This window comes from Oncorhynchus tshawytscha, linkage group LG08 (genome assembly GCF_018296145.1).
Source record: "Oncorhynchus tshawytscha isolate Ot180627B linkage group LG08, Otsh_v2.0, whole genome shotgun sequence".
In the NCBI taxonomy this organism is placed as follows: Eukaryota; Metazoa; Chordata; class Actinopteri; order Salmoniformes; family Salmonidae; genus Oncorhynchus; species Oncorhynchus tshawytscha.
This window is the reverse complement of record NC_056436.1, coordinates 8,910,917-9,055,095: the sequence shown is the minus strand read 5'-3', so window position 1 is coordinate 9,055,095 and position 144,179 is coordinate 8,910,917. Positions and strand designations below refer to the sequence as shown.

The following is a 144,179-nucleotide window of genomic DNA, read 5'->3' as shown; positions in this document are numbered from 1 at the left end:
GTTAATCTAACTGCATTGTCTGATTTACAATAGGCTTTACAGTGAAAGCATACCATGCCATTGTTTGAGGACGGCGCCCCACATCAACATATTTTTCAACCCGCACAGGCTTCATAAAATCACAAATAGCGATTAAATAAATCACTTTGAAAATCTTTCCCTGTTTGCAAACCCATGGGTCCCAGCTACAACATGAATGATCGTTTTGATAGATAAAATTCTTCTTTATATCCCAAAAAGTCCATTTAGTGGGCGCTATCGGTTTCAGTAATCCACGCTTTCAACATGCAGACAAAGGAATCCAAAGAATACCACTAAACTTGGTTCATTAGTTAAATTAGTAGGCGCACGTCCGCCTTGTCACTCGCGAACAAACTGATTTTCCACTGTGACTCTGAACCAAAACTCAAATTTTTTCCTTGTTTTGGAAGAAACGAGGCTGAAACCTTGATCAAAGACTGTTGACATCTAGTGGAAGCCATAGTAATTGCAATCTGGGAACTAGAATTGCGTAGGACTGGATAGCAATCCATTATAAGAACCTGGGACCTCAAAAAATAAACATTTCCGGTGGTTTTTCTTTGGATTTTCGCCTACCATACCAATTGTGTCATAGTCTCTTACATTATTTGAAGATTTCTACAAAATTCTAAATGTTTTCTATCCAATGCTACCAATTATATGCATATCCTGGCTTCTGGGCCTGAGTAACAGGCAGTTTGCTTTGTGCCTGAGCTACAGGCAGTTTACTTTGGGCCTGAGCTACAGGCAGTTTACTTTGGGCATGTCAGTCAGGCGGATAAGAAGTTTTAAGAGGATTAATAAAAATAACTTTATTTGCCCAATAGTTATCGGCACAATCTTTACTTCATTCTAATGGACAAACCCCCCCCATCCTTGTCCACTGCATATAGAACCCCCTTCCTTGTCCACTATATATAGAAAACCCTTTTCTGGTCCACTATATATAGAACCCCCATTCCTTGTCCACTGTATATAGAACCCCCTTCCTAATCCACTGTATATATAACCCCTTCCTTGGCCACTGTATATAGAACCCCCTTCCTTGACCACTGTAAATAGAACCCCCTTCCTAGTACACTGTATATATAACCCCCTTCCTAGTCCACTGTATATAGAACCCCTTCCTAGTCCACTGTATATAGAACCCCCTTCCTTGACCACTGTATATAGAACCCCCTTCCTAGTCCACTGTATATAGAACCCCCTTCCTTGACCACTGTATATAGAACCCCCTTCCTTGTCCACTATATATAGAAAACCCTTTCTGGTCCACTATATATAGAACCCCCATTCCTTGTCCACTGTATATAGAACCCCTTCCTTGACCACTGTATATAGAACTCCCCTTCCTTGTCCACTGTATATAGAACCCCCTTCCTAATCCACTGTATATATAACCCCCTTCCTTGGCCACTGTATATAGAACCCCTTCCTTGACCACTGTAAATAGAACCCCCTTCCTAATCCACTGTATATATAACCCCTTCCTTGGCCACTGTATACAGAACCCCTTCCTTGACCACTGTAAATAGAACCCCTTCCTTGACCACTGTAAATAGAACCCCTTCCTTGACCACTGTAAATAGAACCCACCTTCCTTGACCACTGTAAATAGAACTCCCTTCCTTGGCCACTGTATATAGAACCCCCATCCTTGTCCACTGCATATAGAACCCCCTTCCTTGTCCACTATATATAGAAAACCCTTTTCTGGTGTACTATATATAGAACCCCCATTCCTTGTCCACTGTATATAGAACCCCCTTCCTAATCCACTGTATATATAAGTCCACTGTATATAGAACCCCCTTCCTTGACCACTGTATATAGAACCCCCTTCCTAGTCCACTGTATATAGAACCCCTTCCTTGACCACTGTATATAGAACCCCCTTCCTTGTCCACTATATATAGAAAACCCTTTTCTGGTCCACTATATATAGAACCCCCTTCCTAATCCACTGTATATATAACCCCTTCCTTGGCCACTGTATACAGAACCCCTTCCTTGACCACTGTAAATATAACCCCTTCCTTGACCACTGTAAATAGAACCCCTTCCTTGACCACTGTAAATAGAACCCATCTTCCTTGACCACTGTAAATAGAACTCCCTTCCTTGGCCACTGTATATAGAACCCCTTCCTTGGCCACTGTATATAGAACCCCCTTCCTTGGCCACTGTATATATAACCCCTTCCTTGGCCACTGTATATAGAACCCCTTCCTTGACCACTGTAAATAGAACCCCTTCCTTGACCACTGTAAATAGAACCCCCTTCCTAGTCCACTGTATATAGAACTCCCCTTCCTAGTCCACTGTATATAGAACCCCTTCCTTGACCACTGTAAATAGAACCCCCTTCCTTGACCACTGTATATAGAACTCCCTTCCTTGACCACTGTATATATAAACCCCTTCCTTGGCCACTGTATATATAACTCCCTTCCTTGACCACTGTATATAGAACCCCCTTCCTTGACCACTGTATATAGAACTCCCCTTCCTAGTACACTGTATACATTTCTTTTTTCTTTTCCCCCCGTTTTTCCCCAACTTCATGGTATCCAATTGTTTTAGTAGCTACTATCTTCTCTCATCGCTACAGGAGAGACGAAGGTTGAAAGTCATGCGTCCTCCAATACACAACCCAACCAAGCCGCACTGCTTCTTAACACAGCGTGCATCCAACACGGAAGCCAGCCGCACCAATGTTTCGGAGGAAACACCGTGCACCTGGCAACCTTGGTTAGCGCGCACTGCGCCCGGCCCGCCACAGGAGTCGCTAGTGCGCGATGGGACAAGGATATACATACCGACCAACCCCTCCCTAACCCGGACAACGCTAGGCCAATTGTGCGTCGCCCCAAGGACCTCCCGGTCACGGCCGGTTACGACAGAGCCTGGGTGCGAACCCAGAGTCTCTGGTGGCACAGCTGGCGCTGCAGTACAGCGCCCTTAACCACTGTGCCACCCGGGAGGCCCGAACTCCCCTTTCTTGTCCACTGTATTTAGAGCCCCCCTTTCTTGTCCACTGTATATAGAACCCCCCATCCACTGTATTTAGAACCCCCCTTCCATGGCCACTGTATATAGAACCCCCCTTCCATGTCCACTGTATGTCCACTGTACATAGACCCCCCTTCAATGTCTACCATATGTCCACTGTACATAGAAACTCCCTTCCTTGTCCACTGTATATAGAACCCCATTCCCTGTCCACTCTATATAGAACCCACGTTCCTTGTCCACTGTATAAAGAACTTCCATTTCTTGTCAACTGTATTTAGAACCCCCTTCCTTGTCCACCGTATGTCCACTGAATATAGAACCCCCATCCATGTCCACTGTATACAGAAACTCCCATCATTGTCCACTGTATATAGAACCCCCCTTCCTTTGCCACTGTATATAGCACCCCCCATTCCTGTCCACTGTATGTCCACAGTATATAGAACCCCCTTCCTTGTCCACTGCATATAGAACCTCCCATCCTTGTCCACTGTATATAGAACCCCCTTCCTTTGCCACTGTATATAGCACCCCCATTCTTGTCCACTGTATGTCCACAGTATATAGAACCCCCTTCCTTGTCCACTGCATATAGAACCTCCCCTCCTTGTCCACTGTATATAGAACCCCCTTCCTTGTCCACAGCATACAGAACACCCTTTCCTTATCTACTGTATATAGAACCCCTCCTTCCTTGTTCACAGTATATAGAACCCCCGTCCTTGTCCACTGCATGTCCACTGTATATAGAACCCCCTGTCTTGTTAACTGTATGTAGAACCCCTCTTCCTTGTCCACTAAATATATAACCCACCTTGCATATCCACTTTATATAGAACACCCTTCCTTGTCCACTGTATGTAGAACCCCTCTTCCTTGTCCCCTAAATATATAACCCACCTTCCATATCCACTTTATATAGAACACCCTTCCTTGTCCACTGTATGTAGAACCCCTCTTCCTTGTCCACTAAATATATAACCCACCTTCCGTATCCACTTTATATAGAACACCCTTCCTTGTCCACTGTATGTAGAACCCCTCTTCCTTGTCCACTAAATATATAACCCACCTTCCGTATCCACTTTATGTAGAACACCCTTCCTTGTCCACTGTATGTAGAACCCCCTTCCTTGTCCGCTGTATGTTTAATGTATATATAACCCCCTTCCATGTCCACTGTATGTAGAACCCCCCTTCCTTGTCCACTGTAAGTCCACAGTATATAGAACCCCCATTCTTGTCCACTGTGTATATAACCCCCCTTTCTTGTCCACTGTATATAGAACCGCCTTCAATGTCCACTGTATATAGAATCCCATTCTTTGTCCACTGTATATAGAACCACTTTCCTTGTCCACTGCATGTTCATTGCTTATAGAACCCCCTTACATGCCCACTGTATATAGAATCCCCCTTCCTTGTCTACTGTATGTTACTGTATATAGAACCTCCTCCAATGTCCACTGTATATAGAACCCCATTCTTTGTTCACTGTATATAGAACACCCCTTCATTGTCCACTGTATTTAGAACCCCCCTTCCATGGCCACTGTATATAGAACCCCCTTCCATGTCCACTGTATGTGCACTGTACATAGACCCCCTTCAATGTCTACTGTATGTCCGCTGTATATATAACCCCCTTCCTGTTCCACTCTATATAGAACCCCTTCCTTGTCCACTGATTGTCCACTACATATAGAACCCCTTCCTTGACCACTGTATATAGAACCCCCTTTCCTTACTTGTCCACTGTATGTCCACTGTATATAGAACGCCCCTATCTTGTCCACTGTATAAATAACCCCCTTTCCTTGTCCACGATCTATAGAACACCTTTCCTTGTCCACTGATTGTCCACTATATATAGAACCCCCTTCCTTGACCACTGTATATAGAACTCCCCTTCCTTGTCCACTGTATGTCCACTGTAAATAGATGCCCCTTCCTTGTAAACTGTATACAGAACTTACATTTCTTTTTTTTTTTACAATTTTCCCCCCGTTTTCTCCCCAAATTCTCATCAACAAAGAAAGACAGAGAAACAGAGACAAAGAAAACTGGGCTTGGGCGTTTGCTGCTATAGCAGTCTGAGAAAAGATTTTGGAAAAGAATGGAGAATGGAGAGAGAGAGAGAGAGAGAGAGAGAGAGAGAGAGAGAGAGAGAGAGAGAGAGAGAGAGAGAGAGAGAGAGAGAGAGAGAGAAAATAAAAAGAGAGAGAGAGGGAGAGGGAGAAAGAGAGTTGTGATGGTCACACACACAAAGAACGCCTTTATTTATATATATTTTGTATATAGAACCCCCCCTTCCTTGTCCACTGTATATAGAACCTCCCTTCCTTTTCCACTGCATATAGAACCCCCCTTCCTTTCCTATTGTATTTCCACTGTATATAGAATCCCCTTCCTTATCCGCTGTATCTAGAACCCCCCATCCTTGTCCACTGTATATAGAACCACCCATCCTTGTCAACTTTATATTGATCCCCCTTCCTTATCCACTGTATATAGAACCCCCTCCCTTGACCACTCTATATAGAACCCCCTTCCTTGTCGACTGTATATAAAAAACCCATTCCTTGTCCACTGTATTCATAACCCCCTTCCTTGTCTACTGTATGTCCACTGTATATAAAACCCCCATTCCTTGTCAACTGTATAGAGAACCCCCCTTTCTTGTCCACTGAACATGGGACTCCCTTCCTTGCCCAATGTATATGGAATCCCCCATCCTTGTCCACTGTATGTCCACTGTATATAGAACCCCCTTCCTTATCCATTGTATATAGAACCTCTCTTCCTTGTCCACTGTATATGGACCCCCCTTCCATGTCCACTGCATATAGAACCCCCCTGCCTTATCCACTGTATATAGAACCCCCTTTTCTTGTATACTGTATATAGAACTCCCCATCCTTATCCAATGTTTGTCCACTGTATATAGGAACCCCTTACTTGTCCACTGTATATAGAATCCCCCTTCCCTGTCTGCTGTATTTCCACCGCATATAGAACCCCGTTCCGTGTCCACTGTAAAATCATCCCCCTTCCTTATCCACTGTAAATAAAACTCCCCTTCCTTGTCCACTATATATAGAACCCCCTTCCATGCCCACTGTATATAGAACCCCCCTTCCTTGTCCACTCTACATAGAACCTCCTTCCATGTCCACTGCATATAGAACCCTCTTTCCTTATCCATTGTATATAGAACCCCCTTCCGTGTCCACTGTATATAGAACCCCCATCCTTGTGCACTGTATGCCCACTGTATATAGAACCCCCTGCCTTGTCCACTGTATATGGAACCCCCTTTCTTGTCCACTTTATATAGAACCCCTTCCTTATCTACTGTATGTCCACTGTATATAGAACCCCCTTATTTTTTCACTCTATATAGAACCCCCTTCCATGTCCACTGTATATAGAACCCCTTCATTGTTCACTGTATATAGAATCCCCCTTCCTTCTCCACTATCCACTGTATATAGAACCTCCCTTCCTTGCTCACTGTATATAGAACCCCCCTTCCTTTTGTCCACTGTATACGGATCCCCCCTTCCTTGTCCACTGTACATAGAACCCCCTTCTTGGTCAAATCAAATCAAATGTATTTATATAGCCCTTCTTACATCAGCTGATATCTCAAAGTGCTGTACAGAAACCCAGCCTAAAACCCGAAACAGCAAGCAATGCAGGTGTAGAAGCACTTTGGCTAGGAAAAACTCCCTAGAAAGTCCAAAACCTAGGAAGAAACCTAGAGAGGAACCAGGCTATGAGGGGTGGCCAATCCTCTTCTGGCTGTGTCGGGTGGAGATTATAACAGAACATGGCCAAGATGTTCAAATGTTCATAAATGACCAGCATGGTCAAATAATAATAATCACAGTGGTTGTCGAGGGTGCAACAGGTCAGCACCTCAGGAGTAAATGTCAGTTGGCTTTTCATAGCCGATCATTGAGAGTATCTCTACCGCCCCTGCTGTCTCTATAGAGTTGAAGACAGCAGGTCTGGGACAGGTAGCACGTCCAGTGAACAGGTCAGGGTTCCAAAGCCACAGGCAGAACAGTTTAAACTGGAGCAGCAGCACGGCCAGGTGGACTGGGGACAGCAATGAGTCATCATGCCAGGTCGTCCTGAGGCATGGTCCTAGGGCTCAGGTCCCCCGAGAGAGAGAAAGAAAGAAATATTGAAAGAAAGAAAGAGAAAGAGAGAATTAGAGAGACCATACTTAAATTCACACTTGACACTGGAGAAATACTTCAGATATAACAGACTGACCCTAGCCCCCCGACACATAACCTACTGCAGCATAAATACTGGAGGCTGAGACATGGGGGTCAGGAGACACTGTGGCCCCATCCGATAATACCCCCGGACAGGGCCAAACAGGCAGGATATAACCCCACCCAATTTGCCAAAGCACAGCTCCCACACCACTAGAGGGATATCTTCAAACAGCAACTTACCATCCTGAGACAAGGCCGAGTATAGCCCACAAAGATCTCTGCAATGGCACAACCCTATTTCCACTGTATATAGGACCCTCCTTCCATGTCGACTGTATACAGAACCTCACTGAGGCCCCACACTCAGCAGGTATGCTTCATTGTCAGCTGATGCTTCACTGCCGTCTTCACCGACCCCAATAAATAATTCTCAGCAACAAAGAAAGAGAGAGAAATAGAGAGACAAAGAAAACTGGGCTTGGGAGTTTGCTGAGAAAAGATTTTGGAGCATAGAGAGAGCGAGAGAGCGAGAGAAAGAGCGAGAGAGAGAGAGAGAGAGAGAGAGAGAGAGAAAATCCAGATCTCAGGGAATTAGACCAAAGTGCTCAATTGGTACAAATTATATAGAGCACTGCACACACTACAATTACTTAGGTTTAAAAATAAGCTCAACTGGACACCTTAATGAGGCAGTGAAGGAACTGAGAGAGAAAGCACGCAGCGCATTCTACGCCATTAAAAAACAAATTCAAATTGAAATACCTATTAAAATTTGTCTAAAACTAATTGAATGTGTCATTGAACCAATTGCACTTTATGGCAGTGAGGTGTGGGGTCCACTTGCAAAACAAGATTTCATCAAATGGGACAAACACCCCATTGAAACCCTGCATGCAGAGTTCTGTAAGATTCTCCTACATGTCCAGAGGAAAACTACAAACAATGCATGCAGGGCAGAATTAGGCCAATATCCACAAATAATAAAAACTCAAAAAAGAGCAATTCAGTTTTGGAAACATCTAAAATACAGTGACCTCCTCTCATATCATTACTAAGCCCTGCAATGCCAAGAGCTGAGCAAAGAAAAGAGTCCCCTCATCCAGCTGGTCCTGGGGCTGAGTTCACAAACCTGTTGTACTAACACACTGAAGCCTCAGGACCAGAACATCCAATCAATCAGGATAATCCAAATTATAAAACAAAACTATATTGCTTATTGAGAAACACAAGCACAAACACAAAGCAAAATGCAGTGCTATCTGGCCCTAAATCGACAGTACACTGTGGCTACATATTTGACCATGTGTAACAGTATAACTTTAGACCGTCCCCTCGCCCATACCCGGGCGCGAACCAGGGACCCTCTGCACACATCAACAACAGTCACCCACGAAGCATCGTTACCCATCGCTCCACAAAAGCCATAGCCCTTGCAGAGCAAGGGGAACTACTACTTCAAGGTCTCAGAGCAAGTGACCACCGATTGAAACACTATTTAGCGCGCACCACCGCTAACTAGCTAGCCGTTTCACATCCGTTACATAAACACAGGGCCATGCTAGGTCTCTAAACACAGGGGCAGGCCAGGTCTCTAAACACAGGGCCATGCTAGGTCTCTAAACACAGGGGCAGGCCAGGTCTCTAAACACAGGGCCATGCTAGGTCTCTAAACACAGGGCCATGCCAGGTCTCTAAACACAGGGCCATGCTAGGTCTCTAAACACAGGGCCATGCTAGGTCTCTAAACACAGGGCCATGCTAGGTCTCTAAACACAGGGGCAGGCCAGGTCTCTAAACACAGGGCCATGCTAGGTCTCTAAACACAGGGGCAGGCCAGGTCTCTAAACACAGGGCCATGCTAGGTCTCTAAACACAGGGCCATGCTAGGTCTCTAAACACAGGGCCATGCTAGGTCTCTAAACACAGGGGCAGGCCAGGTCTCTAAACACAGGGCTATGCTAGGTCTCTAAACACAGGGCCATGCCAGGTCTCTAAACACAGGGCCATGCTAGGTCTCTAAACACAGGGCCATGCTAGGTCTCTAAACACAGGGGCAGGCCAGGTCTCTAAACACAGGGCCATGCTAGGTCTCTAAACACAGGGCCATGCTAGGTCTCTAAACACAGGGCCAGACCAGGCCTCTAAACACAGGGCCAGAACAGGTCTCTAAACACAGGGCCATGCTAGGTCTACATTAATAGAGGGATAAACGACTGAAGGAGTGTGTGTCGCTGGCCGCATCTCTCTGAAGTCCTATTCAAGGCAGAAATTCTGAGGAAAGAGCCTGACAGATTGGTTGGGTGGTGGACTGTGTGTGTGCCTGTCAGGATAACCTGACTAAGAAGGACTGACTTTATATATTTGTGTTTGTGTGTGTGTGCCTGTGTGTGCCTGTGTTTGTGTGTGCGCGTGCGTGTGCGAGTGTGAGTGTGCTTGTGTGTGTGGGTGCATGCGTGCGCGTGTGTGTGCTTGTGTGTGTGTGTGCTTGCTTGCCTGTGTGTGTGTGCGTGTGCGAGTGTGACTGTGCTTGTGTGAGTGTGCTTGTGTATGTGTGTGTGTGTGTGTGTGTGTGTGTGTGTGTGTGTGTGTGTGTGTGTGTGTGTATGTGTGTGTGTGTGTGTGTGCTTGCTTGAGTGTGTGTGCGAGTGTGCTTGTGCGAGGGTGTGTGTGTGTGTGTGTGCGCGTGTGCTTGTGTGTGTGCGTGTGCGTGTGTGTGTGTGTGCGAGTGTGCTTATGCGAGTGTGTGTGTGCTTGTGTGTGCTTGTGTGTGTGTGCGAGTGTGAGTGTGCTTGTGTGTGTGTGTGCGTGTGTGTGTGTGTGTGTGTGTGTGTGTGTGCGAGTGTGAGTGTGCTTGTGTATGATGTGTATATGTGTGTGTGTGTGTGTGTGTGTGAGAGAGCATGCAAGCTACATACTTGGGGCTATGTAGCAGTCAGGGACATTTGTGACCTTCTCTGGTGATGAAAGTGACCTGTCTCCTATGAGAAGGTTAGCCAGCGGCCAGGCAGACACGGTCAAGGGTGTGTTACTGGACATTTATATTCAGTGTGTCAGTATTATCAGAGTTATATGGAGTCTGTGGTCTGTTTCCATTAGACGTCAAGGGTCAAGGGTCAAGGGTTTGTTACTGGACATTTATATTCCGTGTGTGAGTATTATCAGAGTTATATGGAGTCTGTGGTCTGTTTCCATTAGACGGACTTATTCGGGAAGATACAGAAACATTTCCAAATAAACTAGACAAGAACTTACTGAACTCTGAAACGCCTGACGTTGAACTCCATGGTGAACAAGTTGGCCAGGCTCCCAGATTATTGTGACCTTTTAGGAACTGAGTCACCACAGACTCTAGAGGATGATGAAGACATCTGACTAGCGGAGGCCGGTGGTCCCTTTAAATCAGAGGCCGGGCTCATTGCGATGGCTGGAGTGGCCCCATCCGGGGGTGTCCTCGGATGGGGCCACAGTGTCTCCTCACCCCTCCTGTCTCAGCCTCCAGTATTTATGCTGCAGTAGTTTATGTGTCGGGGGGCTAGGGTCAGTTTGTTATATCTGGAGTACTTCTCCTGTCCTCTTCGGTGTCCTGTGTGAATTGAAGTGTGCTCTCTCTAATTCTCTCTTTCTCTCTCTCTCGGAGACCTGAGCCCTAGGACCATGCCTCAGGAATACCTGACATGATGACTCCTTGCTGTCCCAGTCCACCTGGCCGTGCTGCTGCTCCAGTTTCAACTGTTCTGCCTTATTATTATTGGACCATGCTGGTCATTTATGAACATTTGAACATCTTGGCCATGTTCTGTTATAATCTCCACCCGGCACAGCCAGAAGAGGACTGGCCACCCCACATAGCCTGGTTCCTCTCTAGGTTTCTTCCTAGGTTCTGGCCTTTCTAGGGAGTTTTTCCTAGCCACCGTGCTTCTACACCTGCATTGCTTGCTGTTTGGGGTTTTAGGCTGGGTTTCTGTACAGCACTTTGAGATATCAGCTGATGTAAGAAGGGCTATATAAGTAAATTTGATTTGATTTGATTTGAATGAATGGAACCTTTGGACGGTGTCATAATGAAGAGGTCATCAACCACGTTTGTTACCAGTTTGAGACCTTCCTCTTCTATTCATTCCATTTGCGCCATCCTTCCTCCACTGACATTTACTGCAACTGACGGGGGTGCTTTTGACATATGACAATTGTAAACCTTTAACCATTCAAATAAAAATATCCACCCGAAGCCATGTCTGCTCCACCTGATTGCCCTGTAGCCAGGTGAGGCTCTAGCCCTTTTAAGTGACACCTGACTGGCCCCTGTTAAACAACCAATGTCAGCCGTTAGCTCCATGGAATTCGCCTCTCAGGAATTCCTTAACCCTTTGAATGTAAATTTTTTTCTGAATTGAGGATTATTATTATTATTTTTTTAGACAGTTGTATTCTCAGACAGTGTTTTGTTGAAGAATTCCGTGGGACAAAAGGAATTAGAAGTCCTAATATTGATGTCATCAATCTGATTGTTCAGCAACTGGAGGACATATGGCAACTGAAATACCAGCCTGAAAAAGTTACACATAGCCCTGTGTGGAATGTGTTGAGTGAGGGGCATTGTGGTTAGTAGTGGTGCATAGTGTGGTTCCCCCAGGGCAGGTGCTGAGGACAGGTGAGGGGGGGTCTATACAGGACTATAAATAGCTCAATCACAACATGCCAAGAAACTCGGTCATAGAGATATTTCAGTTTCCAGTCATTCTTAAATGGCTTTTAAAGAGTTATGAAACTTGAGGGCAAAGATAACACACTACATATTTTCAATCTGGACTAAATAATCCCTGCATACTCCATAATGATCCTAGTGAGAATGAAACATGAGGTTAACGGGTTGTACTATAATAACACCAGACTCTGTACAACGTTGTTCCCATAAAGGGTGTTCCATAATAGTGCCCGGTTGTGCTTCGTTCGTGTGTGTACTTTTCAGGTTAGTCATTCTACTTTGATTAGGTGTATTTATTACAACTTGTCTGAATGTAAATAGTTACCTCATTACTCTTCCATTTTTATCAAGAAAGTATTTTAAAAAAAGAAGAAAACCGTTTTGTTTATAAACCGTTCGGGTTCGGTTTCCTAGACGCAGATTAAACCAAATCCTGGACAATAAACAAGCTCAATGGGAAAAATCTACATTGCAATTATTTTCCCAGCTGTGTTCTATTTATGTTATATCTACCATGGTAACTGCTGCTCACTACCATGGTAACTGCTGCTCACTACCATGGTCACTGCTGCTCACTACCATGGTCACTGCTGCTCACTACTATGGTAACTGCTGCTCACTACCATGGTCACTGCTGCTCACTACCATGGTAACTGCTGCTCACTACCATGGTAACTGCTGCTCACTACCATGGTAACTGCTGCTCACTACCATGGTCACTGCTGCTCACTACCATGGTAACTGCTGCTCACTACCATGGTAACTGCTGCTCACTACCATGGCCACTGCTGCTCACTACCATGGTAACTGCTGCTCACTACTATGGTAACTGCTGCTCACTACCATGGTCACTGCTGCTCACTACCATGGTAACTGCTGCTCACTACCATGGTAACTGCTGCTCACTACCATGGTAACTACTGCTCACTACCATGGTAACTGCTGCTCACTACCATGGTAACTACTGCTCACTACCATGGTCACTGCTGCTCACTACCATGGTAACTGCTGCTCACTACCATGGTAACTGCTGCTCACTACCATGGCCACTGCTGCTCACTACCATGGCAACTGCTGCTCACTACCATGGTCACTGCTGCTCACTACCATGGTAACTGCTGCTCACTACCATGGTAACTGCTGCTCACTACCATGGTAACTACTGCTCACTACCATGGTAACTGCTGCTCACTACCATGGTAACTGCTGCTCACTACCATGGACACTGCTGCTCACTACCATGGACACTGCTGCTCACTACCATAGTCACTGCTGCTCAATACCATGGTAACTGCTGCTCACTACTATGGTAACTGCTGCTCACTACTATGGTAACTGCTGCTCACTACTATGGTCACTGCTGCTCACTACTATGGTAACTGCTGCTCAATACTATGGTAACTGCTGCTCACTACTATGGTAACTGCTGCTCACTACCATGGTAACTACTGCTCACTACCATGGTAGATGCTGCTCACTACCATGGTAACTACTGCTCACTACCATGGTAACTGCTGCTCACTACCATGGTAACTACTGCTCACTACCATGGTAACTGCTGCTCACTACCATGGTAACTGCTACTCACTTATCCTTCTTCTTTCATCTGCTAGAGGGGAGCCTTGTAATGTGTTATAAATCATCCCTGGAGGGGAGCCTTGTAATATGTTATAAATCATCCCTGGAGGGGAGCCTTGTAATGTGTTATAAATCATCCCTGGAGGGGAGCCTTGTATAATGTGTTATAAATCATCCCTGGAGGGGAGCCTTGTAATGTGTTATAAATCATCCCTGGAGGGGAGCCGGAGGATAACAACAGAACACACCTACACAAACATGGAGAAGAGACCCAACCTATGTCCTAATGCCTACACCCCTTACCCCTTGGCTCTGACACCAACCCACCGAAACAAAGAGAGAGAGCGAGAGAGAGAGAGAGAGAGAGAGAGAGAGTGAGAGAAATAGAGAGTGAGAGTGAGAGAACGAGAGAGAGAGAGAGAGATTAGAGAGAAAGAGAGAGAAGTGATCCACCTTGTGATTTTTCCACCCTGTGGTTTCACAGATTCTTTCCTTCGCTGCTCACATCTGCAGGTTATCAGCAGGATGCACTCATTCCTTCTCTCTTTCTCTCCTTCCCCTCCCCCTTCACGCTCTCTTTCTCTCCTTCCCCCCCTTCACCCTCTCTTTCTCTCCTTCCCCTCCCCTTCACCCTCTTTCTCTCCTTCCCCTCCCCCTTCACCCTCTCTTTCTCTCCTTCCCCGCCCCTCCACCTTCACCCTCTCTCTCCATACCCTCCCTCCTTCACCCTCTCTTTCTCTCCTTCCCCTCCCCCTTCACCCTCTCTTTCTCTCCTTCTCCTCCCCCTTCACCCTCTCTTTCTCTCCTTCTCCTCCCTCCTTCACCCTCTCTTTCCCTCCTTCCCCTCCCCCTTCACCCTCTCTTTCTCTCCTTCTCCTCCCCCTTCACCCTCTCTTTCTCTCCTTCACCCTCTCTTCCTCTTCTTCCCCTCCCCTTCACCCTCTCTTTCTCTCCTTCCCCTCCCCCTTCACCCTCTCTTTCTATCCTTCTCCTCCTCCTTCACCCTCTCTTTCTCTCCTTCCCCTCCCCCTTCACCCTCTCTTTCTCCTCCCTAGTTCAATATCTCTCATTATTTTTACTGTGATACTTACACCTCAATGAATGTTAGAGGTGTAGTCATAACATGGGGTTGGGTGGCGGGTGGAGGTGTTTTGGTGGTCACAGGGCCTGGTGCTCTACGGCTACAGTCGAAAACCCCTTCCCATAATCTTGCTTTTCTCCATGTTTCTCTCCCTCTGTCGAAGAGAGAGGTGCATTTCTCCAAAAGCTCTGCTTCACTCAGAGGGATATGCAATTTGTAAAATATTAGTGAACAGAAAAGGGCTACAATGACTGAGGGAAAAAGGTTCACTCTGAGCATCACCTGAGAAGGACAAAATAGATTAATTCAGATCTAGGGTAATGGGATGTCTCTCTGGCTGGGAATCGAACAGACCGGGATTCAAACAAAGGCCATTTGTCTGACGTTGGTGCAGGTCACACTCACAATAAATGCTGCAGCTGTCGAACATCAAACATGAATTACCTTTAAAAGTCAAGTGCAGTACAATGTCTGTTGGTGCATTGTGGTTTGCTTGAAGCCTGGCCTCTATCTTTTATTTACAGAAATTATTATTACATAATAATTATTACATAATAATAATCCTAATAATAATAAACTATGAGAATAACTGAACACAACACTGATCTACTGTTAACTTGTAGCCTGTGACCTCTCTTTCTCTCTCTCTCTCTCTCTTTCTCTCTCAGGTAAGGATCTCTGACCCCTGACCCCTGACTAGGTGGTGTCAGGGCAGATTTCCTCCTCTTCGTCTGAAGAGGAGTAAGGATCGGACCAAGATGCGGCATGGTAAGTGTTCGTCATTTTAATGCAAAAACTGAACACTACAAAACAACAAAGTGACAACCGTGACGCTAATCAAAACACTGTGCTAACAAGCAACTTAACATAGACAATCACCCACAAACCACAATGACAAAACAGGCTACCTAAATATGGTTCCCAATCAGAGACAACGACTAACACCTGCCTCTGATTGAGAACCATATCAGGCCCAAACACAGAAACAGACAAACTAGACATACAACAAAGAATGTCCACTCAGATCACACCCTGACCAAACAAAACAGAAACATACAAAGCAAAGTATGGTCAGGGCGTGATAAGTGGGGTCATGAGGTCAGGTGAGGGCCTCTATGGGGCGTTAGGGTCCTTGACCCCCCTTTTAAACATTCCACAAGGTAAAGGACAGTAAAAGAAAACACTTCCTAGAAATGTTTCATTTGAAATGGTTTGGCATTTGATTAGTGAAAGAGAACAATACGTTCCTCTCTATGTTCTGTACTCTAAGTCTTTATCTTTAGTTCTCATCAAATCAGTTACCATCAAATCAGTTACCATCAGATCAGTTATCATCAGATCAGTTACCATCAAATCAGTTACTGTCAGATCAGTTACCGTCAGATCAGTTACCGTCAGATCAGTTACCGTCAAATCAGTTACCATCAAATCAGTTACCATCAAATCAGTTACTGTCAAATCAGTTACCATCATCAGATCAGTTACCATCAAATCAGTTACCATCAAATCAGTTACCGTCAAATCAGTTACCATCATCAGATCAGTTACCATCAAATCAGTTACCATCAAATCAATTACCGTCAAATCAGTTACCATCAGATCAGTTATCATCAGATCAGTTACCGTCAAATCAGTTACCATCATCAGATCAGTTACCATCAAATCAGTTACCATCAAATCAGTTACCATCAAATCAGTTACCATCAGATCAGTTCAAATAAAATAAAATACATTTTATTGGTTGTGTACACAGATTTGCAGAAACTATTGGGGCGGCAGGGTAGCCTGGTGGTTAGAGCGTTGGACTGGTAATCGAAAGGTTGCAAGTTCGAATCCCCGAGCTGACAAGGTACAAATCTGTCATTCTGCCCCTGAACAGGCAGTTAACCCACAAAATTAAGGCCGTCATTGAAAATAAGAATTTGTTCTTAACTGACTTGCCTAGTAAAATAAAGGTAAAATTAAAAAACTATCACAGGCTCAGTGAAATGCTTGCGTTTCTAGCACCAACAGTACAGTAATCCCCAAGCTATCTCCAACAGTAATACCAAGTTACATGCTTGTGTTTCTAGCTCCAACAGTTATACCTAGCTAAATACTTGTGTTTCTCGCTCCAACAGTAATACCTAGCTAAATACTTGTGTTTCTTGCTCCAACGGGAATACCTAGCTAAATGCTTGTGTTTCTAGCTCCAACAGTGCAGTAATACCTAGCTAAATGCTTGTGTTTCTAGCTCCAACGGTAATACCTAGCTAAATAGTTGTGTTTCTAGCTCCAACAGTGCATTAATACCTATAGTGAGGGAAAAAAGGTATTTGATCCCCTGCTGATTTTGTACGTTTGCCCACTGACAAAGAAATGATCAGTCTATAATTTTAATGGTTTATTTGACCAGTGAGAGAGACAGAATAACAACAACAAAATCCTGAAAAATGCATGTCAAAAATGTTAGAAATTGATTGCCATTTTAATGAGGGAAATAAGTATTTGACCCCCTCTCAATCAGAAAGATTTCTGGCTCCCAGGTGTCTTTTATACAGGTAACGAGCTGAGATTAGGAGCACACTCTTAAAGGGAGTGCTCCTAATCTCAGTTTGTTACCTGTATAAAGGACACCTGTCCACAGAAGCAATCAATCAGTCAGATTCCAAACTCTCCACCATGGCCAAGACCAAAGAGCTCTCCAAGGATGTCAGGGACAAGATTGTAGACCTACACAAGGCTGGAATGGGCTACAAGACCATCGCCAAGCAGCTTGGTGAGAAGGTGACAACAGTTGGTGCGATTATTCGCAAATGGAAGGAACACAAAATAACTGTTAATCTCCCTCGGCCTGGGGCTCCATGCAAGATCTCACCTCGTGGAGTTGCAATGATCATGAGAACGGTGAGGAATCAGTCCAGAACTACACGGGAGGATCTTGTCAATGATCTCAAGGCAGCTGGGACCATAGTCAACAAGAAAACAATTGGTAACACACTATGCTGTGAAGGACTGAAATCCTGCAGCGCCTGCAAGGTCCCCCTGCTCAAGAAAGCACATGTACATGCCCGTCTGAAGTTTGCCAATGAACATCTGAATGATTCAGAAGACAACTGGGTGAAAGTGTTGTGGTCAGATGAGACCAAAATGGAGCTCTTTGGCATCAACTTAACTCGCCGTGTTTGGAGGAGGAGGAATGCTGCCTATGACCCCATGAACACAACCCCCACCGTCAAACATGGAGGTGGAAACATTATGCTTTGGGGTGTTTTTCTGCTAAGGGGACAGGACAACTTCACCACATCAAAGGGACGATGGACGGGGCAATGTACCGTCAAATCTTGGGTATGAACCTCCTCCCCTCAGCCAGGGCATTGAAAATGGGTCGTGGATGGGTATTTCAGCCTGACAATGACCTAAAACACACGGCCAAGGCAACAAAGGAGTGGCTCAAGAAGAAGCACATTAAGGTCCTGGAGTGGCCTAGCCAGTATCCAGATCTTAATCCCATAGAAAATCTGTGGAGGGAGCTGAAGGTTCGAATTGCCAAACGTCAGCCTCGAAACCTTAATGTCTTGGAGAAGATCTGCAAAGAGGAGTGGGACAAAATCCCTCCTGAGATGTGTGGGTTTTGGGTTTTGCCGCCAAGTACATAGTCCTGTTTTGCAGAGGGGTTAAATACTTATTTCCCTCATTAAAATCAAATCAATGTATAACATTTTGACATGCTTTTTTCAGGACTTCTTTGTTGTTATTCTGTCTCTCACTGTACAAATAAAATTATAGACTGATCATTTCTTTGTCAGTTGGCAAACGTACAAAATCAGCAGGGGATCAAATACTTTTTTCCCACACTATAGCTAAATGCTTGTGTTTCTAGCTCCAACAGTAATACCTAGGTAAATTCTTGTGTTTCTAGCTCCAACAGTAATACCTATCTAAATGCTTGTGTCTCTAGCTCCAACAGTAATACCTAGCTCAATGCTTGTGTCTCTAGCTCCAACAGTAATACCTAGCTAAATGCTTGTGTCTCTAGCTCCAACAGTAATACCTAGCTAAATGCTTGTGTTTCTAGCTCCAACAGTAATACCTAGCTAAATGCTTGAGTCTCTAGCTCCAACAGTAATACCTAGCTAAATGCTTGTGTTTCTAGCTCCAACAGTAATACCTAGCTAAATGCTTGTGTTTCTAGCTCCAACAGTAATACCTAGCTAAATGCTTGTGTTTCTAGCTCCAACAGTAATACCTAGCTAAATGCTTGTGTCTCTAGCTCCAACAGTAATACCTAGCTAAATGCTTGTGTTTCTAGCTCCAACAGTAATACCTAGCTAAATGCTTGTGTCTCTAGCTCCAACAGTAATACCTAGCTAAATGGTTGTGTTTCTAGCTCCAACAGTAATACCTAGCTAAATGCTTGTGTTTCTAGCTCCAACAGTAATACCTAGCTAAATGCTTGTGTTTCTAGCTCCAACAGTAATACCTAGCTAAATGCTTGTGTTTCTAGCTCCAACAGTAATACCTAGCTAAATGCTTGTGTCTCTAGCTCCAACAGTAATACCTAGCTAAATGCTTGTGTTTCTAGCTCCAACAGTAATACCTAGCTAAATGCTTGTGTCTCTAGCTCCAACAGTAATACCTAGCTAAATGCTTGTGTTTCTAGCTCCAACAGTAATACCTAGCTAAATGCTTGTGTTTCTAGCTCCAACAGTAATACCTAGCTAAATGCTTGTGTCTCTAGCTCCAACAGTAATACCTAGCTAAATGCTTGTGTTTCTAGCTCCAACAGTAATACCTAGCTAAATGCTTGTGTTTCTAGCTCCAACAGTAATACCTAGCTAAATGCGTGTGTCTCTAGCTCCAACAGTAATACCTAGCTAAATGCTTGTGTAAGCGTACATCTTCTTTTAATGGAAGAACGAACACTGAACAAATCTAATACAAAACAACAAAACGTGAAGCTATGTGACTAATGCAAACAGGCAACTAAACATAGACTAACAACCCACAAAATACCCAAGGAATATGGCTGCCTAAATATGGTCCCCAATCAGAGACAACGATAAACAGCTGCCTCTGATTGAGAACCAATCTAGGCAACCATAAGCATATAAACCCCTAGACATACAAAAAAACCTAGACAATAGCAAAACTAAACAAACCACCTCGTCACACCCTGACCTAACCAAAATAATAAAGAAAACAAATATAACTAAGGCCGTGACAAAATGCTTGTGTTTCTGCCTCCAACATCAATACCTAGCTAAATGCTTGTGTTTCTGCCTCCAACATCAATACCTAGCTAAATGCTGGTGTTTCTAGCTCCAACAGTGCAGTAATACCAAGCTAAATGCTTGTGTTTCCAGCTCCCCGGAGGATATGCAGTGTTCCCCTGATGATACTTTGGGCTGACCGCACCACCCTCTGGAAAGCCCTGTGGTTGAGGATGGTGCAATTGCCATACCCGGCGGTGATATAGCCCAACAGGATGCTCTCAATGGTGCATCTGTAGAAGTTGGTTAGGGTCTTAAGTTGGGCCAAGTCAAGTTTCTTCAGCCTCCTGAGGTTACAGAGGTATTGTTGCGCATTCTTCACCATGGTGTCCGAGTGAAGGAACCATTTCAGGTTGTCAACGATGTGCACGCCGAGGAACTTGAAGCTTTTGACCCCCTCCATTGCTGTCTCTTGCAGTCCATGATCAGCTCCTTCGTTTTGTTGATGTTGAGGGAGAGGTTATTTACCTTGCACCACTCCGCCAGGGCTCTCACCTCCTCCCTGTAGGCTTCCTAATCGTTGTTGGTATTTCTGCCTACCGCTGCCATGTTGTCAGCAAACTTGATGATTGAATTGGAGATGTGCGTGGCCATGTAATCATGGGTGAAGGGGGCTGAGCACTTACCCCTGTGAGGGCCCCGTGTTGAGGATCAGCGTTGCCTAACCTCACCACTTCATCAGACCATTGATTAGTGAAAGGGGCGGCAGGTTAGCCTAGTGGTTAGAGCGTTGGACTAGTAACCGGAAGGTTGCAAGTTCAAACCCCTGAGCTGACAAGGTACAAATCTGTTGTTCTGCCCCTGAACAGGCAGTTAACCCACTGTTCCTAGGCCGTCATTGAAAATAAGCATTTGTTTTTAACTGACTTGCCTAGTTAAATAAAGGTTAAATAAAAAGAGAACAATACAAGTCTTTATCTTTAGTTACCATCAAATCAGTTATCATCAGTTACCATCAGATCATTTACCATCAAATCAGTTCTCATCAGATCAGTTATCATCAAATCTGTTATTATCAAATCTGTTACCATCAGATCATTGCGTTTATGTTTTGCTGACTGTAATATGACTAGCATTGTGTATCCCACTCTGTATATGACCAAGGGCCCAACCCAGTGTATATGACCAAGGGCCCAACCCAGTGTATATGACCAAGGGCCTGACCCAGTGTATATGACCAAGGGCCCGACCCAGTGTATATGACCAAGGGCCCGACCCAGTGTATATGACCAAGGGCCCGACCCAGTGTATATGACCAAGGGCCCGACCCAGTGTATATGACCAAGGGCCCAACCCAGTGTATATGACCAAGGGCCCGACCCAGTGTATATGACCAAGGGCCCGACCCAGTGTATATGACCAAGGGCCCAACCCAGTGTATATGACCAAGGGCCCAACCCAGTATATATGACCAAGGGCCCAACCCAGTATATATGACCTAGGGCCCAACCCAGTGGAATGTGAGATGGAGAGAAATGGCACACTTTTAACTGTGTAGCCAGTGTTTAATGGCCAGATTATAAAACAACGGTTATTCTTCATTACGACTTGTGGGTGGTCTCAGCTCACGTTTCCGTTCATAACAACTCAACAACAACTAAAACAGAGGGAGGGGGAAATTATGCTGCACAGGAGAAGCCTCATGTGTACTAAAATTACCACAGCCCCTTGGCTTTCCCTTTACACACAACCACACACACGCACACACACACACACACACACACACACACACACACACACACACACACACACACACACACACACACACACACACACACAATGTCCAGCTGATTGCTATTGTCAGCTCTGAAGGAAGAGGCCAGGGACAGTGTTCCAGGGAGGGACAGTGTTCCAGGGAGGGACAGTGTTCCAGGGAGGGACAGTGTTCCAGGTCCAGTCAGGATTCCGGGGAATGTTTGGCTGCAGCTGCCGGGCGAAGGTCAACGGAGGTCAACTGAGGTCAACGGAGATCAACTGAGGTCAACGTCATCCCTGGACGTCTGTGTGTGTCCCTGTCCCATCTCTGTAATGGACAACTTGACATATTTGTTTTGGGAATCAGTCATTTGGCACTTCCTTCACTCTTAGCTTTTGATTGAAATCATGTGGGATCATTCCATGAGCATCTTCCTGTTGTTTCCATAGAAATCCATCTTTAGTGTCACTGCGTGTTGTGTGAGTTAGGTTAGGCTAGATTAGGATAGATTAGATTAGGTTAGGTTAGTTTAGGTTAGGCTACATTAGGTTAGATTAGGTTAGATTAGGCTAGGTTAGTTTAGTTTAGGATAGATTAGATTAGGTTCAAATAGGTTAGGTTAGGCTAGTATGCTAGATTAGGTTAGGTTAGGCTAGATTATGTTAGGTTAGATTAGGTTAGATTAGGCTAGGTTAGTTTAGTTTAGGCTAGATTAGGTCCGAATAGGTTAGGTTAGGCTAGTATGCTAGATTAGGTTAGGCTAGATTATGTTAGGTTAGATTAGGTAAATTTAGGTTAGTCAGGCTTCTTGAACAGCTGCTGAGTCCATAGTGGTACAATATACTGTGAACATGTTTGGTAAGGTTCTAGTGTTCTATTCAGTCACAGGGAGGTTCTAGTGTTCTATTCAGTCACAGGGAGGTTTTAGTGTTCTATTCAGTCACAGGGAGGTTTTAGTGTTCTATTCAGTCACAGGGAGGTTCTAGTGTTCTAGTCAGTCACAGGGAGGTTGTAGTGTTCTATTCAGTCACAGGGAGGTTCTAGTGTTCTAGTCAGTCACAGGGAGGTTGTAGTGTTCTAGTCAGTCACAGGGAGGTTGTAGTGTTCTAGTCAGTCACAGGGAGGTTAATGTGTTCTAGTCAGTCACAGGGAGGTTGTAGTGTTCTAGTCAGTCACGGGGAGGTTGATGTGTTCTAGTCAGTCACAGGGAGGTTAATGTGTTCTAGTCAGTCACAGGGAGGTTCTATTGTTCTAGTCAGTCACAGGGAGGTTCTAGTGTTCTAGTCAGTCACAGGGAGGTTCTAGTCAGTCACAGGGATGTTTTTGTGTTCTAGTCAGTCACAGGGAGGTTGTAGTGTTCTAGTCAGTCACAGGGAGGTTGTAGTGTTCCAGTCAGTCACAGGGAGGTTGTAGTGTTCCAGTCAGTCACAGGGAGGTTGTAGTGTTGTAGTCAGTCACAGGGAGGTTGTAGTGTTGTAGTCAGTCACAGGGAGGTTGTAGTGTTGTAGTCAGTCACAGGGAGGTTCTAGTGTTCTAGTCAGTCACAGGGAGGTTGTAGTGTTCCAGTCAGTCACAGGGAGGTTGTAGTGTTGTAGTCAGTCACAGGGAGGTTGTAGTGTTCCAGTCAGTCACAGGGAGGTTCTAGTGTTGTAGTCAGTCACAGGGAGGTTGTAGTGTTGTAGTCAGTCACAGGGAGGTTGTAGTGTTGTAGTCAGTCACAGGGAGGTTGTAGTGTTGTAGTCAGTCACAGGGAGGTTGTAGTGTTGTAGTCAGTCACAGGGAGGTTGTAGTGTTGTAGTCAGTCACAGGGAGGTTGTAGTGTTGTAGTCAGTCACAGGGAGGTTGTAGTGTTGTAGTCAGTCACAGGGAGGTTGTAGTGTTGTAGTCAGTCACAGGGAGGTTGTAGTGTTGTAGTCAGTCACAGGGAGGTTGTAGTGTTGTAGTCAGTCACAGGGAGGTTGTAGTGTTGTAGTCAGTCACAGGGAGGTTCTAGTGTTCTAGTCAGTCACAGGGAGGTTGTAGTGTTCCAGTCAGTCACAGGGAGGTTGTAGTGTTGTAGTCAGTCACAGGGAGGTTGTAGTGTTCCAGTCAGTCACAGGGAGGTTGTAGTGTTGTAGTCAGTCACAGGGAGGTTGTAGTGTTGTAGTCAGTCACAGGGAGGTTGTAGTGTTGTAGTCAGTCACAGGGAGGTTGTAGTGTTGTAGTCAGTCACAGGGAGGTTAATGTGTTCTAGTCAGTCACAGGGAGGTTGTAGTGTTCTAGTCAGTCACAGGGAGGTTAATGTGTTCTAGTCAGTCACAGGGAGGTTAATGTGTTCTAGTCAGTCACAGGGAGGTTAATGTGTTCTAGTCAGTCATGGATGACAACAAAGAACAGGTGCTTCATTATAAGATTACTGGTTTTGGTTCTGCTGGTATGTAGCTTGTTTTTGGTTGCACATTCAGGAATTGCTGAAGACTTGTAACATTTACCTTGATGCTAACTCTGCAAATAGCACTGATTTGAAAAGTCATAGTCAAATCGACCAATAATTGAATAATACTGTTAGCAAACAAAAATCATCATTAATTTCCCATCTGTAGAAACTACGAGAATGAAACGGTTCAGAACGTTGGTGAAACATCAGGCGAGGGTTGAAAAAAACATTTGGCAATTAGAAATAAAAAAAACTGGATGGTTTTCAGAGATAGATATTAAGGGTTGAGGGGAGCTGAAGGATGGGACCAACAAAAAAAACAAAAAACAAAAAAAAAGATATCTAATGTCAAATATACTGTGTCCGTAAAGAAATATATAGTATGTATAAGCAGGAAGTAGAAGTGTTGTTGTCCATTAGTTTAGTCCAATTAGGAGAGGGGTGGGAGGGTTAAAGGAAGATTATAAAGCAGGAAGTAGAAGTGTTGTTGTCCATTGGTTTAGTCCAATTAGGGGAGGGGTGGGAGGGTTAAAGGAAGATTATAAAGCAGGAAGTAGAAGTGTTGTTGTCCATTGGTTTAGTCCAATTAGGGGAGGGGTGGGAGGGTTAAAGGAAGATTATAAAGCAGGAAGTAGAAGTGTTGTTGTCCATTGGTTTAGTCCAATTAGGGGAGGGGTGGGAGGGTTAAAGGAAGATTATAAAGCAGGAAGTAGAAGTGTTGTTGTCCATTGGTTTAGTCCAATTAGGGGAGGGGTGGGAGGGTTAAAGGAAGATTATAAAGCAGGAAGTAGAAGTGTTGTTGTCCTTTGGTTTAGTCCAATTAGGGGAGGGGTGGGAGGGTTAAAGGATGATTATAAAACAGGAAGTAGAAGTGTTGTTGTCCATTGGTTTAGTCCAATTAGGGGAGGGGTGGGAGGGTTAAAGGAAGATTATAAAGCAGGAAGTAGAAGTGTTGTTGTCCATTAGTTTAGTCCAATTAGGGGAGGGGTGGGAGGGTTAAAGGAATCAAATCAAATCAAATCAAATTTTATTTGTCACATACACATGGTTAGCAGATGTTAATGCGAGTGTAGCGAAATGCTTGTGCTTCTAGTTCCGACAATGCAGTAATAACGAGCAAGTAATCTAACTAACAATTCCAAAAAAAAAAACTACTGTCTTATACACAGTGTAAGGGGATAAAGAATATGTACATAAGGATATATGAATGAGTGATGGTACAGAGCAGCATAGGCAAGATACAGTAGATGATATCGAGTACAGTATATACATATGAGATAAGTATGTAATCCAAGTGGCATAGTTAAAGTGGCTAGTGATACATGTATTACATAAGGATGCAGTCGATGATATAGAGTACAGTATCAACGTATGCATATGAGATGAACAATGTAGGGTAAGTAACATTATATAAGGTAGCATTGTTTAAAGTGGCTAGTGATATATTTACATAATTTCCCATCAATTCCCATGATTAAAGTGGCTGGAGTAGAGTCAGTGTCATTGACAGTGTGTTGGCAGTAGCCACTCAATGTTAGTGGTGGCTGTTTAACAGTCTGATGGCCTTGAGATAGAAGCTGTTTTTCAGTCTCTCGGTCCCAGCTTTGATGCACCTGTACTGACCTCGCCTTCTGGATGACAGCGGGGTGAACAGGCAGTGGCTCGGGTGGTTGATGTCCTTGATGATCTTTATGGCCTTCCTGTAGCATCGGGTGGTGTAGGTGTCCTGGAGGGCAGGTAGTTTGCCCCGGTGATGCGTTGTGCAGACCTCACTACCCTCTGGAGAGCCTTACGGTTGAGGGCGGTGCAGTTGCCATACCAGGCGGTGATACAGCCCGCCAGGATGCTCTCGATTGTGCATCTGTAGAAGTTTGTGAGTGCTTTTGGTGACAAGCCGAATTTCTTCAGCCTCCTGAGGTTGAAGAGGCGCTGCTGCGCCTTCCTCACGATGCTGTCTGTGTGAGTGGACCAATTCAGTTTGTCTGTGATGTGTATGCCGAGGAACTTAAAACTTGCTACCCTCTCCACTACTGTTCCATCGATGTGGATGGGGGTGTTCCCTCTGCTGTTTCCTGAAGTCCACAATCATCTCCTTAGTTTTGTTGACGTTGAGTGTGAGGTTATTTTCCTGACACCACACTCCGAGGGCCCTCACCTCCTCCCTGTAGGCCGTCTCGTCGTTGTTGGTAATCAAGCCTACCACTGTTGTGTCGTCCGCAAACTTGATGATTGAGTTGGAGGCGTGCATGGCCACGCAGTCGTGGGTGAACAGGGAGTACAGGAGGGGGCTCAGAACGCACCCTTGTGGGGCCCCAGTGTTGAGGATCAGCGGGGAGGAGATGTTGTTGCCTACCCTCACCACCTGGGGGCGGCCCGTCAGGAAGTCCAGTACCCAGTTGCACAGGGCGGGGTCGAGACCCAGGGTCTCGAGCTTGATGACGAGCTTGGAGGGTACTATGGTGTTGAATGCCGAGCTGTAGTCGATGAACAGCATTCTCACATAGGTATTCCTCTTGTCCAGATGGGTTAGGGCAGTGTGCAGTGTGGTTGAGATTGCATCGTCTGTGGACCTATTTGGGCGGTAAGCAAATTGGAGTGGGTCAAGGGTGTCAGGTAGGGTGGAGGTGATATGGTCCTTGACTAGTCTCTCAAAGCACTTCATGATGACGGATGTGAGTGCTACGGGGCGGTAGTCGTTTAGCTCAGTTACCTTAGCTTTCTTGGGAACAGGAACAATGGTGGCCCTCTTGAAGCATGTGGGAACAGCAGACGATTATAAAGCAGGAAGTAGAAGTGTTGTTGTCCATTGGTTTAGTCCAATTAGGGGAGGGGTGGGAGGGTTAAAGGAAGATTATAAAGCAGGAAGTAGAGGTGTTGTTGTCCATTGGTTTAGTCCAATTAAGGGAGGGGTGGGAGGGTTAAAGGAAGATTATAAAGCAGGAAGTAGAAGTGTTGTTGTCCTTTGGTTTAGTCCAATTAGGGGAGGGGTGGGAGGGTTAAAGGAAGATTATAAAGCAGGAAGTAGAAGTGTTGTTGTCCATTGGTTTAGTCCAATTAGGGGAGGGGTGGGAGGGTTAAAGGAAGATTATAAAGCAGAAAGAAATATATTTAAAAAAAATACATGATGCAGACAATTACATTGATAGAACCCACAAACTATCTGCAAATATTAAAGCTGGTGGTGGTCATGACGATGGCTTCAGTGATGACGATGATGACTTTTAGAAAATTTATAAAATGAGGAAAATGAAAGTGCTCTGATGACCTGCATTGAAAACCAGCCAGGAATACTGTGATACTGCACAATGAACTACAGAAATGTATGCTGTGTGTAATGTACTGCTCTAATATAGTTTTGACCTTCTAGACATGTAGGTCACTGCAATCAAAGTTTTTGCTTGATGTAACCTATGACCTTCCCTGAACGCGAAAAAGAACACTATTAGTCCTGTCAACCTAAGATGAGTCATTTGGTGTCTGAGGAGGTCATGGCTGAGGAAAGGGGATTTCTGCTGCCTGACCACTTCTCCTAAAGTGGAGGAAGTAGATTTGATAGACTTGAGAATGGTGAGCTTGTTAAAGCGCTGACATGTTGTTGAAATCTATTATTTACAAATATCCTTGGTGATTGTTCCCATGGTACCAAATCAAACAAACACCCTTAACTAGAACCCTGAGACATGCATTGGATTCATGCCGAAACAGAGCTCCCATACGAACCAGTTTAGATGGGGAGCATAGTACCTTAGTAAAGCTAGCTGTCACAGGCCATGGCCACTCCCATGGTCCCCTGTATAAAACTGTTCAGATGACTTTCACTTGTATCTGTTCCCATGGTAACGATTTGAGTTGGGGTCATGGTGTCCAACTGTGTGGGGAACCACAGGAATACGGTCTAACCGTAAACAACGAATACAAACTCACACGGCCAAGGGAAGGCCTTGGTTATGTAGTATAGAGTACTTAGTAGTAATCTGGTGACCCAACGATCTGGTTATGTTTCCCTGCTCAATAATCAAACTGGGGGTCTCCACAAACTTGGCATCCCATCGCACCTTCGTAGAAATAGTTTGAGAATATGTTTTTCCCAAAACTATTAATTTCAGTGTTGGAGAGTACACACACACACACACACACACACACACACACACACACACACACACACACACACACACACACACACACACACACACACACACACACACACACACACACACACACACACTGGTTGTGGTCGGGTGTGAACTGTGTTTCTGGTGTGAGGCCTGGTTCCAAAATGATGATGTAGTGGATGTATAAAAGAAGGATTGTTCAGATGTGGGCACACCCCTCTGTCTCTCTCTCTCTCTCTCTGCCGGCCTCCCTCTTTTCCTTCTCCCTGTCTCTCTCGCCATCTCTCTCTCTCTACATCTCTCTCTCTGCCTGCCTCCCTCTTTTCCTTCTCCCTGTCTCTCTCGCCATCTCTCTCTCTCTACATCTCTCTCTCTGCCTGCCTCCCTCTTTTCCTTCTCCGTCTCTCTCGCCATCTGTCTCTCTCTACATCTCTCTCTCTCTACATCTCTCTCTCTCTACATCTCTCTCTCTGCCTGCCTCCCTCTTTTCCTTCTCCCTGTCTCTCTTGCCATCTCTCTCTCTCTACATCTCTCTCTCTCTACATCTCTCTCTCTGCCTGCCTCCCTCTTTTCCTTCTCCCTGTCTCTCTCGCCATCTCTCTCTCTCTGCCTGCCTCCCTCTTTTCCTTCTCCCTGTCTCTCTCGCCATCTCTCTCTCTCTGCCTGCCTCCCTCCCTCTTTTCCTTCTCTCTCTGTCTCTCTCACCATCTCTCTCTGCCTGCCTCCCTCTTTTCCTTCTCCCTGTCTCTCTCGCCATCTCTCTCTGCCTGCGTCCCTCTTTTCCTTCTCCCTGTCTCTCTCGCCATCTCTCTCTCTACATCTCTCTCTCTCTGCCAGCCTCCCTCTTTTCCTTCTCCCTGTCTCTCTCGCCATCTCTCTCTCTCTGCCTGCCTCCCTCTTTTCCTTCTCTCTCTGTCTCTCTCTCTCTCTCTCTGCCAGCCTCCCTCTTTTCCTTCTCCCTGTCTCTCATCTCTCTCTCTGCCGGCCTCCCTCTTTTCCTTCTCCCTGTCTCTCTCGCCATCTCTCTCTCTCTGCCTGCCTCCCTCTTTTCCTTCTCTCTCTGTCTCTCTCACCATCTCTCTCTGCCTGCCTCCCTCTTTTCCTTCTCTCTCTGTCTCTGTTTCTCTACATCGCTCTCTCCTTCTGTCTCTCTCGGTCTACATCGCTCTCTCTCTCTCTCTCTCCATTTCTCTCTGCCCGCCTCCCTCTTTTCCTTTTCTCTCCATTTCTCTCTGCCTCACTCTCTCACTCTCTGTCTCTCTCCATCTCTCTACCTCTCTCTCGCTCTCTCTCTCTCTCCCTACATTTCTCTAAATACATCTCTCTGCCTCTCTCTCTCTCTGCCTCTCTCTCACCATCTCTCTGAATACACCTCGCTCTGCCTCTCTCTTCCTCTTACTGAATACAACTCTCTCTGCCTCTCTCTCATCTCTCTCTCTCTCTCCCTCTCTCTCTCTCTTCCCCCTCCCACTCCTGGCTCTCTGGTGCATATCTTCAGGGAGTAGGGAAACCCAGATGTCAGCAGCCCATGAAAGGGTCTCCTCTCTGGGCAGAGAGAGAGAGGAATCAGGGGGTGGGTGGTTGGTGCCTGGTGTTCGTTGGCGGTAGTGGGGATCTGAGGGGGTCACCCTAATTGTATCGTAAGCACAGCTATTGTGTTGAGACTTACAAAGTGGGGCAGTGATCGTGCTCCACGTGTGTCTTGTCCCCCCTCGCAGCTGGTGCACGTAAGGATTGAGGAGAGTGGGTGGGGTGTGGCGGGGCGGGGGTATTTCCAAAATGGCCTTGGTGAGATTACTAAGGCAACAAACAGCTGAGTGACTGGCAGAAGCCACGTAGGGCTGGTCTCTCACCTTTGATTCTTCATACACAAGACTCAGTGTGTGGTGTGTTTTAGCATTTGTAACAATGCTATCAATGTTACAACTTCCTTGTAAATGTATCTCTATATCAATAAGGATAACGTTATCAATAATAATTATATCGTTATCAATAAGGATAACGCTACATGTGGGTAGCTGTACATGAATTTAAAGTTTAACACGTTACAGAACAGAATAAAAATAAAGATGGAAACTAGTTAACCATTTAAAGTGCTACCAAATGTTATGTTAATAATAACATCAATCTATAAAATACAATAGAGATGTTTCAAATGTATTGCCCTGTCCAGTGTGTTCTGGTAATTTGACATGTTCAGTCATTTAGAAGACTCTCTTATTCAGAGAGATTTACAGTTAAGTACATTCCTCTTAAGATTGCTAGGTGGGATAACCACATATCACAGTCATAGTAAATACCCCTTTCCTCCATAAAGCAGCTATCAACAGTCAGAGCTAGTAAGGTGGGAAACAAAGCCAAGTGTGACGGTTAGTTCACAAAAACACTTTTGTTTTAAATGGGGTGGTGGGGGCTGTGGGATTATTTAAGAGGGTTTCAGATGTTTCGGGAAGATGGGCAGGGACTCTGCTGTTCTAGCTTGAGGGAGAAGCTGGTTCTACCTTTGTGATGCCAGGACAGAGAAGCCCTTTGACTGGGCTGAGCGGGAGCTGCCCTTGCGTAGGGGTGGGAGGGCCAAGAGACCAGAGGTGGCAGAAAGCAGTGCTCGGGTTGGGGTGTAGGTTTTGAACATAGCCTTAAGGTAGGGAGGGGCAGTTCCTCTTGCTGATCCGTAAGGTAAGCACCATGGTCTTGTAGTGGATGTAAGCTTCGACTGGAAGCCAGTGGAGCTACGGAGCAGGGTGACATGGGAGAACTTGGGAAGGTTGAACACCAGGTGGGCTGCAGGGATAAGTTGCAGGGGTTTGATGGCTCAAAGTGGGCTAGCCCAGCCAACAGTGAGTTGCAGTAGTCCAGATGGGAGATGACAATGTATGTAGTCTGTAGTCCTGTCGTTGAGCTGTTCTTGTTTGTTAATGTTCTGTATTAGGTCATGTTTTATGTTCTGTGTGAACCCCAGGAACAGTAGCTACTGCTTTCTCAACAGCAAATGGGGATCCTAATAAATGACCAAAATGTCAAGTGCCTGGATTAGGACAGGTACCACTTCCTGTGTGAGGTAGAGTCGTTCTCTACGGATGTTGTAGAGCATGAACCTGCAGGAGCGAGGCACTGCTTTGATGTTTGAAGAGCACGACAGAGTGTTGTGCAGGGTCATTGCATTCCGTGAGGGTGACACAGTGGAGTTGTCAACTATGATGGAGAGGTCTTTGAGTGGGTAAGCCTTCCCCGGGAGGAAGAGCAGCTCCGTTTTGACGAGGTTGAGCTTGAGGTGGTGGGCCGACCTCCAAGCTCAGATATCTGCCAGGCAAGCAAAGATGCGTGTCGCCACCTGTGTGTCAGAAGGGGGTAAGAAGCGAAGTAGTTGCATGTAATTCGCACAACAATGATAGGAGAGACCATGTGAGGACATGACAAACCTTAGTGACTTGGTGTATAGAGAGAAGAGGAGAGAGCCTAAAACCGAGCCCTGAGGGACACCAGTAGTGAGAGTACGTGATGCAGACACAGATCCTCTCCACGTCACCTGGTAGGAGCGTCCTGCCAGGTAGGATGCAATCCAGGAGATCCAGAGACAACGATAGACAGCTGCCTCTGATTGGGAACCACATCCTGGGAGTTAGTTAGGGAGCTCTGAATGGAGAGGAGATTAGTGAAGAGGAAGACATCCTGGGAGTTAGTTAGGGTAATCTTAATGGAGAGGAGAGGAGTGAAGAGGAGGACATTCTGGGAGTTAGTTAGGGTAATCTTAATGGAGAGGAGAGGAGTGAAGAGGAGGACATCCATCTACCACCCCACTACCACTATCAGATTAGAGCCGTAAGGAAGACTAGACATCTACCACTAACAGATTAGACCCGTAAGGGAGACTAGACATCTACCACTAACAGATTAGAGCCGTAAGGGAGACTAGACATCTACCACTAACAGATTAGAGCCGTAAGGGAGACTAGACATCTACCACTAACAGATTAGAGCCGTAAGGGAGACTAGACATCTACCACTAACAGATTAGAGCCGTAAGGGAGACTAGACATCTACCACTAACAGATTAGAGCCGTAAGGAAGACTAGACATCTACCACTAACAGATTAGAGCCGTAAGGGAGACTAGACATCTACCACTAACAGATTAGAGCCGTGAGGAAGACTAGACATCTACCACTAACAGATTAGAGCCGTAAGGGAGACTAGACATCTACCACTAACAGATTAGAGCCGTGAGGAAGACTAGACATCTACCACTAACAGATTATTTGTCAGCCCAAAGGTTCTAACCAGACTTGTGAAGGTCTCCATATTTTTCCCCTGAGGTCTTGGCTGATTTCTTCTGATTTTCCCATGACGTCAAGCAAAGAGGCACTGAGTTTGAAGGTAGGCCTTCAAATACATCCACAGGTACACCTCCAATTGACTCAAATGATGTCAATCAGTCTATCAGAAGCTTCCAAAGCCATTACATACTTTTCTAGAATTTTCCAAGCTGTTTAAAGGCACAGTCAATTTAGTGTATGTTAACTTCTGACCCACTGGAATTGTCATATAGGGAATTTTATATGTGAAATAATCTGTCTGTAAACAATTGTTGGAAAATGACATGTCATACATAAAGTAGATGTCCTAACCGACTTGCCAAAAACTATAGTTAGTGAACAAGAAATGTGTGGAGTGGTTGAAAAACAAGTTTTAATGACTCCATCCTAAGTGTATGTAAACCCCAGACTTCAACTGTACATTATGTCCAGAAAGTAGGATTGCAACTTGAAAGTAAGTGTATCTAATCAACTTCCCAGTCTCTTATCCACAGAGACGTTTTTAAAGACATCCCTAGTTAAACACACCTAACTCCTTAGTTATTTTTCAAGAACACTCATCCGTTTGTCCAAGAGCAGATACTTGTATACCGGTGCTGCGGTCAGATAAGTGACAGTAAATATAGACGATGTTCTCATTCGGGAGTTGAATTAGCCCAAGTTGTTCCCAGGCACTGATCTAATGTCAATGTAGAGTTTCCGCTGACCTGAATTTGGGGAGTTTAAGCTGGTCCTAGATCTGTGCAAAATGTGCGTAAGTGCTGGATATGTAGCCTAGGGAGGGGTCGGGCAACGCAGTAAAGGAGGGAGGGAAGAAGGAGAGAGAAGGGGAACTTGGGCAGGGGGCGCATAGTCATTCCAATTCTGCTGCGCTTGAAACTCCAGCTACCTTCTTTGCTTCGCAATAACTTTACTAAATTACTAAAAGCGTAAACCTTTTCTCGGAAACTGTAGCTTATTTGAACGTCGGGGAAAAACAACAGCAGGCTCACAGATCCTCCTCGGAGTGTCTTGGCACAATTATAAGAATTATAAAGTGAATAGCAGCTGCTTTTGGACATCGTTGAAATCAATATCAGTGCTATCAATCAGAGGACTATAGTATCGATGTTGAGGTGAAGACGGGTTGGAGATACTGTCTCACATCCCGCTATAGCCTAACTATGGGTCGATAGTATGGACTTACCCGACTCTGGAGAGGGACAGTGCATCACGGCTGATCGGAATTTACTTCTCCGCTATTCGTGTGGAATAAAAGTTAATTAACAAACGGGAGGATTATTTACGAGTTTTCACTTAAAAGTTAGTATTTGTTGTTTCGTGTGGAGGGATGGCGGGACCAGTTATGTTTCTTTTCCTGTGGGTGTTGACTTGGTTCGGGGAAATTCGGGGTGCTTCGTACCCGCAGCGGTATAATCTCTACTCCGGACAGACCCAGGCGCTGCCACAGAACGGCGTCCGGGCGGCAAGCAGACACAGGTATTAAACAAACACACAACGCACTCACTCTGATGTCAAACGGTATACCAAACAGCTGGGAGAAGCTGATGCATTGAATATGTCAAAGCTGATTACTCAGCGAAGGATCCCAACTTGGTGAAAGGAGCAGGCGTGGGTCTCATTTGGAGTGCAGGTGTAACACGATAAAGGAAATCGGTGTTAAAAAACAAACAATAGTTATTTCTCTAATAAACTGGGCTATTATATGTTTTACTGCTATGGCGCTCCTTTCTTTTCTCTCACATGTTGTCTAAACTATAAACCCCAAAGAGAGTCCGCTGGAGTAGTCTCTGCCCCTCTGTCTTTCTCTCTCAATTCATGTTGTCTACACTATAAACCCCAAAGAGAGTCCGCTGGAGTAGTCTCTGCCCCTCTGTCTTTCTCTCTCAATTCATGTTGTCTAAACTATAAACCCCAAAGAGAGTCCGCTGGAGTAGTTTCTGTCCCTCTGTCTTTCTCTCTCAATTCATGTTGTCTACACTATAAACCCCAAAGAGAGTCCGCTGGAGTAGTTTCTGTCCCTCTGTCTTTCTCTCTCAATTCATGTTGTCTACACTATAAACCCCAAAGAGAGTCCGCTGGAGTAGTCTCTGCCCCTCTGTCTTTCTCTCTCAATTCATGTTGTCTAAACTATAAACCCCAAAGAGAGTCCGCTGGAGTAGTTTCTGTCCCTCTGTCTTTCTCTCTCAATTCATGTTGTCTAAACTATAAACCCCAAAGAGAGTCCGCTGGAGTAGTCTCTGCCCCTCTGTCTTTCTCTCTCAATTCATGTTGTCTAAACTATAAACCCCAAAGAGAGTCCGCTGGAGTAGTTTCTGTCCCTCTGTCTTTCTCTCTCAATTCATGTTGTCTACACTATAAACCCCAAAGAGAGTCCGCTGGAGTAGTTTCTGTCCCTCTGTCTTTCTCTCTCAATTCATGTTGTCTACACTATAAACCCCAAAGAGAGTCCGCTGGAGTAGTTTCTGTCCCTCTGTCTTTCTCTCTCAATTCATGTTGTCTACACTATAAACCCCAAAGAGAGTCCGCTGGAGTAGTTTCTGTCCCTCTGTCTTTCTCTCTCAATTCAAGGGGCTTTATTGTCATGGGAAACATGTTTACATTGCCATAGCAAGTTACATTTATATTAAAACAAAAGTTAAAGACACAATGAAAAATTAACAGTGAACATTACACTCTCAAAAGTTCCAAAAGACTAAAGACATTTCAAATGTCATATTTATGTCTATATACATTGTTGTAATGATGTGCAAATAGTTAAAGTACAAAAGGGAAATTAAATGAATGTAAAAATAGGTTTTTATTTACAATGGTGTTTGTTCTTCACTGGTTGCCCTTTTCTTGTGGCAACAGGTCACTCATCTTGCTACTGTGATGTCACACTGTGGTATTTAACACACATATATATATATATATATATCACATTTGGATTTGTTTTCGAATTCTTTGTGGGTCTGTGGAATCTAATGGAAATATGTGTCTCTATGGCCATACATTTGGCAGGAAGTTAGGACATGCAGCTTACTTTCCACCTCATTTTGTGGGCATTGTGCACATTGCCTGTCTTCTCTTGAGAGACAGATCTTTCTCAATAGCAAGGCTTTGCTCACTGAGTCAGTACATAGTCAAAGTTTCCTTAATTTTGTGTCAGTCTCAGCTTGGCAACTGTGTTATTACCTACCCTTACCACCAGGGGATGGCCTGTCAGGAAGTCCAGGATCCAGTTGCAGAGGGAGGTGTTTAGTCCCAAGGTCCTTAGCTTAGTGATGATCTTTGAAGGGACTATGGTGTTGAGCTGTAGTCACTGAATAGCATTCTCACTTAGGTGTTTCTTTTGTCCAGGTGGGAAAGGGCAGTGTGGATTTCATTAGAGATTGCATGATCTGTTGGGACGGTATGCAAATTGAGTGGGTCTAGGGTTTCTGGGATAATGGTGTTGATGTGAGCCATGACCAGCCTTTCAAAGCACTTCATGACTACAGACGTGAGTGCTACGGGTCAGTAGTCTTTTAGGAAGCTTACCTTGGTGTTCTTGGGTACATGGACTATAGTGGTCTGCTTGAAAGTTGTTGGTATTACAGACTCGGTCAGGGACAGGTTAAAAATGTCAGTGAAGACACTTGCCAGTTGGTCTGCACATGTTTGGAGCACACGTCCTGGTAATCCATCTGGCCCTGCGGCCTTGTGAATGTTGACCTGCTTAAAGGTCTTACTCACATCGGCTACGGAGAGCTTGCATGCTTCAGTGTTTGCCTCAAAGTGCGCATAGAAGTTAATTAGCTCGTCTGGTAGGCTCGTGTCACTGGGCAGCTCACGGCTGTTCTTCCCTTTGCAGTCCGTAATAGTTTGCAAGCCCTGTGTTGTAGCATTCAATCTTAGTCTCATATTGGGGCAGCAGGGTAGCCTAGTGGTTAGAGCGTTGGACTAGTAACCAGAAGTAGGTACAAATCTGTCATTCTGCCCCTGAACAGGCAGTTAACCCACTGTTCCTAGGCTCTCATTGAAAATAAGAATTTGTTCTTAACTGACTTGCCTGGTTAAATAAAGGTAAAATAAAATAAAAAAATTGACACTTTGCCTGTTTGATGGTTCGTCGAAGGGCATGACGTCATCGATGCACTTATTGATGAAGCCATTGACTGATGTGGTGTACTCCTCAATGCCATCGGAAGACTCCCGGGAACATATTCCAGTCTGTGCTGCAAAACAGTCCTGTAGCTTAGCCTCTGCGTCATCTGACCACTTCCGTATTGAGCGAGTCGCTGGTACTACCTGCTTTAGTTTTTGCTTGTAAGCAGGAATCAGTCGGATAGGGTTATGCTCAGATTTAAAATCCCCGGCCACTAGGAGCGCCGCCTCTGGATGAGCATTTTCTTGTTTGCTAATGGCCCTATACAGCTCGTTGAAGGCTATTCTCACTGAGTCTGTACATACTCAAAGTTTTCCTTAAGTTTGGGTCAGTCAGAGTGGTCAGGTATTCTGGCACGGTGTACTCTCTGTTTAGGGCCAAATAGCATTCTAGTTTAACCTGTTGCGACGAGCAATCCCGTATCCGGGAGCATAATTATAGCCTCAAGCTCATTACCATAACGCAACGTTAACTATTCATGAAAATCGCAAATGAAATGAAATAAATATATTGGCTCACAAGCTTAGCCTTTTGTTAACAACACTGTCATCTCAGATTTTCAAAAAATGCTTTTCAACCATAGCTACACAAGCATTTGTGTAAGAGTATTGATAGCTAGCATAGCATTAAGCCTAGCATTCAGCAGGCAACATTTTCACAAAAACAAGAAAAGCATTCAAATAAAATCATTTACCTTTGAAGAACTTCAGATGTTTTCAATGAGGAGACTCAGTTAGATAGCAAATGTTCAGTTTTTCCAAAAAGATTATTTGTGTAGGAGAAATCGCTCTGTTTTGTTCATCACGTTGGCTAAGAAAAAAAAACGAAAATTCAGTCATTACAACGGCGAACTTTTTTCCAAATTAACTCCATAATATCGACAGAAACATGGCAAACGTCGTTTAGAATCAATCCTCAAGGTGTTTTTCACATATCTATTCGATGATAAATCACTCGTGGCAGTTTGGTTTCTCCTCTGAACAAAATGGAAAAATGCACGCACCTGGAGATTACGCAATAGTTTCGACGGAGGAATGCTACAGGCATTCAAAATCTGGCTCACTTCCTGTATGAAATTTCATCTTGGTTTCGCCTGTAGCATCAGTTCTGTGGTACTCACAGACAATATCTTTGCAGTTTTGGAAACGTCAGAGTGTTTTCTTTCCAAAGCTGTCGAGCATGCATAGTCGAGCATCTTTTCGTGACAAAATATGTTGTTTAAAACGGGAACGTTTTTCATCCAAAAATGAAATACTGCCCCCAGAGGTTCAAGAGGTTAAGCTGTTTTTTGTGTGTTTTTTCCCCAATGTGTCTAGTAATTTTCTTTCTGTTCTCATGATTCATCTCAATCTCTTCACTCAAAGACTCAATCATGGACACTCTTACTGACAGTTGTGGCTGCTTTGCGTGATGTGTTTTCTCTACCTTCTTGCCCTTTGTGCTGTTGTCTGTTCCCAATAATGTTTGTACCATGTTGTGTTGCTACCATGCTGTGTTGCTGCCTTGCTATGTTGTTGTCTTAGGTCTCTCTTTATGTAGTGGTGTGTTGTATCTCTTGTCGTGATGTGTTTTGTCCTATGTTTACATTTTGTTTTTGTATTGAATTTAATAAAAATAAATACCTTGCTTAGGGGACTCTTCTCCAGGTTCATCTCTCTGTAGGTGATGGCTCTGTAGGGTGTGTTTGTGAACAGAGCCACAGGACCAGCTTGCTTAGGGGACTCTTCTCCAGGTTCATCTCTCTGTAGGTGATGGCTCTGTAGGGTGTGTTTGTGAACAGAGCCCCAGGACCAGCTTGCTTAGGGGACTCTTCTCCAGGTTCATCTCTCTGTAGGTGATGGCTCTGTAGGGTGTGTTTGTGAACAGAGCCACAGGACCAGCTTGCTTAGGGGACTCTTCTCCAGGTTCATCTCTCTGTAGGTGATGGCTCTGTAGGGTGTGTTTGTGAACAGAGCCCCAGGACCAGCTTGCTTAGGGGACTCTTCTCCAGGTTCATCTCTCTGTAGGTGATGGCTCTGTAGGGTGTGTTTGTGAACAGAGCCACAGGACCAGCTTGCTTAGGGACTCTTCTCCAGGTTCATCTCTCTGTAGGTGATGGCTCTGTAGGGTGTGTTTGTGAACAGAGCCACAGGACCAGCTTGCTTAGGGGACTCTTCTCCAGGTTCCTCTCTCTGTAGGTGATGGCTCTGTAGGGTGTGTTTGTGAACAGAGCCCCAGGTTGCTTAGGGGACTCTTCTCCAGGTTCCTCTCCCTGTAGGTGATGGCTCTGTAGGGTGTGTTTGTGAACAGAGCCACAGGACCAGGTTGCTTAGGGGACTCTTCTCCAGGTTCCTCTCCCTGTAGGTGATGGCTCTGTAGGGTGTGTTTGTGAACAGAGCCACAGGACCAGGTTGCTTAGGGGACTCTTCTCCAGGTTCCTCTCTCTGTAGGTGATGGCTCTGTAGGGTGTGTTTGTGAACAGAGCCACAGGACCAGGTTGCTTAGGGGACTCTTCTCCAGGTTCCTCTCTCTGTAGGTGATGGCTCTGTAGGGTGTGTTTGTGAACAGAGCCACAGGACCAGCTTGCTTAGGCGACTCTTCTCCAGGTTCATCTCTCTGTAGGTGATGGCTCTGTAGGGTGTGTTTGTGAACAGAGCCACAGGACCAGCTTGCTTAGGGGACTCTTCTCCAGGTTCATCTCTCTGTAGGTGATGGCTCTGTAGGGTGTGTTTGTGAACAGAGCCACAGGACCAGCTTGCTTAGGGGACACTTCTCCAGGTTCATCTCTCTGTAGGTGATGGCGTTGTTATGGAATGTCTGTGTGTCTGTCTGTCTAACTTGCTGAGAGTGAAACTAAATGTAACACAGATGAGCAGTCCTTCCCTCATCCAAATTTTCCATGAAAACAGCATCTCCCCTCCCACTCACTGAGGGGGCTTACAGGAGCTCTAGGGAGGAATCATAGTGTCTAGTAACCAGTGAATCACACGTGCACACACTCACGCACACAAAGACACGCTCACACACACACACACATACGTCCTCTCTTGCTGTCCCCACTCCCGCTCTCTTTATCCCTTTCTCTCTCCCTCTCCATCCCTTTCAATTCAATTCAAGGGCTTTATTGGCATGGGAAACATATGTTAACATTGCCAAAGCAAGTAAACTATATAATTTACGAAAGGGATGGAGAGGGAGAGCGAAAGGGGTCTCACTAGCATGCACACACACCCACGTACGCATCCACGCACGCACACACACATGCACACACACACCCACACACGTACGCACCCACACACACACACCCCCACGTACGCATCCACGCACACACACATCCACGCATGCACACACACACACACACACACACACACACACACACACAGATATGTCTAGGTTATTGCCAGTTGGGTGTGGTGAAGCGTAAGGAAGAGAAGGGAGTTCCTCCCAGCCATGACGTACTGTAGGAGTTCCTCCCAGCCATGACGTACTGTAGGAGTTCCTCCCAGCCATGACGTACTGTAGGAGTTCCTCCCAGCCATGACGTACTGTAGGAGTTCCTCCCAGCCATGACGTACTGTAGGAGTTCCTCCCAGCCATGACGTACTGTAGGAGTTCCTCCCAGCCATGACGTACTGTAGGAGTTCCTCCCAGCCATGACGTACTGTAGGAGTTCCTCCCAGCCATGACGTACTGTAGGAGTTCCTCCCAGCCATGACGTACTGTAGGAGTTCCTCCCAGCCATGACGTACTGTAGGGCTTCCTCCCAGCCATGACTTACTGGAGGAGTTCCTCCGTCATCTGTAGGGGTTCCTCCGTCATCTGTAGGAGTTCCTCCCAGCCATGACGTACTGTAGGAGTTCCTCCCAGCCATGACGTACTGTAGGAGTTCCTCCCAGCCATGACGTACTGTAGGGCTTCCTCCCAGCCATGACGTACTGTAGGGCTTCCTCCCAGCCATGACGTACTGTAGGAGTTCCTCCCAGCCATGACGTACTGTAGGAGTTCCTCCCAGCCATGACGTACTGTAGGAGTTCCTCCCAGCCATGACGTACTGTAGGAGTTCCTCCCAGCCATGACGGTAGGAGTTCCTCCCAGCCATGACGTACTGTAGGGCTTCCTCCCAGCCATGACTTACTGGAGGAGTTCCTCCGTCATCTGTAGGGGTTCCTCCGTCATCTGTAGGAGTTCCTCCCAGCCATGACGTACTGTAGGAGTTCCTCCCAGCCATGACGTACTGTAGGAGTTCCTCCCAGCCATGACGTACTGTAGGGCTTCCTCCCAGCCATGACGTACTGTAGGGCTTCCTCCCAGCCATGACGTACTGTAGGAGTTCCTCCCAGCCATGACGTACTGTAGGAGTTCCTCCCAGCCATGACGTACTGTAGGAGTTCCTCCCAGCCATGACGTACTGTAGGAGTTCCTCCCAGCCATGACGTACTGTAGGAGTTCCTCCCAGCCATGACGTACTGTAGGAGTTCCTCCCAGCCATGACGTACTGTAGGAGTTCCTCCCAGCCATGACGTACTGTAGGGCTTCCTCCCAGCCATGACTTACTGGAGGAGTTCCTCCGTCATCTGTAGGGGTTCCCCCGTCATCTGTAGGGGTTCCCCCGTCATCAGTAGGAGTTCCCCCGTCATCAGTAGGAGTTCCCCCGTCATCAGTAGGAGTTCCCCCGTCATCAGTAGGAGTTCCCCCGTCATCAGTAGGAGTTCCCCCGTCATCAGTAGGAGTTCCCCCGTCATCAGTAGGAGTTCCCCCGTCATCAGTAGGAGTTGACATTCTGTTATAACAAAGAGTTCAAACAGGCTAGAAAGGCCTTGCTCCCAGACTCGGCTTACTGCACCCCAAACAGGCTAGAAAGGCCTTGCTCCCAGACTCGGCTTACTGCACCCCAAACAGGATAAAAAGCCCTAGTGACCAGACTCCGCTTACTGCACCCCAAACAGGCTAGAAAGGCCTTGCTCCCAGACTCGGCTTACTGCACCCCAAACAGGATAAAAGCCCTAGTGACCAGACTCTGCTTACTGCACCCCAAACAGGCTAGAAAGGCCTTGCTCCCAGACTCGGCTTACTGCACCCCAAACAGGCTAGAAAGGCCTTGCTCCCAGACTCGGCTTACTGCACCCCAAACAGGCTAGAAAGGCCTTGCTCCCAGACTCGGCTTACTGCACCCCAAACAGGATAAAAAGCCCTAGTGACCAGACTCCGCTTACTGCACCCCAAACCGTCTAGAAAGTCCTGGCTCCCAGACTCAGTGTTTCTCAACTCCAGCCCCGGACAAAGCACAACTGATTCAACATATCAATTAATCATCCAGTCCTCAATGACCTGAATCAGGTCATTTTGTCCGGATCTACAACAAAACAATGTGTGCTGTTGGCGTACTGGAGGACTGCAGCTGGGAAACACTGCCCTATCACTACAATAACACACAAGCCCATACTAAATGTGTATTAACTATATGGTACATAGCTCACTTTGATTTGCTTGGGAATTGAATGTAGGGTCGTTCCACCGATTCGGTGCCTCTTGAGAAGTGTAACTCATTTTAACATTCGGTCATAAAGAGCACATGTTCAGCTTCATTAAAAAAAAAACATTTTACCATCTCAAGAGGTTAAAGAAAAACCTATTACGTGCCAAATAAAGTAACAGAGTTGACTGTAACAGGGTTTAAATCAGCCATAAATCCGCTTGTGAAAGGAGGAATGGAAGCTTGGTATTCAACACCATAGTCCCCTCCAAGCTCATCACCTACCTATGGACCCTGGGACTGAATCTCTCACTCTGCAACTGGATCCTGGACTTCCTGACGGATCGGCCTAAGGTGGTGAGGGTAGGCAACAACGCCACACTGACCCTCAACATCCTGTGCTCCCTGTTAACCCACGATGCGCATGGCTGCGCACAACTCCAACACCATCATCGATGGTGGACTTAGCAGTGTGGTGCCAGGACAACAACCTCTCCCTCAACGTCACAAAGACCAAGGAGCTGATCGTAGACTATAGGAGAAAGAGAGGAGAGCACACCCCCATCCACATCAACAGGGCTGTTGTGGAGCGGGCCGAGAGCTTCAAGCTCCTTGGCATCCACATCACTAAGGACTTAACATGGTCCACACACTATACACCAGCACAGTCATGAAGAGGGCACGGCAGTGCCTCTTTCCCCCCCAAAAAGGCTGAAAATAATTAGCATGGGTCCCCAGATCCTCATTAAGTTCCACAACCTGCACCATCGAGAGCATCTTGACTGGCTGCATCACCGCTTGGTATGGCAATTGCACCGCCCTTGAATGCAAAGCGCTATAAAGGGTGATGCAGACAGCCCAGTACATCACTGGGACTAAGCTCCCTGCCATCCAGGATCTCTATGTCAGGGAAGAGCCTGGAAAAATGTCAGACTCCAGCCACACAAGCCATATACCGGTCACTCTGCTACTGTCCGGCAAAAGGTACCGAAGTATTGGCTCTTGGATCAACAGGCACCGAGACACTTCTACCCCCGAGCCAGACTTCTATATAGTCAATTAAATCCTCTTAAGGATCGGCCCTTTAAAAACAAAATTACCTAAAATTACATACCCAAATCTAACTGCCTGTAGCTCAGGCCCTGAAGCCTGTATTTTCTTGATCCCGTTTGAAAGGAAACACTTTGAAGTTTGTGGAAATGTGAAAGGAATGTAGGAGAATATAACACATTAGATCTGGTAATAGATAAAACAAAGAAAAAACTACTTTTTTCAATTGTTTTTGTACCATCTTTGAAATGCAAGAGAGAGGTCGTAATGTATTATACGGGGCGGCAGTGGTTAGAGCATTGGACTAGTAATCGAAAGGTTGCAAGTCCTACTTCCGGCGCCGACAGAGATGGCCGCCTCGCTTCGTGTTCCTAGGAAACTATGCAGTTTTTTGTTTTTTTACGTGTTATTTCTTACACTAGTACCCCAGGTCATCTTAGGTTTCATTACATACAGCCGAGAAGAACTACTGAATATAAGATCAGCGTCAACTCACCATCAGTACGACCAAGAATATGTTTTTCGCGATGCGGATCCTGTGTTCTGCCTTACAACCAGTGCCACGGAATGGTTCCCATGCAGCGACCCAAAAAATCGACTCAGAAAAAGAGGGAAACGAAGCGGTCTTATGGTCAGACTCCGGAGATGGGCACATCGTGCACCACTCCCTAGCATTCTTCTTGCCAATGTCCAGTCTCTTGACAACAAGGTTGATGAAATCCGAGCAAGGGTAGCATTCCAGAGGGACATCAGAGACTGTAACTTTCTCTGCTTCACGGAAACATGGCTAACTGGAGAGACGCAATCCGAAGCGGTGCAGCCAGCGGGTTTCTCCACGCATCGCGCCGACAGAAACGAACATCTTTCTGGTAAGAAGAGGGGCGGGGGCGTATGCCTTATGGCCAACGTGACATGGTGTGATGAAAGAAACATACAGGAACTCAAATCCTTCTGTTCACCGGATTTAGAATTCCTCACAATCAAATGTAGACCGCATTACCTACCAAGAGAATTCTCTTCGATTATAATCACAGCCGTATATATCCCCCCCCAAGCAGACACATCGATGGCTCTGAACGAACTTCATTTAACTCTCTGCAAACTGGAAACGATTTATCCGGAGGCTGCATTCATTGTAGCTGGGGATTTTAACAAGGCTAATCTGAAAACAAGACTCCCTAAATTTTATCAGCATATCGATTGCGCAACCAGGGCTGGAAAAACCTTGGATCACTGCTATTCTAACTTCCGCGACGCATATAAGGCCCTGCCCCGCCCTCCTTTCGGAAAAGCTGACCACGACTCCATTTTGTTGATCCCTGCCTACAGACAGAAACTAAAACAAGAAGCTCCCACGCTGAGGTCTGTCCAACGCTGGTCCGACCAAGCTGACTCCACACTCCAAGACTGCTTCCATCACGTGGACTGGGAGATGTTTCGTATTGCGTCAGACAACAACATTGACGAATACGCTGATTCGGTGTGCGAGTTCATTAGAACGTGCGTTGAAGATGTCGTTCCCATAGCAACGATTAAAACATTCCCTAACCAGAAACCGTGGATTGATGGCAGCATTCGTGTGGAACTGAAGGCGCGAACCACTGCTTTTAATCAGGGCAAGGTGTCTGGTAACATGACTGAATACAAACAGTGCAGCTATTCCCTCCGCAAGGCTATCAAACAAGCTAAGCGCCAGTACAGAGACAAAGTAGAATCTCAATTCAACGGCTCAGACACAAGAGGCATGTGGCAGGGTCTACAGTCAATCACGGACTACAGGAAGAAACCCAGCCCAGTCACGGACCAGGATGGCTTGCTCCCAGGCAGACTAAATAACTTTTGCCCGCTTTTGCCCGCTTTGAGGACAATACAGTGCCACTGACACGGCCTGCAACGAAAACATGCGGTCTCTCCTTCACTGCAGCCGAAGTGAGTAAGACATTTAAACGTGTTAACCCTCGCAAGGCTGCAGGCCCAGACGGCATCCCCAGCCGCGCCCTCAGAGCATGCGCAGACCAGCTGGCCGGTGTGTTTACGGACATATTCAACCAATCCCTATACCAGTCTGCTGTTCCCACATGCTTCAAGAGGGCCACCATTGTTCCTGTTCCCAAGAAAGCTAAGGTAACTGAGCTAAACGACTACCGCCCCGTAGCACTCACATCCGTCATCATGAAGTGCTTTGAGAGACTAGTCAAGGACCATATCACCTCCACCCTACCTGACACCCTTGACCCACTCCAATTTGCTTAGCTGGGACCGAGAGACTGAAAAACAGCTTCTATCTCAAGGCCATCAGACTGTTAAACAGCCACCACTAACATTGAGTGGCTACTGCCAACACACTGTCAATGACACTGACTCTACTCCAGCCACTTTAATCATGGGAATTGATGGGAAATGATGTAAATATATCACTAGCCACTTTAAACAATGCTACCTTATATAATGTTACTTACCCTACATTATTCATCTCATATGCATACGTAGATACTGTACTCTATATCATCGACTGCATCCTTATGTAATACATGTATCACTAGCGACTTTAACTCTGCCACTTGGTTTACATACTCATCTCATATGTATATACTGTACTCGATATCATCTACTGTATCTTGCCTATGCTGCTCTGTACCATCACTCATTCATATATCCTTATGTACATATTCTTTATCCCCTTACACTGTGTATAAGACAGTAGTTTTTTTTGGAATTGTTAGTTAGATTACTTGTTCGTTATTACTGCATTGTCGGAACTAGAAGCACAAGCATTTCGCTACACTCGCATTAACATCTGCTAACCATGTGTATGTGACAAATAAAATTTGATTTGATTTGAAGTTCGAATCCCCGAGCTGACAAGGTACAAATCTGTCGTTCTGCCCCTGAACAGGCAGTTAACCCACTGTTCCTAGGCCGTCATGGAAAATAAGAATTTGTTCTTAACTGACTTACCTAGTAAAATATAGGTCAAAAAAAAAAATTTGAGCCCAGGTGCAATTTAGATTTTGGCCACTAGATGGCAGAAGATTATGTGCAAAGTTTTAGACTGATCCAACGATTTATTGCATTTCTGTTCAAAATGTTGTATCAAGACTGCCCAAATGTGCCTAATTTGTTTATTAAAATAACTTTGCACTCTCTTCAAACAATTGCATGGTATTATTTCACTGTAATAGCTACTGTAAAATGGACAGTGCAGTTAGATTAACAATAATTTTTTTTATTGGCTTTCTGCCAATATCAGATATGTCTATGTCCTGGGAAATGTTCTTGTTATACATACAACCTCATGCTAATCGCATTAGCCTACGTTAGCTCAACAGCCCCGCAGGGGACCCACCGATCCTGAAGAAGCACCAACTATCTGCACTGACCCTACGCACACTCACTAGACTTTATATACACACTCACTTATAGACACTACACTGTCACTCCCACACAAATCCCTCACATATTCAAACACTAAATACACACGCACATAACACACATTCCTAAATACAGACACAACACAAACAAACATACACACACTTTTACACTCATAACTGGAATGGTAATGAATAGTCTAACAAATGCATGAATGAATGGATTTTAGAGAATAGGCTACACTCTTAGATTTGTTTTTATCTGGATAGAACCAAAAAGAGTTATATTGCTTGCTTCATATATAGCAGCCCTAAAGGTTCTATAACAGAACCAAAAAGGGTTAAATGCTTGCTTCATATATGGCAGCCCTAAAGGTTCTATAACAGAACCAAAAATAGTTATATTGCTTGCTTCATATATGGCAGCCAAAAGGTTCTATATAGAACCTTTTTGTCAGGTTCTTTGATCAGAACCCCCAGGGGTTCGTCTTCACTGAACCGAAATTGGTTCCATATACAACCCTTTGGGTTCGATTATAAAGTTCTATGTTGAACCAATTTTGGTTCTGTTATAGAACCTTTAGGGCTGCAATATATATGAAGCAAGCATTTAACCCTTTTTGGTTCAACCAGAACCTTTTTCTCTAAGAGTGTATCAGGAACTTAATAGAGGTATATAAATATAAATATTTGGAAGTCAGTATTATTGTGTCCTCTATAATGACTTCGGCCTAGTGGTCTATGCTACTTGTTTATGGATTATTTAATTTCTTTAGGAATTTGATTTTATTAACCTCTTATCATGGAACCTAATGGTCTTTCAGATGAGGACATACAGTTGAAGTCGGTTGGTTACACACACCAAATACATTTCAACTCAGTTTTTCACAATTCCTGACATTTAATCCTAGTAAATAATCCCTGTTTTAGGTCAGTTAGGATCACCACTTTATTTTAAGAATGTGAAATGTCAGAATAATAGTTGAGTGATTTTATTTCAGTTTTTATTTCTTTCATCACATTACCAGTGGGTCAGAAGTTTACATACACTCAATTAGTATTTGGTAGCATTGCCTTTAAATTGTTTAACTTGGGTCAAACGCTACCGGAACCCTTCAACAAGCTTCCCACAACAAGTTGGGTTAATTTTGGCCCGTTCCTCCTGACAGAGCTGGTATAACTGTATCAGGTTTGTAGGCCTCCTTGCTCACACGCTTTTTCAGTTCTACCCACACATTTTCTATAGGAATAGTGACCGGGTGGCCACTTTTACAATAATATAAAATGAATAATAGTTATAATAATCGCCATTTAGCAGATGCTTTCATCCAAAGCAACTTACTGTCATGCGTGCATATACATTTGACGTAAGGGTGGTCCCAATAATCAAGCCAAAAACTCTGGCGTCGCTAGCACAGACGACGGGGGAACCCCTACAGACGACGGGGGAACCCCTACAGATGACTGGGGAGCTCCCTACAGACGACGGGGGAGCTCCTACAGTACGTCATAGCTGGGAGCAACGCCTACAGATGACGGGGGAACCCCTACAGACGATGGGGGAGCTCCCTACAGACGACGGGGGAGCTCCCTACAGACGACGGGGGAGCTCCCTACAGACGACGGGGGAGCTCCCTACAGACGACTGGGGAGCTCCCTACAGACGACGGGGGAGCTCCTACAGTACGTCATAGCTGGGAGCAACGCCTACAGATGACGGGGGAACCCCTACAGACGATGGGGGAGCTCCCTACAGACGACGGGGGAGCTCCCTACAGACGACGGGGGAGCTCCCTACAGACGACGGGGGAGCTCCCTACAGACGACGGGGGAGCTCCCTACAGACGACGGGGGAGCTCCCTACAGACGACGGGGGAGCTCCCTACAGACGACGGGGGAGCTCCCTACAGACGACGGGGGAGCTCCCTACAGACGACGGGGGAGCTCCCTACAGACGACGGGGGAGCTCCCTACAGACGACGGGGGAGCTCCCTACAGACGACGGAGCAACTCCCACAGACGACGGAGCAACTCCTACAGACGACGGAGGAACTACTACAGACTTTTTAAGGAGATTTATTTATCCCGCTGTGCTACATGTTGTTTTTCTGTCTTCTGAATGACTGACTAGTCGATGGGGTTTCACACGTGATGAATGCATCAAATATGTATTTTAAAGGAAAGCCAGAAACCATAATCACATTTATCAAAGAATGCAGCACTCGCATGGAATGGGGATTTTTATACTCTGGGCCTCTGAAAGAGGAACTTCTCAATGCCCTCTGCTCAACTCTCATGCTCTGCTCTGCCAAAATATTTTTGCTATCAAAACAGCTTTCTTCTCAACTGTGTGCGTTCATCTTTTGATAATGATGAAGTTAAAGTCTTGTAACTCTCACAGAGGGTTTTATTTTCTGTCCACTTTACAAACTGTAAATGAACACTTAACATTCCCCAAGAACTGAAGTGTTTTTCCAAAAATATCAATCAATGCACTAAGATTACGTACTTTGAAGAAATAACAAAATAATTAATTGAAAATGCTGTGAACTGGGATAAGGTATGAACAACACCAGTCCAGATCCTACCCTGCTGCTGACAGGGTTCTAAATGTTACTAATGGTCAGACACAGTGAGCCGAGGGCATGCCTGGTCCAGCGCTTTATACGGGGTTGCCAGTCGTGGTGGGATACAGGTCAGAGGTCAAGGGACAAGGGTCTAAACACCCCTGTGTCCTGTAAAATGATGACCTTCACTTGGACCCAGTACTTGGAGGACAGGATCAGCTAACCCTTCCCTAATACCAACCTTAACCACTAGTGGGAGAGACCAACCTTAACCACTAGTGGGAGAGACCAACCTTAACCACTAGTGGGAGAGACTAACCTTAACCACTAGTGGGAGAGACTAACCTTAACCACTAGGGCTAGAAAGACCAACCTTAACCACTAGGGCTAGAAAGACCAACCTTAACCACTAGGGCTAGAAAGACTAACCTTAACCACTAGGGCTAGAAAGACTAACCTTAACCACTAGGGCTAGAAAGACTAACCTTAACCACTAGGGCTAGAAAGACTAACCTTAACCACTAGGGCTAGAAAGACTAACCTTAACCACCAGTGGGAGAGACTAACCTTAACCACTAGGGCTAGAAAGACCAACCTTAACCACTAGGGCTAGAAAGACTAACCTTAACCACTAGGGCTAGAAAGACTAACCTTAACCACTAGGGCTAGAAAGACTAACCTTAACCACTAGGGCTAGAAAGACTAACCTTAACCACTAGGGCTAGAAAGACTAACCTTAACCACTAGGGCTAGAAAGACTAACCTTAACCACTAGGGCTAGAAAGACTAACCTTAACCACCAGTGGGAGAGACTAACCTTAACCACTAGGGCTAGAAAGACTAACCTTAACGACTAGGGCTAGAAAGACTAACCTTAACCACTAGGGCTAGAAAGACTAACCTTAACCACTAGGGCTAGAAAGACTAACCTTAACCACTAGGGCTAGAAAGACTAACCTTAACCACTAGGGCTAGAAAGACTAACCTTAACCACTAGGGCTAGAAAGACTAACCTTAACCACTAGGGCTAGAAAGACTAACCTTAACCACTAGGGCTAGAAAGACTAACCTTAACCACTAGGGCTAGAAAGACTAACCTTAACCACTAGGGCTAGAAAGACTAACCTTAACCACCAGTGGGAGAGACTAACCTTAACCACTAGGGCTAGAAAGACTAACCTTAACCACTAGGGCTAGAAAGACTAACCTTAACCACTAGGGCTAGAAAGACTAACCTTAACCACTAGGGCTAGAAAGACTAACCTTAACCACTAGGGCTAGAAAGACTAACCTTAACCACTAGGGCTAGAAAGACTAACCTTAACCACTAGGGCTAGAAAGACTAACCTTAACCACTAGGGCTAGAAAGACTAACCTTAACCACTAGGGCTAGAAAGACTAACCTTAACCACTAGGGCTAGAAAGACTAACCTTAACCACCAGTGGGAGAGACTAACCTTAACCACTAGGGCTAGAAAGACCAACCTTAACCACTAGGGCTAGAAAGACTAACCTTAACCACTAGGGCTAGAAAGACTAACCTTAACCACTAGGGCTAGAAAGACTAACCTTAACCACTAGGGCTAGAAAGACTAACCTTAACCACTAGGGCTAGAAAGACTAACCTTAACCACCAGTGGGAGAGACTAACCTTAACCACTAGGGCTAGAAAGACTAACCTTAACGACTAGGGCTAGAAAGACTAACCTTAACCACTAGGGCTAGAAAGACTAACCTTAACCACTAGGGCTAGAAAGACTAACCTTAACCACTAGGGCTAGAAAGACTAACCTTAACCACTAGGGCTAGAAAGACTAACCTTAACCACTAGGGCTAGAAAGACTAACCTTAACCACTAGGGCTAGAAAGACTAACCTTAACCACTAGGGCTAGAAAGACTAACCTTAACCACTAGGGCTAGAAAGACTAACCTTAACCACTAGGGCTAGAAAGACTAACCTTAACCACCAGTGGGAGAGACTAACCTTAACCACTAGGGCTAGAAAGACTAACCTTAACCACTAGGGCTAGAAAGACTAACCTTAACCACTAGGGCTAGAAAGACTAACCTTAACCACTAGGGCTAGAAAGACTAACCTTAACCACTAGGGCTAGAAAGACTAACCTTAACCACTAGGGCTAGAAAGACTAACCTTAACCACCAGTGGGAGAGACTAACCTTAACCACTAGGGCTAGAAAGACCAACCTTAACCACTAGGGCTAGAAAGACTAACCTTAACCACTAGGGCTAGAAAGACCAACCTTAACCACTAGGGCTAGAAAGACTAACCTTAACCACTAGGGCTAGAAAGACTAACCTTAACCACTAGGGCTAGAAAGACTAACCTTAACCACTAGGGCTAGAAAGACTAACCTTAACCACTAGGGCTAGAAAGACTAACCTTAACCACTAAGGCTAGAAAGACTAACCTTAACCACTAGGGCTAGAAAGACTAACCTTAACCACCAGTGGGAGAGACTAACCTTAACCACTAGGGCTAGAAAGACTAACCTTAACCACTAGGGCCAGAAAGACTAACCTTAACCACCAGTGGGAGAGACTAACCTTAACCACTAGGGCTAGAAAGACTAACCTTAACCACTAGGGCTAGAAAGACTAACCTTAACCACTAGGGCTAGAAAGACTAACCTTAACTACTAGGGCTAGAAAGACTAACCTTAACCACCAGTGGGAGAGACTAAACTTAACCACTAGGGCTATAGAAAGACTAACCTTAACCACTAGGGCTAGAAAGACTAACCTTAACCACTAGGGCTATAGAAAGACTAACCTTAACCACTAGGGCTAGAAAGACTAACCTTAACCACTAGGGCTAGAAAGACTAACCTTAACCACTAGGGCTAGAAAGACCAACCTTAACCACTAGGGCTAGAAAGACTAACCTTAACCACTAGGGCTAGAAAGACCAACCTTAACCACTAGGGCTAGAAAGACTAACCTTTACCACTAGGGCTATAGAAAGACTAACCTTAACCACTAGGGCTATAGAAAGACTAACCTTAACCACTAGGGCTATAGAAAGACTAACCTTAACCACTAGGGCTAGAAAGACCAACCTTAACCACTAGGGCTAGAACGACTAACCTTAACCACTAGGGTTAGAAAGACTAACCTTAACCACTAGTGGGAGAGACCTACCTTAACCACCAGTGGAAGAAATACTAACCTGACTATAGAAGTGCGTCTAGGGGTGCCAACCACCGTGAAGGTTGTAGTGTCTGCTGGTTTTCATCTTTTATTTCTAATCTGAAAACTGATTAGCGAATACCTGGACAACGTGTTGAGTCTCAAGTAGATCGATAACATTCTCTGGAGACAGGGTTACCAAACAGGACTGTGACTCATGAGGGCTGAAGTTGGCCACCCCTGATTTACCATCATAATACCAACCGTATTGAGACCTGGCAAAAGAAATCGGTGTGAAAAGGCAAGAGGTCACCAAAAACAACAATTTAGACAGTTATTGGACTTATTTGATCTTAGGCCAAGATAAACATAACAATGTCTTTGTTTGGGTTGTGTGTTCTTATAGGAGTTGGCAACAGCTTTATCTGCCCCCTGACCGTTGTCTAATGTCAGATGGCGTCACACCTACACCACACTCATCCTTCAATCTATGTGTTTTGTCGGATGTGGAATTCATATTAACATTTTAATATTCCAGAGCATCCACCGTTCAAAAATGAAAACACAGTTCTGTACTTTTTGTATCACTGTGCTGTTGCATGACTGCTTGAAAAAGGCAGAATCACTAAATTGTTACAAACATTGTGACAGGGATTTAATTGTGAGAAAATACAAACAAAGTGACGGCTTTCTCTGCAAAAATGATGTGCAAGGATGTCGGTTGCTACTGCCAGCTTACTGTTGTAGCTATCTTACTGACATAGCTAGCTCTACCTTTACTAATCAGTCCGTAGATCAGCATGTTTCTCCACGATCGCTAAACTTACTTTGTATCATTGGGTCAGCTGATCAGGAGGCTACTGTAATGACTCTGGCAGAACAGCTGCTTCATTAAAACTCATAATAATGTAAGCAACACCTACAGTAGCTTCCTAGTTAGCTTTTGTGTTGGAAACTATTAACATTATGTGTGTGCAGCACTAAGTAGGTGGCTGGTTGGTTAGCAGCATCATTTCAGTGACTAGCTCAGAAGCAAACTAATGTTTTTATGCTAGCATCTGTGTCCAGAAGCACACACTCCTTAGCGAAATGTGAGGTGGTGCTACTAAACTTCTCAAACCAAAACACATCAACATTATGTACAGATGTATTGTTTTAAAGTTGATTTAATTCAGCCTGTTTTGAGAATGAAATGGGGTTCATTAGGCGACGGCACCTAGATAATATTTTCAAACGTTAGACAGCACAATGTAGCCAAATTACTTTCAAAGCTATCCCATTACTCTTTTGTGAGATCATTGCAGGGGGAATCGAGACGTTGTCTGACATAAGACAATGACCCCCAGCTAGACTTACAACATCTAAGCTGCTTCGCTAACACCTTTCAACACTGGCACTGGTAAATGGTTCAATACGCCAGTGTCTCTCAGGCTTTTCATGCCCCTTCTGTCTCGGGTTCTCCGGGTTCTCCGAGTTCTCCGAGTTCTCTTCGGAATGTTTTGCTCTGTCATGGAAGAGGCCTGTGTAATTCAGGCTCATTCCAGATGATGTGGTTGTTGGACAGCTCAGTTTCCCTGTGTGTGTTTGTGTGTGTATTTCCCTCAGTAGACCACAGACTAAGCCATTATCTCTCTCTTTCTCTCTCTTGCAGTGCATGCTGGGAGTTTTTGGGAGTTTGAGTGTTTGGTGTGGAGGGCTCTGTCCTAACTAACTTGATTATTTTCTTTCAATTTTATTTTCTATGGTGGAGGGTTAATACACTTTGTTTTAGCTGTATCCACAGGTTTTTTTTTTTCAAAGTTAGGGTGGAAGAGGACAGAGTAAGTTTCCTGGGGTTTGGAAGGTGTGGTGTGTGCGATGGCTTCTCAGCCTAGCGTGGAGGAGAAGCTGTCAATACGACATGGATTCAGGTGTGTTCCTGAGAATGGAGATGAGGTAGGAGCTGAATGTATACATTCTGCTTCTAGAATGAACAAAGCTGGGGTTGTGTTTATGAAAAGAGCAAATTTGTTTGGTAGGCTAATTGCTAGTGGAATATTTGTAAGGGGTGTGTTGGTGCCAATTTCACCTCTCTCTATCCCTTCGACCATGGTGGTAGTCACAAATTTACCTCAGTTTATTACGGATGATCAAATCAGGAAAGAGCTGAGTTGTTTTGGTAAGTTTGCTAGCGGTTTCCGTGTACTGTCAGCAGGCTTTCAGGCAGATGCCGTTAATCACATTGTTTCGTTCCGGAGGCAAGTGTTTGTTTCTGAATAACAATGAGCAACAGCTAAATGTGCATTTTAAAGTGAGGCATGGGGAGGGGCTCAATGTAGGGTTTGCCAGCACAAATAGTCTACGGTGTTTTGCGTGTGGGGATTTGGGGCATAAGAGTTTTGCACGTCCACAAAGGCCGTAGACAACGTGAGGGCACAAGCAACAGTGGGGGTAATCGAAGTCAACGTGCATGGGGCAATGAGATGCAGAGGCTGGGCCTAGTCATGCCAGGGATGGTGGTGTAGTTGAGGCTGGGCCTAGTCAGGTTATGGATGGTGGTGTAGATGAGGCTGGGTCTAGTCAGGTTATAGATGGTGGTGTAGATGAGGCTGTGTCTAGTCATGCTATGGAGGGTGGTGTAGATGAGGCTGGGTCTAGTCATGCTATGGAGGGTGGTGTAGATGAGGCTGGGTCTAGTCATGCTATGGAGGGTGGTGTAGATGAGGCTGGGTCTAGTCAGTTTATGCTGGTGGATGAGGAGAATATAGTGGGGAAGTGTAAGAGACTGGAGGGGAGGAGGAGGAGGGTGTCAAGCAGAAATGGAAAAAGGGGGAGAAGAAAGGAGGTGGGAGGGGAGAGGCTGGTGTGGTCAAAGGTCCCATAGAACCTTTGCCTGGTGCTGGGGGGGGGCCTGACCAGAGTGGAAGGGCAGGTGGTCAAGATGGGAGATAGAGATGAGGAGGAAAGTGAGTCTGAGGAAAAGGATGATGACGTTTTTTTTTCAGACTCCTCTTCATTGTGTCCGGAGCTGACAGCCAGTCAAGCAGAGGGATCAAAGTACACGTTGAGGGAACTGACAAGGTTCTTGAATGACACAAAGGGGAAACATTTTTATCTTGAGGGCTTTATTTCTGATCTGAGAAAGTTTGTAAGACTAGTACAACATGCTATGAAAAATTAGGGGCATGGTGTCCTCACCCAGGAAAAAGTTTAGTTTGAGGAAGTGGGTCACAACAGTGCTTAAGGGTCGATCTCTAGACACTGTTTAGATGTATAGTTTATTTCTGGCACTGGGGCTTTTTGAGCTTTGCTATTGGTCTCTTTCTTTGCTGGCTTTTCTCCCACTTCTTATGGAGACTCTTCGGGTAGGCTCGCTCAATATAAATGGCGCCAGAGATGCGGGAAAGAGGAGTGAGTTGGGTGAATATGTAAAACAAAAAAAGTACAGGTGTTGTTTCTGCAGGAGACGCATAGTGATGTGGTGAATTAAGTCGATTGGGGGCTCTGGTGGAAAGGGGCAATTGTTTTGAGCCATGGGACACATTTTAGTGCAAGAGTGGTTGTCCTTTTTGTACGGGGTCTGTCTGTAAAAATGTGTTCCTCAAAGGAGGTGTGTAGGGGTAGGCTGCTTGTTGTAAAAGCAGAAATTAACAACATGGGCTTTATCTTTTAGAAATGTGTGTGCACCTAACACAGGGAGAGAGAGGGGGGTTCTATTTGGGTGTCTTAGACAGGTAGCGCCTGAGGAGACGCTGGTGGTCGGAGGGGGCAGGAACTGTACCATGGATTTTTACGAAAGACAGAGATGGGAAAGAGCCTCATTCAGTGTCAGTGGGAGTGTTAAGGGACATCATTAATCAGTTCGACCTAGTGAATGTTTGGAGAACTAAAGATACCAACACAATACAGTATACATGGGTGAAGGTTTTTGGGGCTAGGGTGAGTGCAGCCCGACTTGATAGTTTTTACATGTCCAGGAATTGGAGCGATAGGCTGTTGGGCGCTACCGTTCTCCCGGTGGAGTTTTCGGATCACAACAACCATGACTCGGCTATCTATTTCACCAGGGCCCCAGCAGACATCCTATTGTAATTTTAATGTAAAATTACAAGATGCCACTTTTTGCTCAGGTTTCCAGACCTTTTGGGAAAGGTGGTGGCAGGGAAGAGAGGAGTATGAGTCTCTGAGTCAATGGTGGGATGTGGGGAAAGTCCAAATTCGGCTTTTCTGTCAACAGTATACAGCTCTCTCATCCTCAGAGGCTAGGAGAGTATTGGGGGATCTAGAGTGTAGTATTAGTGAGATGGAGGTAGAGATGGTGGGGCAAGGCAATGTAGGCCTCCAGGCTAATTTAGCTGAATTACGTAGGGACCTGGGTAGTTTTTTCCAGGTTAAAGCAAATGGAGCACTTGTAAGAGCTAGGTTCTCCATGCTCAGGGAGATTGACGCTCCCAGCTCTTTCTTCTTTGGTTTGGAAAGACAGAGTGGGGAAGCCAAGGGTATGCAATGTCTACGGCTGTCTGATAGGCAGGTGACCTCTGTGGGAGAGATGCGGGAGCGGACTGTGGAGTTTTATACTGTGTTGTATAGGGCAGAAATGTGTGATCCTATGTGTGCTCAGGTCTTGTTCGCAGAACTCCCTAAGGTCTCTCTGGCACAGAGGGATGAAATGGGTATTCCTCTGTTGTCCCATGAACTGGCAGAGGCTGTAACACAGATGTCCCCCGGTCGTGCACCGGGGGTCGATGGACTCCCAGTGGAGTTTTAAAAGAAATTCTGGGGAATAATTGGACTGGACTTCTTTTGCATGTTGCGTGAATACGTTGGGGTAGGAAAGTTGCCAATGAGTTGCCATCGGGCGGCTCTGACTCTCCTGCCCAAAAAGGGGACTTTTGTGAACTTAAGAACTGGAGGCCTGTGGCATTTCTCTGTGCGGACTACAAGATATTTGCCAAGATCCTCTCTAACAGACTGAAGTCCCATTTGGACTCGATAGTACATAATGACCAAACATATTGTGTTCCGGGATGCTCAATCACGGACAACTTGTTATTAATTAGGGACACAGTTTTTTTTTTTTTACCTGTGTGAAGCTGTTGTATGCTGGGGCGTCATGTATGGTCAAGGTGGGAGGGGCCTCAGTAAGCCAGTCCGGGTGAGATTGGGCATTAGACAAGGATGCCCTCTATCGGGGCAGTTCTATACACTAGCCATTGAGGCTTTTTTGGGCCTGTTACGCAGGAGACTGTAGGGAGTGTGCTGGACAGGCATGGGTGTGGTGACAGGCATAGCAATGTCAGCATATACAGATGACATTACTGTGATGGCAGGATATGCAGGCAGTAGAGACCAGTCTGAAGGTGTATGAGTGAGCTTTGTCAGCTAAGGTAAACTGGGGCAAGAGTAAAAGCTCTGTTATGTGGGGCATCGGGGGTTAGTACCCCTCTGCTTCCAGGGGGTTTGCAGTGGGGTTGTGAAGGGCTTAAAGTGTTGGGGATGTACCTGGGCTCGAGAAGTGGGTAAGGAAGAACTGGGAGGGGCTGTCACAGGCAGTGGTGTCAAGACTGGCCAGGTGGAGGTGGCTCCTGTCCCAAGTGTCATATAGAGGGAGGGTGCTGATCATCAACAACCTGGTGGAATCTTCTCTGTGGCATAAACTGGCTGTCCTCAAACCCCCCTGCTCGCAGACCTGCAATGCAAGCTGGTGGACTTTTTCTGGCCGGGCCATCACTGGCTGAGGGTGGCAGTGTTGTAAATGACCGTTCACAAAGGAGGACGGGCCTGGTGGAACTGGAGAGCAGGGTGGCTGCGTTCCGACTAAAGGCTGCACAGAGACTACTGTACCATACTCATGTCGGCTGGAGGGAACCAGCATGCGCACTGCTGAGGAGAGCTGGCGGATTAGGGTTGGACCGGCAGCTGTTCCTCGTGAAGCTGGAGAGGCTGAGTACAGCAGGTCTCTCTGATTTTTACCCTGCAGTGCTGATGGCAGCGGGATTACTAAGGCTGGGTGACCTGCAACTGCTGGGAGAGGAGGGGTGGAAAACCCTGGAAGTCCCGGCACAACAATCAGGAATAACCTCTCTTAGGCTGCTGGAGAGGTTCCTGGAAGAGGTCCAGGAGGCACTGTTTGAGCCGGTAAGGGTGACGTCTGAGCAGCCAAAGGGGGAGGGGCCACCAGTGTTTCCGCCACTACAGGTGACAGCAGAGACTGGGGACTGGCAAGGGGATCTGGAGGACCAGGACAAACCCCCAGCACCAAAGGGGTCAGGGGACCTCCAGTGGAGGGTTCTACGTGGAGACCTGGCCACTAACAGCTGGTTGGCACGGGCTGAACTAGGTGTCGGGCAGGGGTGTCCTTTCTGTGTTATGAGAGAAACTGTGATTAATGTGTTTTCTGTGTGTGCCAGGTTAATGCCATTTAATGTCTCTGTTGGGATGTCTGTGCGAGAGGTTGGGGCTGGTTTTTACTGTTGGGACATTTGTAATGGGGTACAGGTATTCAAATAAGGAAAAGGCCAAATGTGTTTTGTTGAATTTTCTGTTTGCTAAGGCAAAGTTGGGTATTTGGATAACAAGGAGGAACAGGGTCAAAGGTGGGGGGTTGACATACCATTTACTATTATTTAATGGGATGGTCTGTTAGGGTAGAATTTGAGATCTATAAAATGATAAAAGTATGGAGATGTTTCAGGAGATCTGGTGTGTTGGGGGGCTGTCTGTATAGCTGGGGAAGATGTTTCAGGAGATCTGGTGTGTTGGGGGCTGTCTGTATAGCTGGGGGATATGTTTCAGGAGATCTGGTGTGTTGGGGGGCTGTCTGTATAGCTGGGGAAGATGTTTCAGGAGATCTGGTGTGTTGGGGGCTGTTTGGATAGCTGGGGAAGATGTTTCAGGAGATCTGGTGTGTTGGGGGCTGTCTGTATAGCTGGGGAAGATGTTTCCGGAGATCTGGTGTGTTGGGGGCTGTCTGTATAGCTGGGGAAGATGTTTCAGGAGATCTGGTGTGTTGGGGGCTGTCTGTATAGCTGGGGAAGATGTTTCAGGAGATCTGGTGTGTTGGGGGCTGTCTGTATAGCTGGGGAGATGTTTCAGGAGATCTGGTGTGTTGGGGGCTGTCTGTATAGCTGGGGAATATGTTTCAGGAGATCTGGTGTGTTGGGGGAGGTCTGTATAGCTGGGGAAGATGTTTCAGGAGATCTGGTGTGTTGGGGGCTGTCTGTATAGCTGGGGAAGATGTTTCAGGAGATCTGGTGTGTTGGGGGCTGTCTGTATAGCTGGGGAAGATGTTTCAGGAGATCTGGTGTGTTGGGGGCTGTCTGTATAGCTGGGGAAGATGTTTCAGGAGATCTGGTGTGTTGGGGGCTGTCTGTATAGCTGGGGAAGATGTTTCAGGAGATCTGGTGTGTTGGGGGCTGTCTGTATAGCTGGGGAATATGTTTCAGGAGATCTGGTGTGTTGGGGGAGGTCTGTATAGCTGGGGAAGATGTTTCAGGAGATCTGGTGTGTTGGGGGCTGTCTGTATAGCTGGGGAAGATGTTTCAGGAGATCTGGTGTGTTGGGGGCTGTCTGTATAGCTGGGGAAGATGTTTCAGGAGATCTGGTGTGTTGGGGGCTGTTTGGATAGCTGGGGAAGATGTTTCATGAGATCTGGTGTGTTGGGGGCTGTCTGTATAGCTGGGGAAGATGTTTCAGGAGATCTGGTGTGTTGGGGGGCTGTCTGTATAGCTGGGGAAGATGTTTCAGGAGATCTGGTGTGTTGGGGGCTGTCTGTATAGCTGGGGTAGATGTTTCAGGAGATCTGGTGTGTTGGGGGCTGTCTGTATAGCTGGGGAGATGTTTCAGGAGATCTGGTGTGTTGGGGGCTGTCTGTATAGCTGGGGAATATGTTTCAGGAGATCTGGTGTGTTGGGGGCTGTCTGTATAGCTGGGGAATATGTTTCAGGAGATCTGGTGTGTTGGGGGCTGTCTGTATAGCTGGGGAAGATGTTTCAGGAGATCTGGTGTGTTGGGGGCTGTCTGTATAGCTGGGGAAGATGTTTCAGGAGATCTGGTGTGTTGGGGGCTGTTTGGATAGCTGGGGAAGATGTTTCAGGAGATCTGGTGTTTTGGGGGGCTGTCTGTATAGCTGGGGAAGATGTTTCAGGAGATCTGGTGTGTTGGGGGCTGTCTGTATAGCTGGGGAAGATGTTTCAGGAGATCTGGTGTGTTGGGGGGCTGTCTGTATAGCTGGGGAAGATGTTTTGGATATACGGTTGTTGAAGTGGTGAGGTTTTTTTGGGGGTTATTGTGATGTTTGTGATGTGGTGTTTTGTATTGTGTGACAGAGGGAAAGGTGAGTATGGTACATGTATGCAGTACAGGATATATTTGGTGTTTTATTTTAAGTGGGTGGTGAGGTTTTAATGAAATGAGAATGTTTCATTAAAGAAAGACCAAAGTCTCACTCACTCACACACTGACTGTCTTAATGTGCTGGACCCCAGGAAGAGTAGCTGCTGCTTTGGCAGGAACTGATGGGTATCCATAATAAACTCCAGGAAGAGTAGCTGCTGCTTTGGCCGGAACTAATGGGTATCCGTAATAAACCCCAGGAAGAGTAGCTGCTGCCTTGGCAGGAACTAATGGGTATCCGTAATAAACCCCAGGAAGAGTAGCTGCTGCCTTGGCAGGAACTAATGGGTATCCGTAATAAACCCCAGGAAGAGTAGCTGCTGCCTTGGCAGGAACTAATGGGTATCTGTAATAAACCCCAGGAAGAGTAGCTGCTGCCTTGGCAGGAACTGATGGGTATCTGTAATAAACCCCAGGAAGAGTAGCTGCTGCCTTGGCAGGAACTAATGGGTATCTGTAATAAACCCCAGGAAGAGTAGCTGCTGCCTTGGCAGGAACTGATGGGTATCCGTAATAAACACACAAACACAGTGGGAGAGGGAGCTCACTGTCTTTGTCACTGTGTTTTGTATTGTGTTATCAGTAGAGTAGTGTTCATGTACTGATTCCATGGTACAGGGTGTATGAGTTGATATATAAAACGACGCAAGAGTCAAGACTTTGTGCTTTTCAGCTAAAATTATTGTACGGAATTCTTGTCACCAACAAAATGTTGAATATTGGGGCATACATACAGTCATCGCAGCTCTGCAGATTGTGTTGTGAGGATACAGAATCAATACACCATTTGTTTTGGCATTGCCCTCCGGTAGCTTGTTTCTGGTTTCAGGAATTGCTGAAAATGCATAACATACATCTAAAATTGACCCTAGAAATAGCATTGTTGAGATACCAGGTCAGTCAATTACTAATACTCTTAGTAAAGGTATTTATCATCAACTCGCTGTCTGTAGATTCTATTCGAAAGGAAATAAATAAGTAATATTTGTGTTGCATTTTGTTAGTTTAGTGTGTATTCAGGCCCTGATGGCAGGGGTAGGAGCTTCCGAAAGACCCAAGGTTATTACAGTCCATCATTGTTGGGGTGGCAGGGTAGCCTAGTGGTTAGAGCATTGGACTAGTAACCAAAAGGTTGCAAGTTCAAATCCCCAAGCTGACAAGGTACAAAATCTGTCGTTCTGCCCCTGAACAGGCAGTTAACCCACAGTTCCTAGGCTGTCATTGAAAATAAGAATTTGTTCTTAACTGACTTGCCTAGTAAAATATCCTCTTTATTATATAGCAGATTTTTTAGTGCATTTAGTATCGTTCAGTGACTTTTAGTGCATATAGTGACTTTTTGTGCATATAAGAAGTTATTCTCAGATAAGTATCCATATTGATAGCATTGTTTTCATGACTGTCTTCCTTCTCTCGCTCTCCCCCTCCCTCTATCACCTCACTCTGAGTTGTTTCCTCAGAGAGGAATTATTACACCCGCAAGGCACCAATGATGTATATAAAACATGCTGCTACCTCTCATCTCACACGGTGATAAGGCAGCAGGACAATGACTTCACAGTCCTCTGTGGAGAACAGGCTTTGGTGGACCACCCAGGGAACTCTGACACATGCTTCACATGGGCTATTTAGGCATTTATCGCCATAGTATTGGGACATTTATTGAGAAAGGTCTACCAAAATCGCTCTCTCAAATTCACTCCAAGTCTCTCTCAATCTCTCTGTCTCTGTTTCAGCTGTAATGATAGTTAGTGGTTTCAGCTGTAGTGATAGTTAGTGGTTTCAGCTGTAATGATAGTTAGTGGTTTCAGCTGTAATGGTAGTGGTTTCAGCTGTAGTGATAGTTAGTGGTTCAAGCTGTAGTGATAGTTAGTGGTTCCAGCTGTAGTGATAGTTAGTGGTTTCAGCTGTAGTGATAGTTAGTGGTTCCAGCTGTAGTGATAGTTAGTGGTTCCAGCTGTAGTGATAGTTAGTGGTTCAAGCTGTAGTGATAGTTAGTGGTTCAAGCTGTAGTGATAGTTAGTGGTTTCAGCTGTAGTGATAGTTAGTGGTTTCAGCTGTAGTGAGAGTTAGTGGTTTCAGCTGTAGTGAGAGTTAGTGGTTTCAGCTGTAGTGATAGTTAGTGGTTTCAGCTGTAGTGAGAGTTAGTGGTTTCAGCTGTAGTGAGAGTTAGTGGTTTCAGCTGTAGTGATAGTTAGTGGTTTCAGCTGTAGTGAGAGTTAGTGGTTTCAGCTGTAGTGATAGTTAGTGGTTCAAGCTGTAATGAGAGTTAGTGGTTCAAGCTGTAATGAGAGTTAGGGGTTCAAGCTGTAATGAGAGTTAGTGGTTCAAGCTGTAATGAGAGTTAGTGGTTTCAGCTGTAGTGATAGTTAGTGGTTCAAGCTGTAATGAGAGTTAGTGGTTCAAGCTGTAATGAGAGTTAGTGGTTCAAGCTGTACTGATAGTTACCTCAATAGTGAGTTGCACAGTAGCCTGCATTTGGCCATTTGTGTGGTATAAAAAAATATATTCTGCTAATGTCTTCTATCATGTAAATGAGGTACAGTTGCATGAAATGCATTTTTAAAGGACCCTCCTCACTCCTTGCTAGAAAATGTTCCCCATCTGTAGAAATCCCCAAAACGTGTCTGCTCAACTGTATGCCACTACGCATTATACTGTAGATTCACTGCTTTATTAGTGTGTATACATACACATATACATACACACGTGTAAGCGCGCGCACACTAACCTCCCAGTGCATTTGAGATGCTGCAGAAGTTTGGCCTCATCAGCCACCGTCAACTTTCCTGTTTATGGATTAACAAGCTTTCCGTTTGCAGTTAGACTCACTCCAGTACATTCCGTACCGTAAAAGACTGTCTCTGGACACCCTGAGGTTTATCCTCTACCAGCTGACACTGTTTAAGTGTTATGGTCCAGAAAGTCTGTGTCACAAACAACCGTGTTTACCTAAAGCGACCGGAGATGGAATTGTTTAAGGTAGGGCTTCCCAAACCTCTAAGAGGTGACCCACCTAAAACATAAACACATTAAAGCTAATGTTTCTATCCACAGAACCATGATACAGTAGTACTTGACCGTGCCCCACCAGTATGTCCTGACCCAGTATGTCCTGACCCGGTATCCCCTGATCCAGTATGTCCTGACCCAGTATTTCCTGACCTAGTATGACCCAGTATTTCCTGACCCAGTATGCCCTGACCCAGTATGTCCTAACCCAGTATGCCCTGACCCAGTATGTCCTGAACCAGTATTTCCTGACCTAGTATGACCCAGTATGCCCTGACCCAGTATGCCCTGACCCAGTATGCCCTGACCTAGTATGTCCTGACCTAGTATGTCCTGACCTAGTATGACCCAGTATGCCCTGACCCAGTATGTCCTGACCTAGTATGTCCTAGTATTTCCTGACCCAGTATGACCCAGTATGCCCTGACCCAGTATGTCCTGACCTAGTATTTCCTGACCCAGTATGTCCTGATCTAGTATGACCCCGTATGTCCTGACCTAGTATGCCCTGACCTAGTATGACCCCGTATGTCCTGACCCGGTATCCCCTGACCTAGTATGCCCTGACCCAGTATGTCCTAACCCAGTATGTCCTGACCTAGTATGCCCTGACCTAGTATGACCCCGTGTGTCCTGACCCGGTATGCCCTGACCTAGTATGTCCTGAACCAGTATTTCCTGACCTAGTATGACCCAGTATTTCCTGACCTAGTATGACCCAGTATTTCCTGACCCAGTATGTCCTGAACCAGTATTTGCTGACCTAGTATGACCCAGTATGCCCTGACCCAGTATTCCCTGACCTAGTATGACCCAGTATGCCCTGACCCAGTATGCCCTGACCCAGTATGCCCCGACCTAGTATGACCCAGTATGCCCTGACCCAGTATGCCCTGACCCAGTATGCCCTGACCCAGTATGCCCTGACCTAGTATGACCCAGTATGTCCTGACCTAGTTTGACCCAGTATGTCCTGACCCAGTATGTCCTGATCTAGTTTGACCCAGTATGCCCTGACCCAGTATGCCCTAACCTAGTATTTCCTGACCTAGTATGGGAAGCCCTGGTTTAGGGTCTAGAGTTTGGGGTTGGTTGTGACCAGAGAACTCAAGATTTGTGTCCCTGGCACGAGTTAGATACATCTGTCCTGTTTCTCCTCAAATCTCTCTCTTACTCCACTTCTCTCTTCCCCCCTCTCTCTTCCCCCTCTCTCTTTCCCCCCCCTCTCTCCCCCTCTCCACCTCTCTCTCCCCCTCTCCTTAGTGTAGTGTTTGTCCTCAGCCGATCTCTTCCCCTAGTTGACAGAGGTCCTGTTTAGAGAAGAAACAGATGCCACAGAAGGAGAATGTGACAGGCCCTCTCCCTTCCCCCTTCTCTCACTTATCTCTCACTCTCTATCTCCCCCCTACTCTCCCACTATCTTTCACTCTCTCTCTGCAATATTTAGCTCTGTCTCTCTCATCAGTCTGTCTGTTTTTCCTCCCTCTTACCCTCTCACTTGGAGATGTCTGGATCTGCTGTTGTGGAACTCTTTCCCATGCATCTGTCCCTCCCTCCCTCTCTTTTCTCTCTCTCTTTTCTCTCGCTTTCTTTCTCTTTTCTCTTACTTTCTTTCCCTTGCTTTCTTTCTCTCCCTCTCTCTCCCCTCTCTCCTCTCTCCTCTCTCTCTCCTCTCTCCTCTCTCCTCCTCTCTCCTCTCTTCTCTCTCTCTCTCTCATTTATCTCTCTTTCTCTCATTTATCTCTCTTTCTCCTGTCTCTGGCATACATTTGGGGACAGCTGATAAGAGAACAACAACAGTCTTATCTATAGATCAGCATGTGAAATCAAATTGGACGAACACGCCCCAACGTGTCCCAATATTGTTGTGCTGATAAGAGCGTGGGGTCCTGTGCCCAGCTGGTAATGATGTTTGTCCGTGCCGGTTCAGAGCCCTCTGTGTGTATTGGCCAGAGTTTACTTGTGCCAAATTCTGAAACTGGAAGTCTGTCCCCTTTTTGCCTGTTTATTTATTTTTCACGTTTGGTATTTATTTGTTTTTCAGATAGCCACATGGTTAACTGTTCATTGTTTTGCAGCACTTTTAGCACTGATTAATAAAGGATTGTCTTTTCACTGCTGACAGTACAATTATATTATTGTCCTCCATTCTCTCTCTATTTTACATTCCTTTAATAAATGAACTGAATCCACATCAGCGTTGTAGTGTTGGAAGGTGTGCCAGATGTGTTGTGTGGCTGTGGATGGTGCAGAGAGAATTACAGAGCAACCAGGCAGTAAAGTTGTTCTGCCCTGGGGCTGCTTTTCTTTACTAGCCTAGACTACCTCCCAGTACGTAACGTAGGCTAGCAGATGACTGCCTGGAGAACAGACTTCCCACCCCTGTCTGTATGTCTGCCTGCCTGTCTCTGTCTGTCAGTCTGTTTCGCTGTCTGTCTGTCTGTCTGTCTGTCTCTTTTCTCTTTCACTCTGTCTTATAATACACAGAACGTTCATGTCAAGAATACCATACCCAATCACATGCAGAGCCCAATGTCAAGAATACCCTACCCAATCACATGCAGAGCCCAATGACAAGAATACCCTACCCAATCACATGCAGAGCCCAATGTCAAGAATAGCCTACCCAATCACATGCAGAGCCCAATGTCAAGAATACCCTACCCAATCACATGCAGAGCCCAATGACAAGAATACCCTACCCAATCACATGCAGAGCCCAATGACAAGAATACCCTACCCAATCACATGCAGAGCTTAATGTCTAGAATACCCTACCCAATCACATGCAGAGCCCAATGTCAAGAATACCCTACCCAATCACATGCAGAGCCCAATGTCAAGAATAGCCTACCCAATCACATGCAAAGCCCAATGTCAAGAATACCCTACCCAATCACATGCAGAGCCCAATGTCAAGAATAGCCTACCCAATCACATGCAAAGCCCAATGTCAAGAATACCCTACCCAATCACATGCAGAGCCCAATGTCAAGAATACCCTACCCAATCACATGCATAGCTTAATGTCAAGAATACCCTACCCAATCACATGCAGAGCCCAATGTCAAGAATAGCCTACCCAATCACATGCAGAGCCCAATGTCAAGAATACCCTACCCAATCACATGCAGAGCCCAATGTCAAGAATACCCTACCCAATCACACGCAGAGCCCAATGTCAAGAATACCCTACCCAATCACATGCAGAGCCCAATGTCAAGAATACCCTACCCAATCACATGCAGAGCCCAATGTCAAGAATAGCCTACCCAATCACATGCAGAGCCCAATGTCAAGAATAGCCTACCCAATCACATGCAGAGCCCAATGACAAGAATACCCTACCCAATGACATGCAGAGCTTAATGTCAAGAATACCCTACCCAATCACATGCAGAGCCCAATGTCAAGAATACCCTACCCAATCACATGCAGAGATTCCATATGAATCATGTGATGGTGACCATGGGGGACTGATGTAAAGAGGACTTCTGTGCCTTGGTTAGGATTCTGCTCGCAGTTTAAAACATTAAAAAGGGATTTCACCAAACTATTTAAGGCTTAGATTCTCCACAACATGCACTAAACATATTGCCCTTGTTGAGACACTGCCAGAGACGTTGATATAAGCATTCAGTCTGCTTCCTTACAAGTAGTGCACTATAGTAGGGTATCATGTGAGATGGGCCCCTAGGTCTTCCTCCAGGGTGCATGACTCAGGATTACCAGGACAAATTGGAAGATAACCTGGCTGGCTAACTGCTGTGTAATCAGGGAGGAGTTAAAGGCACATTACGGTTATTCTGTGGTGTGTGTGTCTGGTAATGGCACACTATGGTTAGTCTGTGGTATACTGATTTCCCTCCCTCCCTGACTTAATTGTACCCTTCTCCTCTAAGCACTGCTCCGATACAGAGGGAACAAGCCTGCTGTAAATGAGTGTGTGTGTGTGTGCATCTGTGTCGCAGACAAGTTGGCCAGACATTTAACCACTTGAACTGGAAGTAAGATTACCTGTGAAAGATTAACTCCCTATTTCATGACTGTGTTTATAATGACCTCCCTATTCCATAACTGTGTTTATAATGACCTCCCTATTCCATAACTGTGTTTATAATGACCTCCCTATTCCATAACTGTGTTTATAATGACCTCCCTATTCCATAACGGTGTTTATAATGACCTCCCTATTCCATGACTGTGTTTATAATGACCTCCCTATTCCATGACTGTGTTTATAATGACCTCCCTATTCCATGACTGTGTTTATAATGACCTCCCTATTCCATGACTGTGTTTATAATGACCTCCCTATTCCATAACTGTGTTTATAATTGTACTACGTTTTTACTTGAGGTGCGATCGTACAATTACATCAAATTGTATTGGTCACATACACATGGTTAGCATATGTTAATGTGAAATGCTTGTGCTTCTAGTTCCGATAGTGCAGTAATATCTAACAAGTTAATCTAACAATTCCACAACAACTATCTAATACACAAGTGTAAAGGAATGAATGAGAATATATAAATACGCTGCTCAAAAAAATAAAGGGAACAACACAATGGAAATCCAAGTCAATCACACTTCTGTGAAATCAAACTGTCCACTTAGGAAGCAACACTGATTGACAATAAATGTCACATGCTGTTGTGCAAATGGAATAGACAACAGGTGGAAATGATAGGCAATTAGCAATAAAGGAGTGGTTCTGCAGGTGGTGACCAAATCAAATCAAATTTATTTATATAGCCCTTCGTACATCAGCTGATATCTCAAAGTGCTGTATAGAAACCCGGCCTAAAACCCCAAACAGCAAGCAATGCAGGTGTAGAAGCACGGTGGCTAGGAAAAACTCCCTAGAAAGGCCAAAACCTAGGAAGAAACCTAGAGAGGAACCAGGCTATGTGGGGTGGCCAGTCCTCTTCTGGCTGTGCCGGGTGGAGATTATAACAGAACATGGCCAAGATGTTCAAATGTTCATAAATGACCAGCATGGTTGTATAATAATAAGGCAGAACAGTTGAAACTGGAGCAGCAGCATGGTCAGGTGGACTGGGGACAGCAACGAGTCACCATGTCAGGTAGTCCTGGGGCATGGTCCTAGGGCTCAGGTCAGTTGAAACTGGAGCAGCAGCACGGCCAGGTGGACTGGGGACAGCAAGGAGTCATCATGTCAGGTAGTCCTGGGGCATGGTCCTAGGGCTCAGGTCCTCCGAGAAAGAGAGAGAAAGAGAGAATTAGAGAACGCACACTTAGATTCACACAGGACACCGAATAGGACAGGAGAGGTACTCCAGATATAACAAACTAACCCTAGCCCCCCGACACATAAACTACTGCAGCATAAATACTGGAGGCTGAGACAGGAGGGGTCAGGAGACACTGTGGCCCCATCCGAGGACACCCCCGGACAGGGCCAAACAGGAAGGATATAACCCCACCCACTTTGCCACAGGCCACTTCTCAGTTCCTATGCTTCCTGGCTAATGTTTTGGTCACTTTTGAATGCTGGCGGTGCTTTCACTCTAGTGGTAGCATGAGACGGAGTCTACAACCCACACAAGTGGCTCAGGTAGTTCAGCTCATCCAGGATGGGACATCAATGCGAGCTGTGGCAAGAAGGTTTGCTGTGTCTGTCAGCGTAGTGTCCAGAGCATGGAGGCGCTACCAGGAGACAGACATCAGGAGACATGGAGGAGGCCGTAGGAGTGCAACAACCCAGCAGCAGGACCGCTACCTCCGCCTTTGTGCAAGGAGGAGCAGGAGGAGCACTGCCAGAGCCCTGCAAAATGACCTCCAGCAGGCCACAAATGTGCATGTGTCTGCTCAAACGGTCAGAAACCGACTCCATGAGGGTGGGGGTTGTGCTTACAGCCCAACACCGTGCAGGACGTTTGGCATTTGCCAGAGAACACCAAGATTGGCAAATTCGCCACTGGCGCCCTGTGCTCTTCACAGATGAAAGCAGGTTCACACTGAGCATATGTGACAGACGTGACAGTCTGGAGACGCCGTGGAGAACGTTCTGCTGCCTGCAACATCCTCCAGCATGACCGGTTTGGCGGTGGGTCAGTCATGGTGTGGGGTGTCATTTCTTTGGGGGGCCTCACAGCCCTCCATGTTCTTTATTTTTACCTTTATTTAACTAGGCAAGTCAGTTAAGAACAAATTCTTATTTTCAATGACGGCCTAGGAACAGTGGGTTAACTGCCTGTTCAGGGGCAGAACGACAGATTTGTACCTTGTCAGCTCGGGGGTTTGAACTTGCAACCTTCCGGTTACTAGTCCAAAGCTCTAACCACTAGGCTACCCTGCCGCCCCATGTGCTTGCCAGAGGTAGCCTGACTGCCATTAGGTACCAAGATGAGATCCTCAGACCCCTTGTGAGACCATATGCTGGTTCGGTTGGCCCTGGGTTTCTCCTAATGCAAGACAATGCTAGACCTCATGTGGCTGGAGTGTGTCAGCAGTTCCTGCAAGAGGAAGGCATTGATGCTATGGACTGGCCTGCCCGTTCTCCAGACCTGAATCCAATTGAGCACATCTGGGACATCATGTCTCGCTCCATCCACCAACGCCACGTTGCACCACAGACTGTCCAGGAGTTGGCGGATGCTTTAGTCCAGGTCTGGGAGGAGATCCCTCAGGAGACCATCCGCCACCTCATCAGGAGCATGCCCAGGTGTTGTAGGGAGGTCATACAGGCACGTGGAGGCCACACACACTACTGAGCCTCATTTTGACTGGTTTTAAGGACATTACATCAAAGTTGGATCAGCCTGTAGTGTGGTTTTCCACTTTAATTTTGAGTGTGACTCCAAATCCAGACCTCCATGGGTTGATACATTTGATTTCCATTGATCATTTTTGTGTGATTTTGTTGTCCGCACGTTCAACTATGTAAAGAAAAAAGTATTTAATAAGAATATTTCATTCATTCAGATCTAGGATGTGTTATTTTAGTGTTCCCTTTATTTTTTTGAGCAGTGTATATGGATGAGCAATGACAGAGCGAAATAGGCTAGATGTAATATATGTCTGTGTGGCGGTAGTCTCTCTGTGCTAGTGATGGCTGTTTAACAATCTGATGGCCTTGAGATGGCAGCTATTTTTTAGTCTCTCTGTCCCTGCTTTGATGCACCTGTACTGACCTCGCCTTCTGGATGGTAGCGGGTTTTGAACAGGCAGTGCCTCGGGTGGTTGTTGTCTTTGATCTTTTTGCCTTCCTGTGACATCGGGTGCTGTACGTGTCCTGAAGGGAATGTAGTTTCACACCAGTGATGCGTTGTGCAGATCGTACCACTCTCTGGAGAGCTCTGCGGTTGTGGGCGGTACAATTGCCGTACCAGGCAGTGATACAGCCCGACAGGATGCTCTCAATTGTGCATCTGTTGATGTTTCTGAGGGTTTTAGGTGACAAGCTACATTTCTTCATGTAGCGCCGCCTTCACCACACTGTCTGTGTGGATGGACAATTTCAATTTGTCCGTGATGTGTACGCCGAGGAACTTGAAACTTTCCACCTTCTCCACTGCTGTCCCATCGATATGGAAGGTGGGTGCTCCCTCTACTGTTTCCTGAAGTCCACGGTCATCTCCTTTGTTTAATTGCCGTTGAGTGAGAGGTTGTTTTCCTGACACCACACTCCGAGTGCCCTCACCTCCTCCCTATAAGCTGTCTCATCATTGTTGGCGATCAAGCCTACTACTGTTGTGTCATCTGCAAACTTGATGATCGAGTTGGAGGCGTGCATGGCCACGCAGTCATGGGTGAACAGGGATTACAAGAGGGGGAGGAGCACGCACCCTTGTGGATCCCTAGTGTTGAGGATCAGCGAAGTGGAGATGTAGTTTCCTGTCTTCACCACCTGGGGGCGGCCCGTCAGGAAATCCAGGACCCAATTGCACAGGGCAGGGTTGAGACCCAGGGCCTCAAGCTTAATGATGAGCTTGGAGGGTATCATGGTGTTGGATGCTGAGCTATAGTCAATGAACAGCATTCTTACATAGGTATTCCTCTTGTCCAGATGGGATATGGTAGTGTGCCGTGTGATGGCGATTGCACTGTCTGTGGACCTATTGGGGTGGTATGCAAATTGCAGGATGACCGGTAAGGTGGAGGTGATATGGTCCTTGACTAGTCTCTGAAAGCACTTCATGATGATAGAAGTGAGGGCTATGGGGCGATTGTCACTCAGTTCAGTTACCTTTGCATTCTGCGGTACAGGAACAATGGTGGCCATCTTGAAGCGTGTGGGGAAGCAGACTGGGATAGGGAGAGATTGAATATGTCCGTAAACACACAAGCCAGCTGGTCTGCGCATGCTTTAAGGACACGGATAGGGATGCCTTGCAAGGGTTAACACGTTTTAATGTCGTACTCGCGTCGGCCATGGGAGGGGAGGGGGGGCAGTCCTTGGTAGCGGGCCGTGTCAGTGGCACTGTATTATCAATGCGAGCAAAGAAGGTGTTTAGTTTGTCTGGAAGCGTGACGTCGGTGTCCATGAGGTGGCTGGTTTTCTTTTTGTAGTCCGTGCTTGGCTGTAGACCCTGCCACATACATGTCGTGTCTGAGCCATTGATTTGCAACTCAACTTTGTCCCTTTACCGGCATTTCACTTGTTTAATAGCCTTGCAGAGGAAATATCTACACTATTTGTGATTTTTATATATTTTTTTCTCCCCAATTTCATGGTATCAAATTATTAGTAGTTACTGTCTTGTCTCATCACTACAATTCCCGTACGGGAGAGACTAAGGTCAAAAGTCATGCGTCCTCCGAAACACAACCCAACCAAGCCGCACTACTTCTTAACACAGCGCGCATCCAACCCGGAAGCGAGCCGCACCAATGTGTCGGAGGAAACACAGTGCACCTGATGACCTTGGTTTAGCATGCACTGCGCCCGGCCCGCCACAGGAGTCGCTGGTGCGCGATGAGACAAGGATATCCCTACCGGCCAAACCCTCCCTAACACGGACAATGCTAGGCCAATTGTGCGTCGCCCCACGGACCTCCTGGTCGCGGCCAGCTGCGACAGAGCCTGGGCGCGAACCCAGAGTCTCTGGTGGCACAGCTAGCGCTTCGATGCAGTGCCCTAGAACACTGCGCCACCCAGGAGGCCTACACTGTTTATATTGACCAAATTCCTAATCATCTTTCCGTGTTTAAATGTGGTGGTTCGCGTTTTCAGTTTTGCGCGAATGTCGCTATCTATCCACAGTTTCTGGTTAGGGTACCTTTTAATAGTCACAGTGAGAACAACATTTCCTATGCACTTCCTTATAAACTCACTAACTGAATCAGCATATAAACCTATATTATTCTCTGAGGCTACCCGGAACACGTCATCAATCATAATGTATTACAATGCCACAAAATGAGGGGTGGACAATTTGGTGACTGGCTACATCTGCAAAAGAAGAACCCTACACTGGTCACTTGTGATGTTGAAGAGTATCTTGGACATCTTGGCATACAACGCTTATGTCATCTGGATGGCGTTGAACCCAGACTGGAACAGAGCGAAGCGCCAAAGGCTCTTTCTCGAGGAGCTGGGCAAGGCATTGGTAAGACCTCCAATCCAGAGAAGGAAGGACCCCAGCTTCTGCAGCCATCGTGAGGAGGATTCAGGAGGAGGATGATAGTTCCCCATCTGCCCAACAAACAGAACCAACAACTCAAATACCAGTGAGTGATGTTGCATGTGTGTGTGTCTGACTCTCCTACCTTGGCCTGCTGTAACTATCTATGTGAGTGAGTGAGATGTTAGTAAAATTCCTGAACTAAGTGTTTTAATCATTCTAGATCACAGCCGGTAACAACAAGATGAAGAGCTGCGATGTGTATGGACCCAAGAAGGACAAGAAGACACAGAACACATGCAAGAAGTACATTTGCACACAAGTGCAAGAAATACATTTGCAACACACTGTAACGGTTCTCTTTTGGTGAAGGAGAGTCAGACCAAAATGTGGCGTGTAGATTGCGATCCATGTTTAATCAACAAACGTAAAACACGAATCAATACAAAAACTACAAAAAAAACAACAAACGTGGAAACGTAACGAAAACCGAAACAGCCCTATCTGGTGAAAACACAGAGAAGGGAACAATCACCCACAAACACACAGTGAAACCCAGGCTACCTAAATATGGTTCCCAATCCGAGACAATGACTAACACCTGCCTCTGATTGAGAACCATATTAGGCCAGACATAGAAATAGACAAACTAGACATGAAACATAGAATGCCCACTCAGCTCACACCCTGACCAACCAAAACATAGAAATATACAAAGTAAACTATGGTCAGGGTGTGACACACACACACACAGTAAAACTCTGTCCCTCATGTTGTGTGTAGACCAGCCTTAATTTGTGTTCAATGGGGCTCATTTATAACTTCCATAAAATACTGTCTGTCAAATTTGTCCTTCCAATTTGTTCAGTTCAAAGCAATAAACATCAATAGTGATGAAAACCTTTTTTTTTCATTTATATTTGTTCAAGATAAATACCCATGGCATTGTATTCCATTTTAGTTTACAAAAATCACATTTTATCCCCAAAAATGAATAGAGCTTTTATTGATAAATGTGATCTAGCAGAGGTAAATGGCAAATATTAACCATGTATACTGTCTGTGTTAACCATGTAAACTGTCTATATTAACCATGTATGCTGTCTATATTAACCATGTATACTGTCTATATAACCATGTATACTGTATACTGTCTATATTAACCATGTATACTGTATACTGTCTATATAACCATGTATACTGTCTATATAACCATGTATACTGTCTATATAACCATGTATACTGTATACTGTCTATATAACCATGTATACTGTCTATATTAACAATGTATACTGTCTATATTAACCATGTATACTGTCTATATAACCATGTATACTGTATACTGTCTATATAACCATGTATACTGTATACTGTCTATATTAACCATGTATACTGTCTATATTAACCATGTATACTGTCTATATTAACCATGTATACTGTCTATATAACCATGTATACTGTATACTGTCTATATTAACCATGTATACTGTATACTGTCTATATTAACCATGTATACTGTATACTGTCTATATTAACCATGTATACTGTATACTGTCTATATTAACCATGTATACTGTCTATATTGACCATGTATACTGTATACTGTCTATATTAACCATGTATACTGTATACTGTCTATATTAACCATGTATACTGTATACTGTCTATATTAACCATGTATACTGTATACTGTCTATATTAACCATGTATACTGTCTGTGTTAACCATGTATACTGTATACTGTCTATATTAACCATGTATACTGTATACTATCTATATTAACCATGTATACTGTCTATATTAACCATGTATACTGTCTATATTAACCATGTATACTGTATACTGTCTATATTAACCATGTATACTGTCTATATTAACCATGTATACTGTCTATATTAACCATGTATACTGTCTATATTAACCATGTATACTGTCTATATTAACCATGTATGCTGTCTATATTAACCATGTATACTGTCTATATTAACCATGTATACTGTCTATATTAACCATGTATACTGTCTATATTAACCATGTATACTGTCTATATTAACCATGTATACTGTCTATATTAACCATGTATACTGTATACTGTCTATATTAACCATGTATACTGTATACTGTCTATATTAACCATGTATACTGTCTATATTAACCATGTATACTGTCTATATTAACCATGTATACTGTCTATATTAACCATGTATACTGTATACTGTCTATATTAACCATGTATACTGTCTATATTAACCATGTATACTGTATACTGTCTATATTAACCATGTATACTGTATACTGTCTATATTAACCATGTATACTGTATACTGTCTATGTATACTGTATACTGTCTATATTAACCATGTATACTGTATACTGTCTATTAACCATGTATACTGTATACTGTCTATATTAACCATGTATACTGTCTATGTATACTGTATACTGTCTATATTAACCATGTATACTGTATACTGTCTATATTAACCATGTATACTGTATACTGTCTATATTAACCATGTATACTGTATACTGTCTATATTAACCATGTATACTGTATACTGTCTATATTAACCATGTATACTGTATACTGTCTATATTAACCATGTATACTGTATACTGTCTATGTTAACCATGTATACTGTCTATATTAACCATGTATACTGTATACTGTCTATATTAACCATGTATACTGTATACTGTCTATATTAACCATGTATACTGTATACTGTCTATATTAACCATGTATACTGTATACTGTCTATATTAACCATGTATACTGTATACTGTCTATATTAACAATGTATACTGTCTATATTAACCATGTATACTGTCTATATTAACCTTGTAAACTGTCTATATTGCTTGTAATTGATATAAGCCAACATCTAAGTATTACGTTTGTTTTTTACCTATGTTTTTATGGCTGTATCGTTTTAAAAACCCAGTAATGTTGTGGGTTCATCAGACATGCGAACATTGAGCGAATAACAAAAACATGAACACCACACAAGGGTTAAGAAAGTGGGAGGCTGAATGGTCAGACCATGTGTGTGGATGTGCGTGTGGCTGGTTAACCACATGAAAGACCGCAGGCTAACCACATGAAAACCCCCAGACCAATTAAAGTCCTTGTTAAGGCATTCCTCCTTATGAAAGATCCTATAGAAGGAGAGTTGTTCTAATGAAACTTTATTACTTCAGGGGAATCTGACAACTGAATGGCTTCTGTTGTTCTCAGCCTCTCTGTGACCGTGTGGGAGTGTCAAGAGTGTGAATTTACAAAGAGAATGATGGAAAAGAAGTGAGAGGAAGGACTCACATCATTGACCAACTCTGAATCAGTTTCTTTTAACAGACGATCAGAGAGTTTTACATGTGATGTATAGGTTCAAGGCAACAAGTGGCGAGAGGGAGGAGAAACGCTTTGTAGGAAGGCGTGTGTGTGGGATTCTTTATCACTGGCGGCGAGAGAGATGAACAGTTTGTAAAAATAAAAAGTCAAACACAAGGATAATTGCTGCTACAAAAGCATTTATAAACACACTTTAGAATTTATTTTTAGGTTAATAAATGCTTTGGCCAAAGCAATGGAAATTAATTTGAGACCTTGGATCAACATTTCTGAATAGTCCAAATATATGCCAGTGTTTGTCAATATGATCCCATTTCCTGTCAGGGTTTCCCAGATCTTTTGGCAACTTGTATTTTTAAAATAATTTATTTCACCTTTTATTTCTAAAGGTTTTTCTCATTTTCTCATTTGTCAATGTTTCAAGAGAGATCTGGTCCAATAGCAGCATGTGGAACAAAGTTTCAGACAAAACAACTTACATACACTAACACGACATTAAACAAAACTATAGACATACGTACAGTACAACAATTACATATATAGTTTTTTTTTTGGGGGGGTGGGGGGGTTAATATGGAACACAGTGTAGTTCTCTGTATTCTAGTTCTAGAAGCTATGGTTGCACCATCTAGGCTAAAGGTTGCAGCTGCTCTGTTATTCAAAACAGCCTGAGATCTTAAGATGTCACAACTTTCTGTACCAAACAATGCATTCTGGTATTGTTCATGGTTATGTAATAGATAGTGGATCAGTTTTGTTTGAAATCCTAACCTTCTCCAGTATCGGCTGGTTCCCTGCAGCCATTTGACCAGTTAGTTGGTACAGTAGACGCTGTTGGCTTTCCTCTGTGCGAAAAGAACAGGACCATAGAACAGATTAGTTTCCTGGTGAAATTTGGGAGTGGCGGCCTTTATTATTTATTTATTTAACCTTTATTTAATTAGGCAAGTCAGTTAAGAACAAATTCTTATTTACAATGACGGCTTACCAAAAGGCAAAAGGCCTCTTGAGGGGATGGGGGGGCGTGGATTAAAAATAAAAAATATATATCAATTTAGATGGATGCACACATGCAAAAGCTGTCCAGCAACGACGAGAAGACTGGTCTCGGAGAGAAGACTGGTCTCGGAGAGAAGACTGGTCTCGGAGAGAAGACTGGTCTCGGAGAGAAGACTGGTCTCGGAGAGAAGACTGGTCTCGGCGAGAAGACTGGTCTCGGAGAGAAGACTGGTCTCGGAGAGAAGACTGGTCTCGGAGAGAAGACTGGTCTCGGCGAGAAGACTGGTCTCGGAGAGAAGACTGGTCTCGGCGAGAAGACTGGTCTCGGAGAGAAGACTGGTCTCGGAGAGAAGACTGGTCTCGGCGAGAAGACTGGTCTCGGCGAGAAGACTGGTCTCGGAGAGAAGACTGGTCTCGGCGAGAAGACTGGTCTCGGCGAGAAGACTGGTCTTGGCACTAGTTTAAAAATTGGGATCGTACTTCGTAACTCTCTTGCGTTGTCTGTTTTTAAAGAAAGGACTATCTAGCCAGCGAACCCAGTTGATTGGTGTTTATTCTGACGATAGATACAAGGAAGCACATTAGATGTGCAGGACAACAGCTTGTTGATGGCTGTATTTTCCTGAATCGTCTGTTAGCATGGAAACAACTGTGGATTAGCAGGGGGAGGTAATGTGAACATTACAAATAGAGCCTGCTAGCTAACTCACTCTTACAGCGAGAACATACAAAAGCACATCCCAGAATGCCCCCCAATATTTAACAGGCAACATACAGTGTATATATACATCAGGACATGTACTTAGTGAACTCGTACACATTGTAAATGTGAAAAATATTATACAGTATTTCAAAACATAATATCTTATTGACATCTGACTTAAACCAACCAATTAGAATTCATAAACATCAAATACACATTTCTGCAGTGTCTAGTGGAAACATAACCAATCCTGTTACACACACACATACATCACAAGCATGTAGAAAGATGCTTGTGATTGACACACACACTCAACCCCCCCACACACACACACACTCACCCCCCCCACACACTCACCCCCCACACACACACTACCACACACATGCACATGTAACACAGTCTCCATATTGTTTAGCGTTGTGTGTCTGATAGGTTGCGTGTGAGGAGCAGACAGAGGAAGCTGTTTTCACTGAGAGGCTATTAGAGAACACGGCCTGCAGGCAGCATGCAGCAAGTTAAGATGGCGAGACTATGACTAGATGGAGAGATGAGATCAGATAACAGGGACTTTGTCCAGTTCATTACATTAGGATGGTGAATGTACTCTAGATGAGCTATAGCCATCATATGATGCTGCGGTGAACATGTTTTAGCTACATTAGTAAATTAGCGTTGGGGCCATGTTGACATGCTGTGTGTGTGATGACAGCTTTATTGCAGGGTTTTGATTAGGTGATCCCCCCCTAATCAACTTGAAGGAACGCACGCACGCGCGCACACACACACACACACACTGGGAACGTCCATAAACCTGGCCATTGAGTATCACTATGCCTGAACCACAGCAGATAGGTCAGAGCCACACAGATTAGTGGAATTACAGTCCCCAGGGTTGGCCTTAAATCAAGACATCATATATCGTTGCCTGCAGTTTTGTCTGAAGTTTACTGGATGAGTTGGAGCTGGGACACATTGGTCCGCTCTCATTCAATTAACTATTATTTTCCATTCCATTCAGTTCTATTCTATTGTATTATATTCAGTTCCATGTATAATCTATTCAGTTCTATTTTATTCAGTTCTATTCAATTCTATTCAGTTATATTCTATTATATTATATTCAGTTATATTATATTGTATTCTATTCAGTTACATGTATATTCTATTCAGTTCTATTATATTCAGTTCTATTCAATTCTATTCAGTTATATTCTATTCAGTTCTATTATATTCATTTCTATTCTATTTAATTCAGTTATTCCATTCAGTAATATTCTATTCAGTTATATTCTATTCTATTCAGTTATATTCTTTTCAGTTATAGTCTATTCAGTTCTATTCAGTTATATTCTTTTCAGTTATAGTCTATTCAGTTCTATTCAGTTATATTCTATTCAGTTCTAGTCTATTCAGTTCTATTCCATTCTATTCTATTCTGTTCTATTCTATTTAGTTCTATTCTATTTTATTACGTCATATTCTATTCTATTCAGTTCTATTCATTTTTATTCAGTTCTATTCAGTTCTATTCTATTCAGTTATATTATTTTCAGTTATAGTCTATTTAGTTATATTATATTCTATTCAGTTCTATTCTATTTTATTCAGTTCAGTTCTATTCTATTCAGTTCTATTCTCTTCAGTTATAGTCTATTCAGTTATATTCTATTGTATTCTATTCAGTTCTATTCTATTCAGTTCTATTCTATTGAGTTCTATTTTATTCAGTTCTATTCTATTTCGTTCTAGTCTATTCAGTTATATTCTATTCAGTTCTATTTTATTCTATTCAGTTTTATTATATTCTATTCAGTTCTATTCTTTTCTATTCAGTTCTATTATATTCTATTCAGATCTATTCCATTCTAATCTATTCAGTTCTATTCTATTCAGTTATATTTTATTCGGATATATTCTATTCTATTCAGTTCTATTATTTTCTATTCCATTCTGTTATATTCTATTCCATTCAGTTCTATTCTATTCAGTTCTTTTCAGTTCCATTCTATTCAGTTCTATTCTATTCAGTTCCATTCTATTCAGTTCTATTCTATTGTATTCTCTTCAGTTATAGTCTATTCAGTTCTATTCTATTGTATTCTATTCAGTTCTATTCTATTTCGTTCTAGTCTATTCAGTTATATTCTATTCAGTTCTATTTTATTCTATTCAGTTTTATTATATTCTATTCAGTTCTATTCTTTTCTATTCAGTTCTATTATATTCTATTCAGTTCTATTCCATTCTAATCTATTCAGTTCTATTCTATTCAGTTATATTTTATTCGGATATATTCTATTCTATTCAGTTCTATTATTTTCTATTCCATTCTATTATATTCTATTCCATTCAGTTCTATTCTATTCAGTTCTATTCTATTCCATTCTATTCAGTTCTATTCTATTGTATTCTATTCAGTTATAGTCTATTCAGTTCTATTCTATTGTATTCTATTCAGTTCTATTCTATTGTATTCTATTCAGTTCTATTCTATTGTATTCTATTCAGTTCTATTCTATTTCGTTCTAGTCTATTCAGTTCTATTCTATTCAGTTCTATTAAATTCTATTCTATTCAGTTATATTCTATTCAGCTATATTCTATTCAGCTATATTCTATTGTGTTATATTCAGTTATATTCAGTTATTTTCTATTCAGTTCTATTATATTCAGTTCTATTCAGTTCTTTTCTTTTCTATTCAGTTCTATTTTATTCAGTTCTATTCAGTTCTGTTCTATTGATTTAATTTCTGTTGTATTTGGTTCCTTTTTATAAGTCCATATAGCTGATATATTATGTACTGAGCGAGACTTGTGGGATGTGCATACAGCACTGCTCAAGCCTTTCCAATCTGATCCTCTCTCCTCTATCCTCTCCTCTTCCTGAGGGCTAAGGGTCTCTCCAGAGCAGAGTTAGGCTGGGGAGGATGGGACAGATGTTTGGGAAGGAGAAGGCACAAACAGGAAGGATAGAACCCGGTGGCCAGGAAGTGGATGGTGCCAATGGTCACGGAGAAACAAAAAAACAAACACAGCAAATCTGGTTGTTATTTGAGATCCCTTGTGTGTGCTGCACTGCAAAGCTCATTGTTTGAATAACGATATGTAATGTACTATAGACGGTCATTTTCAGGATCCCGGTGTGGTTAATGGGGGATATCTCCAGTGTTTTACATGTCTAGCTATAGGTTCCCAGTGTGTTTAATGCGGGGTAATTGGGAGGTAATTGGTGGCCAGGGAGGTGCAGGCCGGGGCTGTATTGCCAGATGGATTATTATGAGTGTTCAGTGTTGTCAGTGTCTGGGGGGAGGATGATCTGACTGTGTTTGAAACAGGGTGACTGGCAGGAGAAGGGAGAATGACCTGACTGTGTTTGAAACAGGGTGGGGGGGGGAGAATGACCTCACTGTGTTTGAAACAGGGGGTGGGGGATTGATGATCAATGGCATGACTGTGTTGTGTGGGGTTGGGTAGCTGTGTGGGTGTATAGCCATGTTAGAGGGCTAATGTCTGTGGTGTGCGGGGTTGGGTAGCTGTGTGGGTGTATAGCCATGTTAGAGCCATGTTGTGGTGTGTGGGGTTGGGTAGGGCATGTTAGAAATGTCTGTGGTGTGTGGGGTTGGGTAGCTGTGTGGGTGTATAGCCATGTTAGAGGGCTAATGTCTGTGGTGTGCGGGGTTGGGTAGCTGTGTGGGTGTATAGCCATGTTAGAGGGCTAATGTCTGTGGTGTGCACAGTACTATTCCACGCATTCATTCATTTTCTGCATTGTTTTGCTGCAGGTGCTGATTGCATTTCACACGCATCCGCCATAATTGCTCTTGTACGTACCACCAGCTAACTTTGAATGCTTCTGTTATTCTGGGTATATTTTGGAATCTGTAAGTAGCTTGCCTTCTCCCTACTATCACTCCCCCCTCTCTCTCTCTTTCCCCCTCCCTCCCTCCCTTGCTCCTCTCTCACCCCCACCTCTCCTCCCCCTCCCTCTCTCTCACTCTCTCTCTCTTTCCCCCTCCCTCCCCTTGCTCCTCTCTCACCCCCCCACCTCTCTCTCCCCCTCCCTCTCTCTCTCTCTCCCCCTCTCTCTCTCTCTCTATCCTCTCTCTCTCCCTCCCCTTCTCTCTCACTCTCTCTCTCCCCCTCTCTCTGTGCCCCCTCTCTCTCCCCCTCCCTCTCTCTGCACTCTCTCTCGTCTTCCCTCACTCTCTCCCCCCCCCATCTCTCTCTGCACTCTCTCTCGTCTTCCCTCACTCTCTCCCCCCTCCATCTCTCTCTCGCTCTCTCTCCCAACCTCTATCTCTTTCTCCCCTTCATTCTCCCTCCCCTCTCTCTCTCTCTCAATTCAATTCAAGGGGCTTTAATGGCATGGGAAACATATGTTAACATTGCCAAAACAGGTGAATTAGATAATAAACTAAATAGAAATAAACAATAAAAATGAACAGTAAACATTACACTCACAGAAGTTCCAAAATAAAAATGACATTTCAAATGTCATTTTGTACAGTTTAAGTTTTTCAAACACCCCACAAATTTCTTGTTAACAAATTATAGTTTTGACATGTCGGTTAGGACATCTACATTGTTGATGCCACAAGTAGTTTTTCCAAAAATTGTTAACAGACACATTATTTTGCTTATATTTCACTGTATCACAATTCCAGTGGGTCAGAAGTTTACATACACTAAGTTGACTGTGGCTTTAAACAGCTTGGAAAAATCCAGAAAATTATGTCATGGCTTTAGAAACTTCTGATAGGCTAATTGGCATCATTTGAGTCAGTTGTAGGTGTACCTGTGGATGTATTTCAAGGCCTACCTTCAAACTCAGTGCCTTTTTGCTTGACATCATGGGAAAATCTAAATAAATCAGCCAAGACCTCAGAAAATGAATTGTATACCTCCACAAGTCTGGTTCATCATACCGCTCAGGAAGGAGACACGTTCTGTCTCCTAGAGATGAACGTACTTTGGTGCATAAAGTGCAAATCAATCCCAGAACAACAGCAAAGGACCTTGTGAAGATGCTGGAGGAAACAGGTACAAATGTTTCTAAAAGCACAGTAAAACGAGTTCTATATCGACATAACCTGAAAGGCAGCTCAGCAAAGGAAGAAGCCACTGCTCCAAAACCGCCATAAAAAGAGGTTATGTTTAGAGGGAAAGGGAGGAGGCAAACATAGCCTTTTTCCTCTAAACATAACGATGGTCATTATGGCCAAACAGTTCTATTTTTGTTTCATCAGACAAGAGGACATTTCTCCAAAAAGTATGATCATGTGCAGTTGCAAACCGTTGTCTGGCTTTTTATGGCGGTTTTGGAGCAGTGGCTTCTTCCTTGCTGAGCTGCCTTTCAGGTTATGTCGATATAGAACTCGTTTTACTGTGCTTTTAGAAACATTTGTACCTGTTTCCTCCAGCATCTTCACAATTGGTTTGTTGTCTGTATGTTTTATAATTTCATTGAAGATACCATGTTTTGCATTGAAGATACCATCAACACTTATAATTTCATTGAAGATACCATCAACAGTTTAATTTCATAAGATACCAATTATAATTTGTTGTCTGTATATTTTATAATTTCATTGAAGATACCATCAACCCTTATAATTTCATTGAAGATACCATCAACACTTATAATTTCATTGAAGATACCATCAACACTTATAATTTCATTGAAGATACCATCAACACTTATAATTTCATTGAAGATACCATCAACACCACTGGCCTTTTTGGGATGAAGGTTGTTTTTTTTGTCCTGTAGTTCATTCAATGTAATTGGATAATCCACTGGGTTCTGGTCGTCTTTTATAGTTGATTCTAAGATTTGTATTTGATCATGTATATGTTTTTGTTCTTTGTTCTTTGTTATAGAGCCAAAAACATTGGAGAAGAGGTTTAGCCATACATCTCCATTTTGGATAGATAATTATTAGTGTTGTTGTTTGTTTAGTTTTTTTCAATTTTTCCCAGAAGTGGTTAGAGTCTATGGATTCTTCAATTGCATTGAGCTGATTTCTGCCATGCTGTTCCTTCTTTTTCCATAGGGTATTTCTGTATTGTTTTAGTGATTCACCATAGTGAAGGTGTAGCCTCAGCTTTTCTGGGTCTGTATGTTTATGGTTGGACAGGTTTCTCAATTTCTTTCTTATGTTTTTCCATTCTTCATCAAACCATTTGTCATTGTTCATTTTCTTCAGTTTTCTATTAGATTTTTTTATTTATTTGATAGGGAAGCTGAGAGATCAAATATACTGTTTAGATTTTCTACTGCCAAGTTTACACCTTCACTATTACAGTGGAACGTTTTGTCCAGGAAGTTGTCTAAAAGGAATTTAATTTGTTGTTGCCTAATTGTTTTTTGGTAGGTTTCCACACTACTTTCCTTCCATCTTTAGCATTTGTTAATATTACTCAGTTCCTTTGGCTTTGATGCCTCATGATTGTGTATTGCTCTGTTCAAGTAGACTGTTATTTTGCTGTGATCTGATAGGGGTGTCAGTAGGCTGACTGTGAACGCTCTGAGAGACTCTGGGTAGAGGTCAGTGATAAAGTACTCTACAGTACTACTGCCAAGAGATGAGCTATAGGTGTACCTACCATAGGACTCCCCTCAAAGCCTACTGTTGACTATGTACATACCCAGCATGCGACAGAGCTGCAGGAGTCGTGACTCATTTATGTTGGTTATGTTGTCATAGTTGTGCCTAGGGGGGCATATGGGGGAGGGAATGCTGTCACCTCCAGGCAGGTGTTTGTACCACTGTTTGCCGAGGGTGTCAGATTATTGTCTGGTTCTGGCATTTAGGTTGCCACAGACTAGTATATGTCCCTGGGTCTGGAAATGATTGATTTCCCCCTCCAGGATGGAGAAGCTGTCTTCATTAAAGTATGGGGATTCAAGTGGGGGGATATACAGTAGATAGCACACAGGAGGATATTTTTCACTCTTAAGATCATTTCCTTTTGAATTTCTAGCCAAATGTAAAATGTTCCTGTTTTGATTAATTAAATAGAGTGAGTTAGGTCTGCTCTATACCAAATTCGCATACCCCTGAGTTTCTTCCCTGTTTCACACCTGGTAGTTTGGTGGATGGGACTACCAGCTCTCTGTAACTTAGAGGACAACCAGTGGGTCCGTCTCCTCTATACCATGTTTCTTGTAGGATGACAATGTCTGTATTTCTGATTTCTTTGATGAAGTCAATGTTCCTGCTCTTCAGGCCAAAGGCAGATGACCTCAGGCCTTGGATTTTCCAGGATGAGATAGTGAAGGCTTTGTGTTCCTTAAAGTGTCCAGTTGTCCATTGTGTGGTGTGGCCTCAGGCCAGTAATTGTGAGCAGAGCATGCTGAGCATCTGGTACATGCCATTGGCTTGGGCTAGTGTAAGAGTGGGGGTTGGGCCTTTTTGCCTTTTTTCCTGGTTCCGGGCGAAGGTGGGCACTGCTGCCTTGTAGAGGTGGACCTGGTCATAGAGGCTGTTCAAGTCCAGGGTGGAGTGTTGGGCACTGCTGCCTTGTAGAGGTGGACCTGGTCATAAAGGCTGTTCAAGTCCAGGGTGGAGTGGTGGGCCAGGAAAACATTTGGTTTTGAGGCACAGTCACAGGAAATACTTGTGTTTACCCGCTGTATTGAGGCAGGGTGGAAGTCTTTTCCTGGTAGCAGGGTGGATATAACCACTTGTGCGTTGGGGAAAGTAGAAGAAACTTTTTCAATCACTACCGTGAGTGCTGTGGCCACCCTTTCCTACTGTGCTCTCAGGTCGTTTGTGCCTGTGTGTATTATTATGTGGCTGGGTGACTCTAGGTGGTCCTCAGACAGAAGGTCTAGGGATTGCTGGGTTTTTGGACACCAGAGTTTAGACACAGTGCGTTTGGGAAAAATGTTTTTTTCTTGTATATATTTCCCATTTGAGTCCATAAGTAGTACAATCTGTGTCTTGTGTATGTTCCCCTGGGCTTGGGGTTCTTCATGTGTCTGTCCCGCTGTGATGTCAAGGCTATGGTCAGTGTCTGGGGTGGACTGTTCTGCTGTGTTGTCGAGACATTTGTCTTCTTGGCTTTTGGGAATAAAATATAGCTTCAGACTGAAAATGATTCACTCAGTTCCAGGCTGGATGGTGTTTTCAGGTTTATGTTGTTTTCCAGAGAATTTGCTGTATAGCTTTGGAATAATGATCTTTGGTAGTTGTAAGCCTTCCAGGTGATTCCGTAATTCAGTCCATAATCAGGTTGTAGGTTTTGAGTTTTGATTTGGAGTGAAGGTTATGTTGTAGAGGACAGTATCCTGTATATGTCCTGGTGACATAGTGAAGGTTATGTTGTAGAGGACAGCATCCTGTATATGTCCCTGTTTTTCTAAATCTATCTTTTTTTAAGAGGATGCTGAAAAATACAGGAGCTCATCTGCTCATGACCTCGACTCTCTCTTGACTCTCTCTCTCTCTGTCTCTCTATCCCCTCCCCATCTGTCACACTCATCCCTCATTCTCTCTTCCACGCTCCCCACTCTTTCTCCCTCCCTCTCTCTCCCCTTCCTCCCTCACCACCCCTCCCTCCAACCCCTTCCCCTCTCTCCAACTCTCTCTCTTCCCTACCCCCCTCTCTCTCAACCCCACCCCCTCTTTCCATCTCTCTCTCTCCCCCCCACCTCTTTCCATCTCTCTCACTCTCTCCCCCCACCTCTTTCCATCTCTCTCACTCTCTCCCCCACCTCTTTCCATCTCTCTCACTCTCTCCCCCACCTCTTTCCATCTCTCTCTCTCTCTCCCCCACCTCTTTCCATCTCTCTCTCTCTCTCTCTCTCTCTCTCTCTCTCCCCCACCTCTTTCCATCTCTCTCACTCTCTCCCCCACCTCTTTCCATCTCTCTCACTCTCTCCCCCACCTCTTTCCATCTCTCTCACTCTCTCCCCCACCTCTTTCCATTCTCTCTCTCTCTCTCTCTCCCCACCTCTTTCCATTCTCTCTCTCTCCCACCTCTTTCCATCTCTCTCTCTCTCTCTCCCCCCACCTCTTTCCATCTCTCTCTCTCTCTCTCTCTCTCCCCCCACCTCTTTCCATCTCTCTCTCTCTCTCTCTCTCCCCCCCACCTCTTTCTCTCTCTCTCTCTCCCCCCACCTCTTTCTCTCTCTCTCTCTCCCCCACCTCTTTCCATCTCTCTCTCTCTCTCTCCCATCTCTTTCCATCTCTCTCTTTCCATCTCTCTCTTTCCATCTCTCTCTTTCCATCTCTCTCTCTCTCTCCCCACCTCTTTCCATCTCTCTCTCTCTCTCTCTCTCTCCCCACCTCTTTCCATCTCTCTCTCTCTCTCTCTCTCCCCCACCTCTTTCCATCTCTCCTCCCATTTCTCTCTCTCTCTCTCCCCCTCCCCTCTTGCCCCTTCCCCTCCCTCCCCCACCTCTCTCTCTCTCTCTCTCTCTCTCTCTCTCTCTCTCTCCCCCCACCTCTTTCCCTCTCTCCTCCCATTTCTCTCTCTCTCTCTCTCTCTCTCTCTCTCTCCACCTCTTTCCATCTCTCTCTCTCTCTCCCATCTCTTTCCATCTCTCTCTCTCTCCCCCACCTCTTTCCCTCTCTCCTCCCATTTCTCTCTCTCTCTCTCCCCCCCCTCTCTTGCCCCTTCCCCTCCCTCCCCCACCTCTCTCTCTCTCCTCCCATTTCTCTCTCTCTCTCTCCCCCCCCTCTCTTGCCCCTTCCCCTCCCTCCCCCACCTCTCTCTCTCTCTCTCTCTCTCTCTCTCCCCCCCACCTCTTTCCCTCTCTCCTCCCATTTCTCTCTCTCTCTCTCTCTCACCCTGTCTCTCTGACAGTAAGTTCTACGGGGCATTTGCCAGACCTACTCACTCAGCGCTGTCTGTTAAATTTATTCTTGAGAGCTTTAGAGAAAGATGTGATGGAAAAAGAGGAGTGGGCGAACAGTCTCAGGACAGAGATTTGGCCCTAAAACAGCACATTTTTAAAACATAATGGAATGCATTCTTTCTGATACACTCTTGCTGCCCTCTCTCTTTGCTAGTATACTAGTAGAGAATGAGACACATCGTCTGTGGAACAAACATTTACAATGGAAGCATCTGTGAAAGTTGTCATATTGATAACAAAGCACACGACAGAATTATTATGCCAAGTTTTCAAATGACCAGTTGTTTCTTTGGTAAGATATATAAAGTGATCTGTGCATTTGAACTGTGCATTTGAACAGCATAAATATTCCTATTTCGTTTTGGCATGTAAACAGAATCACCACTGCTGCCCATGTGTTTTAGAACGAGGCAAGAACAGTGCAGCCAGCTGAAAAGTGCATTGGACGGTGACACAACATAAGCACAAGGAAAATGCACAGATGCGACAAGTTGAACACAAATGATCTCAACTGGGGATAGATAAGCTCAACTGGGGATAGATAGGCTCAACTGGGGATAGATAGGCTCAACTGGGGATAGATAGGCTCAACTGGGGATAGATAGGCTCAACTGGGGATAGATAGGCTCAACTGGGGATAGATAGGCTCAACTGGGGATAGATAGGCTCAACTGGGGATAGATAGGCTCAACTGGGGATAGATAGGCTCAACTGGGGATAGATAGCTCAACTGGGGATAGATAGCTCAACTGGGGATAGATAGCTCAACTGGGGATAGATAGGCTCAACTGGGGATAGATAGGCTCAACTGGGGATAGATAGGCTCAACTGGGGATAGATAGCTCAACTGGGGATAGATAGCTCAACTGGGGATAGATAGGCTCAACTGGGGATAGATAGGCTCAACTGGGGATAGATAGGCTCAACTGGGGATAGATAGCTCAACTGGGGATAGATAGGCTCAACTGGGGATAGATAGGCTCAACTGGGGATAGATAGGCTCGACTGGGGATAGATAAGCTCAACTGGGGATAGATAGGCTCAACTGGGGATAGATAGGCTCAACTGGGGATAGATAGCTCAACTGGGGATAGATAGCTCAACTGGGGATAGATAGCTCAACTGGGGATAGATAGGCTCAACTGGGGATAGATAGCTCAACTGGGGATAGATAGCTCAACTGGGGATAGATAAGCTCAACTGGGGATAGATAGGCTCAACTGGGGATAGATAGCTCAACTGGGGATAGATAGCTCAACTGGGGATAGATAAGCTCAACTGGGGATAGATAGGCTCAACTGGGGATAGATAGGCTCAACTGGGGATAGATAGGCTCAACTGGGGATAGATAAGCTCAACTGGGGATAGATAAGCTCAACTGGGGATAGATAAGCTCAACTGGGGATAGATAAGCTCAACTGGGGATATATAGGCTCAACTGGGGATAGATAGCTCAACTGGGGATAGATAAGCTCAACTGGGGATAGATAGCTCAACTGGGGATAGATAGCTCAACTGGGGATAGATAGCTCAACTGGGGATAGATAGCTCAACTGGGGATAGATAGCTCAACTGGGGATAGATAGCTCAACTGGGGATAGATAGCTCAACTGGGGATAGATAGCTCAACTGGGGATAGATAGCTCAACTGGGGATAGATAAGCTCAACTGGGGATATATAGGCTCAACTGGGGATAGATAGCTCAACTGGGGATAGATAGGCTCAACTGGGGATAGATAGGCTCAACTGGGGATAGATAGGCTCAACTGGGGATAGATAGGCTCAACTGGGGATAGATAGGCTCAACTGGGGATAGATAGGCTCAACTGGGGATAGATAGCTAGCATACCGTCACAAGGATGATGAGTTCTCCAGTAACTGTTTTTTTTTTTTGCAAACCAAAATCCCTTTGTTTCAATCTTCGTCAATCTTCTTCTTCTTCTTCTTCTTCTTCTTCTCCTTTTTCTTCTTATTATTCAGAGCACTATTCGTCTTACACTGTTTAAGGTAGAAACACCTTTCAAACCTTTAAACGTGTAGACTGGTCGGGAATAGTGTGCTTCCATACAACTTTTTGATATATTTGATATGTTTTAAACTACACTGAATGAAAATATAAACACAAGGACATCAGTCAATTGAAATCAATTCATTAGGCCTGTCATGTCTTTGGCTATGCCGGATTAAGTGATATGACATGCTATTCTATAAAATACTTCATCCGTAATTAATATCACCTGATTGAAATCATCATGTAAATGTAATTAACTAGAGAGTCGGGCACCACAAAATAATAATTATAGAGCTGTTATCTTCCGAATAAACTCTTAAAGACCTAGTAATATTTGACATCAATAGCAGTCAATATTAATCGTCATCTTAATGAATAATTCCTGGTTATCTGCACAAACCCTGGCTAACAATTTGAACCAGCAATACAAAGTTGGGTTTAATAATTTATTTACTAAATACCTAACTAATCACACAGAATTACACATACACATAATTAAATCTTAACTTGATTACAAATTACGTCATAAAGGAAAATGGCCCTAGCGGGCAGAACAGATATGACAGCTTGTTACACAAAAAAAGGGGCTGGGTTTGAGTGAAAGAGCGGGAAGACTGAGGAACAAAGGGTGAAGCTGTGCTATCGTAAATACAGTATCTTATGCATTCTAAATTACCGCCCATTTGGAAAAGGAAAATGCAATAAATATTTACTCTGAGCTGCGCTACGGTAGATTGGTGGTAGATGGAAGGCCGTGTCGCCCAACCAAGTCCTTTGTCCTTTGAAGAATGTCTCTGCTGGTAAATTTAATACGTTGTAGTAAAATCGTTGTGTGGTAGACGGGCTACTCTGTCTGTTCCTTCCTAACCCTCGTTTGCAGCGGCTGTTGCTAACTCAACGAATAGGAGGTATCACTTCTGTGGTGAATAAGAGTTCAAAGTACTTACCATTCGCAACAAAAGCTCACGCGGATGTTAGCTTTGTTCTGTAGTTATTATCTGAACTATTCTGACATCGGACTATCGTCCTCACGTCCTCGGAACAGGAGGTTATATTGTCGTCAAGGGCTTATATAGGAAGGGAGAGGAGGGCATTTTTGAAAAGTTTTATAGCCCATGTCCCTTATGAAAACCCAAATCTCACATTTTAGAGGCTAAAATCACATTTCATCCCATCACGAATAATTTCATATTCAAACATTTAAATTGAACAACAATTCCATGTGAATCCGATAACTCTGATGTGTAGACTTTCCACTGTAGAGTTTATGTCATCTTATCATTGATGAGAATGTCTCAGATGACCGCCGAACTGACATCATATTCATTAAGTACCACCGCATATGTTCAATTGGTCGGAGTACCAGAATATAGTTAATTCCCCCCCACCTTCTGATGTTCCCAGAATCTCTATGTTAACCAAGGGTTTTGCAAATATAACATCAGTAGGGTAGAGAGAGGAAAAAGGGGGAAAGAGGTATTTATGACTAATCTATGGATTTCACATGACTGGGAAAACAGAAATGCATCTTGTTGTTTACAGATACCTTTAAAAAAAGATAGGGGTGTGGATCAGAAAACCAGTAAGAATCTGGTGTGACCACCATTTGCCTCATGAAGCGCGACACATCTACTTCACGTAGAGTTGATCAGGATGTTAAATGTTTCCTGTGGAATGTTGTCCCACTCCTCTTCAAAAGATGTGCGAAGTTACTGGATATTGGCGGGAACTAGAACATGCTGTCTTACACGTCGATCCAGAGCTTCCCGAACATGTGAAGCCGGATGTGATGGTCCTGGGCTGGCGTGATTACACGTGGTCTGCGTTTGTGAGGCTGGTTGGACGTACTGCCAAATTCTCAAAAAAACATTGGAGGCAGCTTACAGTATGGTAGAGAAATCAACATTAAATTCTCTGGCAACAGCTCTGATGCAGTCAGCATGCCAACTGTACTCTCCCTCAAAACTTCAGACATCTGTGGCATTGTGTTGTGTGACAAAACTGCAAGTTTAAGAGTGCCCTTTTAAGGTCCCCAGCACAAGGTGCACCTGTATAATGATCATTCTGTTTAATCAGCTTCTTGATATGCCACACCTACCAGGTCAATTGATTATATTGTCAAAGGAGAAATGCTCACTAACTGGAATGTAAACAAATTTGTGCAACAATTTGAGAAACATAAGCTTTTTGTGCATATGGAAAATGTTTGGGATCTTTTCTTTCAGCTCATTAAACATGGAACCAACATGTTGCATTTATATTTTTGTTCAGTGTATTAAGCTTTTGGTTCTTCTTTTTGTCCTTCATCCACTTTCAAGGGATTTCCTCAGCATTCTCAAGGTCCCATTGTGACATCCTCACTCACAACATTCTATTCTATTCACTCTAAACAATGCACTTTTTGACACAAATCAGCTACTTTGACCGCTTTCCCAACAATTTACAGAAAGGTACAACATATGCAATCTTCCTCTGCTGTTCAAAATAAAAAATCAGAACATCATTATCTGGTACCGATCTAATGTTACAGCTGTTTAAGTAACCGTGTCGATAACATGAACTCTAACTTTTTATTGTACAACTTTCCTAACATGTTAGACAAAAAGTTAATATGACAACTTCGTCTACGTTTCTGTTATTCAAATCGGAAATCGGAACAAAAATATCTCATACTGATCAGACGTTAATGGTGTTTAAATGTGATCTAACTTCCTCACAGTTCAAAGTAATAAGGTATATCAAAGTAATCAGATCAGATATATTTATAAAATATATTTACTGTTGACTATATTTCACCACTTCACTTAAGTAAAAGGTTTTAAACTTCTTCCACTACCTCAAACATACTTTCAAAGAGCTGTCGCAAGTCACACAATTTTTATTCATGGAAAATGTACATGTAGTTACAGTTGAAATTGGCATGCAAGCTAGTTAACTACTGGTAGCTAGCTAGCGCGTCCCACTAGCTTGTCCCACTAGCAAGGATCTTACACAGGAGAAGCTAAAACTGTGATGCGAATTGGGCACAGCCACAGAGCCATGATTGTTTGTCCTACCAGATCTAGGAGAAGGTTATAGATGGTGGATCCCTCAGTCCTTCAAATGTTGATGGTTGTAGATGTCCAGTTCAGGCCCCAGGCTTCCATTGACAGTCATAATTATTTATTCACAAGTTCATTGCAATTTGCTATTGCTGTTACGCCATCTGTTCAGTACCTGATAGAGCAGTCCCAGAAGACCCGGGCGTTCATATTATTGCTCAGGAAGGTCCAAAAAAATCTGATGAAAGCCTAATGTCCTAATGGATAAGCTACCACTGTACCTGAGAGTGTGTTTTTGTGTGTGTGTGTGTGTGTGTGTGTGTGTGTATGTGTGTGTGTCTGCATCTGCCACACTGATCTTCAACAATGGGGCCCCTCAGGTGTGTGTACTTAGTCCCCTCCTGATCTCCCTGTTCAACTATGACTGTGTGGCCAAGCACGACTCCAACACCATCATTAAGTTTGCTGACGACACAACAGTGGTAGGCCTGATCACCGAAAACAGACAACCTATAGGGAGGAGGTCAGAGATCTGGCAGTGTGGTGCCAGGACAATTACCTCTCCCTCAATGTGAGCAAGACTAAGGAGATTATCGTGGACTATAGGAAAAGGATATAGGAACAGGCCCCCATTAACATTGACGGGGCTTAAGTGGAGCGGATCGAGAGTTTCAAGGTCCTTGGTGTCCACATCACCAACAAACTAGCATGGTCCAAACACACCAAGACAGTTGTGAAGAGGACATGACAACACCTTTTCCCCCTCAAGAGACTGAAAAGATGATGCATGGGTCCCCAGATCCTCAAAAAGATCTACAGCTGCACCATCAAGAGTATCCGGACCTGTTGCATCACCGCCTGGTATGGCAACTGCTCAGGATCTGACCGTAAGGCGCTACAGAGGGTAGTGCGTACTTCCCAGTACAAGGCCAAGCTTCCTGCCTTCCAGGACCTACAGTTGAAGTCAGAAGTTTACATACACTTAGGTTGGAGTCATTAACTTGTTTTTCAACCACTCCACAAATTTCTTGTTAACAAACTGTAGTTTTGACACAAGTATTTATTCCAACAATTGTTTACAGACAGATTATTTAACTTATAATTCCCTATATCACAATTCCAGTGGGTCAGAAATTTACAAACACTAAGTTGACTGAGCCTTTAAACCGCTTGGAAAATTCCAGAAATGTATGTCATGGCTTTAGAAGCTTCTGATAGGCTAATTGACATCATTTGAGGCAATTGGAGGTGTACCTGTGGATGTACCTACAAACTCAGTGCCTCTTTGCTTGACATCATGGGAAAATCAAAAGAAATCAGCCAAGACCTCAGAAAAAAAGTCTGGTTCATCCTTGGGAGCAATTTCCAAATGCCTGAAGGTACCACTTTCATCTGTACAAATAATAGTACGCAAATATAAACCCCATGGGACCACGCAGCCGTCATACTGCTCAGGAAGCAGACACAGTCTGTCTCCTAGAGATGAACGTACTTTGGTACAAAAAGTGAAAATTAATCCCAGAACAACAGCGAAGGACCTTGTGAAGATGCTGGAGGAAACAGGTACCAAGTCTATATATCCACAGTAAAATGAGTCCTATATTGACATAACCTGAAAGGAAGAAGCCACTGCTACAAAACCACCATATAAAAGACAGACAACAGTTTGCAACTGCACATGGGTACAAACATTGTACTTTTTGGAGAAATGTCCTCTGGTCTGATGAAACAAAAATAGAACTGTTTGGCCATAATGACCATCATTATGTTTGGAGGAAAAAGGGGGAGGCTGGCAAGCTGACGAACACCATCCCAACCGTGAAGTATGGGGGTGGCAGCATCATGTTGTGGGCGTGCTTTGCTGCAGGAGGGGCTGGTGCACTTCTCAAAATAGATTGCATCACGAGGAAGAACTATTATGTGGTTATATTGAAGCAACATCTCAAGACATCAGTCAGGAAGTTAGAGCTTGGTCGCAAATGGGTCTTCCAAATGGACAATGACCCCAAGCATTCTTCCAAAGTTGTGGCAAAATGGCTTAAGGACAACAAAGTCAAGGTATTGGAGTGGCCATCACAAAGCCCTGACCTCAATCCTATAGAAAATTTGTGGCCAGAACTTAAAAAGTGTGTGAGAGCAAGGCATACATACCTGATTCATACAAGCTGACTCCACACTCCAAGACTGCTTCCATCACGTGGACTGGGAGATGTTTCGTATTGCGTCAGACAACAACATTGACGAATACGCTGATTCGGTGTGCGAGTTCATTAGAACGTGCGTTGAAGATGTCGTTCCCATAGCAACGATTAAAACATTCCCTAACCAGAAACCGTGGATTGATGGCAGCATTCGTGTGAAACTGAAGGCACGAACCACTGCTTTTAATCAGGGCAAGGTGTCTGGTAACATGGCTGAATACAAACAGTGCAGCTATTCCCTCCGCAAGGCTATCAAACAAGCTAAGCGCCAGTACAGAGACAAAGTAGAATCTCAATTCAACGGCTCAGACACAAGAGGTATGTGGCAGGGTCTACAGTCAATCACGGACTACAGGAAGAAACCCAGCCCAGTCACGGACCAGGATGTCTTGCTCCCAGGCAGACTAAATAACTTTTTGCCCGCTTTGAGGACAATACAGTGCCACTGACACGGCCTGCAACGGAAACATGCGGTCTCTCCTTCACTGCAGCCGAAGTGAGTAAGACATTTAAACGTGTTAACCCTCGCAAGGCTGCAGGCCCAGACGGCATCCCCAGCCGCGCCCTCAGAGCATGCGCAGACCAGCTGGCCGGTGTGTTTACGGACATATTCAATCAATCCCTATACCAGTCTGCTGTTCCCACATGCTTCAAGAGGGCCACCATTGTTCCTGTTCCCAAGAAAGCTAAGGTAACTGAGCTAAACGACTACCGCCCCGTAGCACTCACATCCGTCATCATGAAGTGCTTTGAGAGACTAGTCAAGGACCATATCACCTCCACCCTACCTGACACCCTTGACCCACTCCAATTTGCTTACCGCCCAAATAGGTCCACAGACGATGCAATCTCAACCACACTGCACACTGCCCTAACCCATCTGGACAAGAGGAATACCTATGTGAGAATGCTGTTCATCGACTACAGCTCGGCATTCAACACCATAGTACCCTCCAAGCTCGTCATCAAGCTCGAGACCCTGGGTCTCGACCCCGCCCTGTGCAACTGGGTACTGGACTTCCTGACGGGCCGCCCCAGGTGGTGAGGGTAGGCAACAACATCTCCTCCCCGCTGATCCTCAACACTGGGGCCCCACAAGGGTGCGTTCTGAGCCCTCTCCTGTACTCCCTGTTCACCCACGACTGCGTGGCCATGCACGCCTCCAACTCAATCATCAAGTTTGCGGACGACACAACAGTGGTAGGCTTGATCACCAACAACGACGAGACGGCCTACAGGGAGGAGGTGAGGGCCCTCGGAGTGTGGTGTCAGGAAAATAACCTCACACTCAACGTCAACAAAACTAAGAAGATGATTGTGGACTTCAGGAAACAGCAGAGGGAACACCCCCATCCACATCGATGGAACAGTAGTGGAGAGGGTAGCAAGTTTTAAGTTCCTCGGCATACACATCACAGACAAACTGAATTGGTCCACTCACACAGACAGCATTGTGAGGAAGGCGCAGCAGCGCCTCTTCAACCTCAGGAGGCTGAAGAAATTCGGCTTGTCACCAAAAGCACTCACAAACTTCTACAGATGCACAATCGAGAGCATCCTGGCGGGCTGTATCACCGCCTGGTATGGCAACTGCACCGCCCTCAACCGTAAGGCTCTCCAGAGGGTAGTGAGGTCTGCACAACGCATCACCGGGGGCAAACTACCTGCCCTCCAGGACACCTACACCACCCGATGCTACAGGAAGGCCATAAAGATCATCAAGGACATCAACCACCCGAGCCACTGCCTGTTCACCCCGCTGCCATCCAGAAGGCGAGGTCAGTACAGGTGCATCAAAGCTGGGACCGAGAGACTGAAAAACAGCTTCTATCTCAAGGCCATCAGACTGTTAAACAGCCACCACTAACATTGAGTGGCTACTGCCAACACACTGTCAATGACACTGACTCTACTCCAGCCACTTTAATCATGGGAATCGATGGGAAATGATGTAAATATATCACTAGCCACTTTAAACAATGCTACCTTATATAATGTTACTTACCCTACATTGTTCATCTCATATGCATACGTTGATACTGTACTCTATATCATCGACTGCATCCTTATGTAATACATGTATCACTAGCCACTTTAACTATGCCACTTGGTTTACATACTTATCTCATATGTATATACTGTACTCGATATCATCTACTGTATCTTGCCTATGCTGCTCTGTACCATCACTCATTCATATATCCTTATGTACATATTCTTTATCCCCTTACACTGTGTATGACAGTAGTTTTTTTTGGAATTGTTAGTTAGATTACTTGCTCGTTATTACTGCATTGTCGGAACTAGAAGCACAAGCATTTCGCTACACTCGCATTAACATCTGCTAACCATGTGTATGTGACAAATAAAATTTGATTTGATTTGATTTGATTTGATTTGATTTGATTCAGTTACACCAGCTCTGTCAAGAGGAATGGGCCAAAATTCACTCAAATTTTTGTGGGAAGCTTGTGGAAGGCAACCCGAAACGTTTGACCCAAGTTAAACAATTTAAAAGCAATGCTACCAAATACTAATTGAGTGTATGCACACTTCTGACCCACTGGAAATAAAAGCTGAAATAAATCATTCTCTCTACTATTATTCTGACATTTCACATTCTTAAAATAAAGTGGTCATCCTAACTGACCTAAAATAGGGAATTTTTTACCTGGATTAAATGTCAGGGAATTGTGAAAAACTGAGTTTAAATGTATTTGGCTAAGGTGTATGTAAACTTCCGACTTCAACTGTATATGCAAGGCGGTGTCAGATGAAGGCCCAAAAAATTGTCAACGGTTCCAGTCACCCAAGTCATAGGCTGTTCTCTCTGCTACCACACGGCATGCGGTAATTAACCGCCAAGTCTAGGACCAAAAGGCCCCTTAACAGCTTCTGCCCCCAAGCCATAAGACTGCTGAACAATTAATCAAATGGCCACCCAGACAATTTGCATTTGATTATCTATGCATAGTGACTTTACAAATGACCTCGACTAATCCGTACCCCCGCACATTGACTCGGTACCGGTACCCCCTGTATACAGTCTCGTTATTGTTAGGTCATTTTCTTGTGTTTCTTTTCAATAAAAAAATAAAAAATTCACTTTAGTTTATTTGGTAAATATTTTCTGAACTCTATTTCTTGAACTGCGTTGTTGACTAAGAGCTTGTAAGTAAGCATTTCACAGTACGGTCTACTACACCTGTTGTATTCGGCGCACGTGACAAATACATTTTGATATATTTTTTATTTAGTTGCATGTGTGCTTCCATTCTTGCTCAAAAGGCATATGTGTGCACATGTGTGTGTGTGTGTGTCATAGGAACGTGACATATCTCTGGCACAGGACTCCACGGTCTGTGCCAGATGTATGGTCTGCAGCTGTGGGGAAATAGCAGAGGTGGGACCACTATTATTCAAGTCACAAGGTCTGAGTCTCACGTAGAATGGGTCCAAGACACAAGGTCTGAGTCTCACGTAGAATGGGTCCAAGACTCAAGGTCTGAGTCTCACGTAGAATGGGTCCAAGACACAAGGTCTGAGTCTCACGTAGAATGGGTCCAAGACACAAGGTCTGAGTCTCACGTAGAATGGGTCCAAGACTCAAGGTCTGAGTCTCACGTAGAATGGGTCCAAGAATCAAGGTCTGAGTCTCACGTAGAATGGGTCCAAGTCACAAGGTCTGAGTCTCAGGTAGAATGGGTCCAAGACACAAGGTCTGAGTCTCACGTAGAATGGGTCCAAGACACAAGGTCTGAGTCTCACGTAGAATGGGTCCAAGTCACAAGGTCTGAGTCTCACGTAGAATGGGTCCAAGACACAAGGTCTGAGTCTCACGTAGAATGGGTCCAAGACTCAAGGTCTGAGTCTCACGTAGAATGGGTCCAAGACACAAGGTCTGAGTCTCACGTAGAATGGGTCCAAGTCACAAGGTCTGAGTCTCACGTAGAATGGGTCCAAGACACAAGGTCTGAGTCTCACGTAGAATGGGTCCAAGACTCAAGGTCTGAGTCTCACGTAGAATGGGTCCAAGACTCAAGTCCATGTCGTGCATTCTAAGAGCATGTCAAGTCGACTCTCAAGTCAAGTAAAAATCTCTACATGCAGATTGACCAAATATACATGGGTAACAGCCCAATAGAAATTGCCTGTGTATCAGTCTCAACCGGTCCTATCTGAATGGACACACATAGACAGATTCCATTTGGTTTCTCTAACAGGAGCTCAAACTGGTAGGCCTAGATAATATAAGCACTTGGCCCTCGGGACCATACAATTACTCAATTGGCATTTACAACCAATAAATTGGTTCTACAATGTAAAAGGCAAATTCCAAATCCATTGTTACATTGATACATTTGTCTTAATCAGACTATTTCAACAGCATGCATGCATGGAACAATCATTTTCTCTTATTCAATGTTCTGACTACAAAGTGTTATGCGCACAGGCCACATGGTCTTAATTCAATGCTCCACTGAGGCTTTACACGCTCCTATTATGCACAACAAAAAATGACATAGGATACAGACACATGGAACGCCGACCATAACCCGGGTAAAAAAAACAAACATTTAATTTAAAAAACACAACTTCTACCTCACGAGTCTTGTGAATGTTCTATAAACGCTGTGCTCACTCAGAGCAGGGTAATAAATAGTTTGGCTAAATGAAAATGTATTATAGGCCTATCAAATATGAAACAGAAATGTCTAGGTGTTGCAATAAACGGTACTGGGATGGAATGGTGAAAATCGCTGTTGATTATTGTCGTATTAGATAGAAGGTACATTTACAGCATGGGGCCTATGCATTTAAACGTGTGAAACCAACAGCAAACGTTTCAACAAGAGAAAAAAAAAGCACTCCAATTGTTAAATACCAGTAGGCCTATGATAATAATTCTTGCCCCATTTCTGGGGAATTTGCAAAAAATATATATATATTCTTGATCACCAAACATTTATTTATTATGGCAATCCTCTCTTCCTACAATTTGACATATGTGTTGCACCCGATCCTATAGCTGTACAGCAAATCAGCAATCTGTTCTCTAGCTCACCCGACCTGTGTTGATTGACAGTTTGCTTGTCCAATCAGAGTGCCGAGTGTGCATTTCACTAGACAATCTTGTGCATTTTTTTTTTTTTTTTACAAGGGACGATGCTGCGGCTACAGTCTCTGGCTTCCTGTAGAAAAATCTGCGTCGACTCTGTGACACAAAATGAGTGACGAAACATTACCAAACCTGTCCAAATAAATTCAAGTCATCAGTCTCAAGTCAAAGTCGAATCCCGAGATTTGAGGCTGCAAGTTCAAATCAAGTTATCTATTTTCTATCAAGTCGAGTCTCAAGCCATAAAATGTGTGACTGGAATCAGATTGGGGTCCAAGTCATGTGACTTGAGTCCACAATTCTGGGAAATAGGTCAAAGGTCATTGCTGATGTAAGGCTGCAAGCGAGGTGGGGTCAAAGCGATCATAGTGCCTCTGCGGTTCTGGGTAATACAGATAGGAAATGAGGGGCATTTGAAATAGCTTGGCGCTATACAATAGCTGGCCACTGGCCACTGCAGACCACACGGATCAGACCACACGGAGCAGACCACACACAGGTCTAACCCCAGTCTGAAAACCAATCCCTATGCTTTTTTAGATGAGTAGATTAGTACTTAGTATAACTGAACAAAGGTCATATTTGTAAGAAATATGGTGGAAGCTTGACTAAGTTCTTCGAAAAACCATGTGGAACCTACATCATGTAGCTCACATCTTTCCCACTCTATCAGATCTACAGACATAGGTGGAGTTGAGACATGGGGTTGTTTTGGACTGAGCAACAGACTTGGCCCGTCGTTGCTCACACAGAGACACAAAGCACAGTCTGGGAATGTGTTTGGGAATCTGTTAATGAATCTGCACGATGCCAAAGTTGGTCAATTAAAGAAAGACACAGTTTATCATGCTATTGTTTTGACATTAGAAAGGGTTGTTGTTTTTAGAGCCAAGATGGCTGCCACCACTGGGGCAGTTTCACAAGATGAGTTTCACAAGATGGCTGCCACCACTGGGGCAGTTTCACAAGATGGCTGCCACCACTGGGGCAGTTTCACAAGATGGCTGCCACCACTGGGGCAGTTTCACAAGATGGCTGCCACCACTGGGGCAGTTTCACAAGATGGCTGCCACCACTGGGGCAGTTTCACAAGATGGCTGCCACCACTGGGGCAGTTTCACAAGATGGCTGCCACCACTGGGGCAGTTTCACAAGATGGCTGCCACCACTGGGGCAGTTTCACAAGATGGCTGCCACCACTGGGGCAGTTTCACAAGATGGCTGCCACCACTGGGGCAGTTTCACAAGATGGCTGCCACCACTGGGGCAGTTTCACAAGATGGCTGCCACCACTGGGGCAGTTTCACAAGATGGCTGCCACCACTGGGGCAGTTTCACAAGATGGCTGCCACCACTGGGGCAGTTTCACAAGATGAGTTCCACAAGATGATTAACACTGATTGTTGTGACACTGAGTCAAATCAAATCAAATCAAATTTTTATTTGTCACATACACATGGTTAGCAGATGTTAATGCGAGTGTAGCGAAATGCTTGTGCTTCTAGTTCCGACAATGCAGTAATAACCAACAAGTAATCTAACTAACAATTCCCAAAAAAACTACTGTCTTAAGAAATAACACGTAAAAAAAACAAAAAACTGCATAGTTTCCTAGGAACGCGAAGCGAGGCGGCCATCTCTGTCGGCGCCGGAAGTCAAGCATACTCTGCCACACAGTACGCATTCAGTGGTCTGAGAGAGAGCATGCCGTGGTGCAGAGAAAGACAAGCAGGGAAAAAAGAGAGAAAGATAGAGATAGAGGGATGGTTTTGTGAGGATATTACATCATTGCCAAGTGTTTATCATTTTAAAATAAGGCTTGTTACACTCCAAATGCTTTGTCCCGGGAACCCATAAGAACAGCATAGGAGAATGCTGCTGCTTGCAGAAAAAGTCAATCAAGAGCCATGCCGGATGGTTAGGCCTGGTTCCAACCCTCTGTGTCTCTGTGCAGCTGCTTATCCGTTCAAACACAGGACACAGGTCAGATGTGGGGAGAAACAGGACTTCTCACTGGTACTAGAAAGCAGTGAGCTCAAGCTTCAGGCTTGGAGGAATACAGTGTAGACCTGGCCTGGTTAGTTTGGTATGCTGACAAATGTATTGCATGCATCACTGTGGCTTCAAGCCAAGACTTTTGAAAAGTGGATGATGAATCCAGAATGTAAAGCCTCAGTGGCATACAGACCACAGCCTATATTCTGTTGGAGGGCTACAGTGTCAGGTCAGCCACAGACAGTTGATCCTCCTCTCCTATCCTCTCCTCTCCTGTTCTCTCCTCTCATCCCCTCTCCTCCACTCCTCTACTCTCCTCCTTCCCCATCCTATTCTCCTCTCCTATCCTCTCCTCCTATCTCCTATCCTCTCCTATTCTATCCCTTTCTCTCTTCTTCTCCTCCCCCAAACAGGGGTGAAACCTGAGATGCTGTATTTGCCAGGAGGGAGTTAATGGTGTGATGTTGGCTTCCTGAGATTGGTCTGGTGTTCTAGTGTCCCAGTGTCTTCTAGTGTCTTCTAGTGTCCCAGTGTCTTCTAGTGTCCCAGTGTGTTATAGTGTCCCAGTGTCTTCTAGTGTCCCAGTGTCTTCTGGTGTCCCAGTGTCTTCTAGTGTCCCAGTGTCTTCTAGTGTCCCAGTGTCTTCTAGTGTCCCAGTGTCTTCTAGTGTCTTCTAGTGTCCCAGTGTCTTCTAGTGTCCCAGTGTGTTATAGTGTCCCAGTGTCTTCTAGTGTCCCAGTGTCTTCTGGTGTCCCAGTGTCTTCTAGTGTCCCAGTATCTTCTGGTGTCCCAGTGTCTTCTGGTGTCCCAGTGTCTTCTAGTGTCCCAGTGTCTTCTAGTGTCCCAGTGTCTTCTGGTGTCCCAGTGTCTTCTAGTGTCCCAGTGTCTTCTAGTGTCCCAGTGTCTTCTAGTGTCCCAGTGTGTTCTGGTGTCCCAGTGTCTTCTGGTGTCCCAGTGTCTTCTAGTGTCCCAGTGTCTTCTAGTGTCCCAGTGTCCCAGTGTCTTCTAGTGTCCCAGTGTCTTCTGGTCTCCAATTGTCTTCTGGTGTCCCAGTGTCTTCTGGTGTCCCAGTGTCTTCTGGTGTCCCAGTGTCTTCTGGTGTCCCAGTGTCTTCTAGTGTCCCAGTGTCTTCTAGTGTCCCAGTGTCTTCTGGTGTCCCAGTGTCTTCTGTTGTCCCAGTGTCTTCTGGTGTCCCAGTGTCTTCTAGTGTCCCAGTGTCCCAGTGTCTTCTGGTGTCCCAGTGTCTTCTAGTGTTCTATTGTTTACATAAAGATATGGAAAGAGGTGGTTACAAATGGGCTCAGTCTCCCCATTGAATGTCTGAGCATTTTTGTTTGGTTCAGAACAGATCCTAGTGTGTTCCTGGTGTTGTGTTCTCTGACATTGTTCCGTCCCGGTGTTCCGTCCCAGTGTTCCATCCCAGTGTTCCATCCCAGTCTACTATCCTCATGTTCCATCCTGGTGTTCCATTCCGGTGTTACATCCCAGTGTTCCATCCCAGTGTTCCATCTCAGTGTTCCATCCCAGTCTACTATCCTCATGTTCCATCCTGGTGTTCCATTCCGGTGTTACATCCCAGTGTTACATCCCAGTGTTACATCCCAGTGTTCCATCTCAGTGTTCCATCCCAGTCTACTATCCTCATGTTCCATCCCGGCGTTCCCTCCAGGCCTTCCATCCAGGTGTTCCATCCCGTTCTTCCATCCCATTCTTCCATCCCATTCTTCCATCCCAGTGTTCTATCAGTGTGAAGCTCTGCTAGATGCATGTGTCTGAGCGCCCAGTGTGTCACCTGAGTTGGTTCACTCTGCAGGGGACAGTGACTGCAGCAAACTGACTACACACGACTACACAGCTCATTTCTCTGTTGCACCCAGTTTTTTGCAATGCCATAACCAGCCCTGGGGCTGCTATGGAAAGTAGTGCATTTTGGGATGCAGTGCTTTCTACTGTAGTGCAATATGTCCCCCTCTGCACAGAGCTGCAACCCCTATGTTAGTTATGACAGGAGATGTTAGCTCTCTATTGTTGTGAGAGGAACCAGTACTTGATATCCTGGTCAAATATTAGAGTGCAATACTGTATTTGCCTTTCCATGTATTCCTACATATGACAATGCCATGAACATGACTCATGCTGCAGTCATAACTGGAATTTTACACCCAATCTCTCTCTTAATTTCTCATCAAAAACTTGCATTGAAATGATTGGTTTGTATGCAATATCTGACCTCTGAGCGTATGAATGTACAGTTGAACTCGGAAGTTTACATACACCTGATGCAAATACATTTAAATTCAGTTTTTCACATTTCCTGACATTTAATCCTCGTAAAAATGGCCTATTTTAGGTCAGTTAGGATCACCACTTTATTTTAAGAATGTGAAATGTCAGAATAATTGTAGAGAGAATGATTTATTTCAGCTTTTATTTCTTCCCACAATAAGTTGGGTGAATTTTGGCCCATTCCTCCTGACAGATCTGGGTTAACTGAGTCAGGTTTGTAGACCTCCTTGGTTTTTCAGTTCTGCCCACAACTTTTCTACAGGATTGAGGTCGGGGCTTTGTGATGGCCACTCCAATACCTTGAGTTTGTTGTCCTTAAGACATTTTGCCACAACTTTTGAAGTATGCTTGGGGTCATTGTCCATTTGGAAGACCCATTTGCGTCCAAGCTTTAACTTCCTGACTGACGTCTTGAGATTTTGCTTCAATATATCCACATAATTTTCCTACCTCATGATGTCATCTTTTTTGTGAAGTGCACCAGTCCCTCCTGCAGCAAAGCACCCCAACAACATGATTCTGACATCCCCGTGCTTCACGGATAGGATGGTGTTTTTCGGCTTGCAAACTTCCTCCTTTTTCCTCCAAACATAACGATGGTCATTATGGTCAAACAGTTCTATTTTTGTTTCATCAGACCAGAGCACATTTCTCCAAAAAGTACGATCTTTGTCCCCATGTGCAGTTGCAAACCGTAGTCTGGCTTTTTTATGGCGGTTTTGGAGCAGTGGCTCCATTCTTGCTCAGCGGCCTTTCAGGTTATGTCGATATAGGACTCGTTTTACTGTGGATATAGATACTTTTGCGCCTGTTTCCTCCAGCATCTTCACAAGGGCCTTTGCTGTTGTTCTTGGATTGATTTGCACTTTTCACACCAAAGTACGTTCATCTCTAGGAGACAGAACGCATCTCCTTCCTGAGCGGTATGACGGCTGCGTGGTCCCATGGTGTTTATACTTGGGTACTATTGTTTGTGCAGATGAACGTGGTACCTTTAGGCGTTTGGAAATTGCTTCCAAGGATGAACCAGACTTGTGGAGGTCCACAATTTTTTGCAGATTTCTTTCGATTTGCCCATGATGTCAAGCAAAGAGGAACTGAGTTTGTAGGTAGGCCTTGAAATACATCCACAGGAACACCTCCAATTGCCTCAAATGATGTCAGGTCTTGGCTGACGACTTTTGATTTCCCCATGATGTCAAGCAAAGAGGCACTGAGTTTGAAGGTAGGCCTTGAAATACATCCACAGGTACACCTCCAATTGATTCAAATGATGTCAATTAGCCTATCAGAAGCTTCTAACGCCATGAAATCATTTTTGGGAATTTTCCAAGCTCTTTAAAGGCAAATTCAACTTAGTGTATGTAAACTTCTGATCCACTGGAATTGTGATACAGTGAATTAAGTGAAATAATCTGTCTCTAAATTTTGGGGGTAAAAATTACTTGTGTCATGCACAAAGTAGATGTCCTAACCGACTTGCCAAAACTATAGTTTAACAAGACATTTGTGGAGTGGTTGAAAATGAGTTTTAATGACTCCAACCTAAGTGTATGTAAACTTCCGACTTAAACTCTATATGACTGACCCTCAAACCACCCTCTCCATCTCCCTCCCTGTAGAAACTGGTGTGCGTATTTACAGTATGAATGTCTATGACCCTCTCTGTTTCTCTCCCTCCCTGTAGAAACTGGTGTGTGAATGTATATGACTGACCCTCTCTGTTTCTCTCCTTTCCTGTAGAAACTGGTGTGTGAATGTATATGACTGACCCTCTCTGTTTCTCTCACTCCCTGTAGAAACTGGTGTGCGTATGTAGTGAAGAAGACAGTGAGCTGTGTGGTGGAGGATGGAGTGGAGACCTACGTGAAGCCTGACTACCACCCCTGCTCCTGGGGCACGCAGTGTTCCCGTATGGTGACGTGAGTATTCTTCTATCATACATACACACACATATACTCACACACACATTTTCACATACACAAACACACATACAATATTGCGTATACTAACACACATATACACAGACATACACACACATATACACACACACGCACGTATACTCACACACACACACATACACACACATACACATACAATCGCACGTATACTCACACACACACACACACACACACACACACACACACACACACACACACACACACACACACACACACACACACACACACACACACACATATACACACACACGAACGTATACTCACACACACACATACACACACACACGCACGTATACTCACACACACACATACACACACATATACACACACACGTATACTCACACACACACACACACACACACACACACACACACACACACACACACACACACACACACACACACATATATATACACACACATGCACACATATACACACGCACGTATACTCACACACACACACACACACATATACTCACACACACACATACACACACATATACACACACACGTATACTCACACACACACACACACACACACACACACACACACACACACACATATACACACACATGCACACATATACACACGCACGTATACTCACACACACACACACACACACACATATACACACACATGCACACATATACACACGCACGTATACTCACACACACACACACACACACACACACACACACACACACACACACACACACACACACACACACACACACACACACACACGCAGCTCCATTCCAGTCATCACAACCAGAACACACCTCTGACACACCACTCCTACTATTTTCCATTCTCGCTCTTCGTTGGGAGAGAACGTAACCTAGTTTGTCATGCTGCTTATGGAACGAACTGAACGGGGAGACAGACATGTAAGAGAGTGAGACAGAGAGAGGGAGAGAAAGAGAGAGACAGACTGAGAGAGAGGGGGAGATAGAGAGAGAGGACATAGAACTTAGAACACTATCCAACCAAAAGCACAGAGACCCAAATAATGGTGAATTATGCCTTCATTACTGTGATACTTTAAAACTCAGAACCAAAAAAGCACAGTACAACAGCAAGCAGCTGACACTAATTGATGAGTCCATAAACACAAACAACTTCTGGCAAAATTTCAATTGGCTATATTAACTGTTTAATTTGATCCTTAGTGTAGGTTATTTCCCTGACATCTGGAATCAAGGACTCATGACCCCAATCTTTAAGAACGGAGACAAATTTGACCCTAACAATTACAGAGGCATTTGTGTGAACAGTAACCTCGGGAAGGTTTTCTGTATTATTAAAAATGTGAGAGTTCTAAACTTCCTTAACTTCTTTGGGGTAGGGGGCAGTATTTTGACTTCCGGATGAAAAGCATTCCCAAAGTAAACTGCTTGCTTCTCAGGCCCAGAAGCTAGGATATGCATGCAATTGGTCGATTTGGAAGGAAAACACTCTAAAGTTTCTAAAACTGTTAAAATAATGTCTGTGAGTATAACAGAACTGATATGGCAGGCGAAACCCTGAGTTTTTATGGATATAAAAGAAGGAGTTTATCGAACAAAAGGACCATTTGTAATGTAACTGGGACATTTTGGAGTGCCAACAGAAGAAGATCTTCAAAGGTAAGGCATTTTTCATATCGCTATTTCTGACTTTCGCGTCACAACTCCCTGGTTGAAAATTATTTGTTATGCATTTGTGAGCTGGGCGCCGTCCTCAGATAATCGCATGGTTTGCTTTCGCCGTAAAGCCTTTTTGAAATCTGACATGGCGCCTGGATTAACAACAGGTTAAGCTTTAATTTGATGTATTACGGTAGCATCCGCAAGAAGTTTAAGGACAATGGCTTGAGTAAAAGCCAAATTGGATTTAGACCAAAACATCACACGACTGATCATATTTACACCCTACACACCCTGATAGATAAACATGTCCACCAAAATAATACCAAAATATACGCTTGCTTTATCGACTTCCAAAAAGCATTTGATTCTATTTGGCATACAGGGCTGTTCTACAAAGTTATTGAAAGTGGTGTAGGGGGTAAAACATATGACATAATTAAATCAATGTTCAGTTGAAGTCGGACGTTTACAAACACTTAGGTTGGAGTCATTAAAACTCGTTTTTCAACCACTCCACAAATTTCTTGTTAACAAACTGTAGATTTGGCAAGTCGGTTAGGACATCTACTGTGTGCATAACACAAGTAATTCTTCCAACAATTGTTTACAGACAGATAATTCAACTTCTAATTCATTGTATCACAATTCCAGTGGGTCAGAAGTTAACATACACTAAGTTGACTGTGGCTTTAAACAGCTTGGAAAAATCCAGAAAATTATGTCATGGCTTTAGAAGCTTCTGATAGGCTAATTGACATCATTTGAGTCAATTGGAGGTGTACCTGTGGATGTATTTCAAGGCCTACCTTCAAACTCAGTGCATCTTTGCTTGACATCATGGGAAAATCAAAAGAAATCAGCCAAGACATCAGAAAAAAATTGTAGATCTCCACAAGTCTGGTTCATCCTTGTGAGCAATTTCCAAATGCCTGAAGGTACCACGTTCATCTGTACAAACATTAGTATGCAAGTATAAACACCATAGGACCACGCAGCCATCATACCGCTCAGGAAGGAGACACGTTCTGTCTCCTAGAGATGAACGTACTTTGGTGCAAAAAGTGCAAATCAATCCCAGAACAACAGCAAAGGACCTTGTGAAGATGCTGGAGAAAACCTGTACAAAGTATCTATATCCACAGTAAAACGAGTCCAATATTGACATAACCTGAAAGGCTGCTCAGCAAGGAAGAAGCCACTGCTCCAAAACCTCCATAAAAAAGCCAGACTACAGTTTGCCACTGTACATGGGGACAAAGATCATACTTTTTGGAGAAATGTCCTCTGGTCTGATGAAACTGTTTGGCCATAATGACCATCGTTATGTTTGGAGGAAAAAGGGAGAGAGCCAGACTCACTAAATGTAACAAATATTCCTGCGAAATCAGGACCTTTCTGACTAATCTGAAACCCATACTATATATCTCTCTCTCTTTCTCTCTCTCTGTCTGTCTCTGTCTTCTCTCTCTGTCTCCTCGCTCTCTCTTTCTCTCTCTCTTCCTCTATCTCTCTCTCTAACTCTCGCTCTCTCTGTTTCTGTCTCTGTCTCCGTCTCTCTCTTTTCTCTGTCTCTATCTCTCTTCTCTCTCTCTGTTTCTCTTTCTCTAATCTCTCTCTCTCTCTCTCTCTCTGTCTCTTGCTCATCTCTCTCCCGCGCTCTCTGTCTCTCTATCTCTGTCTCTCTCTCAGTCTCTCTCTCTGTCTCTCTCGCTGTCTCTCTTTCTGTCTCTCTATCTCTTGCTCATCTCTCTGTCTCTGTCTCTCTCTCTGTCTCTTGCTCTGTCTCTCTCTGTCTCTTGCTCCATCTCTCTCTTGCGCTCTCTCTCTGTCTTTCTCTCTTTCTGTGTCTCTGTCTCTCTCTCTCTTGCGCTGTCTCTCTCTCTGTCTGAGTGTGTGCGGAGCGTGTGTTTGTTTGTCTGTTCTAATTGTTTGACAATCAGGATCTCATTTTGGGGTTTGGCTTCCACACTCCATTGCAGCATACAGTACATTTGCTACAGCCTGAGGACTTCATTCAGAGATTTGCATAGAGAGTATTCTCATCCATCAGAGGGGGGAGGGGTGTCCTATGAACTATGGCTAGCTAACCAATTAAAACACAGCCTGAGTTTCGATGAGGTTAATGTAAATATTGAGAAAGAGAGGTAGAGAGAGTGAGACAGACGTGACGACTCACTAAATAACAAATACATATTTGTTACTAAGTAACAAGTATTCCTGCGAAATCAGGACCTTTCTGACTAATCTGAAACCAATACTATATCCCTTTCTCTCTCTCTCTCTCTGTCTCGAACTCTCGCTTTCTCTCTCTCTCTCTCTGTCTCTCTCTCTCTCTGTCTCTCTCTGTCCCTCTCTCTTTGTATGTCTTTGTGTCTCTCTGTGTCTCTCTTTCTGTCTCTCTCTCGCTTTCTCTCTCTCTCTGTCTCTCTCTCTCTGTCTCTCTCTGTCCCTCTCTCTTTGTATGTCTCTGTGTGTCTCTCTGTGTCTCTCTTTCTGTCTCTCTTTCGCGCTCTCTCTGTCTCTCTCTCGTTCTCTCTGTCTCTCTCGCTCTCTGTCTCTCTCACTCTCGTTCTCTCTGTCTCTCTCGCTCTCTGTCTCTCTCACTCTCGTTCTCTCTGTCTCTCTGTCTCTCTGTCTCTCTCTCTCTTGTTCTCTCTGTCTCTCTCGCTCTCTGTCTCTGTCTCTCTCTGTCTCTCTCTCTCTGTCTCTCTCGTTCTCTCTGTCTCTCTCTCTCTTTCGCGCTCTCTCTGTCTCTCTCTTGTTCTCTCTGTCTCTCTCGCTCGCTGTCTCTCTCTCTCTCTCTCTCTCTCTCTCTCTCTCTCTCTCTACTTCACAGCTGGGAAGCAGATGGCTGTGTATGAGCCTGAATAATACAGTACATACACAGGAAATAAAACAATTCATGCCTGTTCATGTGCAGGGGTATTCATTGTGAAACTTTTTTAAAAGGGTTTCTTCTGAACGCAGTCCAAGCTAAATTTGGAAACTGTCTGTTTGTTTGTTTGTCTGTTCTAATTGTTTGACAATCAAGATCTCATTTTGGGGTTTGGCTTCCACACTCCATTGCAGCATACAGTACATTTGCTACAGCCTGAGGTCGATGAGGTTAATGTAAAAACTGGGCCACTTGACTTGTGTATTGCGTGTGTTCGTACAGTAATTCAATATGTTTAGACAGTTATCACAGATATGTACAATGAAGTGCAGTGCTCCTTTAGATGACATGATTGGGTAAAAGGAGATTGCGATGCATGCCTACCATGCCTAAGTCTTCTACAGTAGAGAGTGACTATAAGGACACAAGGCGGGACCTAGATGCAGACATGGGAGGCAGATGGTTTGAGTCTTGATATTTATTAAACAATCCAAAAGGGGAAGGCAAGAGAATGGTGGTGGACAGGCAAAAGTTCAAAACCAGATCAGAGTCCAGGAGGTACAGAGTGGCAGACAGGCTCGAGGTCAAGGCAGGCAGAATGGTCAGGCAGGTGGGTACGGAGTCCAGAAAACAGGCAAAGGTCAAAAACGTGAGGACTATCAAAAGAGAATAGAAGCAAAAACGCTGGTTGACCTGAAAGGCACACAAGATGAACTGGTACAGAGAGACAGGAAACACAGGGATAAATACACTGGTACAGAGAGACAGGAAACACAGGGATAAATACACTGGTACAGAGAGACAGGAAACACAGGGATAAATACACTGGCACAGAGAGACAGGAAACACAGGGATAAATACACTGGTACAGAGAGACAGGAAACACAGGGATAAATACACTGGTACAGAGAGACAGGAAACACAGGGATAAATACACTGGTACAGAGAGACAGGAAACACAGGGATAAATACACTGGCACAGAGAGACAGGAAACACAGGGATAAATACACTGGGGAAAATAAGCGACACCTGGAGGGGGTGGAGACAATCACAAGGACAGGTGAAACAGATCAGGCCGTGACAGATGTTTCTGATACTCGAGCGGAGAAGGAGATTGATTGCAAACATGTTGAGGTCTGAATAGTTTCCCCAGTAAATGATTTAATTAACCTTGGTATTGAGTGAGGATTAGAGTTACATCAAACTGCCCTTCAGGGCAGAAACCAGCCTCCGATGTTCATGCCTCCAAGCCTGGGAACGATGTGAAAATCTCAAATGAAATGCAAATGTAATTAGGGAGAAAATGCTTGTTACTTGGCTTTGTGGCCTGTAGTGAGTGCGTTTTGGATTGAGACACATAAACATTCTCCATAAAGGTCTTTGGCTGAGAGTGCAGTTTCATGAGTTCAGGCCAACAGAATAGCCAACAGGCCCATTGAAACTCAGTGGTAGGAACTCCAGTTTAACTTGGAAATAGATAGATATTAAATAAACAAAATGTGTGAAGTGGTAGAAAAACCCAGCATGTTAAAATGAGGATGAATGTTGAATTCTGCCAAAGGCTAGTGGTGTTATAGATGACATTTACGCCATTTAGCAGACACTCTTATCCAGAGCTACTTACCGTAGTGAGTCATTTAGCAGACACTCTTATCCAGAGCTACTTACCGTAGTGAGTCATTTAGCAGACACTCTTATCCAGAGCTACTTACCGTAATGAGTCATTTAGTCTTATCCAGTGAGTCATTTAGCAGACACTCTTATCCAGAGCTACTTACCGTAGTGAGTCATTTAGTCATTACTTACCGTAGTGAGTCATTTAGAGACACTCTTATCCAGAGCTACTTACCGTAGTGAGTCATTTAGCAGACACTCATCCAGAGCTACTTACCGTAGTGAGTCATTTAGCAGACACTCATCCAGAGCTACTTACCGTAGTGAGTCATTTAGCAGACACTCTTATCCAGAGCTACTTACCGTAATGAGTCATTTAGCAGACACTCTTATCCAGAGCTACTTACCGTAGTGAGTCATTTAGCAGACACTCTTATCCAGAGCTACTTACCGTAGTGAGTCATTTAGCAGACACTCATCCAGAGCTACTTACCGTAATGAGTCATTTAGCAGACACTCTTATCCAGAGCTACTTACCGTAGTGAGTATACACATTCTCGTACCGGTCTCTTGTGGGAATCAAACCCACAACCCTGGCATTGCTCTACCAACTGAGCCACACGGGACTATTACAAACATTTTTACAAAACTTTGGTCAGTGTGTCAGGGGCCAAAGGCAGATGTACAGTAAGTTGAAAATTACCACCCGTGACCAATTATAATTGCGTACTGTCAAAAACATTTACATTTAGTTAACTCTCTTAGTCTTATCCACTGCGACCAACGATAAGTGTATTCAACTAAAATAGGTGAGACAACCTCATTGTAAATCACTTCACTTCATTGTCGTCGTCGTCTCTGATTCTCAACAGGTATCGAACGTATATGAAGCCGCGGTACAAGGTGGCCTACAAGATGGTGACGGACATGGAGTGGAAGTGTTGCCATGGTTACACCGGAGATGACTGTAGCGAAGGGCCGAGCGGCGGGTCGGGGACCCAGATCGCTACAGCCAGACCCAAACCATCCCGACCGGGACAGACCGGAACCGACACAGGTCACAGAGGACAGAGTGGAGGAGACGGTGGGTGGATGTTTATGTCCCTGCTTTCCCTCTTCCTCTTCCTCCTCTTCAGTCCTTGTCTTCTCCATGTTTCATGGGAGCTCTCATCCTCTTATAATATAAGTATAATAATATTCTGTTTGTGTTCCAGGGCGAGGCGACAGCGACAAGACGCGGCAGCTGGAGGACAAGATCCAGAGCCTAACCAAGGACCTCCAGGACCTGCAGTCCACACTGAGGGGCATGAACGAACGCTTCCAGGAGGAGATGCGCAAACCGGGCTTCAGTGGTGGTGGCACCAAGGCCCCAGCGGATGCGGCCCAGCCGGAGATTAAGGACACCATCCACAGCATCCAGACCAAACTAGACCAGCTGGACAACCGGACACAGGCTCACGACAAGACCTTGGTCAGCATCAACAACCACCTGGTCAACGGGAATGGCGGCGGTGGGAATGATCTTGTCGATGGCACTGGCGACTCATCTGGAGGCACCGGTGGGATTAGCAGCGGGAAGCTCAACACGCTGAAAGAGGAGATCCTGAGGGAGCTGGAGAGAAGGGTGTCTCTGTCCTGCTCCTCCTGCCAGTCGGGGGTGGAGGACCTACGGAGACAGCAGCAGGAGGACAGGGAGCGGATCCGTGCGCTGGAGAAGCAGCTGAACGTTGTGGATGAACGATATCGCCAGAGCCTGGACGGCCTGCGCCGCGAGGTGACACGCTCCCAGGGCTGCTGCGATTCTGTCACCGACCTCAAGGACAGGGTCACAGATGCTGAAAGGAAGATAAGCTCCATATCAGAGAACTATGATGTCATCCAGAACCGCCTGGATAAGGAGCTGGGCAGTGGCGGTGGTAGTAATGTAGGTGGAGGTTTCCCAGGAGGTGGAGGTGGCTTTGGCCCTGGAGGTGGTGGTTTTGGCCCTGGAGGTGGTGGCTTTGGCCATGGAGTTGGTGGCTTTGGCCCTGGAGGTGGCAGCGGGTTACCCAGGGTGATAGAGGACAGGCTGGACGGTCGTCTGAGGGACCTTGAGAGGTGGGTGAACAGCACAATGCAGCACACAGAGGAGACAGAGAAAGACCTGAAGGCCTACTTCAACCGTGAGCTGGGTGACCTCCGGACCGTGTTCCTGGACCGTTTCGACGACCAGGGATACCGCATCGGTGACATAGAGCTAGACGTGGGCATTGTAAAGGACCTCGTGTCGGACCACGACAAGAATGTGACCCGCCTGGCGAACTCCACGGCACTACTAGACAAGAGTCTGACTGACTGTGGCTGTGGAGGAACAGGAGGAGGAGGAGGAGTTGGAGGAGGTGGAAGAGAAGATGGAGGAGGAAGTAGAGGAACCGGAGGAACAGGGGGAATGGGAGAGGGAGGATCTGAAGGTGGGGCAGGGGAAGGAGGAAGGGGAGATACAGGAGGAACAGGAACTGAAGGAAGGAGAGATGGAGGAAGTGGAGGAACAGGGGGAACCGGAGGAGGATGGGGAGGAGCTGGAGGGGACGGAGGAAACGATTACGACGGAGACTCTGTGAAGTCTATCACCTGGAGGGTGGTGGCCAATGAAGACGAGATCCGACGCTTTGACACGCGGATCAAGGACCTGTCCGTCTCGGGCGACTCACTCATGGACAAGGTGCTGGATCTCAGCCACGACATCCGTAAGATCAAAGCCCTGACCGGAGACAATGGCGAGCACTTCAACCGCATCGTCACAGAAATTGAGACGCTCGGGCGCGGCATGGATGACTGCGACGTCTGTGGAAGAGTGGAAGACGAGTTCAAGAAGCTGAAGAACCACACCCTGAACCGCTGGGAGAAGGACATCAACGCCATCCGGAACCGGGTGGATTCCAACCAAAGCTTTTGCTCCACCCTACAGGAAGAGGTGGGGAAACTCCGGGAGGTGGTAGGGAAGTGTAGCGACCAGTGTAAGATCCACCTGGAGACCCCAACAACTGGAGGTGGCACTGGAGGACGAGGTCTGGATGAACCTGATAAGCCCCTGGACGGCCACAGTGTGATCGGAGGCACGTCCAACAACGGCCACCTCAAGTCCCTGCAGGGCGAGCTGTCCGAGGTCATCCTGACCTTTAGCTCCATCAACGACACGCTGAGGGGCCTGGAGCACACAGTGCAGAAACATGGCAGTGTCATCACGGACCTGGGCAACACCAAGGACAAGATCATATCTGAGCTGGACAAGATACAGCAGGAGGTGACTGAGCACATCGAGAAGAGCCGCGACCGCCTCGACGGGGTGGATCGCGACGTGCGACGCTTCGAGAGCACCCTAGTGGTGGAGGTGGGCGACTGCAAGCGATCTGGCGACGGCCTGGAGAAGAGGCTGTTCAAGATGGAGGGCGTGTGCGGACGGCTGGACGGCGTCTCCGACTCGCTCCAGAGGATCAAGGAGGGGCTGACCAAGCACGTGTCGGGCCTGTGGAACTGTGTGAATGGTCTGAACGCCACGGTCATCTCCCATGGAGGGATCATTGAGAGCATCCAGACCACTCAGCTGGACGGGATCCACGGGAAGATCAAGAACCTCAACTCGTCCGTCAGTCACATCCTCACGGAGTTCCAGAATCTTTCGGAACAGGACCTGACCGGTGAGTGTGTTGACTTGACACTGTATTCCTTTCAGAGAGATTATGGTCTAGACCAGGGCTCTCCAACCCTGTTCCTGGAGAGATACCCTCCTGTAGGTTTTCACTCCAACCCCAGGTGGAACTAACCTGGTTCAGCTTATCAACCAGCTAGTTATTAGAATCAACCCAATGGGCACAGACGTCAGTTCAATGTCTGGTTTTGATTTACATTTGGTTGAGTTGTCATTTAACAGGAATTCAATGTTAAATTAAATAAAACAATTCACAATGGATTTAGATAAAAATGTTGGTGAAAAACATGAAATGACATTGTTCCTTTTTTTTTATCCAATCAGTTTTCCACATTGATTTTCTTGTTTGAAATTACATGGCAACACATTGATTCAACCAGTTTTTGCTCAGTGGGAGGGGCACTTGATTAGGGTTGGAGTGAAAACCTAGAGGACGGTAGCTCTCCAGGAACAGGGTTGGAGAGCACTGATCTAGATCCAACATTAGTAACTACAGAAATTAAACAATGCATGGTTGTAAAATAAAGAGCATGTTCATTTAGAGAGGATTTACATTGACACAGAGTATTTTCTGAGTTCATGTTGACAATTATATATTTATATTTTCGATTAAACTTATCCTCTCTCTCTCACATGTTCTGCTTTGTAGGTGTGCAGTTGGTTAGAGGTTTGAATGGTACACAGCTTTTGGTAAAACTAAAACCATCATGTGTCTTAAACTCTAGACTAACCTTGTCCTGTCTATACTTGACCAGTCTACAAGACAGCACATTCAGTGGGTATAAGGACACAATGAACACGGGTGCATATGTAAAGTCTCAAGTAACCCATTTGCACACAAGTGTCAACATACAGAACGGTGTTAGCTTACAATAAACACAGAGGCCCCATCGAACAACACCAAGAAACAGACTGATGATTACAAAAACATTCATAATCCACTAATTAAAACTAACAATGTCTATTTGTGTAATATGTGAGTCTCACGTTAAATGGTGGCCTGCTATTAGTGTGTCTGTCTGTTATGCAGTCTTTCATAACACTCCTCGAGGCTTCTCGGGTTACACACGTCTCGGTGTTTGGAGGGAACAATGTATTATAATTGCGTAATACCTCATTCAGTGACATATCTGAATGAGAAAACTCCTCCACTGTACCGTTACAGTGGTTTTGTCTGGAATGGTTTCTATGTTCCCTAACAGGCCATCTTTGGGTCAACTTTGATTATTTAAGTTAAATAATAATGGCAATTATTAAAGTTACTTCAATTATTAAATGCCTTAAATAACTTTCATAAATAAGTCTTATTTAAATTATAACGTGTATTGATTATTCAACTTTTTAAATGTTAATTAAAAAAAGGAATATTACGGTATTAATATTGTTGTCATTGCCTCCCACCACCCTAGGCCTGCCTGGTCCTCCAGGTCCCTCTGGGGAGAGAGGGTTCCAAGGGCTGCCTGGCGCTAAGGGGCCCCAAGGCAGGGACGGACCCCCGGGCAGGCAGGGAGAGAACGGGCCCAGAGGATCACCAGGTTAACAGGAACCATACAAGCCCTTTATAAATCAGTCTTTATGCCTCAGGAAATTTGTTTTTATATGTTGATGTTTGACTGAATGGTTTAAGTCAGTCTAACTTGTCTCTTCCTCTCTTTTTTTCACTGCAGGCCTCAAAGGTGAACAAGGTATGTTGATGTTTCATTATTAGCATTTGAGTCCGACATGTTAGCAATGTGCTAATGCACTCAACAGTGCTGTGTGTTACATGTCATTACATAACATGAGTATTGCTGAGGGTCATTAACAGTCAGGGTGAATTGAGTTCAGTTTGAGTGTGTGTGGGGATCACTGTATAGGTCAGAGGTCAGCATTGGGCCAATGAGAACATGAATCCTCAGAGGCAGCCAGGAAATGTGCACATAATGCTTTCTGGGTCAGCTTGAGGGTTACATGTGGTGATTGTGAGATGGCTATTACAGTGTGGCTATTGTGTGTGTGTGTGTGTGTGTGTGTGTGTGTGTCTGTGTGTGTGTGTGTGTTTGTGGATGTGTGTGTCCCTTTTTGTGTGTGTGTGTTTTAATGTGTAGCTAGATTTGTTGACCCCTTTGTGTGTGTGTGTGTGTTTTAATGTGTAGCTAGAGTTGTTGACCCCTTTGTGTGTGTGTGTTTTAATGTGTAGCTAGAGTTGTTGACCCCTTTGTGTGTGTGTGTTTTAATGTGTAGCTAGAGTTGTTGACCCCTTTTTGTTTTACATAACCGCTCTGATCCGATCATGAAGGCAACTGCATCTGAAATACACTAAACAAAAATGCTGCAAAAACACAACATACAGTGCCTTGCGAAAGTATTCGGCCCCCTTGAACTTTGTGACCTTTTGCCACATTTCAGGCTTCAAACAAAAAGTGTTGGTCCCATGTTTCATGAGATGAAATAAAAGATCCCTGAAATTTTCCATATGCACAAAACTCTCTCAAATTTTGTCAACAAATTTGATTGTATCCACGTTAGTGAGCATTTCTCCTTTGCCAAGATAATCCAACCACCTGACAGATGTGGCATATCAAGAAGCTGATTAAACAGCATGATCATTACACAGGTGCACCTTGTGCTGGGGATAACGATGACCACTAGCATTCACAGATGAATCCCGGTTTCAACTGTACCGGGCAGATGGCAGACAGCGTGTATGGAGTTGTGTGGGCGAGCGGCTTGCTAATGTCAACGTTGTGGGCAGTGGCAGTGGGGTTATGGTATGGGCAGGCATAATCTACAGATAATGAACACTACTGTGTTTTATTGATGGCAATTTGAGTGCACAGAGATACCATGATGATATCCTAATGCCCATTGTCGTGTCATTCATCTGCCGCCATCACCTCATGTTTCAGCGTAATGTATGGTCACATGTCGCAAGGATCTATACACTATTCCTGGAAGCTGAAAATGTCCAAGTTCTTCCATTGGCCTGCATAGTCACCAGACATGTCACTCATTGAGCATGTTCGGGATGCTCTGGATCGATGTGTACGACATTGTGTTCCAGTTCTCTCAAATATCCAGCATCTTTGCACAGCTATTAAAGAGGAGTTTGAAAACATTCCACAGGCCACAATGAACAGCTTGATCAACTCGATGCGAAAGAGATGTGTCGCGTTGCATGAGGCAAATGCGGGTCACACCAGATACTGACTGGTTTTTAGTTTTCTGAGCCATTGCTTTTTAAGGTATAGCCTAGTAGCAGGGTAGCCTAGTGGTTAGAGCGTTGGACTAGTAACCGGAACGTTGCGAGTTCAAACCCCCGAGCTGACAAGGTACGAATCTGTCGTTCTGCCCCTGAACAGGCAGTTAACCCACTGTTCCTAGGCCGTCATTGAAAATAGGAATTTGTTCTTAACTGACTTGCCTAGTTAAATAAAGGTAAAATAAAAAATAAAATAAAAATCTTCTCACCAACAGATGCATATACTGTATGTATTCCCAGTCATGTGAAATCCATAGATTAGGGCCTAATGAATTTATTTATTTTGACTGATTTCCGGTTACACATTACGTTTTTATTTTTGTTCAGTGTAGATTAGAGGGCTGTAACCGTCTTGAACAAAAGTCTCTCTCTTGCTATGTTCGTTGTTTACTTTGCCATGTTGTCTGTAATGAACTGTGAACATGGATTTCCTCATGTCAGAACAATGAAATATCATATATAGTTGATAATAACCGTTTCTGAGATGTTGTTGTAATTTTGCCCTCAGGTATGCCAGGTGCCGATGCCAACGTGCCCAAGCTGTCCTTCTCTGCCGCTCTCACCTACCCCATGCTTAGTGCTGGCACCATCGTCTTCGACAAGATCTTTGTCAACGAGGGAGAGTTCTATGACCCGCGGACTGGTACTGAATAGATAGGACTTATAATGTAATGTTTTTAGTTGCACATAACTGCCTTCATTTGGCTGGACCCCAAGAAGAGTAGCTGCTGCCCTGGCAGGAACTAATAGGAATGCATTATAACCCCAGGAAGAGTAGCTGCTGCCTTGGCAGGAACTAATAGGAATGCATTATAACCCCAGGAAGAGTAGCTGCTGCCTTGGCAGGAACTAATAGGAATGCATTATAACCCCAGGAAGAGTAGCTGCTGCTTTGGCAGGAACTAATTGAGAGCCATAATAATCCCCAGGAAGAGTAGCTGCTGCTTTGGCAGGAACTAATGGGGAGCCATAATAATCCCCAGGAAGAGTAGCTGCTGCCTTGGCAGGAACTAATGGGGAGCCATAATAATCCCCAGCAAGAGTAGCTGCTGCCTTGGCAGGAACTAATGGGGAGCCATAATAATCCCCAGGAAGAGTAGCTGCTGCCTTGGCAGGAACTAATGGGGAGCCATAATAATCCCCAGGAAGAGTAGCTGCTGCCTTGGCAGGAACAAATGGAGACCCATAAAAAACACCAGGAAGAGTAGCTGCTGCCTTGACAGGAACTAATGGGGATCCATAATAAACCCCAGGAAGAGTAGCTGCTGCCTTGGCAGGAACTAATGGAGACCCATAAAAAACACCAGGAAGAGTAGCTGCTGCCTTGGCAGGAACAAATGGAGACCCATAAAAAACACCAGGAAGAGTAGCTGCTGCCTTGGCAGGAACAAACGGAGACCCATAAAAACCCCAGGAAGAGTAGCTGCTGCCTTGGCAGGAACAAATGGAGACCCATAAAAACACCAGGAAGAGTAGCTGCTGCCTTGGCAGGAACAAATGGAGACCCATAAAAACACCAGGAAGAGTAGCTGCTGCCTTGGCAGGAACAAATGGAGACCCATAATAAACCCCAGGAAGAGTAGCTGCTGCCTTGACAGGAACAAATGGAGACCCATAATAAACCCCAGGAAGAGTAGCTGCTGCCTTGGCAGGAACTAATGGAGACCCATAATAAACCCCAGGAAGAGTAGCTGCTGCCTTGGCAGGAACAAATGGAGACCCATATAAAACCCCAGGAAGAGTAGCTGCTGCCTTGGCAGGAACTAATGGAGATCCATAATAAACCCCAGGAAGAGTAGCTGCTGCCTTGGCAGGAACTAATGGAGATCCATAATAAACCCCAGGAAGAGTAGCTGCTGCCTTGACAGGAACAAATGGAGACCCATAAAAACACCAGGAAGAGTAGCTGCTGCCTTGGCAGGAACTAATGGAGATCCATAATAAACCCCAGGAAGAGTAGCTGCTGCCTTGGCAGGAACTAATGGAGATCCATAATAAACCCCAGGAAGAGTAGCTGCTGCCTTGGCAGGAACTAATGGAGATCCATAATAAACCCCAGGAAGAGTAGCTGCTGCCTTGGCAGGAACTAATGGAGATCCATAATAAACCCCAGGAAGAGTAGCTGCTGCCTTGGCAGGAACTAATGGAGATCCATAATAAACCCCAGGAAGAGTAGCTGCTGCCTTGGCAGGAACTAATGGAGATCCATAATAAACCCCAGGAAGAGTAGCTGCTGCCTTGACAGGAACTAATGGAGATCCATAATAAATACAAATACTGTGAGTTCAATCTACATGTGAAGGGTATTTATAGCAGTTAGTTACATCATTTCTTTTGTACAATGAGCCAACTGTCAAACCAAGCCATAAACCTAAACAGGGAACTGTTTGCTATATTGCTGTGTACAACATCAGTGAGTATGCTAAGCTAATGCTAACCTTACTATCTCTCTCTCTGTGTTGCCCAGGCATCTTCACGGCGCCCGTTGATGGCCGCTACTTCTTCAGCGCAATCCTGACTGGCCACAAGAACGAAAAGATTGAGGCGGTGCTGTCCAAGTCCAACTACGGTATGGCCCGTGTGGACTCCGGGGGATACCAGCCAGAGGGACTGGAGAACAAGCCGGTAGCCGAGGCCAAGATCACCCCGGGCTCCCTGGCTGTGTTCAACATCATCCTGCCCCTCCAGGCCGGAGACACAGTCTGCATTGACCTGGTCATGGGCAAGCTGGCCCACTCTGTAGAGCCTCTCACCATCTTCAGTGGAATGCTGCTGTATGAACATATGTAAGCCAAAACCCCCTTAGGTTGTCCATCTGGAACATAAGAGAGGGAGAGGAAGGAAGAAACGGAAGAAGGACGAGGGATGAAGAAAGTTAGAGAAGAGAGGGTCTGGGGTTGGTCCCCATTCTGGACTGTTTAGACTCACAGTTTGAATTGACAACCGCTTTTCAAAGCAAAACGACAGGGTCCAGAGATGGAATTACTTTATATCAACTCGCGAAACACGGGAACGAACGACAACTAGGAGACGACTACAACGACAGAAAAGTGTTGTGTTTCTCCCTCTGTGTCATTTCTGGCCCTCTGATGTTGTGAGACCTGATGAACTGCTTGAACAAACACAGGATGTACTATAAACTAAGTAGCAGACTGAGAGACTTCGCCCTTCATTTTTTTTAACCTAGCTCGTCCAGTATTTGGAGAAGTGTTTTTCACACCAAATGTGTTGCTACTACTGCAGGATTTTTCTATGGTTATTCTTATTAATATGTCCCTGTTTCTATATTACTCACTCCAGGCATGGGGCTCAGCGTACAGTATCCTCAGTGCACCACTGCCGACCATAAGGTCTGCTTGACATCCCACCTTTGCTGCAAAGTGTTTCCCTGCCAAAGAACCAGAACCACTGTCAAGGTCTGAGGTTAACCGGAAGTTAGGAATAGGGGAGAGAACCTGGAATGAGAAATTCCTTGCTTGATTTTCCATAGCTGATTTCTATGGTGATGAATTCACATTTTGTGATTATATGTTATCGTGCACCTTTTGCCTGCTTGTCTCTCCGTTCTGTAATGCCTTTGGCCTGGCGATCCAAAGCTTGGCCTTGTTGACGATATTGCTACAGCTTAAGTGTGTTATACTGGTGGTTCCCAAAGACTTTTATGTGCCCTACGTGACCTAGCCAAATGTGCCATCCGTGACCTAGCTAAATGTGCCGTCCGTGACCTAGCTAAATGTGTTGTCCGTGACCTAGCTAAATGTGCCGTCCGTGACCTAGCTAAATGTGTTGCCCGTGACCTAGCTAAATGTGCCGCCCGTGACCTAGCTAAATGTGCTGTCCGTGACCTAGCTAAATGTGTTGTCAGTGACCTAGCTAAATGTGTTGCCCGTGACCTAGCTAAATGTGCTGCCCGTGACCTAGCTAAATGTGCCGTCCGTGACCTAGCTAAATGTGTTGTCCGTGACCTAGCTAAATGTGTTGCCCGTGACCTAGCTAAATGTGCCGCCCGTGACCTAGCTAAATGTGTCCGTGACCTAGCTAAATGTGTTGTCCGTGACCTAGCTAAATGTGTTGTCCGTGACCTAGCTAAATGTGCTGTCCGTGACCTAGCTAAATGAGTTGTCCCTGACCTTGCTAAATGTGTTGTCCGTGACCTAGCTAAATGTGCCGTCTGTGACCTAGCTAAATGTGTTGTCCGTGACCTAGCTAAATGTGCCGTTAGTGACCTAGCTAAATGTGCCATTTGTGACCTAGCTAAATGTGCCGTCCGTGACCTAGCTAAATGTGCCGTCCATGACCTAAAGCCTTCAGACATGTCTTGCCATGCTCCAGATGAATGAAAACATGTTCATACCCCAGACCCAGACCCAGACCCAGCCTTAACCACAACCAAGTAGGAATTTGCCTCAACCAAGCAGAAGGAAGCCCTGTCTTATACCCCAGTACAGAAGGAAGCCCTGCCTTATACCCCAGTACAGAAGGAAGCCCTGCCTTATACCCTAGTACGGAAGGAAGCCCTGCCTTATACCCCAGTACAGAGGGAAGCCCTGCCTTATACCCCAGTACAGAAGGAAGCCCTGCCTTATACCCCAGTGCAGAAGGAAGCCCTGCCTTATACCCCAGTACAGAAGGAAACTCTGCCTTATACCCCAGTACAGAAGGAAGCCCTGCCTTATACCCCAGTACAGAAGGAAGCCCTGCCTTATACCCCAGTACAGAAGGAAGCCCTGCCTTATACCCCAGTACAGAAGGAAGCCCTGCCTTATACCCCAGTACAGAAGGAAGCCCTGCCTTATACCCCAGTACAGAAGGAAGCCCTGCCTTATACCCCAGTACAGAAGGAAGCCCTGCCTTATACCCCAGTACAGAATGAAACCCTGCCTTATACCCCAGTACAGGATGACCACATGGCCTATAGATCCTTTATTACATCATTAGAGGGAATCAGATGATGTGACTCAACAATCTTCAACCTAACACAGAGTCACACCCCAAAGTGTGAGAAAGTCAGTCTGAAAGCCTCAGTGACCAGGCAGGAGGGAGTATCACCCCCCCCGAACCCGAACCCCCATTTCTCCCTTAGGCACACGATGTGTTGAACGGCTGCCAAGGGCCACAAGGAGTGAGCGGATCATAAACAGAGCGATGTGCTCGCTCTCTAAGAGGCCCCGGTGGACGTCATTAATCGAGGCACAGTGAAGTGTTTACACAGGACGATAAATAAGAAGCTCTCTCTGACAGCAGGGGATGATTACTTGGTCATGTCTGTCGGCCCCCCAATGGCCCAATGATTCAGTGGAATAGTTACAGGCCTTCTAATGGCCATTGATACAGAGGACTAGGTTCTCTAATGGCCCAGTGATCCAGAGGTCTAGGTTTTTCTAATGGCCCAGTGATACAGACCGGGCCAGATGCAACAATGAGGATCTTTCAGAGCAGGGCAGCTACAGCAATGAGGATCTTTCAGACCGGGGCAGATGCAACAATGAGGGTCTTTCAGAGCAGGGCAGCTGCATCAATGAGGATCTTTCAGAGCAGGGCAGCTGCAGCAATGAGGATCTTTCAGAGCAGGGCAGATGCAGAAATTAGGATCTTTCAGAGCAGGGCAGCTGCAGCAATGAGGATCTTTCAGAGCAGGGCAGCTGCAGCAATGAGGATCTTTCAGAGCAGGGCAGCTGCAGCAATGAGGATCTTTCAGAGCAGGGCAGCAATGAGGATCTTTCAGAGCAGGGCAGCAATGAGGATCTTTCAGAGCAGGGCAGCTGCAGCAATGAGGATCTTTCAGAGCAGGGCAGCAATGAGGATCTTTCAGAGCAGGGCAGCTGCAGCAATGAGGATCTTTCAGAGCAGGGCAGCTGCAGCAATGAGGATCTTTCAGAGCAGGGCAGCAATGAGGATCTTTCAGAGCAGGGCAGATGAGGATCTTTCAGAGCAGGGCAGATGCAGCAATGAGGATCTTTCAGAGCAGGGCAGCTGCAGCAATGAGGATCTTTCAGAGCAGGGCAGCTGCAGCAATGAGGATCTTTCAGAGCAGGGCAGATGCAGCAATGAGGATCTTTCAAAGCAGGGCAGAGAAAATAAAAGGAAGAAAAGCAGGTTTAATTATAACTGAAACATGATGTCAAGTCAACTCATTTCTTTAGTTAAAAGACAGGTGCTGCTGATAACACTGCCATCGTCATCAAGGATGCTGGAATTATTTTGGTGTGAACGTGCAAAAGTAACCTACTTTTTTTAAGTGATTTGTTTGACAATAAGATGAAAACATCATGATTGATTGTGGTCATAGTACATTAAAAGTAAAATTTTACAGTTAAATTACATGTCTTTACTATAAAACCCATAGGAGGGGGGGTGGTGGGGGAAGCTCAGACTGACCTCTGTCTGGGTCCTCCAAATCACTAAGCCCGCCCCTGTACAGAGGAATATTTTACAGGCCCTCTAATGGCCCAGTGATACAGAGGAATAGTTACAGGCCCTCTGATGGCCTATGTGATACTCCGCACCTAGTGTTTTCCCAACCCAGTCCTAAGTTCCCCCTTAACCGTTTCACATATTTGATCTATTCCAACACTAGCTCACCATAACAGGATCAGGATGGTTTTATCCAGTGCTGCATTAGACTGTGTGTTATTTACTAGGAAAATGGATTCAGTTTACAGAACAGCAAATGGATACCAACATATTTGGCAGAGAGGTACACCATTGCAATCAAATACATGGAGTTGTATTCAAATTCTATCACTAATTCTATCACTATTCTATCACTGTTTGAAAGACGCTGCATTTAGTTGAGAAGCTGCTATCTTGCTACTCTTGTGCCTTTTGAGTATTTCTCCACTTGGTCCTATCTGACCTCTGTGTTTGATATTGCTAAAGGAATTCCAAAGGTTTAGACAATCTATGAAGTCACCAACAAATGGTCATTCCACGTGCCAACCAAAGCAACGATATGTATTAAAGGTGCAGTTCCTCTTTGTTTTCTGCAACTCCTCCTCCCTACAGTCTAACCTTTTGCCTTGAATGTGTGATTTGGCGACACGTGTAGCTCAAATAAAGATATTTAATTTTACAGCCATGTCCTCTACGTAGGAGTTTGTTTTGGATTAATTCTCTGCTCGGAGGGTTAGGACTCTACTCTAGCTGCTCAGAGGGTTAGGACTCTAATCTATCTGCTCAGTGGATTAGGACTCTAATCTAGCACAGAGGGTTAGGACTCTAATCTAGCTGCTCAGAGGGTTAGGACTCTAATCTATCTGCTCAGTGGATTAGGACTCTAATCTAGCTGCTCAGAGGGTTAAGACTCTAATCTAGCTGCACAGAGGGTTAGGATTCTAATCCAGAAGGGGATGGTGATGATGTCATGTTTTGAGATATCATCTGTCAGCGCAGTATGTAGTTTGAGCAGACTTCCCGGGTTCAGTGCTCTTGTGTGATTGCTTAAATGTATATAGGCAGTGATCCAAATGCTGTGATTTATTAATAAATACAGCATATTGTATGGAATCAAGTATTTCCATAAGTGGACCACTATTCCTGTTGATTTAACTGAAACCATTTGGAACTTTAGTCAAAGAATATAGAAATGGTTTGATTCATTTTTATTCCTGCACATTAATAAACATGACATTTTGCTTCCTCCTCGACCCGTGCTGTAAAGGCTGAGAAAGCGTCAAGCCACGTCATTTTCTTTTCCAGCCTGCAAGCCAAAAAGAGAGAGTCATGCTGGGAGATCTGCCTGTGAGTTCATGGAAAGAATAACATCTCACATCTGTCCATCAATGGAAACATAGAGATCAAATTTTCAGACGAACAAAGTCCCATTTTCCCATTTAGTTTCTCCTGAACTGAGCTGGAATGGGACTTTAACAGCCCTGGTCGTCTAAACCAGGCTTTCCCAACACTCTCCTCGCTCCCCCAGACGTTTCACATTTTAGTTTTAACCCTAAACTGGCACAGCTGATTCAATTAGTCAGGTAATCATTAAGCCTTTGACTAATCAAAACAGGTGTTCCAGTAAAAAAAAAGAAGAAACTTCTGGGGGGGGGGCTGGAGGAGAGGGTTATGGGTAGGGTAACCCTGGTCTCGACTTCCAGGGGGCTGGAGGAGAGGGTTATGGGTAGGGTAACCCTGGTCTTGACTTCCAGGGGGCTGGAGGAGGAGGGTTATGGTAGGGTGACCCTGGTCTAGACTTCCAGGGGGCTGGAGGGGGGGGGGTTATGGGTAGGGTGACCCTGGTCTAGACTTCCAGGGGGCTGGAGGAGAGGGTTATGGGTAGGGTAACCCTGGTCTTGACTTCCAGGGGGCTGGAGGAGAGGGTTATGGGTAGGGTAACCCTGGTCTAGACTTCCAGGGGGCTGGAGGAGAGGGTTATGGGTAGGGTAACCCTGGTCTCGACTTCCAGGGGGCTGGAGGAGAGGGTTATGGGTAGGGTGACCCTGGTCTAGACTTCCAGGGGGCTGGAGGAGAGGGTTATGGGTAGGGTGACCCTGGTCTAGACTTCCAGGGGGGCTGGAGGAGAGGGTTATGGGTAGGGTAACACTGGTCTAGACTTCCAGGGGGGCTGGAGGATAGGGTTATGGGTAGGGTAACCCTTGTCTAGAGAGATCTCCACGAAACACACTCGTTCCCCCTTTAAGTTCCTTCTTCATTAAATTTCCACTGTCCATCTGTGGAATGAACCCAGATCCTTCCCTCTGAAGCCTGGTGCTCAGACGCCGGATTATCTCCTCTGGTTGGAATGGGAAGACCTGGGGGCTGGAGGAGTTGGGTTATGTTATGATGTACATGGTGTGACTGGTTCTGACTTCCAGGGGGCTGGAGGGGGGTTTGGGGCTGGAATCTGTACCACCAGGTCTGTGACTTCCAGGGGGCTGGAGGAGAGGGTTATTTCCTGTTTATCCCATTTTCTAGACTTCCAGGGGGCTGGAGGACAGGGTTTTGTAGGGTATCCTGGTCAAAATAGATTCCAGGGGGCTGGAAAAGGGTTATTTTCCCTAACCCTGGTCTAACTTCCTGGAGGGGGGTTACCCTAATCTTAACCCCTAACCCTGGTCTAAAACTATACCTAACCCTAAACTTAAACCCTGGTCTAACTTCCAGGGGCTGGAGTTAAACCTTAACCTTAACCCTAACCCTTCCAGGGGGCTGGAGGAGAGGGTTATGGGGGTAACCCTGGTCTAAACTTCCAGGGGGGGGCTGGAAAGGTTATGGTCCAAATGTAACACTTGTGACTTTGAATTCTGGGGTGGAGTGAAATAATTATGGTTGTCTATCAACAATGACAAGCCACCTGGGTCTGACAGCTTGGATGGAAAATTACTGAGGATGATAAAGGACAATATTGCCACTGGTCTATTTGCTATCTCATCAAGGGGCCTGGAGGAAAGCGTGTGCCCTCAGGCCTGGAGGTCAAACTTCCATTCCGCTGGAGGATAGGGTTATGGTTCACCCTGGTCTAGACTACTGACTCAAATACCTGGCCAATCAGCCTGTTACCAATCCTTAGTAAATGTTTGGATAAAATGGTGTTTGACCAGATACAATGCTATTTCACAGTACACAAATGAACAACAGGTTTTCAGCACCCTTATAGGGAGGGCATTGGACATGTATGGCACAATCAAAAGACTAATGATTGGCTGAGAGAAATTGTTGATAAATGACTGTGGGACCCTTTTTGTTTGACTTCAGTGCGGCCGTGGACAGGGTGGGATACTGACATATTTCCTGTTTATCTTTCATTTTTACACACACACCCACAAACACACAGTTTTGTATTGCTATCCTTGTGGGGACAAAATAATTGATTCCCATCCAAAATCCTATTTTCCCTAACCCTAAATCTAACCTTAACCTAACCGTTACCCTAATCTTAACCCCTAACCCTGAATCTAAAACTATACCTAACCCTAAACTTAAACCCTAACCGTAAACTTAAACCTTAACCGTAATTGTAGCCCTAAACCTAACCCTTAAAACAATATTTTTCCTCGCAAAATGTCCCCACTTGTCCAAATGTTCCAAACATTGTGACTTTGAATTCTGTGAAGTGAGTGAAATAATTATTGTTGTCTATCAACAATGACAAGCCACCTGGGTCTGACAGCTTGGATGGAAAATTACTGAGGATGATAAAGGACAATATTGCCACTCCTATTTGCTATCTCATCAATCTAAGCCTACAGGAAAGCGTTGGATAGCAAATCACCCTTTACTGATTATCGGGAGGGCATTGGATCTGAGAGAAATAACCTGCTGCTGGAAAACCTGCTAAAACGTGTGTTATGGCTTTACATCCTGCTGCTTTATTGTGGATTGAGAGTTACCTGTCTAACAGAACACAGAGGGTGTTCTTTAATTGGAGCCTCTCCAACATAATCCAAGTAGAGTCAGGCATTCCCCAGGGCAGCTGTCTATCTTTACTAATGACCTTCCACTGGCACGGAGTAAAGCCTGTGTGTCTATGGACGCTGATGACTCAACACTATACACATTAGCTACCACAGCAAGATAAATTACAGCAACACTTAACAAAGAGCTGCAGTCAGTTTCAGAATGGCTGGCAAGAAACAAGTTAATCCTGAATATTTAAAAAAAAACTAAAAGCATAGTATTTGGGACAAATCATTCACTAAACCCTAAACCTCAACTAAATAATATAATGAATAATGTGGACATTGAGCAAGTTGACGAGACTAAACTGCTTTGTGTAACCCTGGATTGTAAACTGTCATGGTCAAAACATATTAATGCAACAGTAGCTAAAATGGGGGAGAGGTCTGTCCATAGTAAAGCGCTGCTCTGCCTTCTTAACATCAACAAGGGCAGGTCTTAGATTTGTTGCACATGGACTACTGTCCAGTTATGTAGTCAGATGCCACAAAGAGGGACTTACAACTGGCCCAGAACAGGGCAGCATGGCTGGCCCTTAAATGTACATAAAGAGCTAACATGAGTAATATCCATGTCAACACTATATGCACTTCATCACTACTTGTGAGACATGTTAACATTGTTGAATGCACTGAGCTGTCTCTTTAAACTACTGGCACACAGCTTGGACACCCATTCATACCCCACAATAAATGCCACAAGAGTTCTCTTCATATTCCCCAAGTCCAGAACAGACTATGCGGAGGCGCACAGTACTACATAGAGCCATGACTACATGGAACTATCTTCCACGTTAAGTAACAGATTACAAGCACTAAAATCAGATTTAAAAACAGATACAAATACACCTTATGGAACAGCGGGGACTCTGAAGAGACACAGACACAGACACATGATAAGATCTGCACCATACAGAGTAGCGATCTGAAGGCACACACTTAATGTGCTGTGAAATGTAATGTTTTTAGTTGTATTTAACTTGCCTTAATTTTCCTGGACGCCAGGAAGAGTAGCTGCTGCCTTGGCAGGAACTAATAAGGATCCATAATAAACCCCCGGAAGAGTAGCTGCTGCCTTGGCAGGAACTAATGGCGATCCATAATGAACCCCAGGAAGAGTAGCTGCTGCCTTGGCAGGAACTAATCAGGATCCATAATGAACCTCAGGAAGAGTAGCTGCTGCCTTGGCAGTAACTAATCGGGATCCATAATAAACCTCAGGAAGAGTAGCTGCGGCCTTGACAGAAACTAATGGGGATCCATAATAAACCCCAGGAAGAGTAGCTGCTGCCTTGACAGGGACTAATGGGGAGCCATAATAAACCCCAGGAAGTGTAGCTGCTGCCTTGGCAGGAACTAATGGGGATCCATAATAAACCCCAGGAAGAGTAGCTGCCGCCTTGGCAGGAACTATGGCGATCCATAATAAACCCCAGGAAGAGTAGCTGCTGCCTTGGCAGGAACTATGGCGATCCATAATAAACCCCAGGAAGTGTAGCTGCTGCCTTGGCAGGAACTAATGGCGATCCATAATAAACCCCAGGAAGAGTAGCTGCTGCCTTGGCAGGAACTAATGGGGATCCATAATAAACCCCAGGAAGAGTAGCTGCTGCCTTGGCAGGAACTAATGGGGATCCATAATAAACCCCAGGAAGAGTAGCTGCTGCCGTCCATAATAAACCACAGGAAGAGTAGCTGCTGCCTTGGCAGGAACTAATGGGGAGTCATAATAAACCCCAGGAAGTGTAGCTGCTGCCGTGGCAGGAACTAATGGGGAGTCATAATAAACCCCAGGAAGTGTAGCTGCTTCCTTGGCAGGAACTAATGGCGATCCATAATAAACCCCAGGAAGAGTAGCTGCTACCTTGGCAGGAACTAATGGCGATCCATAATAAACCCCAGGAAGAGTAGCTGCTACCTTGGCAGGAACTAATGGGCGATCCATGATAAATACAATTGAATACAGTTGAAATTGTTGCACATCATTGTCAATTTTTTGTCATCCTGAGAGGAGAGGTTGCTTCAGGACAGGTACAGGACAGGTACAGGACAGGTACAGGACTGGTACAGGAGGTAGCAGGGTTTTATAACATTATCAGGTTTGGTAAATCCCTCTCCAATGCCAGCAATGACAGAAGCAGGATTAAAAAATGATTCATGTTTAATGTTACACAAATCATAGAATGCATAGTTATTGCTTATACTGTGAACGCTCCACCCTTAAATGCAAACTATGAATCTTGAACACGTTGTCGTATAAAAGCCCATGTGGGCTAGGCATTCTGAAGATGCTCGACACTTACAGTAACATAAATCAAAATCCATCTCCAATCCTGTACAGAATGCTGAACAACATGGTCTGGGAATTAAATGACGTCACAGAACATTCCTACTGAACATTCCTACAGAACATTCCTACAGAACATTCCTACAGAACATTGTCTGTCTAGATGTTGTTTGGGAACATTCTCCACGGGTGTTATGGGGTAATATTCCTGTTATAATTGAGGGTGTGGTACCACATCACCATAGTGAAAGAGCTGGTACCAGAGGCTCCCTGGTCTTCTCCGTCTCCACGGATACGGTGATCCTGTGTTGCTGTGGCAACATGCTGTTAGACAGCTCCACCTGCTGGATCGTATTCACCTTCTCCTCAGCATTATGACACAATTGTTTTTTTATTTTTATCTAACAAGACAAGTCAGTTAAGAACAATTTCTTATTTACAATGACGGCCTACCAAAATGTAAAAGGCCTCCTGCGAAGACGGGTGCTGGGATTAAAAATCAAAACAAATGACAAAACACACATCAAGGCATTCACTACACTACATAAAGAGAGACCTCACACTACATAAAGAGAGACCTCACACTACATAAAGAGAGACCTAAGACAACACTACACTACATAAAGAGAGACCTCACACTACACTACATAAAGAGAGACCTAAGACAACACTACACTACATAAAGAGAGACCTCACACTACATAAAGAGAGACCTCACACTACATAAAGAGAGACCTCACACTACATAAAGAGAGACCTCACACTACATAAAGAGAGACCTAAGACAACACTACACTACATAAAGAGAGACCTAAGACAACACTACATAAAGAGAGACCTAAGGCAACACTACATAAAGAGAGACCTAAGACAACACTACTCTACATATTGAGAGACCTAAGACAACACTACACTACATAAAGAGAGACCTAAGACAACACAACACTACATAAAGAGATACCTAAGACAACACTACACTACATAAAGAGAGACCTAAGACAACACTACACTACATAAAGAGAGACCTAAGACAACACTACATAAAGAGATACCTAAGACAACACTACATAAAGACACCACAACACTACATAAAGAGAGACCTACAACACTACATAAAAAGAGAGACCTAAGACAACACTACATAAAGAGATACCTAAGACAACACTACATAAAGACAACACTACACCTAAGACAACAACACTACATAAAGACAACACTACACTACATAAAGAGAGACCTAAGACAACACTACACCTAAGACAACACTAAAAAGAGACCTAAGACAACACTACACTACATAAAAAGAGATACCTAAGACAACACAACACTACATAAAGAGATACCTAAGACAACACACTACACTATAAAGAGAGACCTAAGACAACACTACATAAAGAGATACCTAAGACAACACTACATAAAGAGAGACCTAAGACAACACTACTCTACATATTGAGAGACCTAAGACAACACTACACTACATAAAGAGAGACCTAAGACAACACAACACTACATAAAGAGATACCTAAGACAACACTACACTACATAAAGAGAGACCTAAGACAACACTACATAAAGAGAGACCTAAGACAACACTACACTACATAGAGACCTAAGACAACACTACACTACATAAAGAGATACCTAAGACAACACTACACTACATAAAGAGATACCTAAGACAACACTACATAAAGAGATACCTAAGACAACACTACATAAAGAGATACCTAAGACAACACTACATAAAGAGAGACCTAAGACACCACAACACTACATAAAGAGAGAGCTAAGACAACACTACATAAAGAGATACCTAAGACAACACTACATAAAGAGAGACCTAAGACAACACTACATAAAGAGAGACCTAAGACAACACTACATAAAGAGAGACATCACTACACTACATAAAGAGAGACATCACTACACTACATAAAAAGAGAGACACCACAACACTACATAAAGAGAGACAACACTACATAAAAAGACAACACAACACTACATAAAGAGAGACACCACAACACTACATAAAGAGAGACAACACAACACTACATAAAGAGAGACCTAAGACAACAACAGAGCATGGCAACATGGCATGGTAGCAACACCACATGACAACAACATTGATAGCAACATGGCAGCAGCACAACATGGTACAAACATTATTGGGCACAGACAACAGCACAAAGGGCAAGAAGGTAGAGACAACAACACATCACACAAAGCAGCCACAACTGTCAGTAAGAGAGTCCATGATTGAGTCTTTGAATGAAGAGGTTGAGATAAAACTGTCCAGTTTGAGTGTTTTTTTGCAGCTCGTTCCAGTCATTAGCTGCAGTGAACTGAAAAGAGGAGCGACCCAGGGATGTGTGTGCTTTGGAGACCTTAACAGAATGTGACTGGCAGAACGGGTGTTGTATGTGGAGGATGAGGGCTGCAGTAGTATCTCAGATATGGGGAAAGTGTCAGACGTGTCAGAGAGAAGGACCTTGAGGGACACCAACCTCCAGACAACGGCCAAAATGTCCATCCCACGGCACGAGAAGCTGACCGAGCAGGGAGACAGACAGACAGACAGACACAGCCCTCAATGAACACAATGATAATGATAATACATGCATATTAATATCATAAATATTGAAAATAATAACAACGATACACAGTGTGTGGATACATTTGTTGCAGACTGAGAGGGATGGGTTTCCACCTAGTGGTGGAGACGAGGATAGCAGCACTAAAGAGCCCAAGTGGAGAAGTGAGTGAGTGAGTGGAGGATTTCAGGAGAGGAACTGAATTGAACTCAAAGAGCAAACACCTAGACACAGACAGACACCTACACACAGGCACAGACACACACCTAGACACAGACACAGACACAGACACACAGACACAGACACACACCTAGACACAGACACACAGACACAAACACACACAGACACAAACACACAGACACAAACACACAGACACACAGACACAAACACACACAGACACACAGACACACCTAGACACACACCTAGACACAGACACAGACGCACACCTAGACACAGACACACACCTAGACACACACACACACACCTAGATACACACACCCACCTAGACACACGCACACACCTAGACACACACACACCCACCTAGATACACACACCCACCTAGATACACACACCCACCTAGACACACACCTAGACACACACACTAGACACACACACACCTAGACACACACACACACCCTAGACACACACACACACACCTAGACACACACACACACACACACACACACACCTAGACACACACCCACACACCTAGACACACACACACACCTAGACACACACACACACCTAGACACACACACCTAGACACACACCTAAACACAGACACATAGCTAGACACACACACACACACACACCTAGACACAGACAGACATACAGACTGATGGTGCAGTTGCCCGTGGTCGCATTGGTTATAATCCTAGACGTAGGGAAGGAGCATTGAGCATGATAGAAGAGAGATGTCAATCTAGTACTTCTAAAAGTAATCTAGTACGAAGCTGTCGTTCTCTGCAGACATCAAAGCAGTGCCTCGCTCCTGCAGGTTCATGCTCTACAACATCTGTAGAGAACGACTCTACCTCACACAGGAAGAGGTTCAGGCTCTTATCTCATGTCTAGACTACTGCAACTCGCTGTTGGTTGGGCTCCCACTTTGTACCATCAAAACCCCTGAAACCTATCCAGAATGCTGCAGTCCGCCTGATGTTCAACCTTCCCATGTTCTCCCATGTCACCCTGCTCCTCCACACACTCCACTGGCTTCCAGTCGAAGCTTACATCAGCTACAAAGACCATGGTATTTGCCTAAGGAGCAGCAAGAGGAACTCCCCCTCCCTACCTTTAAGCTATGCTCAAACAATACACCCCAACCCGAGGACTCCCTTATGCCACCTCTGGTCTCTTGGCCCTCTGTCAGCCTAGTGTAAGCTCTTCTCTGTCATGGTACCACAACGGTGGATCCAGCTTCCACCTGAAGCTAGGACAGCAGAGTCCCTGTCCCATCTTCCGAAAACATCTGAAACCCTAAAATGTAAATACACATTTTTAGTTGATTCAAATCACTGTTATTAGGTAACTGGCTCCATAGCCTTCTTAGTTTACTAAACTTAAACAAATTTAGCTCCAACTTGAGAAAAATGCTGTCAATATAAAATGATATGTTTGCTCAACTTGTCTCATATGTTCATTCAACTAGAAATGATTATTTCTTCACTAAAAAAAGTATTTGGAACTAGTTAAAAACACACTGTGCTTTTGACGTACAACATTTATACAGTAATTATAATTCAAACTGGTCATCATCTGGGATTTGAACTCAATCTCTTGGCTCAGGGCAGTCCAATCTTCCAGCTACACCACCATGTACGTGTCAATGACTGATTTCACCTGTATTGCTACACTTTTCACTTCTACACTTTTCACTTCAAAGAAGCTACTATTTTATTTATCATAATTAAAGAGTAACATTAAAAAAATAGTAATATGACCGACCAACATTAGAAAACAATACAGAAAACCCCTCAAATTGCTTAAATAAGTACATTAAAACCCTGATGACAGAATAATCAGATTAACTGATCACTTACATAGCCATGGTGGTGTAGCAGGAACATCAGAATGCTGTGAACCAAAAGGTTGTGAGTTTGAATCCCAGGTGAGGAGGATATGATGAATTGAGTAATAATTACTGCACAATGTCGTCAACGTTTGTCGAATACGTTGGTAACTGAAGCACCGTGTGTAACTAGTTCCCGAAGCATTTTTTAAAAACACAAATCATTTCTAGTTGAATGAACATCTAAATTGAGCAAGCACATCATTTAAATTGACAAAATATTTTGTGTGAAGTTTGAATAAACTAAAAACGGCTGGGGAACCAGTTACATAATACCTGGTTTCGTGGGGTGATGGAAAATAGTATTGTGTGTAAAGAGACAGCCTTGAAAATGTTCAACTTGTCTTTCGTGTCATAAATAATCCTTGGTTCCTGCTTGGTAAAGACATGAGGGTGGGCGACACGACCCTCTCCTTAGGACCATCTGGCAGAACGCCCAGAATATGTTCTATCAATTAAGATAGGAGACGGTGCCAGACACATGCAGAAACCAACCTTATGAACCATGTGTTACGACCTCTAGGAGTAGTGGGGGCGGAGTCAGACGCAGAGAGACTTCTAGGAGTAGTGGGTGCGGAGTCAGGCGCAGAGAGGCTTCTAGGAGTAGTGGGTGCGGAGTCAGGCGCAAAGAGACTTCTGGGAGTACTGGGGGCGGAGTCAGGCGCAGAGAGACTTCTAGGAGTAGTGGGGGCGGAGTCATGCACAGAGAGACTTCTAGGAGTAGTGGGGGCGGAGTCAGGCGCAGAGAGACTTCTGGGAGTAGTGGGGGCGGAGTCAGGCGCAGAGAGACTTCTGGGAGTAGTGGGTGCGGAGTCAGGCGCAGAGAGACTTCTGGCAGTCGTGGGTGCGGAGTCAGGCGCAGAGAGACTTCTAGGAGTAGTGGGGGCGGAGTCAGGCGCAGAGAGACTTCTGGGAGTAGTGGGGCGGAGTCAGGCGCAGAGAGACTTCTAGGAGTAGTCGGGGCGGAGTCAGGCGCAGAGAGACTTCTGGGAGTAGTGGGGGCGGAGTCAGGCGCAGAGAGACTTCTGGGAGTAGTGGGTGCGGAGTCAGGCGCAGAGAGACTTCTGGGAGTAGTGGGTGCGGAGTCAGGCGCAGAGAGACTTCTGGGAGTAGTGGGTGCGGAGTCAGGCGCAGAGAGCAGAGGGTAAAGGACCACTGTATTTATTCCGGAGAAAAGTAGGTCACGCCAAAACACCAGGCGCATACAATGACCGGCCCAAAAACAGGACACAAACAGTCTGGAGAAATACAGAAAATATCACATCCACAAAACGAACAGATGAACAAGCCCACACAAAAGCCGGCAGGCTTACTGGGTTTAAATAGCCCACAATCACAACCTAAACACAAAACAGGTACAACTAATCAGACACAACTAAATGAAACAGAAAAGGGAATCGGTGGCAGCTAGTCGGCCGGCGACGACAGGAAGAGGCACCATCTTCAGCGGGATTCGTGACACCATGTCTATTTAACTTGTCTATGTACAGTGCATTCAGAAAGTATTTTTGTTACGTTACAGCCTTATTCTAAAATGGATTAAATCGTTTTTTTTCCCCCTCATCAATCTACACACAATACCCCATAATGACATCACAATACCCCATAATGACATCACAATACCCATAATGACATCACAATAGCCCATAATGACATCACAATACCCCATAATGACATCACACTACCCCATACTGACAAAGTAAAAACAAGTTTTTAGAATTTTCTGCAAACTTATATAAAAAAAACTGAAATATTACATTCACAAAAGTATTCATATCCTTTACTCAGTACTTTGTTAAAGCACCTTTGGCAGCGATTACAGCCTTGAATCTTTTTGGGTATGATGCTACAAGCTTGGCACACCTGTATTTGGGGAGCTTCTCCCACTCTTCTCTGCAGATCCTTTCAAGCTCTGTCCGTTTGGATAAGAGTGTCGCTGCACAGCTGTTTTCAGGTCTCTGCAGAGATGTTCGATCGGGTTCAAGTCCGGGCTCTGGCTTGGCCACTCGAGGGCATTCAGAGACTTGTTCCGAAGCCACTCCTCTGTTGTCTTGGCTGTGTGCTTAGGGTTGTTGTCCTGTTGAAAGGTGAACTTTCGCCCCAGTCTGAGGTCCTGAGCTCTCTAGAGCAGATTTTCTTCAGGGATCTCTCTGTACATTGCTCCGTTAATCTTTCCCTCGATCCTGACTGGTCTCCCAGTCCCTGCCTCTGAAAAACATCCCCACAGCATGATCCTGCACCACCATGCTTCACCGTAGGGACGGTGACAGGTTTCCTCCAGACGTGACACTTGGCATTCAGGCCAAAGAGTTCAATATTGGTGTCATCAGACTAGATAATCTACAAAATCAGACCGTCAATGCTGCTGACATTTTTTGGTACCCCTTCCCCAGATCTGTGCCTCGACACAATCCTGTCTTGGAGCTCTACGGACACCTCCTTCGACCTCATGGCTTGGTTTTTGCTCAGACATGCACTTTCAACTCAAGTCTGGGATCTTAGATAGACAGGTGTATAACTTTCCCAATCATGTCCAATCAGTTTCATCTTAGGGATCGCTTAAAAAAATATATACAAAATAAAATAGTAAATAACACAAGAGGAATCACATAAAATACACAAGAATGGAGCTATAGAATGGAGCTATAGAATGGAGCTATAGAATGGAGCTAAAGAATGGAGCTAAAGAATGGAGCTAAAGAATGGAGCTAAAGAATGGAGCTATAGAATGGAGCTAAAGAATGGAGCTAAAGAATGGAGCTATAGAATGGAGCTAAAGAATGGAGCTATAGAATGGAGCTAAAGAATGGAGCTAAAGAATGGAGCTAAAGAATGGAGCTAAAGAATGGAGCTAAAGAATGGAGCTAAAGAATGGAGCTATAGAATGGAGCTAAAGAATGGAGCTAAAGAATGGAGCTAAAGAATGGAGCTAAAGAATGGAGCTAAAGAATGGAGCTAAAGAATGGAGCTATAGAATGGAGCTAAAGAATGGAGCTAAAATGAATGGAGCTATAGAATGGAGCTAAAGAATGGAGCTAAAGAATGGAGCTAAAGAATGGAGCTAAAGAATGGAGCTAAAGAATGGAGCTAAAGAATGGAGCTAAAGAATGGAGCTAAAGAATGGAGCTAAAGAATGGAGCTATAGAATGGAGCTAAAGAATGGAGCTAAAGAATGGAGCTAAAGAATGGAGCTAAAGAATGGAGCTAAAGAATGGAGCTAAAGAATGGAGCTAAAGAATGGAGCTAAAGAATGGAGCTAAAGAATGGAGCTATAGAATGGAGCTAAAGAATGGAGCTAAAGAATGGAGCTAAAGAATGGAGCTAAAGAATGGAGCTAAAGAATGGAGCTAAAGAATGGAGCTAAAGAATGGAGCTAAAGAATGGAGCTAAAGAATGGAGCTAAAGAATGGAGCTAAAGAATGGAGCTAAAGAATGGAGCTAAAGAATGCCTTGCAGAAGTATTCATCTCACTTGGCGTTTTTCCTATTTTGTTGCATTACTGTATTTTAAATGTAGTTTTATTTGGATTTCATGTATTGGACATACAGAAATTGTCAAATGATAAAAATAAAAATTGGTGCCTGCATCTGTATTCACCCCCTTTGCTATGAAGCCCCTAAATAAAATCTGGTGCAACCAATTACCTTCAGAAGTTACATAATTAGTTAAATAAAGTCCACCTGTGTGCAATCTAAGTGTCACATGATCTGTCACATGATGTCAGTATATATACACCTGTTCTGAAAGGCCCTAGAGTCTGCAACAACACTAAGTAAGGGGTACCACCAAGCAAGCAGCACCATGAAGTCCAAGGAGCTCTCCAAACAGGTCAGGGACAAAGTTGTGGAGAAGTATAGATCAGGGTTGGGTTATGAAAAAAATATTAGAAACTTTGAACATCCCACGGAGCACCATTAAATCCATTATAAAAAAATGAAAGAATATGGCACCACAACAATCCTGCCAAGAGAGGGCCGCCCACCAAAACTCATGGACCAGGCAAGGAGGGCATGAATCAGAGAGGCTACAGAGACCAAAGATAACCCTGAAGGAGCTGCAAAGCTCCACAGAGGAGATTGGAGTATCTGTCCATGGGACCACTCTAAGCCGTACACTCCACAGAGCTGGACTTTATGGAAGTGTCCTGAAAAAAAAGCCATTGCTTAAAGAAAAAAATAAGCAAAAACATTTGGTGTTTGCCAAAAGGCATGTGGAGACTCCCCAAACATATGGAGTTAGGTTCTCTGGTCAGGTGAGACTAAAATGTATATTTTTGGCCATCAAGGAAAAAGCTATGTCTGGTGCAAACCCAACACCTCTCACCACCCCGAGAACACCATCCACCCAGTGAAGCATGGTGGTGGCAGCATCATGCTGTGAGGATGTTTTTCATCGGCAGGGATTGGGAAACTGGTCAGAATTGAAGGAATGATGGATGGCGCTAAATACAAGGAAATTCTTGAAACCTGTTTCAGTCTTCCAGAGATTTGAGACTGGGATGGAGGTTCACCTTCCAGCAGGACAATGGCTGAGTGGTTTAAGGGGAAATGTTTACAAGTCTTGGAATGGCATAGTCAAAGCCCAGACCTCAATCCAATTGAGAATCTGTGGTATGACTTAAAATTGCTGAACATCAGCGGAAGCCACCCAACTTGAAAGAGCTGGAGCAGTTTTGTCTTGAAGAATGGGCAAAAATCCCAGTGGCTAGATGTATCAAGTTTATAGAGACATACCCCAAGAGACTTGGTGAAAAGGTGTCTCTACAAAGTATTGACTTGGGGGGGTGAATAGTTAAGCAATTTGAAATGTTCCTTTTTTTTGTCTTATTTGTTTGTTTCACAATAAAACAATATTTTGCATTTTCAAAGTGGTAGGCATGTTGTGTAAATCAAATGATACAACCCCCCCCCAAAAAAATCAATTTTAATTCCAGGTTGTAAGGCAACAAAATAGGAAAAATGCAAAGGGGGGTGAATACTTTCGCAATCCACGGTATACAGGGAGTACCAAAACCAGATACATGTGCAGAGGTATGACATACTTGAGGAGGATATTTACATGAAGGCGGGGTAAAGTGATTACGCATCCAGATAGATAATAATCAGAGTAAAAACATTTATGATGTGTGTAAAAGTGTGTGTGTTTATGTACAGTGGGGAGAACAAGTATTTGATACACTGCCGATTTTGCAGGTTTTCCTACTTACAAAGCATATAGAGGTCTATAATTTTTATCATAGGTACACTTCAACTGTGAGAGACGGAATCTAAAACAAAAATCCAGAAAATCACATTGTATGATTTTTAAGTATTTCATTTGCATTTTATTGCATGACAGAAGTGTTTGATACATCAGAAAAGCAGAACTTAATATTTGGTACAGAAACCATTTTTTGTACCTATGATAAAAATGACAGACCTCTACATACTTTGTAAGTAGGAAACCTGCAAAATGGGAAGCGTATCAAATACTTGTTCTCCCCACTGTAGTATGTGTTATTTGTGTGTGCATATGTATCTCTTGAATGTGTGAGGGATTTGTGTGGGAGTGACAATGTAGTGTGTGTGAGTGAGTGTGTATATGTGGTGTGTATATAAAGTCTAGTGAGTGTGAGTAGGGTCTGTGCGGATAGTTTGTGTACCATTAAATGACTATTTAGCAGTCTGGCTATTTAGCCGTCTTATGGTTTGGGGGTAGAAACTGTCTCGGAGCCTGTTGGTCCGAGAGCCGATGCTCCAGTACCGTTTACCAGACTGTAGTAGAGTGAACAGTCTATGGCTTGGGTGGCTGGAGTCTTTGGCAATTTTTTGGGCCTTCCTCTGACACCGCCTGGTATAGGTCCTGGAGGGCAGGGATCTTGGCCCCTATAATCTACTGGGCTGTCCGCACCACCCTTGCGGTACAATTGCCATACCAAGCGGTGATGCAGCCAATCAAGATGCTCTCGATGGTGCAGCTGTATAACTTTTTGAGGATCTGAGTGCCTATGCCCAATCTTTTCAGCCTCCTGAGGGGGAAGAGGCACTGCCGTGCCCTCTTCACGACTGTGCGGGTGTATGTGCGGGTGTATGTTAAGTCCTTAGTGATGTGGACACCAAGAAACTTAAAGCTCTCGACCCGCTCCACTACAGCCTTGCCCATGCTCCGCCCTCTTTCTCCTGTAGTCCATGATCAGCTCCTTGGTCTTACTGATGTTGAGGGAGAGGTTGTTGTCCTGGCACCATACCGCTAAGTCTTTGACCTCCTCCCTGTAGGCGGACTCATCACCGTTGGTGATCAGGTCTAACACCATTGTGTCATCAGAAAACTTGATGATGGTGTTGGAGTCGTGCACGACCATGCAGTCCTGGGTGAACAAGAAGTACAGGACGGGACTAAGCACACACCCCTGAGGGGCACCGTGTTGAGGGTCAGCGTGGCAGATGTGTTGTTGCCTACAATGATCACCTGGAGCCAACCCATCAGGAAGTCCAGGATCCAGTTGCAGAGGGAGGGGTTCAGTCCCAGGGTCCCTAGCTTGGTGATGAGCTTTGAGTGGACTATGGTGTTGAATGCTGAGCTGTGGTCAATGAAATACTGAAGTTAATTTCCTTGTCCAGGTGGGAGAGGGCAGTGTGAAGTGCATTTGAGATTGCGTCCTCTGTGGATCTGTTGAGGCGGTATGCGAATTGGACTGGGTCCAGGGTTTCTGCGATAGGGTGTCAAGGATGATGGTGTTGATGTGTGTCATTACAAGTCTTTCAAAGCACAGATGTAAGTGCTACAGGGAATAAGTAATTTCCTTCTCTTATTTCATTGCTTTTCTATGTTTCTTATTTGATATGTGACTTTTGTAGTGTGAAATATTGTAGTGTGATAAGCCTGCAAGTACATGACAATAACATTTACAGTACCTTTCAACAAATCTTTTTTAAATGGAAATTGCATGCAATGTACGTTAAATAACAAAAATGTCAAAACATTTTAAATGCTGTTGTCGTGGAAATTCTTCTCATGGGACACTCAAAGTCAATCTTAAATCAATCATTGTTTATTAACAGCAAGCTGGAGAGGTCACAGTCAAACTTAGATGAATCAGTGTTTATTAACAGCAAGCTGGAGAGGTCACAGTCAAACTTAGATGAATCAGTGTTTATTAA

General features: G+C 44.7%; 1 protein-coding gene across 2 annotated transcripts; it reads left to right on the top strand.

Moving 5' to 3' along the window:
- The first annotated feature begins 33,239 nt into the window (after positions 1-33,239).
- LOC112255809 (EMILIN-1) lies at positions 33,240-125,582 on the top strand. 2 transcript variants are annotated; one of them, XM_042325183.1, is made up of 9 exons: positions 33,240-33,899; positions 106,486-106,608; positions 113,638-113,849; positions 113,980-116,442; positions 117,103-117,129; positions 117,863-117,988; positions 118,121-118,138; positions 120,203-120,337; positions 122,162-125,582. In XM_042325183.1, the coding sequence occupies exons 1-9, from the start codon at positions 33,751-33,753 to the stop codon at positions 122,482-122,484; spliced, it is 3,576 nt and encodes a 1,191-aa protein (XP_042181117.1). In that variant the 5' UTR covers positions 33,240-33,750; the 3' UTR covers positions 122,485-125,582. The 2 variants fall into 2 exon arrangements, with proteins under 2 accessions (XP_042181117.1, XP_042181118.1); XM_042325184.1 differs by lacking the exon at positions 117,103-117,129 and having other exon boundaries at positions 33,241-33,899.
- Positions 125,583-144,179: the final 18,597 nt, after the last annotated feature.

Bases quoted from the DNA above. Each gene is read 5' to 3' on its own strand.
- LOC112255809 (XM_042325183.1), top strand. From the start codon at position 33,751: ATGGCGGGACCAGTTATGTTTCTTTTCCTGTGGGTGTTGACTTGGTTC. The intron at 117,130-117,862 runs GTACACAGCTTT...CCACCACCCTAG, and splicing joins GTTGGTTAGAGGTTTGAATG to GCCTGCCTGGTCCTCCAGGT. The intron at 120,338-122,161 runs GTACTGAATAGA...TGTGTTGCCCAG, and splicing joins GTTCTATGACCCGCGGACTG to GCATCTTCACGGCGCCCGTT.